At 50.1% G+C, this 143,351-nt stretch overlaps 2 protein-coding genes across 2 annotated transcripts; both read right to left on the reverse strand.

Annotated features, from left to right (window-relative positions):
• Positions 1-4,500: 4,500 nt before the first annotated feature.
• BTBD2 (BTB domain containing 2) lies at positions 4,501-43,365 on the reverse strand. Its single transcript, XM_065422003.1, has 9 exons — positions 42,977-43,365; positions 31,883-32,002; positions 26,296-26,452; positions 22,559-22,664; positions 21,605-21,802; positions 18,140-18,332; positions 15,791-15,878; positions 9,220-9,366; positions 4,501-7,559 (listed from the first exon to the last, which is right to left on the reverse strand). The coding sequence occupies exons 1-9, from the start codon at positions 43,363-43,365 to the stop codon at positions 7,398-7,400; spliced, it is 1,560 nt and encodes a 519-aa protein (XP_065278075.1). The 3' UTR covers positions 4,501-7,397.
• A 31,714-nt stretch (positions 43,366-75,079) lies between these two features.
• On the reverse strand, positions 75,080-103,765 carry MKNK2 (MAPK interacting serine/threonine kinase 2). Its single transcript, XM_065422133.1, has 14 exons — positions 103,685-103,765; positions 102,023-102,191; positions 95,591-95,672; positions 94,820-94,921; positions 94,341-94,438; positions 91,318-91,397; positions 90,519-90,592; positions 89,721-89,825; positions 89,170-89,225; positions 88,527-88,622; positions 83,332-83,526; positions 82,540-82,704; positions 81,266-81,309; positions 75,080-80,496 (listed from the first exon to the last, which is right to left on the reverse strand). The coding sequence occupies exons 2-14, from the start codon at positions 102,068-102,070 to the stop codon at positions 80,235-80,237; spliced, it is 1,407 nt and encodes a 468-aa protein (XP_065278205.1). The 5' UTR covers positions 102,071-102,191; positions 103,685-103,765; the 3' UTR covers positions 75,080-80,234.
• Positions 103,766-143,351: the final 39,586 nt, after the last annotated feature.

Below are 143,351 nucleotides of genomic sequence, written 5' to 3' on the forward strand. Positions count from 1 at the left end.
TCAACCGCCACTTGTGCTAGGTACGTCCTGCTTAACCCTTCTGCAGAGGCCCATGGAATGGGGCCCTGTGCTGATTCACCGGCCAGCCGGGCCAACTCCTCAACTGTAGCCTCCATCCTGTTGCTGCAGCACATGGTCTGCTGGGGGGAGGAAGATCTAGTGCTGCAGGGGAGGGGCCCACAGGCAGGGGGAGCCTAGCACATGCCTCTCCCATTCCTGCTGGAATACAGCCGCTTTCTCACTGTAAATCAGACCTGAATGGTTAAAAACAGGCTTAAGCTAGTTCAAGTGGCCTCCTCCTTCCCCAGCATCCACCCGAAGCTGGAATGTCGGTGCCCCTTTAAAGATGCGGGGGACTCTGACTCAGACGCTGCCTCATATTCTTCTGGTCTGCAGTTTTACTTCAACAGCAGTGCCTCTGTCATGCTCAAGAGAACCAAGGTGGTGGGGAGGGACAGCTGCACCGGCTAGCTAGGCAAGGAGTGCACAGCCAGCTGCTAGAGAGCGCTTGGTTCTTGACAACTCAATGAATTCCACCAAATCAGGACCTTTGTATGGTATTTAGTTATGTGCAATGTTTGACCTTGTTTCCCAAACAATGCAAATGAAACCGCCTTAAATCTTCACTGGAACTGTACTTCCAGTCCCCGAAGGTGTAAAATAAAAGTATGTATGTGAGTGGGTGCATGTGAGTATTTGGACTGCCGTTTGCCATGTGTCTTTTCAGACAAACCTACTGCAGGCTTACAAGGAAATAAACAAAAGGGAAAGAGGCCAGGGCGTTTGCCCAACTCTGTCTTCGGACTCTCTTCCTGGCCGATGGAACGGTCGGGCGCTAGGGCTGCCTGAGCTGGAGGGGGCAGCAGGACACTAGGAGACTGACTTACTCACATTATGGAAAGAGTCTGTACGTGTGTTGCTCCAGAGCAGAAGGGTGGCTGTTCCAGTGCGAATTTAGTTATGGCTTTAAATAAAAGTGTACAGACCTGGTATTTACATTTCTCTGATGCTTCCTGGAAGCCATAGAATTTAGGGGCTTTTTTAAAAAAAAATAAAAATAAAAAAAATCCAACCCCCCCAGTTTCCATCAGGATTTATTGTGGGGTGGTGCTGTGGGAAGGGGATGGCTTGTGGCACAATTAACAAACGACCCTGAGCTCTGTTTTTGTGCATCTATCTGCCAGCTGGCGCCAGCCAGGCCCCTGCGTGCCAGACAGAGCAGAGAACTTGGAACGTGAAGGGGTAAGTATGAGTTGAGAGCACATCCTGCTAGGAGCCAGTGTGGTTGGGGGGGCCTCACGAGAGTGGGGTGAGCGCCTGGTGCTGAGTTGTCCTTTGACAATAACTCCTTATTCTCCATGTGAAGCAATGGCAGGGGCCCAGGGGTGGGGGATGAGTGAAAGAGCAGAACAGGAGCTGGTTACTTGCCTGGAAGATGGAGTCCACAGGACGATAAGGCACCTGGTTCACATGGTCCCTGCTAACCAGGAACAAGGTCATTTTACATCCCTACTGTGTAGGAGCTTTACTATAGCATAAGGAATGCATGCTCTAGCCCAGGGGTCTCAAATGACCATGAGGGCCACCTGAGGACTAGTACATTGGCCTGAGGGCTGCATTACTGACACCTCCCCCCCTGCTGCCCTTGGCCCTGCCCCCACTCCACCCCTTCCATGAGGCCCCACCCCTGCCCCCATTCCAACCCCTTCCCTGAAATCCCCACCCCAACTCTGCCCCCTCCCTGCCCCCAGGGGGTGCAGGAGGGGTGTGGTGGGGGCTCAGGGAAGGGAGTTGGGGTGTGGGGTGCAGGAGGGGTGAGGGGTACAGCAAGGGGTCAGGGTGCAAGAGGAGTGTGGGGTGTAGCAGGGGGGGTGCAAAAGGAGTGCAGGGTGCGGCAGGGGGTTCAGGACTGTGCAGGGTATGGCAGGGGGTAGGGGTGCGGCATGGGGCTCAGGGCAGTGGGCTGGGATGCAGGAGGGGTGCAGGGTGCGGCGGGGGTTCAGGACAGGGTGCAGGGTATGGCAGGGGGTAGGGGTGCGGCATGGGGCTCAGGGCAGTGGGCTGGGATGCAGGAGGGGTGCAGGGTGCGGCGGGGGTTCAGGACAGGGTGCAGGGTATGGCAGGGGGTAGGGGTGCGGCATGGGGCTTAGAGGAGTGGGTTGGGATGCAGGGTGGGTGCAGGGTGCTCAGGGCAGGGGGGTTGGCTGCAGGAGGGGTTTGGGGGGCAGGATCTGGCCTGGCGTGTACGGCAGGGTGTTCAGGGCAGGGGTCAGGGTGCAGGGTACGGCAGGGTGTTCAGGGCAGGGTTTCGGAGTGCAGGGTATGGCAGGGGTTGGGGTGCAGGAGGCGTGCGGCTTGGGGCTCAGCAGTGGGGAGGGGTGCAGGGTGTGGCAGGGGGCTCAGGGCAGGGGGTTCGGCTGCAGGAGGGGTTTGGGGGGCAGGGGGTTCAGGGCAGGGTTTCGGAGTGCAGGGTATGGCAGGGGGTTGGGGTGCAGGAGGAGTGCGGCTTGGGGCTCAGCAGTGGGGAGGGGTGCAGGGTGCGGCAGGGGGTTCGGCTGCAGGAGGAGTTCAGGTGGCAGGATCTGGCCCGGCGCGTACCAGGGGCAGAGCAGGCTCCCTGCCTGTCTGCCCTGCCCCCGCAAGAGGCTGGAACTTGGGGAAGGGGGGGGCAGCGGGGCTGTGTGTTTCTGTTGCTTCAGGCACCACCACCAGCAGCTCCCATTGGCTGCAGTTCCCCGTTCCTGGCCAATTGGAGATGCTGGGGGTGCTGCCTGAAGCAACAGAAACACACAGCCCCTCCGCCCCCCCTTCCCCATGTTCCAGCCTCTTCCCGGAGTGGCGCAGGGCAGGGAGCATGTCCTGCTCCCTGTGCATGTCTGGCCAGAGCCGCTCTGGTAAACACTGGGGGAGGGCGGAGGGGCTTGTGAACGCGGCCCGTGTGTTTGCAACCCCTGCTCTAACCCATGCATGAGGTGGGGATATGCTGGCTTTAAGCAAAGGCTAAGGTGTTCCAATCACCAGGGCTGCTGCTCTCACACCTCATTGTAGCAGGAGTAATTCCTTTATTTCCAGTTCTGTAACTGCCTTAAATAGAAACAGGCACTAGCAGAACACCTCACGCCCTGTTTACCTGCCTCCAATACCTATCATTAATGGGTAGGTGGAGCATTTGCTATCCCTCAATGCTCCAGGCCAGTGATACGCAGGCTGGGGGTCAGGTCTGCAAGTGGCTGGCTGCAGCCCACAATATTAAAACACTGATTTAATTATCAACTTGCACTCAGTTATTATTTACTTTATATAGATAATCTCACAGCAAAGACATTATTTCCCCTCATAGTGTTTGCTTCATTTAATACTATATATTCATAGTTAATTCACAGTACTGGGGCTCTCTTGGGTAATGGTGATTGCTAATTTGGGTCCTGGACCTCGGAGTAGCACTGGTCTAGGTAATAGTTACAGCCCAGCCAGGCTTTGAGTTGCTGCTGGCACAGAGGGCTGCTGTCTTGACTCAAACCAGCTCTGACAGTGATAGCTGGGGCAGTGTAGCTGATCAGTGATGGCCTGGGCTAGTGATGGGGTTTGACTGAAGCAGGGTTGAGAAGTCTTGCCAGGTTGTGTGTGCTGGAAGAATGAATCAAGGAGGGAGACAGGAGGTGCTGAGGTCTAAAGCTGCTGTTTTGAATAGGTTTATAAGCTTGGAGAAGTCAGTCTGCCTTTGTCAGCTGCCTCCCAGGCCTGGAGGGAAGCAATGGCTACATAGTGCTTTGAATGGGTAAAGCCCTCCACTAACACTACAGGGCACACAATTCTCTTAGACAGACTGCTCCCTACAGGATTGGGGTGTCCAAAAGAGATGCACTTACAGCTGCCTTTTGTTTCTTCAGCTAGGCCTGCCCACCACTGGCTTCTCTTTCCCCCAGGCGCTGAGCAGGATCCCTGTCCCTTTGGGGGCCTTGTTTCATTTCCTCCCCTCTGGGCTCATGGCAGAGCTGGCAGTAAAACCTGTCTTTAGTCAAATAGCTTCAAGTCTGCCTCTGAGAAAGGAACTGGAGATGTTTTAGCAGCTGCTTCATCATTAAATTCTTCAGGGCAAGGTTAAAGAAACTACCCCCAAAATTACTTTCCATAAAAGAGACTAGGGGAGGTGGTAAGGAAGACTTATTAGGGCAACTCCGTTTTTACTTGTCTGCATCTACACCCAGATGTATTTCTCAGACCACCACCACCTCCCTGCATTAACTTCTGTCTTTCACTGAACTTTTCTCTACAAGGGAGAATCTCAAGGGGAACAAAGGAAGATATACTTGTACACTGCTTCAAAGGTCAAACTTTTAAGGCAATTTAGAGCATCCAGGGAAGAGAAATTAAGGACCCTGCCACTATCAGATACCTCAGTCCTCTTCCCACACTGGTTGAAGACAGGTGCTGTTTTGCCATCTGCTCTCTTCCAATCATGAAACTTTGTATTAAAGACAACCTCAATGTCTTTATTGATTTCCTATTTACAAATCACAACGCTGGCAAAAAGCAGAGTGTGAACACTGAATGAGCATTTGATACATTCATTAATATAGCACTAGAGTCTAGACGTTGCCAGCTGTTTGAGGTGACATGATACACTAGAAACTTCTCATACTTTTGGAGACGGGCATGTTCCACAATGAATTACATTCATACTATCTACAAAAGCCAGAATTGCCTCAAACCACATAAAGCTGTAAGAACAAAAATTGCTCAGATGTTATCCAGCGTTTAAGTTTTCTTTTAAAAACATTTTTCAGCAGGACACTCTAAAGCGACCTGCCCGGTGGCTTGAAAGCAAGATTGGAGGGAGGGTGTCTGACACAGTAGTAGTATTAAAAACAGAAACCTTAAAAAAGGAAAAAAAGCCACCAGGCAGGTTTACACCTCAACCTCATCTATGTTACAAGATCTTGAGCCTAAATGACTTACGTGTCCTGCTATTTTCATGGTCCAATAATTTCTGCTATTACCACTTATATACAGAAATGCTCAGGGAGTGCTATATTCACAGCAAAGCGTTTACACCTAAGGTAATAAATGGGCAAAGAAGCCCCAAACCCCGATGCAGGCATTCCCACAACCTTTGACAAGAAGAGGTGAAAAAGGGGAGCGCAGAAGCAGGCAGGGCAGCTATGTACATTCTAACAGAAGGCAATTTCCCTCTTAGAGGAAGGAGCATCTCCATTCTGTTCATCCATTTCAGAATATAGTTTGCATTGCACAGAATCAGGTTCAATAACTTGAGTAGTGGACCCATCATTTTTCATACTGGCCGTATTTTAAAAACTGCCTACCCTGAAGCAGGCTTACAAAATACATCTCACAATGTCTTCCTAAAGAACATAACACACTGACAACAGTATCTAACATCTACACTGATTATTTCTAGGTGACGTTGGTTCCTGATAGTTTATTTTTGCCATCTCGGTGGTGGAAAGTTATGAAGACAGCCACAGAACCGAGACCCGGTTACTCTGGCAGCCCAGGGGGAGGAGGTGGTGTCAGAATGGGATATTGTTTCCCAACTGGTAACAGGCATCAAATCATCCACTCCAGTAGAGGATGACCAGCATGTAATGCTTTGATCAGGGACTGCTATCACAAATTTAACAAGGGGAGCCCTGCAGTGAAGAGAGAGCGAGAAAAGCTTTTTAATGAACCCCAACTTATCAGAGACAACACCATCATGCACTAATTCCACACAAACACCTCTGAATGGTTTGGCCATCTATGCTTACAAAGGTAGCCTTTATTTCAAATACCCTCCTCCTCTGCAGACTGCCGGGAAGTAAAAATCCCTTTAGTCTTTGCTAGTCAGGGCAAGGGTGGGACCATTCAGGCAGTTACAAAACAAAGTCACACAGCTACTTCCCATCAAAGCAACAGGTCATGCTTAGCTGAAATCACATCTGGTTATGGTGAAAGGCAACCAGTTTTGAACAGAGATTTGGGGGGGGGGGTGGCTTTTTTGCCATTAAACCACCCCATTGAAGTCTGGTGCCAAAGCTTTGTTTAAGTCAACCAGAAGTCTCCAGTAAGAGCATCATTCTGAGAATCTGTCCAAACACCCACTGAACAGGCTCTAGCTGTGAGGGGACAGAGAAATGTACGTGGACAAGCAGAAACTCTTCAGTGTTTTTTTCTATTGTTTCATAAATCCCGCTCCATCTGCCAATTATTAAAGAAGTGGCACTTGAACACCAAACCCCTTCCTCTTTTGCATCAGGGCAGCAGAGCTCTGATCCAATACAAACGGTCAGTGATGCAAAGAAAACAAGACAGTAGAGTCATGTTGCGACTTGCCTGAAGACAGCAGCAATATACTTTACACTGGAGCCAAGTGAGGCACATTGTCAGGTAGAAGCAACCAAGGTCAACTGCTACCTCGAAGTTGAAGGGATTCAGTTAGCGTGGCAGCTACCAGTATGGATTCCCTGCTGCTAAACACTGCACAGGGGATATTTTTTAGTTCCCCCATTTGTTTAAATAGGATACAGAAAAAGTTGCAAAAAGCACCCCCAGGACAGAGCAGGGGAGCCTGCACGTAGGTAGCAAAGGTGCCCTATTAAGTGCTGATCTACTGGGCCTCTCCACCTACGTACAGGATCATCTAGCCACAAGGGGTCTCCGGTGGGTTGCACTAACTGTCCAACTTAAAGGATTGTCTCAAATTAGCAAAAACGCCGGTCGGTCTCTGCAGAGGTGCTCTCCTGGAGCTGGGAGTCCGTTCTGAGGTCTCCCACAATATGTAGTGCTGAAATAGGAAAACCTCCGTGAACACCAGTTTCCTTCCTTTTCTGAAAACAGCGACGGTATGTACAGCCTGGCAATATGGCAGGCACGTTCTCGTGAAACCGCTCTCAGAGAAACCTCCCCATTTTGGCAGTACTGCTGAATCAGCCTGGCAAACCCTCTCCTCCCAATCCCAAGTAGGGCCGAGGAAGAAGAAAGTCAATATGACCCTCAATATGAATTTTCTTTTTGCAGGATTGTCACCTAGTGGAGAATTTAACCACAATCAGAGCCACTTGTTTCCATGCTTCCAACTGATGTAAAAGCATCTACATTCATTACAATAAAAGAAACCATGAAATTAGACAGGGTTATCAGTAAAATGAAGAGTTACTAGCCACAGGCAACCTACAAATGACACCAGTAAACCAGTTAGTCTGTATATGGTGGTGGTAGCAGCAGCATCACTAGCACAAGGCAAAACATGAGCTTTACAATTATTTTACTGAGACCTTTGGCTAGCGTGGCTCCCACTGGCATGGTCTAACTCAGCCAGAGATTTCGTTTAGAAGGGCATGGGAGAGAGGGAGAGGGGGACAAATGTTCACCCAGCATAGCTGATTCCAACAGCTGCACTATGTATAGAAGATAATCTCTGGGATCTGTCCATCCTCCACAGAAGTGCCGTTGTTATTCCCAGCCGCGTAACAGAACGTAAAGCATGTTTTGGCTCCTGTTGTTGGTGATTCATGGATCACTTTGCGCAGTCCTTTGGTTCCATAGTGAGAATCTGGACCCTGCATTAGTAACAGAAAACAGGGGCAGGCTAGTTAGTAAGATTGGGAATACGGCCAGACCAGAGCGAAACCACATCAGCTCAGTCACATTGCTAGGTTACAAACTCAGGGTCTGATCTTGCTAGGTGACGAGCATCCCTACATCTCTGCGAAGTGCTCAGGAACAGAGGACATTCAGCAACTCCCAGCTACTAAATCTCAAGTATTTTAATACACCAACAGCAAGCAGCTATTTTCTGCAGTCCGAGGTTTTTATGCGGACTTGCTTTGAAGACGTTTTTCCTTTTCAAAGGGGAAGGCTCAAAAAAAGGCCACGCACAGACCTCCAGCGCTAATTCGCCCTCACTGGGCAGCTGCTGTTACTCATTTTATTCATTACTTCTTTGCTACCAACCCCACCCCCTTTCTCTCCCTGCCTTCCAGCAACTCCACTCTCCTTCCTGTACACCATATTCAACCCTTCCTACATCTTCCATTCCCTCCCCCTACGTGAAGGCTTGTCACTTCTTCCTGTACCTCCCCTCTGCCACAGGCTTCCTGTAGTGAAGAAAACACTGTCCAGTTGAAAAGAACTCAATTAGGTAGACAAAATATAACCATTTAATGGAATTTTGGTCAGAACTAGGCTGCTAACAGGCTAAGTCTTGCAAAAAGTTCCAAGTGCTGTACGACAAATGCTCCCGACCCTGGTATTCTCATCTCCAAGAGCCATGCTGCCCACTAGCAGTATTCAAACACTGGGCAAATGTCCACACTATTAAATCATTTCATGCAATACCTGATTTTCCATCACCCATCCAACTACTGACCCATTATGGCCACGCTTAATTGGTCTCATCTGAAACCCATGGCTAGATTTACATTTCTACCTTCCCACAGGGAATTGGGGCACTGTTCTAGTTTAAGACCAGAGACAAGTTTTAGAGGCTTTCCCATGTGTTCTGTCAGTATGGACGCGCACGCAAAGAGGATTCTCAGATTGAAAACTAGCTGCACCTAAGTATTCCTAGCACTACGACAATAAAGACTTTGCATACAACTGTATTCCAACACCACCATGAAGCCCCACTATGCTAGGGGCTGTGCAGACACATAGGAAGAGCGTCCTGCCTTGAAGAGTTTACAAACTGAATAGAAAGATCAAGGGTGAAAGTAGCGACGGGAAGATTTTTAACGAAGTCTTTCATAGGAATGGGGCCTTCATTCTACCTTAGATCTTATTTCAAAAACTGCTTCTATGTTTGAACTCTAGTGTATACAGGGCCATTGTTGCATGGTTTAACCCATATAACGACGTTATCAGTTCTTGATAGCTATGTACCGATGCTGCTTCCTTCGTGTAGAAAGGGCATAACTATAAATAGATTCACAAAACCAAGACTATCTACACTGGCCAGAAAGACACAATTTCAGCACTAATGCAGCCAGCACCATTAGCTAGCCTGGCAAACATTTACTAAACAAAACTAACTCTGAATGTTAACCCCTGACGTGCCACTTGCATATTGGTAAGGAGCTAAACAATAAATGCAAAATTTCAAAGAACAGCAAGAGGCCCTGGAGGTCTAAAAACAGGATCAATGTTACTTCCCACGAGACCAGCAAAGCCATGAATCCTCCCTCCCAGCCACATGCCGAAGCTAGAACCCCGTTACAGTACCTTTAGTGTCGCACACGCTGTATAGCTGACATTGGGTAAAATCTCAACAGGCTCTTTAAACATGACCCGGAAAGTGCTGGAGGATCCATCACAGCTGAACCCCGTGTCATTCTGACCCAGTACTGTATTGCTGTCTGTGTGGATGATCTGGAAGATGGATTAGAAAAGTAAAAATCTGTGTAATTAGCTTCTTTAAAAAAATTGGAATTGGCATTTAAGTAAGTTATTTCCTCTCTGAGTTGCACGTTAGGTCTGTTAGCGAAGATCTTCATTATCTAAACACTCCATTGGACTGGTGGAGAGAGATAAGGTAGCTTTACACAGGCTTCTTTGGTACAGATGTTAGCTGCGTTACGTCTGCCGACTCCACCACTCAGACCTTTTAGCAAAATACAACTAAACTGAAATGCAAACGCATCAACACAAGTCAGTACAGGGAGACAACAGGAAAAAAGATTCTGAAGATCCCTAATGCCTTTCAGACTCAGAGATTTAAGGGGCCTTTTGTTAAGAGTCAAATTCATTGTTATAAAATTAGAGTGAACTCGTAGACAGGGACAAACAGTACTTTACGAGACTGAATATGCCTCACAAAGAGAAAAGAACTGTTTAATCAGAACAAAATGGGGGTCATTGGGACTAGGTGATTTAGTGAGGTCTGAGACTCCACAGTGCTAGGTAGCCTGCACTGGTTTCCAGTTATTTCTGGGTCCAATTTAAATACGGCTATGGATTGACACAGTCTCACAGGTTTGGATCCCAGCAATCTTTGAGACCGTCTCTCCCTTTACACTGCACTTGATAGTTGATTTCAGCTGGGATATTCTTGCTTCGGTCTCTAGTGCTGAGCTGTGGGGGACCGAGGACAGTGTTCTCAGTAAGGGACCCATCAATGTAAATGCTGGTCAGATGAAGCTTATGTACTTCCTACCCTTTGGCAATGGAACTGGAGATCCATTTCTTTACAACTGCTCTTTTGATTGCTATGGTTTGATTTGAAGTGCTTTGAAGCGGAGGTCCCATCCCCAGAGGATAAGCAGTGTTCAACTTTCCTGAGCCAAGTATTAATGTGTTGTTCCAACTCACTTCTTCCAAATGGATCCTAGAGCACTTTGCACAGTGATTGCACTGAAAGAACAGACTCGGTCATGAGCCAACTGTCTACTGGCACTGTTTTGGAACAACGCCAGGACTGATGGTGGTAAAACCGTAGGGAACGCTGCTCATTCCAAACAAGTGCCCATCAATGCATTATTGCCACCTCACCCCACCCTCCCATTGTTTGGTTTATGCCACATTTTAAGAGAATCTTTAACGCCTTAGTGTTAGTCTCTTAACTGGTATTTCATCTCGCTGCCTGTGAAACACAGGTTGATTGTTGTCTGGATGTGGGGGTATCGATCAACAATCGCGTTTAAAAAACCATCATGTAAAGTGTTTGTGGAAGATAGGAAGGAGTTCAAATGAGCAAAGGCAAATGTATTCCACTGGTTACTATGGCTACATATGGGATGTAAATATGTACTAAAAGCTAATGTGCTCACCTAATGCTTGAGTTAGCTTGCTGGTCTCCTCCCTTCCTGCTAGATAGCTAGCTGTCACCCAGCGCTCGCCACCCAGTTTGTCACCATTGACTATCCTTGCTTGAGAAGGCCAGACCCAAGCACAGCAGAAATGGGCCGGTCTAGCTGTACCTGTATAAAACTAACGGTTACAAACCTTCCGCGAGCGTTGGGCTTCGACAGGTGACGTGCGTGTCCATCCCACTCTTGGCGTGAGTGCGCCCCACGCACAGTCGTTGGCAATTTTTCCCTCAGTGGTACCCGTTGGGGCAGCTCAAGGGCCCTCTGCTGCTGCACGCCACTGGGTGCTGTCTGAAAGGGCCCAGCCATGCCTAAGCCCCCCTCAGTTCCTTCTTGCTGGACAACCCCAAGGCAAAGGGGTAGGAGGGCAGGCTGTGGAATGGACACGTTCAACACATCTTGAACAGTTACAGACGGTTCATAACCGTTGTTTCTTCTTTGCGTGATTGCACAAGTGCATTCCACTCTTGGCCACTCACAGGCCATAAAGTAGGAGGAGGGACCAGAGTTCATGTACACGGACTGGAGTACAGCTTGTCCAAATTTAGCACAGTCTCTGGAGTACCAAGTGATGGCACGCTGGGGTGCAAAGGTGTAAACTGAAGACCAGGTTGCCACCCTACAAATGGCCAGGATAGGGACTTGTGCAAGGAACACCGCAGAGGCCACTTGCGATACTCTGGGGCTCGGCAGGGAAATGCCTGCCATGTTGTTAACACACACGAAGGCAGGAAATTATGCAAGATGAAATTCTTTGCAAGGAGACCTTGAGACTCTTCATTCTGTCTATTATGGCCATGAACAGCTGGGCTGACAAATGAAACTGTGTAGACCTGTCTATGTAGACTTGTCGAAGTTGATCAGCAGACCTAGAGCTTCGAAAGTTGATTGGATGAGATGTACACTGGACAGTACCTGAGCCTGGATCGGCCTCTGACTAGCCAATTGCCCAGATCAGAGCAGTCCTGTACTCCTAGCCTCATCGGGAAAGCAGTTACCACAGACACACATTTTGTGAAAACCCAGGGAGCTGCTGACAGGCCAAAAGGAAGCACCGTGAACTGGTAATGAAACTTTTGTTACAAACCCAAAGAATTTTGTGACCTTGATAAATTGCCACGTGAAAGTAAGCATCTTTTCAATCGCGGGCAGTATACCAGGATCCAGGGAGGGATAATGGAAACCTAAGTGACCATCCCACAGTATTCTTGCCAGCAAGTTAAAGAAGTATGGGCTGGATGAATGGACTGTAAGGTGGATAGAAAGCTGGCTAGATCGTTGGGCTCAATGGGTAGTGATCAACGGCTCCATGTCTAGTTGGCAGCCGGTATCAAGCAGAGTGCCCCAAGGGTCAGTCCTGGGGCTGGTTTTGTTAAATATCTTCATTAATGATCTGGAGGATGGCGTGGATTGCACCCTCAGCAAGTTTGCAGATAACACTAAACTGGGAAGAGTGGTAGATACGCTGGAGGGTAGGGATAGGATAGAGAGGGATCTAGACAAATTAGAGGATTGGGCCAAAAGAAACCTGATGAGGTTCAACAAGGACAAGTGCAGACGCCTGCACTTAGGACGGAAGAATCCCATTCACTGCTACAGGCTGGGGACCAAGTGGCTAGGAAGCAGTTCTGCAGAAAAGGACCTGGGGATTACAGTGGACGAGAAGCTGGATATGAGTCAACAGTGTGCTCTTGTTGCCAAGAAGGCTAACGGCATTTTGGGCTGTATAAGTAGGGGCATTGCCAGCAGATTGAGGGACGTGATCATTCCCCTATATTCGACATTGGTGAGGCCTCATCTGGAGTACTGTGTCCAGTTTTGGGCCCCACACTACAAGAAGGATGTGGAAAAATTGGAAAGAGTCCAGCGGAGGGCAACAAAAATGATTAGGAGGCTGGAGCACATGACTTATGAGGAGAGGCTGAGGGAACTGGGATTGTTTAGTCTGCAGAAGAGAAGAATGAGAGGGGATTTGATAGCTGCTTTCAACTACCTGAAAGGGGGTTCCAAAGAGGATGGATCTAGACTGTTCTCAGTGGTACCAGATGACAGAACAAGGAGAAATGGTCTCAAGTTGCAGTGGGGAAGGTTTAGGTTGGATATTAGAAAAAAAACTTTCACTAGGAGGGTGGTGAAGCACTGGAATGGGTTACCTAGGGAGGTGGTGGAATCTCCTTCCTTAGAGGTTTTTAAGGTCAGGCTTGACAAAGCCCTGGCTGGGATGATTTAGTTGGGAATTGGTCCTGCTTTGAGCAGGGGATTGGACTAGATGACCTCCTGAGGCCCCTTCCAACCCTGATATTCTATGCTCAACTTTCTTTTTGAGAGATCTGTTGTGCTGGTGCAGGTCCAAAATAGACCTGAGACCTCTTTGCTTTCAGATTAGAACCACTTCCCTTCTGGGACACTGGGGAGCCTCCTCTATGGCTCCTACCTAAAGGATAGGCTGAACCTGCTGGAGGAAGAGCTCCTTGGGAGAGTGGCTCCTGATGAGGGATGAGGAGGGAGCGGCAGAAACAAACTGAAGTGTATATCCCACTTCCATAGATCTTAATACCCAGCAGGCTGAAGTAATCCAGAACCAAGCACTGATGAAGTGGGAAAGCCGTTTGCAAATATAGGGAAAATGGAATCTGGCGTGACAGCCTCGAGCATCCCATCAAAATAGCTGTTTAGCACCCACTAGGCGTCTAGATGGAGCAGAGGCAGACGGAAGGGGTGGTCTATGTCTATAACCCTTGCTCTTCTTTCTCTGCAGGTCCTTCCGAGAAGCAGAAGCAGAGTAACAGTGAGTCTGTTATAGGTAAAAGTACTTTTTGGATGGGGCTGGTGCATACAGCCCCAAAGACTGTAAAGTAGACCTAGAGTCCTTCAAGCCATGGGGCTTAGAGTCAGTTTTCTCTGAAAACAGCAAAGCCACTTCAAAGGGCAAGTCTTGTAAAGTCTATTGGACTCTTGTGAAAGCCCTGAGCACTGCAAATGTCAACAAGGTGGTGTGAGGATTCTTTAACCTCCTCCACCAGGATCTCCAGGATTAAGGCCACGCTCTTTCGCAGCTCTTGATTCACCTTGTCAGTCATTGGGGCAGGTGAATGTCCCCTGAGCAGACTGCCTCATCAGGAGAAGATGAAGAAGAGGCCAGCATAGCTCCTTCATTAGCTGTCCAACAGGGTCCTTGTGAACTACCTCTTGCTGCTTGCTACTGGGCTCAGGAACAGGCCGTGCCTGACGAGTAGACTCCCCACCTCTCTCCGACGACACAGAGCATGAATGCCTCATATGACCTTCGAAACCAGGGGGAACCCCACAGGTTTCAAAAAGGCCACTGAACAGGGGGTTGGTGCCAGAGACTCCCTGGCCATGCACTTGATGGTACTCCCGCTGAAGGTTCCCTAGCAGGTAGCAGTGCCTTGGTGGAGAGTAGTGAAACTGGTTCCAACACTGGAAAACAAAGGAGCCAATCTCTCTTATCCCTCTGCTGACCAAGGGGGAGCTGCTCCCAACAGTGCCCAAGACCAGTGCCGACTCAAAGGAGCGCCTTCACGAGCAAAAACTTTAAGCTGGCTTCTGTCTTTCCTCATCCGAGGCTTAAAGTCTTTCCAGATCTGGCAACAATCCTGAATATGAGCTTCCCCGAAACACTTTCGGCAGCTTGAGTGTCGGTTGCTCACTGGCCTCAGGCTCCGCAAGAGAGAGAGCTTGAAGCCCAGGGACCAAGGCATCCCTCAGTCCCAAATAACTTGAAAAAACCCAACTGGGGACTGAGGAAAACACATAGTACTTACTTAATGGTGTAGATAGTGTAACACTATGAACCAGTCGGAGAACACGTCAACCTTCCTGATCACTCGATTACAGACCTCAAAGTCACAATTCTCCAACAAAAAAAAACTTCAAAAACAGACTCCGAGAAACTGAAGAACTGGAATTAATTTGCAAACTTGACACCATTCAATTAGGCTTGAATAAAGCCTGGGACTGGATGGGTCATTACACAAAGTAAAACCTATTTCCCCATGCTAATTTTCCCCCTACTGTTACTCACACCTTCTTGTCAACTGTTGGAAATGGGCCATCCTGATTATCACTACAAAAGTTCCCCCCCCCCCCTCCTGCTGAGAATAGCCCACCTTAACCGAGTACTCTCTTTATAGTTAGTATGGCAACACCCATTTTTTCCATGGGGGGGTGGGGTGTGTGTGTGTGTGTGTGTGTGTGTGTTCCTACTGTATTTTCCACTACATACATGCATCTGATGAAGTGGGTTTTAGCCCACGAAAGCTTATGCTCAAATAAACTTGTTAGTCTCTAAGGTGCCACAAGTACTCCTCATTCTTTTTGCGGATACAGACTAACACGGCTACCGCTCTGAAACCTGTCACTATGAATCTAGGAAACTGTCCACAATGAATTACAATGAACACACAGAACACTTGCTAAGGCCAGCCAAGCAATTCCAAGGACAATCCCGAGTGGTAAGGAGGAACTGAGAGGGCTCAGGGGCGGGTGGGCCCTTTATACACCACACAGTAGCGTACAAGTTGCCACGACAGGTATTACTTGAGGGAAGAACTTCCTGACAACTGCACGCAAGGGCACATGCACATCAGGAGTGGAATGACACGCAATCACTCAAAGGACTAGTCTGTGTAAACATTTGTTTCCCTAACCCGAACGTTCACCTGAATTGTCTCAATGCGGTCAGATTATACATTTTTATGAGCACTAAACTCCCAACATGGCAGCACTGGGATACCACAGCGATGGATGCAATTTATAGCAGAATAGAAACAGGAGTATGAAAGTAGCTATTCCTCCTAATCCCAGTGTGTCCCTTTACCCACCCTGCTCAGCTAATCAGTATTTCTATAAAACATGAAGGCACCTTTTTATAAAAAGGAGTTAACTGTATAGTTGAAAACCTGCAAGGTTTATATGGCAGCAAAAAAAGGGCATGTTTAGCACAGTAAAAAGAGGAAGTTTAATACCTGTATATTTACTTGGTAGTCTGTGGGCCCATGTATTGATCCATACAGTCCAAACCCAACTACAAATATCCTTTTGTTTACTGAGAACCTGTAAGATTTAAAGAGACATTAACAGGGAAGAGTGAGCACAACAATGGCAAGCTGGTCTGCTAAAGTAAGGCGGATGCATAGTGACCTTAGCTCAAAGGTTGTTTTCAGGTCTAAGACTTGGTGAATTATGTACTGTATTTTAAGTGTGCTTTTCAATAAGGTCTTAGATCCTTGAGAGTTAATGATTTGCACGAAAGGAAAATAGAATTTTGCATTCTGCATCCCTAAAACCACCATAAGCAATTCATGCTGCATCATGAACACTCAGATTGACCCCACACAGGACAGGATTAGGTGGCTATGTACATTGTCACATGTGAGCTTTCATTAAAAACAATGAACTCTCTAGCCCATAGGACTGCAAAGACAGCCTCTAAGATGTGAACTGAGTCGAAGCTGATGCAGTGGTCTGCCGGAATCTGGAGAGGTTGAAAATAAAGCCAAGAGGGATGAACTGCTCCTACTCACCTCAATGAGATTAACACTGAAGCCAAAGAAGAATACTTTAAATGTCAACATTAAATATTTTGCACCTGATCACTGAAGCAGAATCATTAAGTTAATGTACTTGTGCATAATTGCTCGGTGTATTTGCAGTGAGCAGCTAGCTGCTGTCAAGATTGCCTGGGTAGAGAACAAGGACTTGGACAACTCCCACACCCCACCTTATTCAAAAGCTACCTTCACCCCCCCACCCCATGCCCACAAGACAGGGAAGAAAAGGAAATACATCCTCCTTCCCATTGCCAAAACACTAGATTGCTTTTCCCTCCTCCCTGGATACCAAAATTAGATACCCCATTTTCAACACCACCTCCTCACCCCCTCAGACAACAGCTGCAATGTTAACATGTATTTGCAAAGCACCTCCAGGGCGCATTCAAAGTTGATCTGCAAGCAGTGTAAAATATTTCATATCAAAACTGCACCGCAGCCTGGCTCAACATGCACCTTGAAGCTGATGCTGTCAAACAGTTTCACTTAAAATAAGTTAGACAACTTTAACTCAAAGACAGATAGGTGTCAAGAGGTTTCTTGATGTTAGATCTTTGCTCTAAAAGTTTCCTGCTGTAATAGCCTCTCCAGCACAAGGTTTTACCCTGCTTTCATGATGGGGAAACTAAACCACACAAATTAAACATAGTCCTATAGTCACTGCAAGTCAGCAGCAAATATGGGAATAGCCCAGCTCTGCTAGACTCCCAGTGCCTTGCTCTAACCACTAGGCCACAATGCTTGCAATCAGTAAGGGGAGCCTTTAATTGAGACAGCCTTCACTTCACTGTACCCATTAAAATGACCTTGCATGAATCTATAGAATGATTAAAGGATTAGAAAACCTGCCTTACAGTGATTGAGCGTCTTGAGTCTATTTAGCTTAACAAAGAGACTGTTAAGGAGTGACTTGATTATAGTCCATCAGTATCTACAGGGTGAACAAATATTTAATAATGGGCTCTTCAGTCTAGCAGAGAAAGGTCTAAATCCAGTGGATGGAAGTTCAAGCTAGACAAATACAGACTAGAAATAAGGTATACATTTATAACAGTAAGAAATTAACCACTGGAACAATTTATCAAGGGTTGTGATAGATTCTCCATCAGACCGGATGTGGTTCTAAGAGATGCTCTCATTCTGGGGCAGTTCTCTGACCTGTGCTATGCAGCAGGTTGGACTAGGTGATCACAATGGCCCTTTCTGGCCCTGGCATCTACAGCAAGTTAGATCTACAAAAAATAGCTTGATGTTAGTAGAAAGCTGGTGCATATCTTAGTGTAGCAGGGAACTGGCACAGATTTAACAGAGCACTGGTGAATCAACACCAAAGACAAGCCATGATTTGGCCATAAGGCTGCAGGAAACAATTAGACAAGGGTCTGATACTTACTCTATCAAAAAGAATGTCTGGGTGCATTTAAGGTGTGTCTACACTAGAAAGGAGTCGATTTTAGCTACACAGGTGTAATTAAAGCAACAATCTCTCCCCACCACCCAACGTGGGCATAGTTATTATACAAAGTATAAACGAGCTTATACAGATATAGCTTATTCTGTTTTGGGAAGCAAATTATGTTATACCAGTATAGGGCACCTTAACTAGCATAACTGCATACATGCTAGGGCTTATACCAGTAAAGAAAGCCACACCCTATCCAACAGTTATACTGGTAGAACATTTTAGTGTAGGCCAGGCCTAAGCCTGCTCAAAGCTCAATAGAACAGTAACAGACGAGCAGCAGAATTAGCAGTAGAGCTGACCTGATCCTGTCGCTAGTCCCACTGTACCCCCAGCGGCTCTCCACCTGCTGGAAACGGTTGATGCTGCACTCCTTCCCTCTCAGGCAGCAGCGTGGTCTGTCAATGAATTCCACTCGGGGTTTTGGATTGACAGTGAAGTGGAGAAACAGGCTAACCACTTCCCGGTCAGTCAGAATTCCTGACTGGGCAGGCCCTGCAAAGGAGCAGACAGAGAGCAATGCTGTCAACACTTAAAAAAAAAAAATAAAAAAAAAAAAGGCAAAAATTGCTGCAAGTTTTACAATGGAAGGCAAATTTATGCTGAGAATACGAGTAGGTGATTCCTAGATAATGTACACAAGGAATGCCACACATACTTAAATTCCCTCAGGAAAGTAAGCCAGCTTCATTGAGAACACAGTACATCTGGCCGCTTTCTACCTGCACATCGATATGTTGAGACTCTACACATCAGCAGCTGGTCTGGCATGTATTATAAATGCACACTTCCATACAGCCAACATGCTGTTGTTTATTCCATTGGCCTGGGTTCTACCAGAAACACTTAAGAATATCAAGGGCATGCAGCGAATTTCCCAACCCTACCCCTTTGAGATATCTGTGTTTATATTTTATGTGACAGTTACAAAAATCTACACTCATTTAGTTTATTACCACTGCTGTGAAGACCCTGGATGGGATGATGAAATGGGATAAGTACAGCAGGAAGAGATGTAGATATTAAAAAGATGCTGTCAATGTGAAAGGTAGCCCATTTTAACTGTTGAGATGGACATGGTTTCAGGTAATACCACCTACACCTGTGTACTCCCTGCCATTCTGGGGGATTTTGTTCCCACTTTTAAAAAACAAAACACACACCACATTTCTATTCCTGTTGCAGTATGCATCTTTCATACAGACAAAGAAAACTGACTATAGTTAAATAGTAACAGTATACAGAAAGCTAAAAACCAAAAAATTCCTCTTATCTTTCTGTACAGTCATCTTAGGCATTCCTTCTAAAGGGACACTGAACTCAATCAATTTCCAAAAGAAGTTTAATTGAATGGTTCCAGTGGTGCCAAAGCACTCTTTAAATAGTATGTCCTGACTAATTGCTTGCAGAAGTAGCTTTTCTGGTCCTGTGTTTCAAAGAAACTTCTGTGTGCGAGTGAGAAAGATAACACACAACAATGAAGTGGATCACACACAAAGTTGCTGTCAAATGCACAAACAAAAAATCTCCACCTCTTTTCCAGTTAGTCATCCTAAGTGTGGTTTGTAACTATGATTGGTTACATTCAGTGACTTTTAAATTAATTGTGCCCCTTTAAATAGTCTTGAAAGTCAGGTGTAAGATGGCACATGACTGCAAGAGACAAGGATGAAATAGAATTTAAAGAAATATGTATTGTTAACATTTAAATGGCTTTACAGACACCTTGATCAGCAAAAAATTACTGCAAGCAGATCATGTCTAAACATACCCAGTGTTGCCACAATTCCTGGTTCTGGAATGTTTCAAATTCCTTGCTCTAAGGGGATAGGGGTGTGGCAGACCTGCTAGCCAGCCAAGATGCATTTATGTTGATCTCCACTTTCTATACTAAATTATAAGCTGGTTTTGTTGAAACCAACAGCTTCCAAAATCCTCTCATCTAGGCTACCAGTTCCATTTTCCCACCTCCACTGTGGTCGACACAGACGCAAGAGGCATTGCTCTGACAATGTTAGTTTAGAGGACAAAAGTGCAGCAAATCCATTCATCCTTATTGAAGGAGGGGCGGGAGAGTATAAATTGCTAGGATATTTTAAAGACTGGAATGGACACTGGAAGAACATTTGCTATACGTAATCTCAAAGCAAGATAGTAACAGTGATTTCCCTGCTACTGGAGAGGCCACAGCTCAAACAAGCAGTCATAACAGACCACAGAACAGAGGTCCTGGCTTTCCCTAGAGTCAAACTTCTCACCCTGGAACTCCGAAAACCTATGCAAGCCTCCTACATAACTGAACTTGTCATCCATAAAGTCTGAAGGGGAAGAAAAATCCAGCATCTTCCAGACGGAAAAGACCGAACAGGCAGAAATTGTTGGCTTTTACTGATGAGAATTTTGACCCTGTCAAGAAGAAACATGCTTTCTTTAGTCAACCAGATGCTACATCAGATTTGGAATTGATACAACAATCCTGTACCCAACTAAGCAGTGGTTCAAACATGAGGAACAAACTGCACATTGTGACCATGGATATCAACGTCAAGGGGGAGGAAAGCCATTAAATATGTACAGCAGACGAACAGGATTGAGCCACCCAGTGAGAATGGACTGAATCTCTGACCAACAGAAGGGTTAGCATGTCAGACAACGGCCAAGTCAGTTCTGAGACAGACAGCATGGCAGTTACTGCTGATTTTTAGTATAGCCGTCGTCTCTTTAAATATACATTGCACACTTTTTTGGTTATCGTGGCTGTCATTATCATCAACTTGATTTTTCACTTATTTTGCAGAGGTCAAAATTCATTATCAAGTAATGGAAGCCACCCCCCTCCTTAGAACTGACCTATCAAAAAAAAAAAAAAGGTTGTGTTCGTGCACCCTTCTGCTTCTTTATAATGTAGAAAGGTGATCTCTAGATGTTTCTAAATGGCTTTCTTCTGCCTTTTTTTTTTTTTTTTTTTTTAACACTAGAAATGTCAAGTTGACTTTACTCTCTGGAGGACTGGAGAACCTCAGAGATAAGAAATCACAAGAGACAAGTGGGCAAGTGAGAAAGGAAGACGTTTTTAGTCAGATAGTTTAAACCAAGGGAACATCTTTTTCACTTGCTCTCCTGATGGAGGCTTAGGGAAAGTGTTATTTGTGAAATAACTAACACCTCTCTCTCTTCAACTGAGGGCTGAGAAAGCTTCCATTCCAGGCATCTACTCTGGAGAGCCCATTAGCAAAACAGGGATGCCAACACTAGATATTCCTGATCCTTCTATGGTTAAGAGGAAGCACAAAAGCGATTGTGTTTCTTTATGATGAAAGTCTGAACGGCTTACAACTCCTCCTCCCTTTGTAGGTCACCTTTCGGAACAGGATACACCACCATTACCACCACAGTTCAATACTAAATGTTAGCACTTTTTGCAGTCTACTCTCTCAAGGGAACAGGAAAAGTATATTCCTATTCAGATATCATGTTATTTCCTTTTTCATATAGTCAGTAGTAAAACACACAGATAATATGCAAAGACAACAGGACTTAACTTTTAGAAAGCTACTGTTCTTAGGTTCTTCATGGGATGTTTAAAACTGAATTACTGATAAGCTGTGTGATGTACCTGTAGCTTTTGATGTCCAACAACAAATATCTAACAAGTATTTTGAGCAGTTTAGGATATTCTATGAAAATCCTTTTTTTGTAAATATACTTGATCCTCTAAGATTCGGAAGTGGAGACCAGGTCTCCCAGAAGCGCCTTTATTCAGTTACCTGCTGCAAACTCCTCAATAGTCATCAATGGGAAGCGAATAAGAGAAAGCGCTTTGCCCAGTACTTTCCGCTTGTTCTCTGGAATCACCTGAAGTTGCTGCCGCTGACATTCTGCCTCCGACCAGCGAACCACTGCATTAAACAAACGAACCTCCCGAATCCCCAAGGTATCCCGCTCCAGCACCGCAACCAGGGTGTCTGTAAGGCAGGACAGCAACAACTTTAGGCACTGACCCATATGTCCTGATTTTTAAGTGGCCAAAGTTCCCAATGCAGAATCCCAAGGTGAGGAAAGGAGTCGGAATTCAGAACTGCAGGACTGCTCCTAAACACTGTATGCCCACAACCTGATGAGTAATTCCACAAGTAGGCATGCCACTGCAACAGCAAGCAGTGTCTACAGAGTGGATACATTTACTGGTGTGCAGGAAAAGGAATTTCTGGTTACCTACAAGTCAAACTTGAACATAAACAGGATAAGAGCCAAAAAGTTTGTATTATCCATGCCTTAATTTGACTGTTTACCCCACTGGCAATAGAAAGTGAATATTTTGACTTTTAAGTTCCATTTATGAAACGTGCAGACTACAGTGTCTCTGGACATAAAAATATTTAACACCTGAATCTTGTTTCATGTCAAAACACTGCCAACTCCTCCCACAGAGGGTATGTTAAACCCAACAGCAACAGAAAGGACAGACTTTGTATCATGCCCCAGAGATCAAAGTGTCACAGCACCAAGGGACGTGAATGCCAGTGTCTAGTTCTAAGAGTTCTGCTGAGAATCCCCTGCCCCTATATGATTAAGCCCAGGGACGGTCAGTCCCAGCCCTTGAGAAGCTGGCCCTAGACAGCTAGGGCCAAAACCACAAGGACAAATTGCCAAGTAAAGAAACTTTTGTTACAAGCTTGACTTTTAGATTACACGAGTCTGCAGAAAGGAAAAAAGCTTACCTAAATCAATGTCTGTGAATCCCTCAGCATTGATGGCATCTGATGTGTTCTTGTCTATGTTCTCTAGGCACAGGCTGGCCAGCTGGGGTTCATCAAAGAGTCTTGCCTAACAACGAAGCATCCATCATTAATGCAAAGAAAAAGTTGTTTTCAGTTCCTTATTTGCAGCCAATATAACGATCAAGGATATTTTAAAGCATCTTTCTCCAATTATTGGATTTACCACTAGTTTGCAAGCCAAATGAATTCATGACACAGACAACATAGCTTAGCTTTTCACAGCTAGTTAAGGAAGAGTAACAATACACCTACTTGAAGAAAACTTGGCTCCAATTTAGCTGAATACATCTTCACTCAAAAGTTACCTCAAGTTAGAAAGACTGAAGAGTCCTGTTAACTAGCACCATGTTAACTATAACTTTGCAGGCAGCAGAGACAGGGACAAGTCAGGTTCAACGTGTCAGCTGATAGTGGGGTAAACTCTACTAGGTTACATTTAGTTTGATTTTTTTTTTTTTTTTTTTTTAAATAAAGTTAAAGGAAGTCCTTTATAGAAGGGACTCCTTTGTCTGAGAGCAAGTGTAATTGAGAGTGCTACCTCAGAAGAGGGGGACGGTAGTGCCTGAGTAAATTGGGCCAATCTACATTAAAGAAATTTGCACTGTACAACTTCACCAATGTCATTACATCGAGTGAAAATGCCATAATAGAGACACAGCACATTGATGCAAAGTGAAACTCACACTGCTGCAAGTGAAACCAGTAACATACTGAAGCAACCTGCACTCGTGCAAGTTCTGCTTTGTGCCAGTGCACTTGGTCTACATGAGGGTTTGCAGAGGTGTAAATAGATCCATTTACTTACAGTAAGGAAATTCACAATGGTATAAGTGGACTAAGTCTGGTCATACAAGAGTCCTCAGAGTGGTTCTATGCCAAGCCTAAGTGGCACCAAGGTCGCCAGATTGAATGCCAAGGACCCAGCACCAGAGCGGTTCTGTGCCCAGCATGCGTAGCACCAACGTCCTGAATCCATCTGGTACCACCTCCTCTATGCCTAGCATAACTATCAAGGTCCTTGGAGCCATTCAGAACACTTGGGAATATGCAGTGGTCACCTTGAAGAATACTTCCTATCCTCCGTGCTCTCTCTTTTCTATTTAGACTAAGCTCTTCAGAGCACGGATCTTACTAAATACGTACAGCACCTAGCACAATTGTGCTACAACATGCTGGGGACTCCATGCACTACCATAATACAAATAATGGATAAAAAGGTGTTTTGACTTAGGAGCTTAGACAGGGTTGCATTCAAGGAGCTGCTGGTTCTCTAGGTGCCTCCTGCCTCGGACTTGCGCAAGGCTTTCTGAGCCAGAACTTAGTAACACCAGCTTCAAATGCTGAGACCTCAAGCGCATCAGAGAACTGAAATATGGCAGAATTCCCTGCTTTAATAGTGACTCAGCAAATTCAGTGGTGAAGCAACCCAGCTAAGCACACTGGAAGGCCTGCATGCCAGCACTTTCAATGGATGCGGACAAGTCCTGGCCATCTTAGGCTTTGACATGCTCTAGGTCGCTTCATATCAGACTTACAGGAGTCTTGGTGTTTGGAAGCATGCTCTGCATTTCTTCATTGCTCAGTGACATTTGCAAGCACATCTGGCACCAGCACATCATGGTCAACTATGAAGCCATCAACAGATGGCTCAGCTACACTGACAGTGTTTTCAAGCCCCTGTTGATCTGGTCATCTCATCCAACCCCGCAATGATCTCCAACAGAATCTGACCAGGAGTGTCACAGACGCAAATCATAGTTGCCTGAGGATGAATGGGGCTCCAGGACCAGAGAATTATTTGCAACCAGTCTTGTGGGAGACATACCTTTGCAAATCTAAAGTCTAGAACTTTCATTTCAAAACTATTTGTGCTGCGGTAAAAATGGACTTTTGAGGTTGATTTCCAGGCTCAAGGACTGGACCTGGCCTTGGAGCCAGGAATCTCTTATCAGCCAGTCATTGAGATACAGCTCCACATAAATATGCCTGTTTTTCGCAGAAAGGCTGCCAGTACTGCCAGACATTTTAAGAGCCTGGGGGGCCATGGAGAGTGAATGGAAAGTACAGAGACTAGTGATTACTGTCTACCACACACAATGGAAGATGTTTCTGATCACCTAGGTGGATCACAAGATAGGAAGGGTGCTTTAAGTCAAGAGCCAGGAACCAATCTTGTGGAAATGGAAAAAGGAATATGAAAAGCCAATGTGTCCATCTGAAACTTCAGTAACCCATGTATTGCTGAGACAGTGGACACTTGGGTATCCAATATCTTTTATCGTCTGAGACTTTAATACAAGCAGAATCCCTTCCTCCTGTACTGCAGAGGGACATCTATGGCTCCAAATGAAGAAATTACTGTGGGACAAAGTTTTATCCTGCCCTGGCAATCTCTGAAGTCATCCAGTGGGGAGCCAGATGTTGATGACACAAAATCATTGCATGAAGACGACCATGCGAGGTCTTCTGTTTGTAAACTCTTCCTTCTCCCATTCTCCTAAGGTGGCTTTCCCACTGTAGTGTGACCGGTAAGAGACCTGCACAGAACAGCAGTCAGACATGCCCTGCCCTGAAGCAGAACAAGCAAAGTGTTTATCCAGAACGTGCAGGGTGACATCACAGGAGGACTATGGTTTGAAACTCATGGATTTGTCCTCAGCCATGACTAGAAAGGCCTTCAGTGGCCCAGGAAAGGCTCAGATCCCTAAACAAGAGCAAAATTCCTGATGGGGCTAAAAATTGGCATAGAATTTTATAAATATTAACTTTTTCAGTTATAACAACAAGAAGCTTCCTATGCAGAAAGACTTAACTTTCCCAAAATAAATCAGCAGATGTAATGAAGGACCCACTAAAGGCTGATTTGCTCTCTACAGCAGTCAGAAGGAAAAGAATAACAGCTGAGGCCCCAGCTCAGCCTCACAAGGGGACACTGGCAGGGTCACACAGCCTCAACCAACCCCACTATCCACAGGTTCCACATCTGTGCACATCACCTGCAGTGGAGATCCGAGCTGGCACTTGTTGAGGAAAAAGGCCACCATCCAGTTACTTGCAACAACAAATAACTGTTCCATCTTACTCACCTCTCATTTCCTTCCCTAAGGAGAAAAAGGCCGAACACTTTCTGCATTCTTCAGAAGTGGGGGGATCCTGGTATTATAAAGAAGTCCTTCAAAAAAGGGGCCTTCTAGATGGCTGCCAGTGGGCTCCATACAGTGAATATTTAATTCCTGGAGTTGCCCTAAATTTGAACAAGTGAATACTTTATAGTTTCACTTCTTTAGACCACAACACTTGTTCCAGGCAGATGAAGCCCAGTAAAGTTCTCTCTTGTTACAGAGCAATTTACTATTGTCTCACCATCATGGCATTAACAAGGCACTTGGCATACCAAAAAGGTTCTTTCTGGAATACCGACAGCAATTGGTATAAGCACTTACAATTCATGCTTTACTACTTAAAGGACTACATCTTTCTTCATTAACAAGAAAACTCCTGCTAGTCATGCAAAAATTCTGGACTAAAACAATACACCAGAGCACAGGAAGCCGTTCATTTTCAAGCTATGCCACCTCTTTTGTGTGTGTATCCAAAACATCCTTATCATCCTAGATCATATAAAGCTGCTGCGCCGGTTTAAAAGGACTTGAAATGCAAATAGCCTCAGAACATACCTGTGTTAAGAGCATGAATGCGTTGTCTGCTCGGAGGTTTTTCTTTAGGAACTCCACGCAGTGGGCTTCAAGTGCAGGGACAGCGTATTTTTTAGCTGTGTAAAGTGTTGTCATAACAGTCTCTGGGCCAATCTGAACCTCGTCCGAATAAAGAAATCTGGAAGTACGCAAACAAGTACTGCTCTGTAAGCCTGCTTTAACTACTTGGAAAACAGCAATAAGAGCCAGGACAGAAAACTCTAATTCACAAAGACCATTATGTGTTTTCTCATCATGCCGGTGCAATTTCTTACTTTTACAGCTATTTTACAGCTATTACAGCAGCTACTGCCCTTCCCCACTCTGCCACCATGATCAACCACCATTCTGGTTTGGAATAACTGTGACTATCCCATTAAAGGTAGTGTATACATGGAGCATTGGAGAGAGATTTTGAACTATAACACATCTCATGCTAAATGGTTTAAAAAAACCTATGCCTGATGCATGGTCAGAAACTGTTCTAGCCTGGCCTGGGTTTGGCCTGTTCATGCCAAGTTAGCTGAAGTGTTTCAAACTGTTCAATTAAAAGACTAAATGAGAACAGAGCTTCAACCATGGCGTGACTAGTCACTAACTGTTAAGAAGGTGCTATGTACACGTGTTCAAGTCGAATTCAGAGGATAAGAATGATTTTATTGGTCAAACCTGTGGTATAAAAACATTCAAACAAAGATTTACACCTAATGCAATGTGATATTTCCTTCACCTATTTTTCGCATTACTCTCTCACACACCCTTACTGTGATGGTTCTTCAGTGGGAAACCTCGTGTTCCACTTCACTATTGCTGAGCTAGCAAATTATATCAATTGTCAGATCACTCAATTAACCGAGTGGTAATAGAAAGCAAAATAGTTAGTTACAATGAAAAAAAATCAAGCGATGGATTAGTAGTAAATGAAGCCCCCAGGTCAGATCTCAGATTTGGTCTCGCTCTTCATAGCAACAAAGGCTGGGAACACACTGCTTTAGACTCTCTTGGAAGATTAACCTAGCCAAAGGAAGCAACCCATTCTACTGGGAAGTGAGTTAGTGATGTGAGAAAGTAAGTTTCTTTCAAAAGGCGAAAAACCAATAGCCTTCATGAAGGTTCAGGTCTGACCTGACCCTCCCTCATCTCATACACAAACACACTGCCTAGACATACAGGGACACTCTTGATCCAAGCAAGTTGCTCAAGGGAGGTAGAGCTCCAGTCTAGTGGAATTTACAGCACAGAAGAGAGCTTCCAATCCTGAAGACACTTGAGAGTTGTGTCCTGCTGAATTCATTGAGACCACCTGCATAGGTTAGCACAGGACTGGGCCTAAGACAGAAGAGTAGTAAATAAAACAGTCTGATTTTCTTTACAACTTCAGTGGTTTAATGCAGAATTTATTTACATTTATTCCAACAGCATGAATGTATTTAGTGACAAATATGCATTGAGCACATGAAGTTACAGTTAGTTTATTTATAATGCTTGAGTACTCCTCTCCAGTGGGCTCTTTCTTGCCAGGTCTTCCAAACTTACCCTAGCAGCCCTGTGCCACGGACATTATTTATATTATAGTTGCAGCTGGAGGCCCCATTCGGCATCAGAGCCCCTCTACAGGCACTGTACAAATGCACAGATATGGACCACGCCTTGGGGAAACTTACAATCCAGTCTCCTTCTGCTCAGGGTGGGGAGCATATGGCTCAAAAAAAGCCCATCACCACAGCAGGTGGCTAGACTAAGGTAAGGCATTTCCTATGCTCACAGCCCAGCTGTCCTGAGAGGCAGAGAACCCAAACCATGACATCAGTGTGCTGTGTTGCCATTGGATTGCCATTATAATGCTCATGCCAATACTTCTGAAGACACTTCTCTCTGCACGCAGCACTAGCCACAAGAGACAGCCACCAAACTTCAGTCTGCCTGGTTAAAAGGGCCAATTATAAAAAAGCTACTAAAGATCCTTGATGGCAGCCATAAAAGGTCTAATTTCTATTCCCAGCTCCCACCTCTAGCAGAACTTGGGATGCCTTCCACCTTCTCATCTTGAAGAAAGCCAGAGAGCAGATGTCTGCAGCTAAACCCTCACTCAAACTCAGAATAGGTCACTAAGCTGACCTTTTATTTGCTAGGCTCCTCTAAGAATATAAACTAAACTATTGTGTAAAGTCAGATCCTGGACAGTAATTTAAAGTAGGTTGAGGCGGTTTGTAAAGCACATTGAGAATTTACTATAAGGTGCTCTATAAATAAGTATTTGTTATTAACACCATCAAGCCACTGGTTTATGTATTTTGTCCCTCTTTCTCACATCAAACTTATTTTTACGAGGCTAGCATCCTTTTATTGCAAGCTAGTTTTAAAAAGTAAATTGACCAATTATTTGTACTACAACACTGTGCTTTTCAGTGCCATGGCTATGTTAATTGTTTTGTTTTAGTACCAAGCCCAGAAACAATGCATGAAGCCAAGGAAATAACACCAGGATACATAATGGGCTTTGAGAAAAGTTTAGAAGTCAGTCTTACTTCTAGTATCTACACTGCTAAGAGCCAAGAAAAATTTAAAATAGCCAATATCCAAATGGAAAAGCAGACTGAGGCTACGTAAACTAAACAAACAAGAGCCCATTGTGAGTTAACGAAAACATTAGCAAGAGAGTAGGTCTACCATGCAGACACAGAAGACACTACCACACATTAAATCATTAGTCCACCAAGTTTGGAGTCCAGCTCCTGGCAGTGGTCTGTAACTGAACTTTAAGGATCGCAGAAAGTGCAATCCTGAACATTGGTGAAAAATTCTTCCTGACCTCATGGTATCAGCTCATGCCCTGAACCACATCCAGGAGACCACTTGCTTCCACTTCAAAATTAGCATGAAGACAAGTGCTAAATTCCAAGAAAATTGTTAAACAAAGCACTTAAGCTTCACTGCTCAGCCTGCTCATAGTGGGAACATTCCTCCCATCTTCCCTTGGTACTTCTAAACTGACAGCCCAGTGAGGCAAGAACCCTGTCAATGTCTAAAGTTATCTACAACACTGTTGCACCACACAAGTAAAGCATGAACTTTATTCATCCCTACCTTATAGTATGACTATAAGTGTTAAGAGTCATTACATTATCCAAGCCTTATTTTTCTTTTCTATAGCTAAAAAAGAAAAAAAGTGTTTTCTATTCTGTTATTTGATTGATAACAAGGAATAGGGTGAATGATCATTTCAAATAATCTTCCCTTGGAAGACCACTTTATTGGCCTTTCAGCAACCACACTAAAATCTCAGGCTTTCAGACGATATCAGTGAATAACCTCAAGTTTTAACTTTTCTTAAACTCAATGGCTATTTTAGTTTGGCTTTATTTTTAAAAATCAGATGTTAAAACTAAACATCAGCTTTGTTTGGCTGGATATGGACTGAAGTTGAACCAATCAAAGGGTCTTAGTTCCATAGGCAAGAAGCACTGGCTTTTTGGGGGGGAGGGGGGGTGTTTTCCAGGTGCTTTCATCTTAAATCATATGAGTCAGTTGAAAGGGGGTCCTGGGGATTTCTAACCCTTCATTCTAGTGAAACATTTTTAGCCTTTAAGGCTCTGCTTTCTCTCTAATGTCTTATCTAAGGCAGAAGCACTTTTTCTGAAAAGGGAAGCAAAAAAATATATATATATACGTTCCAAAGCTATTCCTGACAAGCTGAGAGGTGAAACAGGTGTCAAAGTGAGAGGATGGGAGCAATTAAGTCAGCTAAAGAACACAGATTACCGAAACAAGACAATTACTGTTCATTGCATGTGTAAACTTCATGTTCCGTATTAATGTTTACCCAACGTATGAAAAATTATTCATTAGGACATCTGACAGCATTTTGCTTAGGTATCCGTACTCACACAAGGTCTAAGATGTCAATTTTGCATGTAAAATGTGGCCCTTTAACAAGCACAAAGCACTCCTACTGCCTTTAGTGAGAGCTGTGAGCATGCACCTGAAAGCCACAGGAGCTTCCAAGTTTTCTGACAGCTTTAAAAAGGACACTCGAGCATTAGGTTATAGGTAGGGTTGGCAGAATTTGATTTAAATTGTTAGTCATCAGTAAATGTCAATTTCACCTGACACAGAAATGGATGAAAAAATATCATACCAGTCATTAAAAACAGCCTCCCCCGCCCCCCAGAAATGCAGGGAGCCATCTGCACCCCCATGGGGAGTGGGGCAAAGGGGGCAAGAGCTATCCAGCAGTAGGGAGTCCTCCCCTCATAGCTGGGGTTTCTTCCTCCTCCTCGCAGTCCTGGCTGGGAGTCTCTGTCTGCCTTACCAGGACCACAGCCCACCTTGCAAGCGCAAAGTGGCACTGACCCTGCAGCCCTGCTATGAAAATGTATTAAAATCGATACAAATCAGAAAAAAAAAAAAGTTAAAAAACATTAATGGCTGAAGTTACAGAAAAATCAAAATCAAATTCTGCCAAGTCATGTTCTAGGTTTGGGGTTCTCTTGTCTTACTTCCATTATCCAACACTAGAGGCTAGGAGCCAGATCCTCCGCTGGCATCAGTTCCGTTTTCACTGACACGAACAGAATTCGACCAGCTGAGACCCAGCCATTAAATCCTTTCATTTGGAAACCGGTTTTCCTCCAGTTTCCAACTGAGCTTCAATTGTAACTCAGACAATGCTAAGAGCGCTATATGCTTCCCTCCTCTTTTGAAGAGCATTAGCATCCATCTCAAGCCAGCTCTAGGAACAGGATTCATTAGGCCTGATCTAAACACAGTTTAGTACCAATTTAATGATTTCAGAGAAGGGTGTGATTTTGGACAGATAGAGTTAAATCTTTCAACCCTGAGGAGATGACTTCACTAGCAACGTTAAAGCGCTGCCGCGGTAGTGCTTTGACGAGGCTGTGTAGTCACGGCACCAGCACTGGAAGAGAGCTCTCCCAGCACTGTTAAAAACAAAAAATAACCCCCCCACACCCCCGAGGGGAGTGGCTCCCAGCGCTGGTGCACTGTCTACACTGGCACTTTACAGCGCTGAAACTTGCAGTGCTCACGGGGGTGTTTTTTCACACCCCTGAGCGAGAAAGCTGCAGTGCTATAAAGAGGCAGCGTAGACAATGCCTGCGAAACTGTACTGTTATAAAGGTGTTTATCAATATAGCTTATTACTACAATCCTGGTGTAACTGTGTCCATGCCAGGGGGGTCACACTGTTTCAGCTATATCAGCTTCTAAAGCAATACGGTTAAAGAGGTATCAACACTATTTAGACATGTCCTTCGTTAACCTGGGTGGCAAAACCAGCAGAAGTGCAAGACATTTGTGTAGGTCTTACATAAACAATGGCTGTTTTAAAAAGGTTTATCTGATAAGGAATAGAGGATTTACAAAAATTAGTATTTAAAGACCATGTTGTGCCAGATAACAATGGAGATAAAAAATTTGATATACGCTACTTGACTATCTCCGTTTTAACCAACAGATACAATGGATTGTTTGTATTTGAAATATTCGTGTTCACAATAACCTGTGCCCAGTTATAAGTTAGTTACACTGTACAATAAAAGAGGCTTACTTTAGCAAAGCTAGGAAGGCAGCAGGCTCCACATCAGGCAGTTCAATCTCTGTAGAAGTTGTGGCCATTCCACCATTAAACATTGCATCGAAGACCGCACTGCCCACAGCCAACACAAACCTAACATTTAAAAATAAAAATAAAAATCCTACATTAAACTACATTTTGCTATTTTAGGGGGGGGGGTGGGAAATCCCATTTTTGTTTCTGCTCCCCCTCCCCATCCCAAGGGGAAATCAGTTACTGTTGACAGTACTAACGTCAAGCGCTCAGAAGCAATCCACTTCTATCCTAGGCCTTATCACTACTATATTACCAGTAACACCAGACAAAGTTGCAAACTACTATTTGGAAGTTCCTCCCCCTCAGCCCAGCATGCAATGAAAAAGTATAATGGCTCCTATAAAGCCAGAGTTTATGCATTTTGTAACCGACAATACACCTGCTAATGTAATTGTTTGTACTTATGTACCACCTTTAATTGGAGGACCTCAAAGCACTTTACAGTTTCATAACCCCCTGTGCGGTAGACCCATTTTACAGATTGAGAAATGGAGGTACAAACGAGGGTAAGTAACTCAAGGTGCCCCATTGAATCACAAGAGCTGGGAACAGAACCTAAGAGTATGTCTAAACTGCAGTTAAAAACCCACCACCAGCCAATGCCAGCTAACTGGGCTCACAGGGCTGGGGTTAAGGGGCTGTTGAACTTGCAGTTCCAATGTTCGGGCTCTGCAATTGAACAGACCCTTAGCCTGAGCCCAAGTTGGAACAGGCCAGCCACAGGTGTCTAATTGCAGTGTAGCCAGACCTTAAAAGTCCTAACTACTCTTGCTAAAATACTGGACATCACACCCAGAAAACCAAAAGGAGTCTTAACAAGACTCAGAGATGTAGCCGTGTTAGTCTGTATCAGTAAAAACAACTAGGAGTCCTTGTGGCACCTTAGAGACTAACAAATTTATGTGGGCATATCCCACGAAAGCTTATGCCCAAATAAATTTGTTAATCTGTAAGGTGCCACAAGACCGCCTCATTGTTTTTACTTAACAAGACTGTTTTCCATCCTTCTATCTCCCCACTAGAAAGGAGACATTAATCAAAAATAAATTTTTAAAGTTAAAAAGAAAGTGTGCAAGCTCCTTCCACACCAGACCGAGATCCTCCTCCAAGCTGTCTGAAAATGTATTCATCTCCCCACCGTTTTGTACTCAACCTTCCCACAAAAATATTCAGCAGCGGAGAGCACCGACTGGCTAGCACTGCATCCTGGGAGGAACAACCTTTCCTAGTACTCTCTATTAAAAAAAAAAAAAAAAAAAGAGAGTGCTTCAGTCTCATTTTCTGTAGGGATGTTTACTACTTCTGGTCACACAAACTCCAATGAACACAAGAAAAAGAACATAAGAACGGCCGTACTGGGTCAGACCAAAGGTCCATCCAGCCCAGTATCCTGTCTACCGACGGTGGCCAATGCCAGGTGCCCCAGAGGGAGTGAACCTAACAGGTAATGATCAAGTGATCTCTCTCCTGCCGTCCATCACCACCCTCTGACAAACAGAGGCTAGGGACACCGTTCCTTACCCATCCCGGCCAATAGCCATTAATGGACTTAACCTCCATGAATTTATCTAGTTCTTTTAAACCCTGTTATAGTCCTAGCCTTCACAACCTCCTCAGGCAAGGAGTTCCACAGGTTGACTGTGCGCTGTTTGAAGAAGAGCTGCCTTTTATTTGTTTTAAACCTGCTGCACATTAATTTCATTTGGTGGCCCCTAGTTCTTATATTATGGGAACAAGTAAATAACTTTTCCTTATTCACTTTCTGAAGATTTTATATTATAAACCTAAAAAACAGGTAACATTTAAATGCAAGCACGAAGTGGTAATGGTGGGTACACACAAACCATTTACACACTGCAATAACTTCACACTGCAACTAACACAAAAAGTCACATTCCCTACCTTGAAGAATATCAATTTGGAGTGCTGTCTCAAAACAATTTAGATGCTAGAGAATCTGTTCTTTACAATTTTCTCATGTAAATGCAAGCCAACTTCATCTGTTGACAGGCACCTCTAGCTAAACAGACATTTAAGAATTACAGTATTTGGTCCATTAGGAAACATGCAAATATGAAAGTTATGGTGACTGCCATATGCATCAGAGAAGCTAAATTCTGAAAAATGTACTTAAAAATTTAGGACATGTTCATCCTTTTTTCCCTCGGTGGTTACAATCTAATCTCAAATACAGTGAAGACCACTAAAGTAAGTGCATATATTGCATCAAGGTTTTCTTTCCACAGAAGAATTTGGTGAACCAGCAAAGCTGGAGCTGTAACAGGACTGGAACCATTTCTCAACTGTTGTCATAAAGGAAACAAGCTGGAAAGTTCTGGAGCCTCTGAGGCTGAAGCATGCTCAATACGACAGAGCCCTCAAACCCAGCCAGTGCATCAGCGGTCCAAAAGTCTCAAGACCTATGGGGCTTCTCTGTATGACAGAAGGCATGAGACACAAGAGTGTGAATTCTGTGTACGTGGTATCTTTAAAGACACCTTTTTCCTGCACAGCAACTTTGATAAGATTTCCCTTTTTATAAAAGAGATGTTCCTTTCAGCAAATTAAACAATTATTTTATGCAGAGTACTTTATAAGTTAGTAAAATCCTTATATGCAGAGTTGTTGTAGCCACGTAAGTCAGTCGGTCCCAGGATATTATAGAGACAAGGTAGGTGAGGTAGTATCTTGTATTGGACCAACTTCTGTTGGTGAGAGACACAAGCTTTCGAGCTACACAGAACTCTTCTTCGGGTATGGCAAAGGTCATCATCATCACGTTCCTATTACATCTCTGGCGTTTAGGGAAGTGACGACGCTCCTCCACTTCTGTCTGTTTCTGGCAAGTCTTTCAATGGTTCCCCAGCTGTGCCCCAGGTTTTTCAGCTCGGCTTCCACAGCTCTTCGCCATGTTGTTTTCGGGCAGCCTCATTTTTGCGTACCTTCAGGTGTCCATCTTATTGCTACTCTGGTGATGGAATCAGTTTCCATCTGAAGCACATGACTGATCCATCTTCAACGCCTCCGGGCAATGATGGCACTCAGATCCTCTTGGCTGCACTGTGTCAATAGATCTGGGTTTGAGATTGTTCTGGGCCAAAAGATACGGAGGATTTTTCTGAGGCAGGTTGTATGAAATGAAGACAGTTTGGACATGACATACTTTCTCATTCCCCAGCATTCTGCACTCTAAAGTAGTGTTGAAAGTACGCAGCTCTGACAAATCTTAAGTTTGGTGTTGGTGTTGTATTTTGATGATTTCCAGACTGTATTTAAGCTCCTGAAGGTGTTCCTGGCTTTATTGATTTTGTTCTGGATGTCCTGGCTTGTTCCACCGTCCTGGCTGATGGTGCTGCCCAAGTATGTGAATGTTTCTACATTGGTGAGAACATAATCCTCTATCCGTACTGGTGATGGTGAGGCAATATTAAAGGTCATGATATCGGTCTTATTGCGGTTGATTTTCAGTTCAATTTGCTGGCTGAATGCGTTGAGTCGAGTTGTTTTTTCTAGTATATGGGGTTGGGTATGTGATAGGAGAGCGACATCATCTGCAAAGTCCAGGTCTTCAAGGGATGAGAAGAGTGTCCATTTAATGCCTCTTGGCATGTCTTCTGTTGTACGCAGCATTACCCCATCGATGGCAATGTTGAAGAGGATTGCAGACATGACACCCCGACGTACTCCTGTTTTGACTTCAAAACTGAGCTCACTGTGATCAACACTGCATGTAAAGTTGAAATAGAAGCTTTTGATGATGTTGATTATACGGAAAGGAATTCCATATGCCCACAGAATGTGCCATAGGCTGATCCTGTGAATGCTACCAAAAGCCTTCTCAAAGTCTATGAAATTTATGTAAAGTTGCCGTTGCCACTCTAAGCACTGTTCTATTATGTTTCGTAAAGTGAAGATCTGGTCTGTGCAGCCACGCCCTTTCCAAAAACCAGCTTGCTCTTTTCTGAGAATGCTATCAACTGCCTCTGATATACGCTGGACTATGATCCTACACAATACTTTGCTTGGCACAGATAAAAGTGAGATACCACACAAGTTATTACAATCACTGAGAGTTCCTTTCTTTGGTATCTTCACTATAACCCCATTGGTCCACTCATCTGGCACTTTTTCCCCTTCCCAGACTGATGTAAATAGAGGGGCCAGGATAGATGCTGCTAATTTAGGATTTACCTTGAACAATTCTGCATTCAAGTTATCCTTGCCAGGAGCTTTCCCATTTTTTAAGGATTTGATGGCTTGAATGATCTCTTCCTTAGTTGGGGTGTGTCTGTGTTGATATCAAGATCTTCTTCTGCCTCCTGGATATTTGCTTCCTCTTTAAGTGGCTCCCTGATCAACAATTCTTTGAAATGCTCTGTCCAGCGCATTTCTTGTTCTTTTTCGGTTGTTATTAGGTGCCCTTGTTTGTTCCTGATGAGAGTGTTTGTTGGTGTCTGCCGGTTACCACTGATAAGCCGCGCCATTTTGTAGACGGTTCCTTGTTCACCACGAGCAGCTGCATCCTCTGCTGGTGTTGCCAGATTATCAATATAACGCCGTTTGTCCACTCTCACAAGGTGTGCGACTTCCCGGTGTGCCTTGCTATACTGCTCGTGGTATTTGGCCTTTAGCGTCTGGGATTTTGTGACTTTAAAACTTTTCTTCAGGGCTCATCCGGTTTCTATGGCGTTGCATGTGCTGGGTGTAATCCACTCCTTCCTTCTCTTCTGCCTGTAGCCTACACAGGCTTCACTGCTCTGTTTATAAATTGCTGTTACTTATGCCCCACTTCTTGTTGATCTCCTCATCTGCATTCCCCTCCTCTTCATCAAGGTCTGCAAGTGCTTGAAACCTGTTCTTTAACTGCAGAACAAAGGCTTTCTGTATTTCAAGGGACTTTAGCTTGTCAATATCATAATTGATACGTCCCTTGTTTGGTGGACCCACGCCTCTCAGTTTTAGTTTGATGGAGCCGGTCACAAGGTGGTGGTCGCTGCCAACATCTGCACCCCTTCTCATTTTCACATCTCTCAGTGAGCATCGCCACTTGCCATTGATCATGATATGGTCAATCTGGTTCTTATCTCTGCCATTTGGAGAACACCATGTCAGCTTGTGAATTTCACCATGTTCAAATAGGGCTCTGTCGATGACTAGGTCATTCACATTACAAAAATCAACAAGCAAGATTGGACTCTGAGTACCTTTCCCAGACCTGAAGAAGAGCTCTGTGTAACTCAAAAGTGTGTCTCATGTCTCTCTCACCAACAGGAGCTGGTTCAGTAAAATCTTTAGTTTTTTTAGGAAGGTAAGTGAAATTGTGCCTTGACTGGCAAATTATCATGATATTTTGCTAGCTGTGTCAGCTGGTGGGGAAGGGAGTCACTGTATCATTGAAGAACCCTTTCCCTCTAGTGGAAGGAGAAAGACTAATTTGGCTACTGAATTGTTTCCCCAATTGTTACCTAGCATTCTGGTTTCTTCAAAGGGCTAGAAACGCAGCAAACTGCAGTACACTAAAAGGAATAATGTATATAAGGATGTATTTCATTGAATAATTTTGGACACAGACCACAAGAACAAATTTTAAGAGACTTGATTCATGGTATCAGTATCACTAAATGAAATGAAAGCGTTTTTTATATAAGTGGCAGTAAAACTTAATGGAAGTCACGTTAAAGTTACATACCTTACTTGTTACTAAAAATAACGTAAAAAATAACAGACTTGTAGCTGCTCTTGAGGGTTCCAAGGTCATGGCACATGCAGCCCCAAGTGATAAGGAACCTTCAGAGACCATTCTGAAAGGACTTGAAGTTTTAAAACTAACTTTTCACAATTCCTGCTGGCATTTCACTCAATGGACAAATCACTTTGGTTAGTTTATAGTGGAGAGCCCTCCAAATTCTTAGCTAGGGGATGTCCCAGCAGATCTCACATTGGAAGCACAAGACTCCTAGAATGGAACTTTTTTTACGGTACATCTGAAGAATGGTGGAACTTCAAAAGGTACACCATCAACTTAAACATTACATGTCAGTCTCAAGATTGCTTACCACTAATGTTACAAGTAAAACTCAAGATTACTATAGAGACAAATGGAAAAACATTTGTTGTCTAATGTATGTAGTTAGTTTCACTGTTTCCCACCTATAGTCAGTCAATTTCCCCTATTTATGTGGGTCTTTCAAACAGTAACTGGAAAGAGATTTTTAAAAATGGGAAAGTGTGATTGCAAAACGATAAAGTGTCAAAGAGACTCAAAGGAAGGTATAGCACCTGAAACTATTTTTAACTCATTTTTTAGAGTGATTAGATTTCAAGTTGATGTCTCTTTAGAGCCAAATTAAACCATCCACTAGAAAAACTAATGGGAACAATCCTGCACTGGCAGGAAGATGAGCTGGATAATCCAGATGTCTTTCCTATTTCTACCTTCAATGAAAGTGTGTGCACACTCATGTGGCTGTTCTCAAAAGGGGCAAAAGATCCCTAGTGTCCTAAGCTCTCACTACTAATAATCATTTGACAATTAGAATTCACAAAGATTTTTTTTTTTAACAATGCATACAAAGATGGTAGCCAAAATAAAGTGAGTAAATGTAGTTAAGGGTACGTCTTCACTTACATCCGGGTCCGGATGTAAGCAATCGGTTTTCTGAGTTCGATTTATCGCGTCTGGTTAAGACGCGATAAATCGATCCCGGATCGATCCCGGAAGTGCCCCGGATCGATCCCGGAAGTGCTCGCCTTCGACGCTGGTACTCCAGCTCGGCGAGCGGAGTACGCAGCATCGACGGGGGAGCCTTCCTGCCGCGTCTGGACCGCGGTAACGTCGGACTAAGGTACTTCGAATTCAGCTACGTTATTAACGTAGCTGAATTTGCGTACCTTAGTCCGAAGTGGGGGGGTTAGTGTAGACCAGCCCTAAGTGACAGAAGCAGCATGAAAAGATTAAGAAAGTGAATAGTAATGCCTGATATTTTGTCAATAGTAAACACTAAGGGAGTCTGAAAATTTGTGATGAAAGAATCTGATTTTTAGGAATGTAATGTACCAAAAGCTAAGAGATTATGTAAAGAAAGTCACAGAAACCTCATGAAGGGCTAAATTAACTTGTTCATCCACCTGTGAAGTTTCTGGAAGCTTCTAAGAATATTTTCCTGGAGCCAGAATATCTGTAACTCAATATCACCTAGCTGTTCTATAAACCACTCAAGAACCAGGAATATTAGATCATTTCCTACTACCGCCCTGATTCATTCCTTCTACTATACTACTAGTTGGTAGTTCAAAGCCTACACCATTATAGGATTTATATTTTACAAAGGCTGACAGAGGAATAAAGGAATAGCTCCATTATGCCAAATACTGCCTTCACAGCCTAGTTGAAGGTTTGGCTACCATTTGTGATCCATCTGATATTTGTTTTTCTTCTACAACTATATTAAAAACAGAAACTTCAAGCTCAAATTTCTGTCAAGTTTTCTTGACTGTATCGTGCATAAATAGTTGGCAACTTTATCTTCCCAGAAATGCCATGGGGACAAAACAAGAAACAGTTCCCAGTAATCCCCTCTACATTCCCCCACCATTTCTGGACTGCACAACAACAATGCAAACCACAATCACTCAGTATGTGCACCATTTACCAGTTAAAACTACAAATATATCCCCTCTACAATGCACTTTCTGGGCGAGCAAGTAGCAACAGAATAGCTCTGCTAACGCCACATTTAACAGATAGGCAGGTGCCAAGTCAACTTTCATGTACTAGAGTATGCCCCTCTCATAACCACTTTTTGTATTTGGCTTTGTTTGTAAATCACTTGATTAAAAAAAACAGTTCTACAGTCTGGATAACCTTTAGTCATTGTCTGACAGCCCTAATTCTGAGATTTATTAAAAAAAACTGGCAGGGCCATGGAACTCTGTTTTCACAAACAGGTCAGTGAATCAAAATCATTACACCCCTCAAATAAACTGACAAAATTAAAGGTGAACCACGAAGTAACTGTGAACTAAATAAGTTTCTGTGCTGAATGCCCTCTGACCAGACAGGTTGTTGCAGAGACATTCAGCACAGAAGTGTTTGTTAAGTTGCTTAAACAAAAATTAAACTAATTGCCTCTCAAATCCTCTTGGTACTTCCTGGATCACCAATGTATCCCAGAATGTAAGACCACAAACACCAGAAGTCTTATTGCAACATATGTAATCTATACTTGTGATGTCACAGCATGATGCTATTTGATATAGCTCCAAGGAACCAGAAAGTACCAGGAGAGTTTCAAGGCAAGAAGTTTTAAAAGGTTACTTACAACTTATTTCTGTGCTGAACGTCTCCCACCACCTGGTTAGCATAGCATGCAGAAAAGAAATATGCTTAACTCAAATTTCCCTTTTGCTTTCAAGCTCATCTTTAAGTAATTCTACTTTGATAATTTCTAGTTGTAACATAAAAGTGTGTTCTTATTTTCCTAAACTCTATCAACAAATGAAATAGAAGCTGGATTAAAATAGAAAACTAGAGACATACTTTTTGAGGGGAAAAGTTTCTAGACAATATATTTACACAGATAGCTAAGACAAAAGAAATAATTAGGAAGGTATTGTAGCAAGAATTCCCTTGCAAAGCGTTAATTTTAAGAAAAATAATGTAAGAATTCACTGGATCCCTGACTGCTTTGTTCAGTGTTAAAACGAGGGACAATTGCAGTCACTCATCACTTGAATGACTAAACGCATTAGGTATCTCCCAAAGCAGTAGGTGGCAAACAATGCCAGTCATCTCACCACTATATTTCAAAGGAGGAAAGTCAGAGAAGTCAACTTTAGTAGTCAATTACCTCCGAATCAGATATTCAATATCAAGCCAAATTCAAACTCTTCAGCAAACAACCATTTTGGGGACTGCAAGCTCTTAAATTACTGTTCAGCCTAAAAGTATCAATGCAGAGTAAGTGCTTAGTGTTCAGTAGACTGTTTTTCATATCCAGTTGAAAGTGTGATCTTTAACATTATTTTCCAGTTGTGCAGTGCTAGTGTGACAGACTATCTCAAAACCAATATAAACCTAATGCAGACATATCACTCAGCTATAACTAATTTTTAGTAAAGACTTCAATAGATAAAGTTATACCAACATTAGCAGGAAAGGCAAATATTTTTTTTTTTTAAAGTTTTCCTTTAAAATTAAAAGGACATCTTTCTAGTATTTTACACATTTTGCCCAACCCTCCTTTTTCATTTTTCACTAAGATTTAATTTAGCAAGCTGTTTTCAAAATATTTTTTTTCCTGGAACTGATTCAAAGTAGAAGCTAAGGATTCTTTATGCTACCGTATTTCTGTAGTCTTTTCAAAACAGATTCTCATTTTTACGCCTTTTAGAAGAAAGTTATAAAATTGTGGGATTTGAGCCCTATTCTGCAGCTGAAGAAATCTGGCAAAAACTACACACTATTCTGTAAGTGGAATTTTATTTAGCTGAAGTTTTACATCAAATCCCCCAACCAAAATCTCCACTGAAATTCTCTGAGATGCTTCTTTTTAAACAGCCCGTCTAAAAAGATGCATTAACTCTGGAACACGTCTACACCATAACCACCACACCATACCATGCTGGAAGAACATCATCATTAAATAGGGCTCTATCGTGCGCACAAGAGCTAACTACGCCTTGCTACAATGCTCCTCTGGCCAACCCTCTAGCAGTTTAGTCTATCAATGCTTCAAGATGGGACTTCACCATGTCCCCAGAGTATTAACCTTGTCAGGAGACAAACAAGTTGTAAATACCACCCACAGATTTGTATAGTGTAGATGAATCACATGTTTTTAAAGCCCTGTGTACATTCATAGTATTCTGAAAGTGTTGTAACATGTCTCCTAGCTACAGGTAAAAATCAGATGGTAATCTGATAACTAAGTGAAAGGAATAAAATCAAGAAAAGTAAACAAGAGACCAGCCTACGTGAAAGAATACCAGGTAGCAACCCTAACTTTTCCATATTACCTCCCCAGAAGAAAGTACAGGACAGAATAGTCAGATGGCGTGACATACACACGAGCGCTTACACTCTAAGAAAATGGATCCCCACCAATACATGGACCAATATAGAGTCAGTGGCTACCCACCCCCTTCTTTTATAAGGATTCTCTGTTCTGTGCCCCGTTAGGACGACTGTCGCTGCCGTTCAGTCACGAGTCTGTAGCCCACTGAACAGTGAGTTACACGTCTCTCTCGCTCTGTGCCGTCAGCAAAGGATTACAGCCCCAGCTATAGAACCTGGTTCTTCGGCTCAAGCTGTAGAGACAGGCGTCCTGCTCTGGAGGTGCCAGCGGGGGGACAGACCCACAACGCTGGGTGCTCAATGGCCTACCTGTGCGCTAACCCACAACTGCCCTGCAGCCATTCCAAATGCCCCTCTAAGGGGCAGAGCCCCCCCCCCCCCCATGTAAGGCAGGCCTGCGATACAGACAACTCAGGGGCTGCATTCCCAGGCTGACTTGGCCTCTAGTCAGCATCCTGGTCTCTCTTACCAGCCACAACAGGCCTGGGAACCAGCTCTGGGTCCCTGCAAGGGAGGAGGCCCAGCCTCTTGGATGTGTCGGTGGGGGGTTAGTGTGGAGGGCCCAGGGAAGGCGGGCAGGGGATAGTACGGCAGAGGGAAGGGGGGGTCCCCTCCGTTCTTACCGTCCCTTGCTCCCCTGGAGTTAGGAAGGAGCTTGTGAAGGGGGCACAGAATTGGGGGGGAGGGACGGTCCCGCCGCATGCCGGCCCACCCCACCCCGTGTCCAGCACAGCCCCCTGCTAGGCGGGAGGCCGGGGTGCGAGCCCCGGCCTGCGACAGGAGCAGCGGTTCCCTCGGCCCGAGCCCCGCTGCGCCCCCGGGGCCGCTCCTCCGGCCGGTCCCTACCTGTGGGCCGGGATGCGCCGCTCTTCCCCCGCTCGCCCCGCGGCCCACCCGTGGGGCGGGAAGTCCCGCCCCGCCCCGGGCCCGCCCCGCCCCGGCCCCTCGCTGCCCACCTGTGGGCCGGGATGCGCTGCGAGCCGCGGCCCTTGCCCACCAGGAAGTGCACGTCGCTGAGCACCTCGTTGTTGAAGAGGAAGGCGAAGCGCTCCTGCACGGTGGGCTTGGTGGCCTGCCAGTTGTACACGGGCTCCCGCTGCAGGGGGCCAGCCGCCCCGCCCAGCGCCGGCGCCGAGCCCCCGGCGCCGGGACCCCCGGCCGCCGCCGCCGCCGCCGGGTTGCCGGCCCCGCACTGGTTGTAGGTGAGGCCCGGCGGGGAGGCGGGGGCGCCGCCGGGGCCGTTGGTGCAGGCGGCGGCCGCGGCCCCGTTGCCCGGAGGCGGCGGCGGCTGCGGGCCGGAGGAGGAGAGGCCCCCGGGGCCCCCGCCGCTCCCACCGGCCGCCATCTTGTGCGGAGGAGGCGCGGGAGGGGGAGGGCGGCGCTGCAGCAGCACCAGCAGCACGAGCGGCGGCGGGCGGGACACGGCGGCGGCGGGGCCCGCCGAGGGGGAGGGGGTGGCGCGGCTGCTGCTGCTGCTTATACACAGGGCCGGGCAGCAGCGGCGCATGGGGCTCGGGGCGCGGCGCGGCGCCGGCCGCCGCGGGTGGGGCGCGCGCAGGGGGCGGGGCGTAGGGGGGCGCGCGAGGGGCGTGGGGGGAAGGAGGAGTGCAGGGGAGGGTGTGAGGCCTGCAGGGGGAGCAGGAGGGTAGAGTTGTGGGGGGACAGAGGATGGGGAATGGAGGCAGGGCAGGAGGGAGGGATGTGGGAGACATGAGTGCAGGGGTTGGAGGGAGGAGTGTGGGGGATGGCGGCAGGAGGGAGGGGTGTGGGGGAGGCATGAGGAAGGTGGGGGGTGGACGGGGTGTGGGGGGCACAAGGAATGCAAGGAAAGGAGCATGTTAGGTGTGAGGACTGCAGGGGGAGCGGGAGGGAGGGATGTGGGTGCCTGAGGAGTGCAGGTGGCGGGGGAAGGAGTTAGGGGTTGGAGGGAGCCATGCAATGGGGGGCCCAATGAACTCCCTGCTGTTTCCACCCTAGTGAAGACCCCAGGTGGGAACCATGGGGACACTGTCACAGCTCCTCTATGGGAGGACACAGCTCTTTTTTTTTTTTTATTGGGGGAATCCAAGCTTTTGGGGACAAAACAGCTCCCATGGGGGGATGTGGGAAGGTTACCGTTGATCTTGCAAGTCTGGGCCCACAAGGTGGATACCTCTGATCCTGGGGGTCGATGGCTTATGGGGAGGAGGCAGCTTCTCCAGAAGGTTAGGTAGCCTGTTGTGGACACAGAAACACTTCAGTTTATCCCCTGAAGAATAAGCCTAATGTAACGTTCTTTGCACAAGTGCAAACCAACCCTTTCTAAAAACCAGGCACCCAAAACTTCATCGAGGCTGTGTTGATTAGTGTTCTGTAATCCCTTACAATCCTTAGGCCAAAGGACTGATGGTCTGTGGCTAATGTACCGGCTCATTTGGCTGTCTTCCTCATCTCCAGAGATACTGCCCTCCAATAAACTGATACTTCATGCTTAACATCTGCTGTGTAAGAGGGCATGGCTACACTTGCAGATGTAGAGCGCTTTGAGTTAAACCAGCCTTCGGAGAGCGCAGTAGGGAAAGCGCTGCAATCTGTCCACACTGACAGCTGCAAGCGCACTGGCATGGCCACATTTGCTGCGCTTGCAGCGGCATTGGGAGCGGTGAATTATGGGCAGCTATCCCACAGAGCATCTCTTCCCATTCTGGCGCTGTGACTTGTGGGAAGGGGGAGGATGCGGGGCATTCTGGGTCCTGTCCCAATGCCCCGTGATGGATCGGTTCGCATCCCAGCAGTCCCTGTGCTTCCGTCCACATTTGGCGCCATCTTTAAACGTTTTTTGTACTGCGCGCTCTGTCTTCCCTTTCGGTCTGCAGGAATGGATCCCAAACTGCTGAGGAATATGCTGACGAGTCTTGTCAGCACATCATGTTTGGCAGTCGAGTTACTCCTTAAGATCCAAACTGACAGTGAGGACTCCGATGATGATATCAACTCGAGTAATGCATACAACATGAGATTGCTTGTGGCATTCACAGATATGCTTACCACCGTGGAAAGCCGCTTTTGGGCTAGGGAAACAAGCACTGAATGGTGGGATCACATTGTCATGCAAGTCTGGGATGATGAGCAGTGGCTGCAGAACTTTCGCATGAGAAAAGCCACTTTCATGGGACTGTGTGAGGAGCTCGCCCCTATCCTGCGGCGCAAGGACATGAGATTGAGAGCTGCCCTGACGTGGAGAAGCGGGTGGCTATTGCAATCTGGAAGCTGGCAACTCCAGACAGCTACCGATCGGTCGCTAACCAGTTTGGAGTGGGAAAGTCGACCATTGGAATCATGTTTATGCAAGTTTGCAGGGCCATTAATTGCATCCTGCTCAGAAGAACCTTGACTCTGGGTAACGTGCATGACATTGTGTCTGGCTTTGCACAAATGGGTTTCCCTAACTGCGGAGGGGCGATAGATGGGACGCATATTCCAATTCTGGCACCAGCCCACCTAGCCTCCAAGTACGTTAATTGGAAGGGGTATTTCTCTATGGTTCTCCAGGCGCTTGTGGATCATCGTGGGCGTTTCATTGACATTAACGCAGGCTGGCCTGGAAAGGTGCATGACACACGCATCTTTCAGAACACTGGCCTGTTCAGGAAGTTGCAAGCTGAGACTTTTTTCCCAGACCAGAAGATCACCGTAGGGGAAGTCGAAATGCCCATTATGATCCTTGGAGACCCCACTTACCCTTTAATGCCGTGGCTCATGAAACCCTACACAGGGAGCCGTGACAGCAGCAAGGAGCGGTTCAACAACAGGCTAAGCCGGTGCAGAATGACTGTGGAGCGTGCTTTTGGCTATTTAAAGGGCCGCTGGCGTTCTCTGTATGGGAAGCTGGACCTGGCCGATGACAACATCCCCACGGTTATATCCGCGTGCTGTACCCTCCATAACATTTGTGAAGGGAAGGGTGAAAGATTCACTCAGGCATGGAACTCAGAGGTTTAACACCTGGAGGCTGAATTTGAACAGCCAGAGAGCAGGGCTATTAGAGGGGCCCAGTGTGGGGCTGCAAGGATTAGGGATGCCTTGAGGGAGCAATTTGAGGCTGAAAGCCACCAGTAATGTCTGGTGGCCTGCACGGGAGTGAAGTGCAGTGGTTCCAATGTTAGTAGGAATCTGTGTTTGCTACGCTGACTTGCAGTGCCTGTTGCTTTCCTGGGCTAAGGTATCTTTTACTTTATGCAATAATAAAGAATGTTTTCAAAGCCAAAAAATCCATTTATTGAAAAGAAACACAACTGCTTGGGAAACAGACAGGGCAAGGGGGGTGGGGAACGGTACAATCACAGATTTGCGTATGTCCTGTTATCATACTCAGCCTTCCTGTCTGGAGTGCTGTGCAATGAGTGCTGCACTTCAGGCTGGCTGTACTGCATGGGGATGGGGGTTGAGTGCGGTGGGTAAGGGTGGTAGTTTGCAGGGCTGGGTGGTGAAGCTACAGTTGTTGGAGGCAGCTGGTGGCGATAAGAACCTGGATGTTGGGGAAAGTGGGTTGGAGGTGACATGGGGGCACAAGGGAAAGAGTTTTGGGACAAGGGCTGTAGGAGGGGGCAGGGGCAGTAGCGCTCTGCCTGCATGGCTACAAGCGCCTGGATCAAGTCCGCTTGGCGCTCCATGATTCTTATCAGCCGATCCGTGCTTTGCTGCCGGAGCTCTGCGCTTTTGTGCCAGCGATCCGCATTCTGGTGGCGGACCCTCCTTTTACTCTCCCTCCACTCCTGCACTTTTAGATTCTCGTTAAGGGACTGCTGCATTACTTCATGCAGCATGTCTTCTTTGCTTCTACGTGGCCTCTTCCTAATTCTTTGGAGGCTTTCGGACGGTGATAACAAGAATGGCTGAGATCTCAAGGTTGCATCTGTAAAGCCAAAATGCAAAACTTAACAAAGGCAGCATTGTTCACACCAGACAGAGCAAATGATTCCCCTGTACTTAAGGGCAAACACAATCTACACAATAGCATAATTTACCCATCCCAAAGTGAGCGCACATAACCCACGGGAGCCCCAAAATGGAGAGTAAGCACAGGGTCAAGGGGGAGTGATTGTTTCACGGCTGTACTGTCCTCTGGGTTGGGGAGAGCCAACAGCTGCAGGGGGCCCCTATACTGAACACTGTCCCCACATTTTCCACAGGAGTTCGTCCTGGAAGATATCTCGCTGCTGAGAGTTACCTGGGAAGCAAGGGAGGGTCTTCTACTACAATGCGGCTTCCGCCCTGGCCCATATGCAGCTTGCCTGTGTGCAGCAATGGTCCCCCCGCCCCTCACGGCACAGTAGCACGGACATGTTAGCCTGACTGGGACAAGGACCACAGTAGCTCTGCCAAGGAACCTGCGCAAGCGCATTGCCCAGCTTCTGCATGAGACCTTTGAAGAGATCACTGAGGCTGATAACCGCGATGTGAGAGAGCACATCAACGCCCTATTCCGCATCTAGGCATGCATGCAGCCCTAACCCTCCTTGCTCCAAGAGCCTGCACTGAATAACTTCCTTCCCAAAATAAAAGCCGCTTACCGGACACCTCCTCTGGTGTTTGTCCTTCCCCAAGCCCCAGCCACTGCGACTGGCTACCTTCCTCCTGGCTTGAGAACAGCTCCTGGCTGCATGCATCTAGGGATTCCGGGGTGTCTTCCTCCTCCTCAGCACCCTCGCTCCTGCTTTCCTCCTCCTCCTCCTGCCTTGTTGAACTTGGCTCTGAAGTGTCCATGGTGGTACTCGGAGTGGAGGTGGGGTCGCCCCCAATTATCGCGTCCAGCTCTTTGTTGAAACGGCAGGTTGCGGGGGCAGCACCAGAGTGGCGGTTTGCCTTGCGGGCATTCCGCAGCTCCTTCACTTTAATCCTGCACGGCAGTGCGTCCCGGTCATGGCCCCTTTCCATCATGTCCCTTGATATCGTAATTCCTACGGCTGGAGTGCAGCTGGGACTGGACAGCTTCCTCCCCCCAAACACTGATGAAGTCCAGCACCTCACCATTGCTCCATACTGGGGATCACCTGGTGCGTGGAGGCATGGTCACCTGGAAAGATGCGCTGAGAGCACTCCACGCCTGGCTGAGCAAACAGGAAGGGGATTTTCAAAATTCCCAGAGAATTTAAAGAGTGGGTCTGATGGTTGGTTACCTGAGGGCAGGGCAGTAGAGTTCAAAGTGATGACCAGAGTGGCTAGAACAGGCATTGTGGGACACTTCTGGAGGCCGATCAGAGCACGTTAGACCAGGGCGTCCACACTGGTGCTGCGGCGCTCCAGTGGGGGCGCATCAAACGTTATTCCACTCGCCGAGGTGGATTACCACGAGCGCTCTAGCCGCGGAGTCAGAGCACTCTACGTGCCTTGCCAGTGTGGACACGTGAGTTAGAGTGCACTGGGCTGCTTTAATGCGCTCTAACTCACAAGTGTAGCCATGCCCATAGTGTATTTCACACCAGCCTTGCACCTCACTCCATTACATGCTGCTGTGGCCATGGAGATCCTGTGGGAATGTTGGGTGTTCTCCCCCACACTGCACTGCAAGATAACACAGCAGGATGTGCATGCTGGCTGGCAGATAAAGAGATTTTTATCTCATAGCCAGCTGGTATTCCTTACATAGAAAATGGCAGGGAGGTCAGGAGGAACCTGAAAGGCAGCGGATGGGTAGGTGCAGAGAAGGGCAATTAAGACCCTATATTGGTGCAAACTTGGTAGCCGTTAAAGCAAGGTGATTTATTTGTCACAGGGAAGGGAATAACATTCCCCACTCCTCTCTGTTATCCGTTCTGTGGGTGACATTCTGCCCATGGATGTGCATGCATACACATCTGAGAGCAGACTTTTCGTCCTTGGTTCCACGTGTTGAGTAACTGCTCAGCCAGGAGGTATATTTTCTTCCCCTTGTTTTTCTGTGGTTTTGATTATCGTTTGCTTAATACACGATGACATGCTGTTTATATTGGTCCAAAGCTCCAAGACCTTTGTGTGTTGCAGAAGTTGCACAGATAAATCACTGCATCAGCCATTGCTAAGGAATACTGCATTACTGCATTCATCTCTTAGGGCTTGTCTGCACTGGCACGTTCCAGCGCTGCACCTTTCTCGCTCAGGGGTGTGAAAAAACATACCCCTGAGCACAGCAAGTTTCAGCGCTGTAAAGCGCCAGTGTAGACAGTGCACCAGCGCTGGGAGCTACGCCCCTTGTAGAGGCTTTAACGTTGCCAGTGTAGACTAGCCCATCAAAAGCTTACAAACTCATTTGGTGACAAATATATGGAGTCTGCTGTGTGACATACAGTGACACTGAACGAAGAAGAATGAGGTATATATAGACAAATTCTGCTGGATGTGTCGCTAAAAATTAAGAGTCCAATATTGCAAACACACACATATATGTAAAAAGATAAGGTGGGTGAGGTAACTTCTTATATTGGACCAACTTCTGTTGGTAAAACAGACAAGCTTTCAAGCTTACACAGAGCTCTTCTTCAGGTCTGGGAAAGGTACTGAGTGTCACAGCTAAATACAAGGGTGCAACAGATAAGGAGTTAACACATCTTGCAAGAGACCGTTCAAGGTGGCGGTTAAGACATCTACAGTCATAGGACAAAGGAGGGTGAGTGCGTTACAAATTGTTGTAATGAGCCATAAAGCCAGTATCTTTATTAACTCCATATTTTTGATGTCCAGCAGAGTAATGAATTTAAGATCCCAGGCTCCTCTTTTGAAAGTGTTGTGCATGTTTCCGTTGAGGACAAGGACTGAGAGGTCAGATATGGAGGGATTGTTCTGTGAAAAGTGTTAAGCCAACTTGTGGAACTCCTTGCCTGAGGAGGTTGTGAAGGCTAGGACTATAACAGGGTTTAAAAGAGAACTGTATAAATTCATGGAGGTTAAGTCCATTAGTGGCTATTGGCCGGGATGGGTAAGGAATGGTGTCCCTAGCCTCTGTTTGTCAGAGGGTGGAGATGGACGGCAGGAGAGAGATCACTTGATCATTACCTGTTAGGTTCACTTCCTCTGGGGCACCTGGCATTGGCCACTGTCAGTAGGCAGGATACTGGGATGGATGGATCTTTGGTCTGACCCAGTACGGCCGTTCTTATGGGGGACAGTATTTTTGTCTTTTATCATTATTCTGTATGAGTTCATTTGAGAGCGTAGTGATTGTCTCGTTTCAGCCACATATTGGGGCATTTAGTGCACTGCACGAGGTATATAGGCCTGTGTAGGACCTATGGATCTTGAAAGGTGTGTTGTGGGGGAGGGTGTTGATCATGTTAGCAGTGGAGATATGTCTGCAGGTCTTGCATCTGTTATTATTGCAGGGATTGGTGTCACTTTGAGTTGGCGTGTCTTGGATTGTTTGAAGGCCAGAAGAGGGGGCTCAGGAAAGATTTCTTGTATGGATTGTAATTGTTTAATGATACTCCATAGGGGTTCCAGTGTGGGGTGGCAGGTGACAACGAGGGGTGTGTGGTTGGAGATAAAAAGACATTACCTCACCCACCTTGCTCTAATATCCGGGGACCAACACGGCTCCAATACCACTGCGAACAACATATAAGTTATTCACATGCATAGTCCCCCATTGACTTAAGGGAGACTGCTCATATGATCAAAGTTAGTGATTGCAGGGTCAGACCCTAAATTCTGCTCTCAGATACACTCATGGCAAAGAGCAGAATTGGCTTTAATATAGATGATCTCTGTATGGATTATAATTACTGAGTTTGTTACATTTAACAAATATGTTGCTTCTTTTTTTGTACTTGGTTTGGTGGCTACTGAGATTTGATTGTCTGAGAATTAAATGAATACAAGCATTACTTTCAAGGGACACTTTTTTATTTTAAAAATATATTTCTCTCTCATTCTAATGTAACAGAGCAATGTACATGAAAATAAGTTTTAAAACCTCATCTATGTTCTGGCTTTTATGCTGTTTGCTCAACATCTTGCAGGATGGGCCATTTTGCTGGATGTGTTGTTTTTGTGCATCTTTGCATAGTACTATTTACTGTCACAAAACTAGACCCCCCCTGCACTGCATAATGCAAGTAGCAACACAAGAAGCTTTCCAACTGCAGTCACGTTTGTTTCTCATGTTTCACGCAGCAGATGAACATTAGGGGGAGCTAAAGACCGCTGCATGAAGGCGAATCGGAATCCTTCCCAGGCCGTCAGATTACAGTTTAGGTTAGAGATAAGGGATTATTGGGCACTGTGATGAATCTTGTCATTTGTTAAAAAATCATATACATTGTTGGTAACCACAGGGACTGCACCTTGCCGCAGTGGGAAGGCTTGTGTGTTCCAATGACCCTGTGAGCTAGGCCTGAAGAAGTTTAAACTCCCGGTAGGGCTACACAAGCCAGACATGTCAAAAGGGTAGGGACGAGATGGAAAGCAGTCCATTGGTCTTCCACGTTTGGGGTGGAGTGATAGGCCAATAACCTATCCTGGCAAAAAAGTCAACAAGGCAGCCATTCTGGCAGACAGCATGAACTCAAGTGCAAGCCATATATGTCCTGAAAAGGGGACTAGAAGCTAGGTCAGGGGTAGGCAACCTGCGGCACACGAGCTGATTTGCAGTGGCACTCACACTGCCCGGGTCCTGGTCACCAGTCCAGGGGGGTTCTGCATTTTAATTTAATTTTAAATGAAGCTTCTTAAACATTTTAAAAACCTTATTTACTTTACATACAACAATAGTTTAATTATATATTATAGACTTATAGAAAGAGACCTTTAAAAACGTTAAAATGTATTACTGGCACGCAAAACCTTAAATTAGTGTGAATAAATGAAGACTCGGCACCAGGGCCGGCTCCAGGCACCATCCGACCAAGCACGTACTTGGGGCGGCACCTGGTAAGGGGCGGCCAATCTTGGGGTGGCGGGGGGGCGCTCAGGGTTTTGGGTTTTTTTGGGTTCGGTCGGGCGGCGCTGGGGGTGGGGTGGGTTGTTTTTGTTTCGGCGGCTGGGCGCACGGGGGGTGGGATTCGGCAGCAGCGCTCTGCGGGGGGGGGTGGCGGCGCGGCGGGGCGCTCTGCGGGGGGGGGGTGTTCGGCAGCGCAGCTCGGCCGTGGGGGTGTTTGGCAGCGCGGTGCTCAGCAGGAGGTGTGTGTGGCGGCGGGGGGGTTCGGCAGCGCGGCGCTCGGCGGGGGGTTCAGCAGCGCAGCGCTTCGTGGGGGGGGTGTTCAGCAGCGCTCGGTGGGGGGGTTTGGCGGCACAGCGTTCAGCGGCGCTCCGCGGGGGGGCCGTTCGGCTGCGCGGCGCTCCGCGGGGGGCTGGGGGGTTCAGCGGGGCTCCACGGGGGAGCTGGGGGGTTCGGCAGTGCTCCGCGGCGGGCTGGGGAGGTGGCGTCGCGATGCTGAGCGTGTGTGTTATGGCGGCGCTATGAAGGGCGGCACTCTTTTTTTTTTGGCTTGGGGCGGCAAAAAAGTTAGAGCCGGCCCTGCTCGGCACACCACTTCTGAAAGGTTGCTGATCCCTGAGCTAGGTAGTGGAGTTACGTAGGAGAGCCACTTTTTTCCCCCCTAAGTGTCTTGGGCTGCCTTACTTTTTGCATGGGTTCCCTATTGATTGCTCAGGGGGGTGATGTGTGTTTACTCATTTTCCCCAAATGCATTCGCTAGCCTCACTGTGTTCCTGTACCCAGTTATCCTCGACAGATGGTGATGTCACAGATGTGGCTCACCCTTACCCCCAATCCCATGTAGGAAGGGGTATTCACCACATGTCAAATCTGAGAGTTGATCCCCTACACCAGTGGTTCTCAAACTTTTGTACCGGTGACCCCTTTCACATAGCAAGCCTCTGAGTGCGACCCCTCTTATAAATTAAAAACACTTTTTTATATATTTAACACCATTATAAATGCTGGAGGGAAAGCGGGGTTTGGGGTGACAGCTCGTGACCCCCCCATGTAATAACCTCGCGACCCCCTCAGGGATCCCGACCCCCTGTTTGAGAACCCCTGCCCTACACTGAGTTCTATCCTGCAGCCCTTACTTGGGCAATACTCCCATTGACTTCACTTGGAGGATCAAGTCAATTCATGACTACCGCCCACATCCATTGTATTAAATATTATTTTCCCTTCAACTCAATAAATTGCACATGTCAATAGAGCTACTTGGGGTTTATATCAAAATAACCGAGAGCAGAATATGGTCAATTAATTGTCAAGGGATTAGGAAGAAATTTCTCATAGGGGAAGGTTATTCCATAATTGTCCATTTGGGGGTTTCTTGCAGCTCCCTCTGAGACATCTGGTACTAAGCAGTGTTGGAGAATGATCACTGGACTAGGTGGACCATTGGTCAGATCCAGTCTGGGTGCAGGGGTCCTATGTTCTTATGTTTTCAGACATGTTGGCAACTTGCTGTGGACGCATATGGCACCATTGTAAATAATTAAGAAAAGAATGTGAGAGAGGGAAGGAGGGCCTAAAGGAATGCAAAGGGGAAGAAGAAGAAAAAGAAGGGAAACAAATGCAACTTTAGAGTTAATTACTGTTGTTTGAATTGAATTTATGCATATTCAGTCCTATGTTTTATTTAGGAACAGCTGTCAAGGATGTGATTTATTATTAGTGCTGTCAAACGATTAAATATTTTTGGATGTTTTCTACATTTTCAAATATATCGATTTAAATTACAACACTATACAAAGTGTACAGTGCTCACTTTATATTTATGTTTGATTACAAGTATTTGCACTGTAAAACAAATCATATTTTTCAATTCACCTAATACAAATACTGTAATGACATCTCTTTATCATGAAAGTTGAACATACAAATGTAGAATTATGTACAAAAAAACCTGAATCCCAAAATAAAACAATGTAAAATTTTAGAGCCTGCAAGTCCACTCAGTCCTACTTCTTGTTCAGCCAATAACTCAGACCAACAAGCTTGTTTACATTTGCAGGAGATAATGCTGCCTGCTTCTTGTTTACAATGTCACCTGAAAGTGAGAACAGGCGTTCGCATGGCACTGTTGTAGCTGGCATTGCAAGATATTTACGTCCCAGATGCGCTAAAGATTCATATGTCCCTTCATGCTTCAACCACCATTCCAATGGATATGCGTCCATGCTGATGACGGGTTCTGCTTGATAACCATCCAAAGCAGTGCGGACCGACGCATGCTCATTTTCATTATCTGAGTCAGATGCCACCAGCAGAAGGTTGATTTTCTATTTTGGTGGTTCAGGATCTGTAGTTTCCGCATCGCAGTGTTGCTCTTTTAAGACTTCCGAAAGCATGCTCCACACCTCATCCCTCTCAGATTTTGGAAGGCACTTCAGATTCTTAAACCTTGGGTCGAGTGCTGTAGCTATCTTTAGAAATCTCACATTGGTACCTTCTTTATGTTTTCTGAAATCTGCAGTGAAAGTGTCCTTAAAATGAACAACATGTGCTGGGTCATCATCCAAGACCACTATAACATGAAATATATGGCAGAACGCAGATAAAACAGAGCAGGGGTCATACAATTCTCCCCCAAGGAGTTCAGTCACAAATTTAATTAACGCATTATTTTTTTAACGATCGTCATTAGCATGGAAGCATTTCCTCTGGAATGGTGGCCAAAGCATGAAGGGGCATACGAATGTTTAGCATATCTGGCACGTAAATTTCTTGCAATGCCGGTTACAAAAGTGTCATGCAAACGCCTGTTCTCATTTTCTGGTGACATTGTAAATAAGAAGATGGCAGCATTATCTCCTGTAAATGCAAACAAACTTGTTTGTCTGAACAAGAAGTAGGACTGAGTGGACTTGTAGGCTTTGAAGTTTTACATTGTTTTGTTTCTGAGTGCAGTTATGTAACAACAACAAAATCTACATTTGTAAATTGCACTTTCACAACAAAGATTGCACTACAGTACTTGTAAGAGGTGAATTGAAAAATACTATTTCTTTTGTTTATCATTTTTACAGTGCAAATATTTGTAATAAAATTATACAATTTGATTTCAATTACAACACAGCATACAATATATGTGAAAATGTAGAAAAACATCCAAAATGTTTAATATATTTCAATTAGTATTCTATTGTTTAACAGTGCGATTAAAACTGCGATTAATCACGATTAATTTTTTGAGTTAATCGCGTGAGTTAACTGCAATTCATTGACAGCCCTATTTATTATGTATATCTATTTTTTATTTTGCCAGCCCTTCCCTCTTTGATCTTGTTGGGTGTGGCCCAAAGAATACTTTGCCGAGGGCAAGCCTGCCCCACTAGTTATCATGCTATAGAGTTGCCCAATAGTTGCACAATTTATTAGCACTGCAGGCAGTTATGCAATTTAAATTAGTAAAATATGTGACAGCATAGCCGAGAAGCCATTTTTCAAATGCTTAGAACAATATCACCAATTCCAAGCATTCACAAATAGCGAGTCAGGTACCCCCAAAATAAAGAGATGGGCTGGGGAAAAAAATGAGATTTTTGGAAATAGTAAGTTTGGGGGTCTTTTTCATTTGCCTTCTGGTGTTTGAGCCTTTAGGCTTCATCTTTTCAAGCTTTCCTGCTAAAAACGTACCTCGTTCTTTACAAAATGACAGCTAAGATTCTCACGTCATCACAGAACTCCAGGAGCTGGGTCTCTAAGGGTATGTCTACACTACAGGATTAATTCGAATTTATATAATTCGAATTTAGGAAACCGATTTTATAAATTCGAATGTATTCGGCCACACTAGGCACCATTAATTCGGTGGTGTGCGTCCAAGCTACCATAGTAGCATCGATTTCCAGAGCGTTGCATTGTGGGTAGCTTTTACATAGCTATCCCATAGTTCCCGCAGTCTCCACCCCCCTTGGAATTCTGGGTTGAGACCCCAGTGCATGATGGGGCAAAAAACATTGTCGCAGGTAGTTCTGGGTACAGCCTCCCCCTCCCTCCCTGAAAGCAACGGCAGACAACCATTTCGCGCCTTTTTTCCTGAGTGAACTCTGCAGACTCCATTCTGCATCAAGCATGGATCCCGTTGTGCTCCAGAACGCAGTCTTGAACATTATAAACACCTCGCGCTTTCTCGTGGAGTTTATGCTTACACAGGACCAGAAAAAAGAGGCGAGGAGGAGGAGGAGGCGGCGATTGCAGCGCAGCGACCAGCGTGATGAGGACATGGACACGGACACAGAATTCTCTGAGACCGCGGGCCCCGGTGCTTTGGAGATTATGATGTTAATGGGCCAGGTTATAGGCTTTGAACGCCGATTCTGGGCCCGGGAAACAAGCACAGACTGGTGGGACCGCATAGTGTTGCAGGTGTGGGACGATTCCCAGTGGCTGAGAAACTTTCGCATGCGTAAGGGCACTTTCATGGAACTTTGTGACTTGCTTTCCCCTGCCCTGAAGCGCCAGAATACCAAGATGAGAGCAGCCCTCACAGTTGAGAAGCGAGTGGCGATAGCCCTGTGGAAGCTTGCAACGCCAGACAGCTACCGGTCAGTCGGGAATCAATTTGGAGTGGGCAAATCTACTGTGGGGGCTGCTGTGATGCAAGTAGCCAAAGCAATCACGGAGGTGCTGCTACGAAAGGTAGTGACTCTGGGAAATGTGCAGGTCATAGTGGATGGCTTTGCTGCAATGGGATTCCCTAACTGTGGTGGGGCAATAGATGGAACCCATATTCCTATCTTGGCACCGGAGCACCAGGGTACCCAGTACATAAACCGCAAGGGGTACTTCTCAATGGTGCTGCAAGCACTTGTGGATCACAAGGGACGTTTCACCAACATCCATGTGGGCTGGCCGGGAAGGGTTCATGACGCTCGCGTCTTCAGGAACACCAATCTGTTTAAACGGCTGCAGCAAGGGACTTACTTTCCGGACCAGAAAATAACCGTGGGGGATGTTGAAATGCCAATTGTTATTCTTGGGGACCCAGCCTACCCCTTAATGCCATGGCTCATGAAGCCATACACAGGCAGCCTGGACAGGAGTCAGGAGTTGTTCAACTACAGGCTGAGCAAGTGCAGAATGGTGGTAGAATGTGCATTTGGCCGTTTAAAAGGTCGCTGGCGATCCTTATTGACTCGCTCAGACCTCAGCCAAACCAATATCCCCATTGTTATTACTGCTTGCTGTGTGCTTCACAATCTCTGTGAGAGCAAGGGGGAGACCTTTATGGCAGGGTGGGAGGCTGAGGCAAATCGCCTGGCTGCTGATTACTCGCAGCCAGACACCAGGGCGATTAGAAGAGCACACGATGAAGCGCTGCGCATTAGGGAAGCTTTGAAAACCAGTTTCATGACTGGCCAGGCTACAGTGTGAAATTTATGTTTGTTTATCCTTCCTGAAAACCCGCCCCCTTTATTGACTCATTCTCTGTAAGGAACCCACCCTCCCCCTTCCCCCAGCTTGCTTTCAAAGGAAATAAAGTCACCATTGTTTAAAAATCATTTATTCTTTATGAATTGATTATAAAAAGAGGGAGAGAACCTGAGTGGGGTTTGGGAGGAGGATCAGCGGGAAGGAAAAGCCCAGTAAAAAAAGGTTAAGAAAATGGCAGCCTTTTGCTTGGGCTGTCCACTGGGGTGGAATGGGAGGGTGTACGGAGCCTCCCCCCCCGTGTTCTTACACATCTGGGTGGGGAGGCTATGGAAAATGGTGAGGAGGTAGGGGGGTTATACAGGGGCTGTAGCGGCACAGAACCTGAGTGGGGTTTGGGAGGAGGATCAGCGGGAAGGAAAAGCCCAGTAAAAAAAGGTTAAGAAAATGGCAGCCTTTTGCTTGGGCTGTCCACTGGGGTGGAATGGGAGGGTGTACGGAGCCTCCCCCCCCGTGTTCTTACACATCTGGGTGGGGAGGCTATGGAAAATGGTGAGGAGGTAGGGGGGTTATACAGGGGCTGTAGCGGCACAGAACCTGAGTGGGGTTTGGGAGGAGGATCAGCGGGAAGGAAAAGCCCAGTAAAAAAAGGTTAAAAAAATGGCAGCCTTTTGCTTGGGCTGTCCACTGGGGTGGAATGGGAGGGTGTATGGAGCCTCCCCCCCCGTGTTCTTACACGTCTGGGTGTGGAGGCTATGGAACATGGTGAGGAGGTAGGGGGGTTATACAGGGGCTGTAGCGGCACTCGGTTCTCCAGCAGCCGTTCCTGAAGCTCCACCAGACGCCGGAGCATGTCTGTTTGCTCACGCAGCAGCCCCAGCGTTGCTTCCCGACTCCTCTGATCTTCCTGCCGCCACCTCTCATCTCGAGCGTCTCTCCTCTCCTCACGTTGGTCCCTTCTGTCCTCACGTTGGTCCCTCATGTCCTCACGTTGGTCCCTCATGTCCTCACGTTGGTCCCTCCTGTCCTCACGGTCACTGGCTTCTTTCCTATACTTGCAAACCGTCTCCTTCCACTCATTCAGATGAGCTCTTTCATTCCTGGTGGATTGCATGATTTCGGAAAACATCTCTTCTCTCGTTTTTTTTTTACGACGCCTTATCTGGGATAGCCTTCGGGAAGGAGGAGGGAGGCTTGAAACATTTGCACCTGCTGGAGGGAGTGAAAAAAGGAGAGAATTTTTTTAAAAGATACATTTTTCAGAACAATGCTTATACTCTTTCACGGTGTATACTATTCACATTACATAGCACATGTGATTTCTGTGCAAGGTCGCATTTTGCCTCTTAATATTGAGTGCCTGTGGCTTTGCTGCTAGAGATCACAGACGCAGGTCGGGGCAACAGAATTCACCTTGCATGCTGCCATGGTAAGCCACTGTCTTTAGGCTTCTGCGCCCTGCTTTCCCACATACCAAGCAAAGCCCGTCGTGCTGCAGTTTTCCTGTTAGCTTGTTTTCTGCTGCTGAAGGTTAACACCCCCCCCCCCCATCCAATTCTCTGGGATGAGTGCTTTATCCCTCCCCCCACCGCCTGGCTGGTATCAGGGAAGATCCCAGCAGGAACCAAACTAACACCCCCCCCCCACCCGCCATGAATTCTCTGGGATGAGTGCTTTATCCCTCCCCCCACCGCGTGGCTGGTATCAGGGAAGATCCCTGCAGGAACCAAACTAACACCCCCCCCCCCACCCGCCATGAATTCTCTGGGATGAGTGCTTTATCCCTCCCCCCACCGCGTGGCTGGTATCAGGGAAGATCCCAGCAGGAACCAAACTAACACCCCCCCCCACCCGCCATGAATTCTCTGGGATGAGTGCTTTCTCCCTCCCCCCACCGCGTGGCTGGTATCAGGGAAGATCCCTGCAGGAACCAAACTAACACCCCCCCCCCACCCGCCATGAATTCTCTGGGATGAGTGCTTTATCCCTCCCCCCACCGCCTGGCTGGTATCAGGGAAGATCCCTGCTAGCAAAACGCGAAAAGCTCTGGGCCAATCCTCCCCCCCCCCTTGCACTTGGCTAAATGCAGGGAAGGATTTCTTTTCAGCCACAGGCAAACAGCCCAGTAGGAACGGCCACCTCAGTCCCCTTAATTAAATTCCCTTATTTCAACCAGGTTACCCTAAGCGATATCACTCTCCTGAGGATTACACAGCAAGATAAAGAACGGATGTTGCTTGAATGCCAGCAAACACCGGGACCATACGCTGCCAGGCTCTGTCAGGCAATGATACCAGATTACTTGCTACTAGCATGGCGTGGTCAAGTGTCCTACCATGGAGGACGGAATAAGGCTGCACTGCCCAGAAACCTTGTGGCAAGGCTTTTGGAGTACCTCCAGGAGAGCTTCATGGAGATGTCCCTGGAGGATTTCCGCTCCATCCCCAGACATGTTAACAGACTTTTCCAGTAGCTGTACTGGCTGCGAATGCATCCCAAGTGCTCAGGGCAAATTAATCATTAAAAATGCTTGCTTTTAAACCATGTTTTATATTTTAAAAGGTAAACTCACCTGAGGTCCCTTCCATGGGGTCATGGTCTTGGGTGCTGGCTTGGGAGGCTTGGGAGGGTACTTCAGTCAGGGTGAGAAACAGTTCCTGGCTGTTGGGGAGAACGGAGAGCTGGGTGCTCTCTGCCAGCTCGTCCTCCTCCTCCTCCTCTTCCCCTTCCGCGGAATCATCAGGTGTCCCTGATGAGATTATCCCCAGCTCGGAATCCACAGTCAGAGGTGGGGTAGTGGTGGCGGCCCCCCCTAGAAATGCATTTAGCTCAGCGTAGAAGCGGCATGTCCGCGGCTCTGACCCGGAGCGACCGTTTGCCTCCTTTGCTTTTTGATAGGCTTGTCTGAGCTCCTTGACTTTCACGCGGCACTGATCTGTGTCCCTATTGTGGCCTCTCTCCATCATGCCCTTGGAAATTTTTTCATAAGTTTTGGCATTTCGTCTTTTCGAACGCAGTTCAGCTAGCACTGAATCCTCTCCCCATATAGAGATCAAATCCAGTACCTCCTGTACGGTCCATGCTGGTGCTCTTTTTCGATTATCAGCCTGCATGGTTACCTGTGCTGATGAGCTCTCTGTGGTCACCTGTGCTCTCCACGCTGTGCAAACAGGAAATGAAATTCAAATGTTCCCGGGGCTTTTCCTGTCCACCTGGCCAGTGCATGCGAGTTCAGATTGCTGGCCAGAGCGGTCACAATGGTGCACTGTGGGATAGCTCCTGGAGGCCAATAACATCGAATTGCGGCCACACTAACGCTAATTCGAATTGACAAATTCGATTTTGGCGCTACTCCGCTCGTCGGGGTGGAGTACAGAAATCGAATTAAAGGGCCCTTTAATTCGAATTAAATGGCTTCGTTGTGTGGACGGTTCCAGAGTTAATTCGAATTAAAGCCACTAAATCCGAATTAAAGGTGTAGTGTAGACCAGGAACACCAACTATTGTTAGACTCACAATAAAATGGTGAGAGAGAACAGAATTTTGTAATTAACATCCCACTCCTCTGCCTCTGAGTCATCCAATGACTCTGCCTCACTGAGGAACAGCCACTAATCAGCTGTTTCTAACCATATGGCTACACTAGCACTTTCGTCAGTAAAACTTTTGTCGGTCAGGGGTGTGAAAAAAAACACCCTCCTGACCGACATAAGTTACACCAACAGACGAGCCGGTGTGGACAGCGGTATGTCAGCGGGAGATGCTCTCCGGCCAACATAACTACCACTGGTCATTGGGGATGGTTTAATTATGCTGACGGGAGAGCACAGATCAGCTACATAGGAGACCTTACAGCGACATAGCCGCAGTGGTACAGCTGTGCCACTTTAAAGTCTATAGTGTAGATATAGCTGAAGTGATCAATACACAATGCCTTATATTCTTTTGTCCAGCAGAAAATGTCTCTCTCTTTTCCTCACATGCTTTCAACAGGATTTGGGGGCACCCAAGAAATGCAGGCTTAGAGCATTGCAGATGTGGGGGTATATGTCAGAGGCCTTATTGTCCGAATTTATTTGTAGTTTTCAGGCTTGATTCTGATCTTTCTTCCACCATGATAGAATCATAGAATATCAGGGTTGGAAGGGACCTCAGGAGGTATCTAGTCCAATCCCCGGCTCAAAGCAGGACCAACACCAACTAAATCATCCCAGCCAGGGCTTTGTCAAGCCGGGCCTTAGCTCCATTGACTCAGCACCTCTGAAAACCAGGTCACTTATTTAGGCTACGATGGGATTAGATATGGAGTCAGAACCCGGGCATAAGGCGTGCACGTCTGAACCTTTTGCCCATATTGCCCTAGAGTGAAATTCATTGTGGGGATAGCAGTTATGGAAGGCCCTAATGCTACAGAACCTGCTGTTCTGCTGCTCTTGAAAGCAGTCAGGGTTGCACACCTCCTGCCGATGGCACTGCTCAGCACCACACTCTATCGTCATAGCCCCCCAAACGGGGGGGGGGGGTTGGTTCCTCTAACTGATGATCCTTGTTACCATAGTATCTGAGCACCTCTCCATTTTTAATGCATTTATCCTCACAGCGCCCCTGTGAGGCAGGGTAGTGCTACTGTCCCCATTTTACAGATGGGGAACCGAGGCACAGAGAGGCTAAGGGCCAGAGGTTAAAAGTTACTTCGGTGCCCAGTGGGATTTTCAAAAGCCTCTGGGTGCCTAACTCCCATTTAAATCTGAACACCATTGAAAATCTGGCCCTAAGTGACTTGACCAGGGTTACACAGGAAACCTGAGGTAGAGTTCACAGACTTGAACCTGTTTTTCTCAAGTCCCAGACCTGCCACTCACCCACCCCCAACCACTGGGCAATCCTTCCTTCCCACATGATGGATCTTTCCACCCTTCACGATGACACACAGCCAGAGGCCACAAAACCCTACATAGTATGGGGATATTATTCCAGGCCTGAGGCCAGAGAGTGGCTGTGAAACAGATCTGCCTACTTGCCGGTGAGTTGAGGGTGAACTTTGCCTTCCAAAACCCACTTCCCTTAGCTTTGTGATGGGGTGGTGACTGCCGCACCATTAATGAGTTGGTTGTCTGAAACAACGTGGAAAACATATTTACAAAATCTTTGCCGTTCACTTTTAAATGAGCAATAAATATGATCTAGGATAAAATCAATATCACCATCCTCCTTTGTCCTTCTCAAGCACCTTTGTCACAGGACAGCTTGTCCCTGTGAGTAGACTGGGCCCCTGTGTCAGAGCAGGTGAGCCCAATCCAGCCAATTAAAAGGGGCTGAGCTACACCTGGGCCTATAAAGAGCTTCTTAGAGGCCTAGCAGAGGGAGAGTGATCGGGACAGGCTGTACCTGGGGAAGGACAGCCATGGTGGAGTGGAGCTAACAGCTATGGCAAGTCCCTAGAGCAGTGGTTCTCAACCTATTTACCATTGTGGGTCGCATCCAATACTACCTGTATGGCCCTGAGAATGTCACATGGGCCGCAGCTGTGTGTTGATTGGGCCGCAAGTGGCCGCGGGTTGAGAACCATGGCCCTAGAGCAAGGAGCCAGCCAGGTGCTCAGGCAGGCAGCCCTTCTCCTGAGCTGAGCTGACTCGAAGTAGGAAATTGCCAGGGACAAGGTGCCATAGACTCCTGGCAGGGGTGGCCTGAAGCCTGAGAGCAAAGAATGAGTGTTTTCTGTTTGCTCACTTCTGAAAGAGAATAAACCTGCTGCTTGAAAGAGACTGGGCGTGGCAGTAACATACTTGGCCGATAGCTGGGAAGACAGAAGCACCCGCTTGGTGACAGCCTTTCATCTGAGGATCTAAAACCACGTTACAAACACTAATGACACAACACCCCTCTTCTCTGGTTATCATCCCCCTGGCACAGATGGGAAACCAGGTAGAGAGAGATCGGGTAAAGTGACTTGCGCCAATCTCACACAAGTCCCAGGCAGATCTAGAAATAGAACCTAGGAGTCCCGAGTCCCCTCAAGTCCTTGTTCATTGTGGTGGTTCTGCCCCACTCAGGAAAAAAAGATAAATAAAATCACAGAAAAATAAACATGCCTTCAGCCACTGCAATATGTAATATTGTGATGGGTTGGATCACAGAACCCCCCTTGGGAGCTGCCACCTGATGTGTCAAGACTACTTCTGCTCCTGTTTTCCGTGCCAGCTCGGGACCCCAGCACCCTGTCTTGCTGAACCAGACACGTCCGTCTGCTCCAACACAGACCCAGGGTCTGAATTACTCGCCCCAAAGCTGCAGACTTAACTGAAAGCAGTTTACAGAAGTGTTCTTGTCTTTAACACTCAGATGCCCAACTCCCAGTGGGGTCTAAACCCAAATAAATCCGTTTTACCCTGTATAAAGCTTATACAGGGTAAACTCATAAATTGTTCGCCCTCTATAACACTGATAGAGAGATATGCACAGCTTTTTGCCCCCTCCCCCCCCCCAGGTATTAATACATACTCTGGGTTAATTAATAAGTAAAAAGTGATTTTATTAAATACAGAAAGTAGGATTTAAGTGGTTCCAAGTATTGATAGACAGAACAAAGTGAATTACCAAGTAAAATAAAACACACAAATCTAAACCTAATACAGTAATACAACTGAATACAGGTAAAATCTCACCCTTAGAGATGTTTCAATACGTTTCTTTTCTCAGACTGGACACCTTCCTAGTCTGGGCACAATCCTTTCCCCTGGTACAGCTCTTGTTCCAGCTCAGGTGGTAGCTAGGGGATTCCTCATGATGGCTCTCCCCTTTGTTCTGTTCCACCCACTTATATATCTTTTGCATAAGGCGGGAATCCTTTGTCCCTCTGGGTTCCCACCCCTCCTCACTGGAAAAGCACCAGGTTAAAGATGGATTCCAGTTCAGGTAACATGATCACATGTCACTGTAAGACCCCAAGCCTTCATTCCTCCCAGCCTGACTCACAGGAAGGCCTGCCTGCAAACAGAGCCATCCACAATCAATTGTCCTGGTTGATGGGAGCCATCAAGATTCCAAACCACCATTAATTGCCCACACTTTGCATAATTACAATAGGCCCACAGAGTTATATTTCATATTTCTAGTTTTAGATACAAGAGCGCTACATTTATAGACATAGGATGAACACAGTAGATTATAAGCTTTGTAATGATACCTTACAAGAGACCTTTTGCATGAAGCATATTCCAGTTACATTATATTCACGCTTTAGCATATTTTTATAAAATCATATAGCCTGCAACGTCACAAGTATAACCTGTGGAGATGTGATTTCAGCCTTCATTCTTAAAGAAAAAGTAAGTTTCTAGCCCTCGTGGCTGTGGAGAAAATGTGAAGCCAGTGCAGCCTAAAGGTTTAAAAGCAGAAGGCAAAAAGAACACCAACGCTAGTATTTTTACAGAATCTCATGATTTTAAAGCCAATCTCATGATTTTTGGTGAGCCCGACTCATGGTTTTTGAACAACTGGGGTTGGCGATACTATATAATAATGGCTCCAAAGCAGCCATTGCAAAGGTGCTGGTAGTTTTAACAGAGTGGCAGAGAACTAAAGGGACTTCCAAAGGGCCTTCGATTAATGAGGGTGTGTGCAGCTAAAGGGAACCAAAGCAGAGCTATGTTACCCCACCTAAACTCTTGTCCTAAAGCCACAACAGCGAACTCAACCACTACCCAATGCTCCTTTTCATAGATTAATACAGTGCTTGTCCATAAGGGATACAGCATGACGGACGGGTGAGTTATTCCAAGAGATGTGAATGAGAGGAAGGTACAGAAAGTGCCATTGAAAACACAGTAGTTGTCCCTCCACCGTAGGGTGACCAGACAGCAAGTGTAAAAAATCGGGACAGGGGGTGGGGGGTATTAGGTGCCTATATAAGAAAAAGCTCCCCAAATCGGGACTGCCCCTATAAAATGGGGACATCTGGTCACCCTACTCCACAGTGATTGTGGTACTAATGGATCTCCTAAGTATAGGGATTACAGCAATGACCTGGTATGGTGATGGTTACGTTGGCAGTGTGACTACCATACAGTGGCTCATATACACAGATACCTAGAGAGTAATAAAAATACATTATGGAAACACCCCAGTAGAAATAAATATACATTGCCAAGTAGAAATGCAATTCCACATTCAGTGTCCCTCACAGCGACATGCCCTTGGAATAAGAGTTTATTTAAACAGTCAAACAGGTGAGACACATGAATCATCAGCCACATGATGCCTTCTGGATCCAGGCATGTTCAAAATGACTCACCATCTATTGGCAGCTCCATTCGCAAAGGAGCATCCAGAGTCAGAGAGACACCTGCCAGGAAAAGAGAAGGGATAAGTGTATATTCTCCCCAAGCTGCTCAGTGAGCCGGGACAGGAGGGATCGGGTCATGTGCAGCAAGTCATCGGGAGCATGTTGCATAGCAGGGCTGCTAAATGAAGTAGATGGAGTCTCTTTCCAGGGCTCTGAGAAAAACCACCAACCAACTCAGAAAGTCCCTAATGTATATTGTCTGTAACCCAGCCATCACCAGCGCACCTAGTAGCTCAATATTGTTATTAAGACACAAGAAACACCATCCCTAGCTGAGCTGTTTGTGGCGATTGAACGCAGCCCCTTTGGATCCGAAAGCAGGAACTACTGCCTGAACCAAGGGATCTGAGCTTGAGTAGCAGATACATACACCTCCGCCGGCCGTTAGAGAGGGACAAAGAGCCCACACTGCGCTAGCAGGGGTAACACTTGCCAAATTAGGCCAAAGGGCACCACCCTGTCCTTGCTGCCCCGTGAGTCGCCCCTAATACTTAGCTTTTAGGCACAACAAGTGTAGGAGAGCAGCCTGATGCCCCAACTAGGTATGCAACATCAAAGTAGGTGGGGAGAGGAGCATTACTGGAGATGATCCTCCACCATATCAGAAGAGGGACCAGACTCAAACTCAGGAGAAATTGAGAGGAAGGCAGTTCCTAACCCTAAAGACAACCCTTGTCTGGGCTGTCATGCTAATGAAAGGTGCATGACTGAGCGCTCTGGAAAGCCAAGACCTTTGAGTAGCCTAGCAAGCAGCAGTGAAGGCTGCCATGGGAGGAACCACCTCTGGAGGCGATTCAGTCTCCCCGACCCATTGCATCCTTGGCCTCCCCGCTGAGCCCGTCAGCCAAGGGGCCAATTGCCATGGTGTTTATTTTGTGATGTGGACACCTCACTGCCGGGAACTGGACTGAACCCGTAATTAGGGCTGGGATGAGCCGATTTTTGTTAGTCAAGGTTGTGAGCTCAACTCTCCACCCCACCTCACCTAAAGTCCCCATAGCCAAGTCCCCCCTCCTCATCTCATGTAAGGATGTACTCATTGGAGAACAAAATATAATTATCGATAAACAAAAGGCGGACAGGCCAAGCCCTTCCAATTGATCAAAGTGAGAGAGAAGGACCAGGAGGGCATTGATCCTTTCACAGTTCATTTCCCATTCCTCCCCTGCTACTGCTGGTTTCTTCGTTTGGATTCTCCCTTTTATTTCCCTCATTTCACACCCCTGAGTCTGCCCTGCTGGACCCCGATGCCTGTCTCCCTGCTAACTTCTGCTTGCCTCTTCCCTGTCTCTCACTCCTGCTAATATCAGAATACTTTATGTTCTCTGTCTCCCTCCAGCGAACTGCCTAGTTCCAGCGGGGTTATCACAACTGCCCAGCTCCAGCTGCCACCGAATCTCCTGAGCCCAGCGGGCCATCCCATCTCACCTCACAGCGAACGTGCTGTTGGCTGACTAGACCACACCAAACAAGGATGGGAGATTGCTCCATACGCACCCCATCACCACCAACTCGTTCCATGCAAGCAGCCGAACAAACGATCCGACACTAACATCTTTGGAACATGCTCCCACGCCATTGCACTGAAGTTCAACTCTGGTCACCTAGCGAGGAGAGAGCCTCCATATCCTGCTACCGAGCCCCCAAGCCAGAACTAAACCAGACTAGCAGGTCTGACATTCCGTCCAGGCGACATGGTGACGCTTACCCATTTTCTGGTACGTGACATTTATGCCATAATGCAAAGCAGAGATAGGACAAGCTGGGCCTGCAAGCTGCAGAACATCGGTCACTATCATTCTACTGCACTTTACCTTCTCCACATCCCCTCTTCTCCGTGATCACTCTTGAGTCAATGTTATCTGTAGCTCTTATATGGCCATTTGTCTCTCTCTCTGTCACTGAAGTGCAGCCACCTCTGGGGTGGAAACACAACAGCCATTCTCCGCCACCAACACCACAGGAAGGAATGCCAAAACCAGCATATCCAGTTCAATCTACCGGAGAAACAGTCACAGGATGTAAGTGAACAATAATGATAAACAACCTTCCTAGCCTTTCCTGTCTCAGTGTTCAAAAGCACCTGCGGGTGTTAGACACCTCCCACCCTTTGACTGTCAATGCGTGCCTGACTCCCTGTGGCACTTTTGAAAGCCCTGCCCCTTGTCGCTAATCTTGTTTAGACTGTAAAAAGGAGTGTTGGGGCAGGGCCTGGCTATATTTTCTCTGGGTGGGCTCCACAAAGATCATTAGGTGCCTCTTGCGATCCACAAAACTCCTGCTCAGGTGCCGCCAAACCGTAAAGGCACCTAAACGCACTTGGTGCCGAAGTTTTTTCCTCCGAGCAGGCGCACGGCAGGCGCCTGGCTCCTGCCTGAGCCCACGTACAATGTACACATCGGGAAAGACTGGGGTTCGGCCAGACTAAGTCACACGCAAGGCCTGATCTGGTAGGTGCCTACTGAGCGCACCTAAGATCAGGCCCCTCAGGTGAGTTCACACTTAACAACCAGGGGGGAGGGGTGTGCAATTTAGCCTAGTGATCAGGGTACTCACCCCGGGTGTGGCAGACCCCCACTTCAGTCCCCCTTCCTCCTGGAAGGGGAGATGGGATTTGAACAAGGCTCTACCACCTCTTAGAGGAGAGCCCCCACCTCTGGGCTGCAAGGTCGTTCTAAGCAGCTCTCTGGCCCAATGACTATTCCCATCTTCCATTGTTTAATTAAAGTGGAACAACTTCAATAGGCGCGATTGAGGGAGCCCCGCAGCGGAATATCCCATATGGGTTAGAGCACCCATCTGAGAGGTGACAGATTGCTGTTCAAATCCTCTCTCTCCCCTGGAGGAGGGGGGACTTGAGCCGAGGGTCTCCCCCACGCTGGGTGATTACCCTAGCCACTAGGCTAAAGATTATAAGGAAGGGCCTACCCCCAAGCTGCTTTGTTTCAGGTCCCACATGCAACTTAGGCAACTGAATGCCTATCTTCCCCTGGTTCGTAGATTGCTAGCAGATAGACACCTATCGTTCCCCATGCATTGTGTAGGAGCCTAGGCGTCTAACTCAGGCGTTGTGGTCACAGTATTGTTCCTGAGATTTTCTAGGCCCCTAAAAGTTAGGTGCCTACGCTTAATAAACAAGAAGAATCTACAACTTAGAGCTGGAATATGGCTGTGGCTGTGGGGCAGGGAGTGCTATGGGATCTTTGATAACCACGAGTGGTCAAGACCTTGGTGTCACATCTCAACAGAAAGGCAGCACCTTCAGCGGCAAGAGCACCCCCAGTCCTCCTTTTGCTGGATCAGCAACCCCACTGGCTTGAGTACCCAGGTATTCCTTGGAGATCTCCTGTCTAAGCACTCACCAAAACGGCCACACGTAGCTTGTGAGAGGCGATGAGCACACAGACGGAATGGCCTCCCATTCTAGAGAGCTACCTGTCTCCTCTCTGGCGTGTTAATTATTTCAACTTGGCCAAGCCTGACCTCCTCCTCCTCTCTGTTGGCACTCAGGGTCTGCTCAAAGACAACACACTGGGGTGGGATTCGGATCTCATGCACCTGATTAAGACTGAAGAGCGGGGAGCTGTGATACGTTCCGTTGTGTCACCCGAAGATCACCCAATCTAGCAAGTAACTGTACACCACATGCCGTGCCACTGACCCGGGCTGCAGTTACATTCTCCAGTGCTACCATGATAAATAACCCTGCCGCTGCCGGTTATCTGCATTGCGCTAACTCACCCCAGCGTGGGAGGAGATCAGGTTCTACACAAGGCTGAGCTCTGCTCAATTCCTGCTGGGGAAGAGTTTATTATGCAAATTGCTGCGCACTTATTTATAGCTCCCCCCTGTCGAGGAAGATTATTTTGAGGTGATGCTAAAGAAGTCGAACGGCTCGGGCTATTTTAATGGTGCATCGGGCTATTTTCAGACCTGTTCTCCTCTGCTCGTGCTTTGAACTGGCTTCCAAGTTCTGGGCAGTTGTGGAGGTAGGGAGGAGGGGAAGCTTGGGGAAGAGAAAGAAAGAAAGAAAGAGAATTTCCCCAAGAGCTTGCAATTTAAGCTCTGTGGCCCTGCTGCCATTGGAGTCTTGACTTTAGGAAAGCTTTTGATATGGTCTCCCACAGTATTCTTGCCCGCAAGTTAAAAAAGTATGGATTGGATGAATGGACTATAAGGTGGATAGAAAGCTGGCTAGGTCGTCGGGCTCAACGGGTAGTGAACAATGGCTCGATGTCTAGTTAGCAGCCGGTATCAAGCGGAGTGCCCCAGGGGTCAGTCCTGGGGCTGGTTTTGTCCAACATCTTTATTAATGATCTGGATGATGGGGTTAATTGCACCCTCAGCAAGTTCGCTGATGACACTAAGCTGGGGGAGAGGTAGATACGATGGAGGGTAGGGATAGGGTCCAGAGTGACCTAGACAAATGGGAGGATTGGGCCAAAAGAAATCTGATGAGGTTCAACAAGGACAAGTGCAGAGTTCTGCACTTAGGAAGGAAGAATCCCATGCACTGCTACAGGCTGGAAACCGACTGGCTAAGCAGCAGTTTTGCAGAAACTGGGGATTACAGTGCACGAGAAGCTGGATATGAGGCAGCAGTGTGCCCTTGTTGCCAAGAAGGCCAATAGTATATTGGGCTGTATTAGTAGGAGCATTGCCAGCAGATCAAGGGAAGTGATTATTCCCCTCTATTCGGCGCTGGTGAGGCCACACTTGGAGTATTGCATCCAGTTTTGGTCCCCCCACTACAGAAGGGATGTGAACAAATTGGAGAGAGTCCAGCAGAGGGCAACAAAAATGATTAGGGGTCTGGGGCACATGACTTACGGGGAGAGACTGAAGGAACTGGGCTTATTTAGTCTGCAGAAGAGAAGAATGAGGGGGGATTTGATAGCAGCCTTCAACTACCTGAAGGGGGGTTCCAAAGAGGATGGAGCTCGGCTGTTCTCAGTGGTGGCAGATGATAGAACAAGGAGCAATGGTCTCAAGTTGCAGTGGGGGAGGTTTAGGTTGGATATTAGGAAACACTATTTCACTAGGAGGGTGGTGAAGCACTGGAATGGGTTCCCTAGGGACGTGGTGGAATCTCCATCCTTAGAGGTTTTTAAGGCCCGGCTTGACAAAGCCCTGGCTGGGATGATTTAGTTGGGGTTGGTCCTGCTTTGAGCAGGGGATTGGACTGGATGACATCCTGAGGTCTCTTCCAACCCTAATATTCTATGAGTCAACAGCAAACTTCCCATTGACTTTAACATGGCCGACATCTGGCTGAGATAAAGAATGTATGGCGTGGAGAGTCTGAAGAGGTTGTAGGGGAGGAGGTCAAGGGAAGGAAGGATTTCTGGGAGTAGAGAATTTTAAGGAGTGATTTAAAGGATGGAACTCAGTGGACAAGAATTGGAAGACCGTCCCAGTAGAGGACACCAGGCTGGAAGGCATGAAGCTGAAACATGGGAGCAGTCAAGTGGATCTGTAGGGAGAGTGGGTTAGAAGGGCAGGGGCAAATGGTATGGTGTGACCAAAGCAACTGGAGGAGAAAGGCAGCTGTGGCAGACACATTTAGGACAAAATGGAGGGGGAAGAAATGTGAGAGGTGGGGAGAAAACCTGTCTCGAGCCATTAAAATGACCTTGATGGCTAATCTCCCTGGCCTGTGGCATCACTGACCGGTAAATGGGGAAGCACGTGCTAACGAGACGGCTTCTCTCCGGTTATGCTCCTGAGTGGGTTCGTTTGACTCAGCTGCTGAATTTAAACGTTGCAGGGAGAGGAGGAGAGGTGATTGGGCCATTTCAGACCACGCCCATGACACTCTTGCCAAGGTCGTACAAAGAGTTCGATTTTGAAAGGGGAAGAAGGAGGCGGCCACACAAATCTTCGATGCCCATTGACTCGAACGGCAGCAGAGTTAGCCCAGCACTGCGTGCTTTCAAAAGCCCACGGCTTCTACTCCTTTCTCTGACACTAACTCTTTCATGCCTCGGGCCGGTCACAAACCCTCTGCCCCCCTTTGCTTCCCTGTCTGTAAAACAGGCTTTGGAGGAAGGTGCCCGATAGCCCCCACGTCAGAACACAGTCGTAACTAGAATGGGCCTGTTTTTAAAAATAAAAAGCTGTTTAAAAAAAAAAAAAGTTTTGATCATAATGAAAATGTTGGGGGAAAATGTTCATTTCAGTAACAATTTTAAATTGACAACACGGAAATTGAAAACCAAACGTTTTTTCACAGGAGATTTAAAAGAAAAAAAAGCGCATTTTAAAACATTCCTGCAAAAAAACATTGGCACCCTTAAATAAGGTGACCAGATGTCCTGTTTTTATAGGGACAGTCCCATTTTTTTTCTTATACAGGTGCCTATTACCCCCCCCACCCCACCCCATCCCGTTTTTTCCACAGTTGCTGTCTGGTCACCCTACCCTTAAACAATTATTTGTCATGGACCAGGCCCTCATTGTGCTAGGCACTGCACAAATGCAGAACAACAATACAGCCCCTGCCCCGAAGAGCTTCCAACCGAAGGCTTGGTCTGCTTTACAATCCTTCGTTGACACAAGTGAGGTCGACATACAGCCACGTCGCTCAGGTGCGTGCACGCTTGGTTGTTGGCACTGGCACCGCGCTTACCCACCAGGAGGGCTTGTGGCCACGTAAAGTGCAGTGCCCTTTGGAACATTTTTGCAATGTTTTATGAGAACTCCTCGCCCAGGGTTCTCCAGCCTGCAACTTTCTCCTTCCATAATGCCATCCGTATCCCCTAATTGTCATGCCATTTTTTAAAAAAAATCCCACAAACCAAGACAGCGCTTTTTGGTCTCTGCCCTATCTGACAAAAGCACAGCAGGTAGGAAGGTCCCGGCAAGGTTTTTCCATGCCTAACCCCACACCTGCAAAAGGGAATTTGCTCCTTTTTTCTGACCACATCAAAACCAGCCACACATTAAAAATCTGCTGTGCAATTGGCAGTCATGCAGCGAGCCAGAGCGCCTGTCTGAACTTCGTCAGCTTCTGTGTGGGAAGACCTGGGTACAAGTTGCTCCACCGCTCTGTGCCTCAGTTTCCCCATGTGAACTGAGAATAGCTACCTCGGGGGCAAGGGAGGGAGGCACTCATACAGCACTACGGCAATATAAAGTGCTAGATACATGGCGGTATTCACACCCAGCTATCTCCCTTTCTGGTGGCCTGGGATAGAGCCCTGCAAATCTGGGGATCAGGGATCAGATGAAGATTCAAATTTTGTATCTGCACAGGGCTGTAGTTGGAATGCTTGACAGTGCTGCCAGAAGTGGCCAGCAGGGGACACTGTTTAGCAAGGAGAGGTATTCGCACATGCAATGAGGGATGTTTTGAGAGGGAGGCAAGGGACACCCCCCATTTCAGTCCCAAGGCCCCTCCATTCGGCACATACTGGGGCCCCCTCTCACTTCCACTGCTGGAAATTGTCATCAGTAATAAAGGCTGGTTGAATAAAGGCTGCGATAGGCGTCATTTACGCCAAGGGAAGAATGCCCCGGCATCGTAAGCTTCCTGCATGAACGCGTGTCCCCCCTCTCGTTGTAGGACTCCAGAACACTGTTCTACCTTCGGCCCAGGCAGGTGAGGAAAGGTGCTGCACATGGGCCGAGCGTGCAGCCGGTACCATACTCCCAGTCCCTGCCAGCTCGGGGGCCAGCAAGATTGGCCACGTCAACTTGGATCATGGAATCACAGCAGTTGGAGACGGAGGGCATTAGAACAGGGGCAGCCAACCTGAGCCGGAGAAGGAGCCAGAATTTACCAATGTACATTGCCAAAGAGCCACAGTAATATGTCAGCAGCCCCCCCATCCGCTCCCCCCTCCCCGCGCTTCTCACCCACCGATCAGCACCTCCCCCTCCCTCCCCATCAGTTGTTTCGTGGCATGCAAGAGGCTGGGGGGGGGGGTAGAGAAGAGGAGTGAGGGCAGGGCAGGCTCAGGGGAGGGGGCGGGAAGGGGTGGAGTGGGGGCAGGGCCTGTGGCAGAGCCAAGGGTTGAGCAGTGAGCATCTCTCCCACCCCAGCACATTGGAAAGTCGGTGCCTAGACAAGGAGCCGCATATTAACTTCTGAAGAGCCGCCTGTGGCTCCGGAGCCACAGGTTGGCCACCCCTGGATTAGACTATCCAATTACTCCCCCGGCCAAGGCAGGGCTGAGCTCCTAGAGCACATTTTAGGCAGTTTAGACCCAAAAGCCCAAAGCGACAGGGGGTGACTCCCGGCCCAGTACAGCTTGGTGGCAGGGAGGGTTTTGCTGAAACAGCCAGAAGCTTCCTGTGCTTAGTTTCATCCAATTGCTCTGACACCCCCCCTCGCCCAATGCAATAGTTCTCCCCCTCCTTAGAGCTTAGCTTAAGCTGCAGCTTTCTCCTCCGAGCCATGCGAAGCGTATTTAGCGCTTTGAACCTTTACCCCTTAAGTCAGTCCCTCCAGCCCCCCCGACCATCTCTGCTGCACTTCTCTCAACTCCCTCCCGCTCGTCAGCCTCTTTCTCCGAACGGGACACCCAGCGCTAAGCGCAGCACTCCAGGCGCGGTCACCCCAGAGCCAAGCACACTGGTGCGGGGACGGGCCCTGCTCCCGCACGCGTAGCCGCACGGTGAGGTGCGGCACGCTCACCTATTCAACAGGAGTGGAGCCAATGCTGCCTGCAGCCTGAAGCAACCAGCTGCAGGCCTTGTCGATGCCACTTCACCTCACGCTCAACTCAACGGTCAGATTTTCAGGGCAGGCAGAAGCAGAAGAGCTACCAGCAGAGAGGGCCAACAGCCAACGCTGGGCACTCCACGGCAGAGGGTATCAAGCCGAGCACGAGCACCCTCTGCCAAATCAGTGCTGAAAAGGCCCTGCCCTGCAAGGGTAGGCAGTTTACAGCTGGACACCAGCACCTTAGAGCGGGATCATTACCTTGCCGCTGCAAGCCAGGATCCTTTGGCATCTGCAGCCTAAAATCACCTTGCCCCACTGTCACGTTGCAAACCTGGGTCTAGCAGCCCCAATGTTTCTTTCAGCTCTTCCTGCCTCTCCGTCCCACTCCTCGGCCGCTTTGCAGAGTGGTTTCCCTATTAGCGACATTGTACTTTTCCACCTGTGATTCTAATATCTCTCTGACCACTTGAGCTTGTTTGCTGCCCTCCTCTTTCCCTCCCCCCCTCCATTTAGCATCACCTGCAGATTTCACTAAAGGGTCATTCCCCCTTCCACATCACTGATGAGGATGCACAGAGGGACAAGACCTAACCCCAGAATCTCCTGCAAGGCCGTAGGTTTTAGTGCACCGATAACGGTCCTGTTGTTCCACAACACGTACAGAGCCCTGATCCGTGACTGGGGCTCCTAGACACTACTGCAAGACATACGAAAAAAACCTGACAAGTATTCTCAGGTAGGTTTCAACGCATTTATTAAATTCTTACAAAACAGAATACAAAATTCTGGCATCAACAGTTGTTACAAAGGAAAACTTCGATTGAGCTGTATCAGTTCACCTGGTACATACAATAAAGTGCTTGTTTTTTTTTTCCATTTTTGTTTTTATTTTTAGTTTTTACTTTTGTTTTTATTTTTAAACCAGCCCCTGGCTCGAGGCATCCATTGTACAAACCAACAGTGCGTTAAGGTGATTTTATGTCAAACCCAGCTTTGGCAGTCTTCATCAATTGTAAAGTGGAGAAAGCGTTTTCTCCTGTATTGATAAAAAAAGTCAGATTCACAGTAAAAGTTTCTAACCAGTTCTAAATTGAGTTAATTGACTAAAGGAGGACCAAGGGGGAAATAAGCAAAAAATATATATTTTTTAATTTCCTGCTAAAACTTGCAAGAAACTTTTTGAAAAGAAAAAAAAAAGTCTCCAAGACAGATGCTTTATGAGAAAAAAAGGCTTTTAAAAAAAATAAAGGAGGAAAACATGGGTTTTAAAAAAAAAAAAGGACTTTGGCAAGACAGGGTTAAAACTGGGCACAGAACCATTTAAGTGCTAGAGAGAAAGATTCTGAGCAAGCATTGTCTTTGGAAACAAAACCAAGGGAAAGTAACCAGTGGGGAGGTGGGATGCGGGCCCAATCCTGAGCACTAGCATTAGCGTCTCTTCTGTCTTAACACCTACAGACCAAGGGCCACATTTTTCAAAAGACCTGAGCACCCAACGTCTCCCACTTAGACGCCCTCAATGAAGCCCTCTGCTCCCACTGAATAATGGCAGCTACTTGGGGCCAAATACTATAAAGTCTCATCATGCAGGTGCCTAAATGAAGCTGAATTCTCAGCCCAAGTGTGCAAGGCATTTCACAATTCCCTCCAAACACACACTGCCCTGTGCACTTCCTCAGAGCAAGTGTGCTTCTTAAAGGCAACCGAGAAAGGAAAGGGTAACTGGGCTGCCTATTTCTTTCTTAAATGGCATGAAAGTTTCTTCCAAAGCGTTTCTCCTTCATTAGCAATCCGGGGTCTTGTCTACAGATTTTCCTGGAAGACTTTGGCTGATGGGAGAACTGCTAGCATTGCGACAGATGCACCATGCCAGCGAAACAAAGTGAATCATATTTGGACTGACTTTTAAACACCAAGTTAAACCGGTGTGGATTTAAAACAAACTGCTGGACAAGCCGTCAGAATAGCTCCCCTGATAGTCAATGGAGTGAGGCTGTCTTCTCTTTAAAGAGGTAAATTTTCAGAGGCACAGATAGGAGCTTAATGGCCCTAAAAGCGCCATCTGTAACTCTGAACATCTCCCCCCAGAGAAGAAAAAGCTCACAAATCATGTAAGCAGGCAGATCATCAGCAAATGTAAATGGCCAGATCTGACCCCAGCTGAGGATCTGTTCCGAGATCTTCAACCAGTCCTCCAGCAAAACCAGGCAACCCCAGGCCTGCATCCCTTATTTTTCTGAGGCCAGAAGACCCCAGACCTCCTTTACCCATCAAAGCAGCAAAGAAAGGTCAACCCAGTTCACTTGCCTTTGTAGGCTGCCTTTCAGCGGAGGGAAAAAAAGTTTCATGGGTGGAAGCAGGGAAGTTTGCCAACAAAATCATGGAAAACCAAAACATTCCCCCCCCTTGCAAATCCCTTCCCATGTTTTTTTTTTTTTTTTTTTTTTAAAAAGGCTGCAACCTGCAGCATTACAATAGCTTTCACAATACCAGCTCGAGGCATCGCATACTGTACATCATTCAAGTATTTCTTAATGTAAGACAACAAGGAATTATCTACAACTGATAAAAACAAAATAAGCTATAAAAAAGTAACCATGTACAATCAAGATAATGGATTTTTTTTTAAAGGAGGTCTCGAGAAGTATTGCGGCCTGTTTTTCGAGGTACAGTACCCCCTTGCTTCCAATACAGCGCTCCCCCGTATTCTCCTTGCCTCCCTGGAGTTCTGTGGTCAAGGGAAGCAAGTGCTGATCATCGTAAGCAAGAATATGTATGGATTGGTTTCCCTTACAGATGAAGTGAAATTGCTTCTGCAGAACAGGGTAGGGAACAGTTATAGTTTACATTCCCCTGCCTTCCCAAAGCGTCATCGAGATCCAAACACCCAATGATCAGCGAACCCCTGATGCTATTCACAATTGCCTCCCTGAAATAAACAGAACATATATTGCATAGTATTGCTGTCAGCAGTCTTGGGGGGGGGGGGGGGGGGAGAAAAACCCCAGAACAGCCTCAGTCTGAGAAAGCATCAGGCTTACACCAAAATTCAGGGGAGGCTGGCTGGACTCCCAACTCAAAAGGTTCCAAAAACCTCCAGCTGTGCCTAGGTGATAAGTTTGAGGTGGCTTTTAAACTATAAAGCTTGATGCATCCAGTTAGAGAGAAAGGGAGACCAGTAATTTGCAGGGGGCACGTTTCCCTCCGTCTTGCCAGACTCAGACAAACGCGCCGGCCTTGTTTAAACGAGGGGCTTCAGGGGAGGCGGAATGAAGCCACTGAGTTCACCTCACTCCCAGTTTCACACCGGCACCGCTACACCGAGCTCGGTGGTGCTACTCTCCATCTGCACCACCGTCAAGGGCAGGCAAATCCGGCCCGATATTCCACAGGGAGATACGGGGTTTTCATTTGCAGAACAGCTGGGCGTGCGCAAGCCCCAGCGTGCCCCCATCGAAGCGTCAGTGCTTCTGAAAGATCAGGCCCATAACACTAATTTTTTCAAGAGGAAATCAAGGAAAGGGAAGGCGCTACACGCCAGGCTGGATCAGGAAACTAGATAAGAGACGTCAGAACAAATGGAAGCACGAGATACACCCTGGGCAAGAAGGGTTGTTGAGGCTCACCTAGGACCCCTGCCACAGCACCACTGACAGACTCGTCCTGATTGGTCAGCCTCCACTTGGGAAGGCTTTTGTCATAATTCAACTCAGAAAAATCACTTCTATGGAACCTCCGGAAGGCGCATTCGAACCACACACGCTCCCCTCCAATTCAGACCTCCCCGAGAGGCCCTGCTGACTGAACCTGCTCCCCTGCAAGCTTCTCAACCCAAAAACCCAACTTCCACAAGACCATGCCTCCCTCAAAGACTAATATTAAAGCTCTTCCTCCTCTAGTCCACCTCTGCGTTGGCATGAAGACCCAGAAACCCGCCTCAGGTATACCCCCTGCCCATCCAACGCCAGAGATTGGATTTCCTGATCGCACCTCGAATAAGCATCTCCTCCCTCTTGAGGGGGAGCCTTGGGAAGATCTGCATTTCAAAATAAATGAAATACACCATGGAACCCCTTAAGCAACACAGATCCCACAGAAACAACACTCCTTTTCACTTGCTTCTGCCTCCCAGCGACAGAGCTGCTTTCCAGGAGGCACCGAGTCAGCAAGACTGAAAACCATTTCGGATCCTCTCCCTGAATGGTCAGCTCGTTGCCCTAGGACAGAAAGCTCACTGAAAGCAAGAACGAGTTTTTCCTTTTTAAAAGCACCAGATTATTTCCAAGGCAGGGGATTCGCCAGCCACAGTCCGTAAGGACAGGAGCTTAGAGTCGATCCTGCCGTTTACTGGGAACCCAGCTGCTCGTGTGATTTCACAAAACTGGCAGCTAGTAACTGGGGCAGAGACCCCCTTCACACACACGCACGCGCTCACTCACCCTTCAGAAGAGGCTTGGATCCTGCTCCATGGCAAAGTCCCTACAGACTTTCATAGGCCAGGACCAGCCCTATCACGCAGAGTTAGGAAGTAACTCTGAATGTGAACGTTTCAAAAACCCGGGAACACTGGGGGAGATCCCACCAGTCCCCACCTCCGCTCCCCCATATCCAAGCTGTACCTGGCACATCATCTAACCCTAGGAAGCACCATGCCGGTACAGCTCAGTTCCCAGTCCGAGTCCGAAGGACAGAACCTAGGGGAACGAAGGAAGACACTTCTCAACGTCCTATTCAAGCAGGTTTGCTTTAGCAAAGCACAACTAGGCTGTTTAAAGAAAAATAAAAACCCTAAAGTGGTTGAAATAGCTTATCTTGGAGCAGGGAGCGGAGTTTCAATCCAAACCAGGGAGATTAACTGCCCTCATGAGCACAGCTCTCCTCTCTTCTAGCCAGAAATCCATCTGCCAGCACCACATTCTCTCTCTCCAGGTGAGGTGCAGAACACCCCCCACTTCCATAGACTTCAGCGGGAGCAGAGGGCACTAAGCTTCCAGGACCAGGGGCACCTGCGTTGACAATGACACCCCCTTCCGATGCCACGGAATCCCCCATGCCCCAACATCAAGCCCTGGCATTCGACAAAGATCCAATTCCCGAACAGAACTTCAACCAAACTCTCCCTCACTCCTGTGGCATCCCACTGCATTTTGGAGTCCCCATGGCAAGGGAGGGATGAGGGTTCAGGACTATCCTCTCCCTCCCCAACCCCTTTTTTCTGAGACGTGCGATGCCTGGGCACGTTATCTTTTAAACACCTTAGCTTAGATCAGCCAATTCCAGCTCCGGAATGATTTTTTTTTTTTTTTGTCTTCAGTTTTTTGGGTTTTTTTTGTTTGTTTTTTTAAAAAAGAGCTCCCCACGGCTGACTAATCTCAGCCCCAATTCAAAGAAAAACCTGCAGCTCGTTAGGAAAAATAAATGTTAAAATGCTACTTTTTGTTGTTAAAAAGACAACCGAGGGTCCTTTTTTTTGTTTTTTTGTTTTTTCACAGTATGAAATGAGCTGAAGTTGTAAAAGCGTCACTTGTACAAATAGTCCTTTGGTGTAGGGGAAAAAAATAAAATAAAAAATAAAAATAAAAAAGAGTCAAGAAAGAGTTCATACGTCGCCTGTTAAATGTCCTTAAATGTGCCCTGGGTGAAGGAACCTCACACTTGATTTAATACCTTTAAAAAAAAAAAAAGTTTTTAAACAGAAACAAAACAAAGGAACTTACAAGATCAGTGAAACCTTGGAAACCAGCCAATAGGACAGAGTCCTGATCTTGTTGCTAGCTAACAACGGCATTTAAAAAAAAAAAAAAAAAAAAAAAAAAAAAAAAGGACGACGCCCGTATACAGCACATACATATGTACAGGGAGTGGGTGGGGGGGCCCACAGCAGGCAGGCGATCACACGTGATCGCCCACCAGGACTAACGGAGCAACGAGGCGCTGGCTCGCAGCCCCCGCCTTCGTCATGCTGCTCTTCTGCCTCCGTTTGGCCAGCCTGGATTCCGAAGGGGGCGACAGCTGCATGGAGCATGAGGTAGCTTTGATTATGATTGGTCGCATCTCCTCCTCCTCCTCCTCGTCTTCATCGTGCTGCATCAGCTGACGGTTGACAGCGATGGCTTCAGCGGCGAAGGAGGTGAGTTCTTTGGCACTGCTGTTCCTGGAGGGGAGACAGGCCAAGGTCAGCGAGCAGGGGCTGGACAGGTGGCATGAGACACCCACCCTCGGAGCAGCAGCTACTCGAAGGAGGTCTCCCATTCCCATCATCGCTCTTTGAACCAAGGCAGAGATTCATGAGTGGGAAACACGAGCTTAATCAGTGTTCAAGGTGCACAGGCAACCACAGCAGTGACCCAGCATGCACCGGGCCCAGCGTTTGATCCCCAGGGAACCCATTCCAGGTCTGCCTCTTCAACTGGCCTGAAGTTCTGAGTAGGTACCCGAACAGGATGGCTCAAAGACACCCCAATGTCTTGTTCTCCTGCAGCTGGTTAGGACTTGGGACGGTCTCACAGGAGAGCCTGCTTCAAGTTCTGGGTCTAGATGCCCCACCTCACCAGGCCAGCAGGGGCTACAAGTGCCAGGGAGGTGACAGGGCAATGGGGCAAGCCTTCCAGAAGAGGGAGTGGGGTCACCTGGTCCACACCAAGGCCCCTCTAGTCTCCCTCGGCTGACTGGACGGGAGCGTCAGTGCTCCTGGGAGGCGGGCAGAGGACTTTCAGCACCCCGTGGTGCAGGCGTCACCAATGCACTCTGGCTTTGGATTGTCAGGTCTGCAAGATCTACCGGCTGATGAGCTCATCGTGTTACTATGGCGAGGGCTGCACTAACTACTGCAAAAGCTGCTGAGAGACACCTTCTCTCTCTGCAGCAGCCCTCCCCCCCCCCGTACGTATACTGCCAGGGTGCAGGAGAAAGGACTCACTCACCTCTGTAAGATGATGGGGGTTGGAAGTGTGTTGTCTGGAGCACACTGGAATAGAACAGAAGCAAGATTTAGAGTCGAGTGGCAAAGCTCATCTCTCAGGAGCAGATATGGGACCTGCAGTCAACACCCATGAAACCAGCTCCTAGTAGAAGTGGTGGGTGTCGAGTGGAAGGAGGCCCCAGTGGGTAGGGTGACCTTGGCTTGTGGGAAACCTGGGCTCAATTACTGCTCTGCCAAAGACTTCCTATGTGACCTTGGACACGTCACTAGGAGCCTGAATACCACAGTGGATCCAGGCCTTAGTGGCTTGGTGCCTCAGTTTCCCATCTGTACACTGGGGATAATAGCACTGCCCTACCTCGCAGAAGAAATACATTAAAGATTATGAGGTTCTCCAATACGCCAGCACTGAGGGCCAGATAAGTACCCAAGACCGATAAATCCTGCATCGATGGCTCTGTAAGACTCCAACTTCTTTCTTTAGGGACAGTTGAGCGGTTAGAGCACAGGACTAGAGGTCAGGAGACCCAGGCTCTAGTGTGGCTCCACCAGGAACCTTGGGCAAATCATTTCTCCTTTCTTAAGGAGATATGCCTATCTCATAGGACTAGAAGGGAGCCTGAAGGGTTTTTTTGTTTTTTTTTAAATATATATGGAGATATACCTACCTCCTAGAACTGGAAGGGACCTTGAAAGGTCATCGAGTCCAGCCCCCTGCCTTCACTAGCAGGAACAAGTACTGATTTTGCCCCAGATTCCTAAGTGGCCCCCTCAAGGATTGAACTCACAACCCTGGGGGTAGCAGGCCAATGCTCAAACCACTAAGCTATCCCTCCCCCCCCCCCCCAATTCCCTATACCTCACTTTACCCTGCTGTGAAATGGGAATAAACCATTCGTCTCTCCGGGTGGGGCGGAGCGGGGGAAATCATGAAGCTCAGCTGTTTGTCAAGTACTTTGAGAACTCCAGGTGGGAGGCTCAATAGACGTGCTAAGAAGGATCATAATGCTGGTTTAAGGGAACTGCTCTCTCTGGAAGTTTGAGCCTCCAGATAAGTTAGTTTTTAATGCCATTTTCTCTTCTCTCGGGTCACTCAGTCCGGGCCTGACCCACAGACCTTACATGGCCATAGCTTCCTAGCCGCGTTACACAGCTGTGCCAAGAACCCACACAATCAGTTCCAGAATCTTATGAAGTTAGAAGAGTGTCTTCCAAGATCTGCAGCTCAGGAGACAATGAGAAGGAGAATCAAACGTCCTCAAGAGCAGAACTCACCCCCTGCACCCAAGGATGCTCGAGGACCTGGGCCGCGCTGAGCCGTTTCTTGGCATCTCTAACCAGCAGCTTGGAAATTAGATCTTTGGCTCCAAAAGAAATGTGGGCCCAGTCCTTATCAGGAAATTCATACTTCCCTTCCTGGATACTCTCAAAGAGCATGTTCTGGAAGAGAAGAGGCACCCGAGCAAAGTTTATTTTTAGAGAAGTAAAAGTGATCCTCAGTGCAATCTGATTAGACCTAGGAGGCAGCTCCTCCCAAGGCAAGTGGGAGGCTTGAAGCTAAGCAGAGAATCTCCAACCTTCATAGAATCTCAGGGTTGGAAGGGACCTCAGGAGGTCATCTACTCCAACCCCCTGCTCAAAGCAAGACCAATCCCCAGACAGATTTTTGCCCCAGATCCCTAAATGGCCCCCTCCAGGGCTGAACTCACAACCCTGGGTTTAGCAGGCCAATGCTCAAACCACTGTGCTATCCCTCTCAACCCTACCAGCTGCATTCTCTGTGTGCAGGGAAAGCTGATGTCAGATGTCCAGCAAAGTTGCTCTACGTGACCAGCAAGAATTAGTTGCCAGAGAGAGGGTTCTTTAACCAGAGGTCAAACCATTGCACTGGAAGCCACATGGGGAGACTTCAAGTGGCTGTTTCAGCCGGGGGCTAACGTGCTGAAGGAGGTGGGCTGTGCAGTGTGTGGGGCTGTGCCAGACAGGATAATGGACCTACTACTGCTGCTAGCTAAGAGAGCTCCTTTCACACAAGGGCCAGGCTGCCAGGCAGAGGGGCTGGCTCACCTGACAGGCATGGCACGCCTCGCCGCGGTCCCAGCCGCAGTCGGTGCCACAGTGCCCCACGAAGGGCGGGTAGCCGCTCAGCATGATGTACAGGATGACGCCCAGGCTCCACAGGTCGCAACGCTTGTCATAGATGGAAGCCTCCTCGTTGAAGGCCTCCACCACCTCGGGAGCCATGTACTCGGCAGAGCCGCACTGCGGAGAGGGAGAGCAGGGCAGGGTTACTCAGAGCTGGGCCCCAGGCAATTGGACCTCCAGAATCCAGCACTGATCCGATGAGATGCCGCGGAGGAGAGGGGAAGGCTAGGCGTGACAGATGCCCCCCCAGACGCTACAGTTCATCACAAATGCTCAGTCCCCTGCTACCATGAGACACCAGATCCAACCCTTACCCTGAAGGTTCGGCTCCAAATATTACAATCCACGACCAGCCAGGGCCCAAATGTGGAGCAGGATCCCTACAAAGCAGGCCGTGCCAGAGCTTAGCGCCTGGGTCTGATGGGCATCACCAAGTCGTTGTGATGCCCCATCACAGAACCCCTAGGGTGCGATCGGCAGCATCTGCAGGTATGAACCAGCAGAGTAGCAACCCCAGTAGGTTCGCCTGTCGATGGTGCAGCAACTCCCCTCGCTACAGCTGGCGCCAAACCCTGTGATCCGTGGGCAAGTTGCCTGAGCGCCAAATTCACCCAAATATAAACACAGACTAAAATCCTAGATCTGAGCTGGCAATGAAGCGAGGCCCAAGCGGGCAGCGTTGCTCCAGCCAGAAGGGACCTGGGAAAGACAAAGGAACAGCCGTGCCAGAGGCAAGGAGCAGAAACAACAACCCGAGGCCGCACCACCCTGTCCTCAGCCGAGATGACGCAGCGAAGAGAGATTTGCTCGTAGCAGAGACAGAAGGTCAAGTAAGGGCCGGCAGCACCAGCTCCCGGCGTCTGCAAACGTCTCTGCCACGCAATGGGATCCTACTCCAGTTATAGCAGCGGGAGCCAGGTGGAAAAGCACAGCTGCTCTCAGGACTTGAATATCGCATCCCACCCCCTCTTGCCAGCTGCCATCTTCTTCCCCTGAACTGCCAATCTCACTCTTTTTAAGGGCGAGTCTCTAGCGCCGATACTTACAAAGAAAACCTCCAAAGAGGCGACTGGGTGGTAGCGGAACCACCAACGGCACTGGGAAGTGCAATGTGCCCCTGTCCACCCAAGCTCCACCAGCAGGGAGCGCTGGAACCACACTGCCGCAAGCTGGCTCAGGAAGCCCGGCCGAGCGTCTGCACCTCGCCTCAGGAGGGCAGGGCTTATTTTGTGGGCCAATGAGTTTAGAGAACCACTACACCCCCCAGGTCAGCCCCTGCCCGCCCCGCTCTCCGTATTCAGAGTGGGAGGAGGTAGAGGAGATGAGAAGTTATTTTAATAACTGACTGGGGCTTCCAGGATTTTCTGCCCAGAGCTCTTGAGATCAGGCTCCCAGACATAACCCAGCAGTTCAAGCCAAGCTAACTATGTATGCACAACAGTCCCTCTGGGAAATTGTTCCCAAGCGTTGCTTTGGCAGGAGTTGATGACCACGAGCTATAAGCAGACCCATTTTTCCTGGAAGGGCTGCACACAGCCACCTCACGAGCATCCCCCGAGGTCCCAACGTGCCACTGAAGCGCAGTGCGGAACTAGACACGACTCTGGGACCACCAGCTGAGCCAAAGGGAACGACGCACACAGTAAAGACACCCAGGTGTCCCCGCAGGAGACGGATCAGTTACATCCCTGGCTGTACTCTGGCTAATCATTGGAGAAAAGCAATCTTCTATAAGTCCCCCCCAGTATCTAAATATCTATCTTAATAATAAATACTTCGCTCTCATGTAGCACTTTTCGTAACCAGGCTGCAAAGTGCTTTAACAAAAGAGGTTAGCATCATAATCCCCATTTTACTAATGGGGGAAACTGAGGCACAGAGGGGTTAGAAGTGACATGCCCAAGGAGCAGGCCAGTGACAGAGCCAGGAATAGATCCCAAGATTCCTGAATCCCAGTCTAGTGCTCAGCCCATTAGACCACACGGCCTCTCCGCACATATGCCACCGTCCCGTCACTACAGTGTCCAAGATCCTCGCCTTCCTTGTAAATTTGCTAGCAGAGGGCCAGCTCTCTCAAGTCCCAACTCAGTGGCTCAACCTCAAGATGATCCTGCCTCCTCCACTCAAATCCGTTTACATTTGTTACAGTCTGGATGAAGTCACCGGATGGACCCAGAATGCTTTAGTCCCAACTCTACCCTTGACGGGCACTAGATTGATAGCACATGACCGCCTAATATAGTGGTCCCCAAACTTTTTTGGTCATGTTTCCCCCCCCCCCACCCCCCATCTGGTCTGCATCCTCCAGGGGACCCACTGCCAGGAGCAGGGCTGGGTGGTGCTCCCTCCCCACCCCCCTGAATGTTTCTCTGTGCCCCCCCCCCAGGGGGGCATGCCCCACAGTTTGGGGACCACTGTTCTAATAGAAGTTAGAGCTCATCTCGTCCGACCACACCACACCCAGCCCTTTCCTTCCACTCTGCAGGTTTCCCTCTGAACTCAGCACGTTCGTTTTATACAGGCTCCTTCCCTCTTTACTACAGTGAAGGGTCCCAGGGGGGGAAAGGTTCTGCCCCCACATTCTTCCTGGAAATGGGAGCAGCAGGGCTGGAACTGAATGCCTGGTGCCCCTTACGCAAGAACCGGACTTGAAGGATAGGAAAAGATCCCTCCCTATTGAATTCTCCACTGTCTTCCCGAAGCTGGTTTTGAACCTGTGCTTCCAGAAAAGACAGCAAACCTGGTGCAGTGCCTTGGGCCATGCAGCCACCTTGATCCACTCTCCAGGACACCAGAGGTAATCAGGGAAATGCACCATAGGGGGGGGGGAGGGGAGGAAGAGGCTGCTGTTTGGAAAACAACACCCATCTCCTGTTACACCAACGGCCCCCCAGATGTGGACAACAGCCAAAAACTGGCTGAGCCACCCACCCACCCATACACCCCCGCCCGCCCCAGGCTGATCCCCAGGGGAGAGAATAAGGGACATCAGAATTCAAGGCACTGGAAGGTCCTGCATTCAGTGAGCTAGTGAAGGGAACTGCAGGAGTTAAACAGCTGATGTAACCAGAGCCACAGATGTCTCCAAGGTCCCTTCCCCCTCCCGGCCCTCCCTCCCGTCTGGGGCTTTCCAGCCCCAGCTCACGTGACTGATCAGCCCACACAGGCCTTGTGGGGGAGGGAAACAACCCCACAGCCATCAGATAATCGCTTAAATGAGAGGCGAGCAGCAGAACAGCTGATGCCACAGGAAAAAAATAAATAAAATAAAACCTTCTGCAAGCTGAGAACCCAGGCAGGGTTGATGCCCACCTCAGGGGCCCAGAGCAGCTTCTCTGCCCCCCCCCGCAACAGCATAGGAAACAGAAAGCAGAACTTTGTCACCAAGAAACCCCAGCCGGAGTTATAAGCCACGCTGGGGGGCAAGGTGCAAAGCAGAGTGGCTCCGGAGATAAACACCCGGGCGGGGCTGGGCAGATAGGCTGGGAGTTCCCCTGGAGGGCGGGCGGGTTCGGCGTGTCTCGCCAGATTCCCACCCCCACCCAGCGTTCCCAGGCTCAGGAGATGTTCCCGATGCCACCATTGCATCAGCCGCGCCGCTGCCCTCCTGAAGCACACGTGAACCCAAACTGACCTCGATGCCAGTAAACAAGGGTGTGGGGGCTCTGCCCGATCCTATGTGCCAGGCAGTCCTTGCCTCCCAGAACCAGGCAGCGTTTGCCCGGGTGAGCGAGAGCCCTGCTCCCCGCAGGGGTTCTGGAAACTGCGGGCTGCAGCTGGGCTGAGCAGCGAGGGGATGGTTCGGGGGTGGAATTCTCTGGCCCAGCTCACGCTAGATCAGAATAGACCCTCCTAGGCAGCAGGGAGAAAAGGAAGTCTATGCGCCACAGCCCCTGCTTCCATGAAAAGCAGGCCAGGGAGTCCTCACGCCCCAGCCTTGAAAGTAGAAGGAGGCGCTGAAATCTAAAGCACTGGGCCCAACAACCTCCCACGCCCCCACCCCAGTGCAACCAACGCTGCAAGTCAGAGACTGCCGTCCCCCTCCACCCCCATCCCGTTCCCAGCCACATCTCGCCTGACCCACTTCTGTAAGCTTCCGCCAGAGAACGGCAGATCCCGCCCCAAGCCGCTCCGGCTCCTTCCCGGCAGCCAATAGGGCCAGCTGTTGCTAAGGCTCGATTTTACCTTCTCCTCGGCACTGGCTTGGCGGTGCGCCACCCCCCTCCCCCGTTTGAAAGCAAACGCATTATGTAACCCTTTCTCGAATTCACTCCCCTCTCCGAGAGGAATGAATAATGCACGAGCCTCTCAAGGACAGGCACTCAGGAGAGCAGCGCCAGGCGCGCGGCAGACAGCCGGTTTTCTGATCGCCCCATCCTCATAGGGGGCAGAGACCAGTGTAGGCAACACACACACACCTCTCTCTGCCCAGTGCTTTACTCTCCTCAATCATCCACCCACAGCCTCTGGTTTCCTAATGCTCCCCTCTTTCCGCAGGGTACGTTTCCCAGCTCCCTTTGAAGGCCCTTTGCCTGGAGACACCCAACGTCAGGCTTGTCTCCTTCAGGAATCCCACAGCGCCCAGGGACGGCTGTTCTATCTCCCTCAGCCACAGCCTTCCCAGCATGCCTGGCTGTGCCAGCACGTCTCAGGCTCCCCGCCGGATTACAACCCCCAGTTTCTATTCTGGGTGGAAACCAATTACAGGAATGCCCCTGGGCCGGTGCCAGGCGCGGTACAGGGTAGTTAAGGGGGCCAGAGTTGCAAATGGAGCCTTGTTGAAAAGTCCAACAGCGACTAAAAACAAGAGATTATGGACACTGGTGCCAGGGCAGAGGCCACTGCAGAAGTCCAGCTGGTGCTCCAAGCAGAGCAGAGAGCCAAGCAGGCAGCATCTGTAGATAGACGTCTAGCCCTGGTGGCCAGGACTCCTGCCACAAATGCACAATGCTGGTCATCTTCCCAGACGTCTATAAGCAGCCTTAGACTCCCACAAGCTGGCTGGTAGCTAGCCAGTCGATGGTTCAAGACATCTCTCTCCATGACAGTCCCATCCTCCCCGCAAAAGCCAACAAAGTCGCCCCCTCACACATTAACGAGGGGGCAGAAATACTTACGGGTGTGAGCAGCTCAGGGGTGGAGATAGGGGAACAATCGCCATTTAATTTGATGCCACTTCCCAGGTCAAAGTCACAGATCTTCACAGGGGAAACCTAGGACAGGACAGAGAAAGCCAAAAACATTGATCACTTAATTGAACTGCGACGCGCCTGTGAAGTTCACCATGCAAGGCCAGAGGTGACCTGGAGATCCCCACACACACTAGACAGGTCCATGGCCCACATGCATCACCCCAGCAATCTCCCCCCTGGGAGTCACTTCTTAGCAAATGGAAATCTGGCCTTTGCCCTCCACCCATCTGCAATACAAAGGAGGTTATCAACAGCAAGCCCCCAGCTCAGAGCGGACTTCCTTCTCTGGTTCGCCTGCTGAGAACCTGCATGCAAAGGGTTAACATCACAGCCTAGCTGCCCACTGACCCCTCCCCGACCTCGTGCTACCTCCTTCCCACCAGTGCCCTCCCCACACAAGCAGGGCCCAGGCTCCCCAAGAGCCCAGACCCACATCCCAGCAAGAGGCTGACCCACCCGCTGGAGAGGAGCTCCCCTCCTCCAAGGCCACCCCAGCTCCTGCCAAGCCAGGGAGCAAAAGAGTGGAGCGTCTCTGGACGTGCTGCTAGCCAGGCCGCCTGCCACTCACCTGGTCGGGACTCTCACAGAGAATATTTTCTGGTTTTAAATCCCTGTGCGCTATACCTGTTAAAAACAAGAAACCCCAGAGTCAACAGGGGCTGCTGCTTTCCTGGGACGGTTCAGAGCCTGGCTCTTCTGCAGCTCAGGGCTTGCAGGGTGGGGGAAGACCCAGCAACTAGGGGGGCTGGCTCCCTCATCGGCAGGCCCGATCCACCCTGCTACGGGACGCTCTGGGAAGCCCAACGGCCAGAGAGGCGCTTGGGCCCAAGACACCCTGCGTGCTCTGGCAGGCCAGCGCGGCCCGGCACCACGTCAGTCTGGGGAAGGGCGCACCTAGGAACTTGGGGAACGGGCTACGCAGAGTCCCCGCCCCGCTCCCTTAGCGCCACCACCCTGTCCTCCCAGAGAGTCTCTAGTGGCCGAGGGGTGGCGCTGGACATGAACACTCAGGCCTTAGGCTCCTGGGCTCTCCCAGTGCAAGGAGGAATAAGAACCCACTCTCCCCCCCCCAGCCCATGCCTCCCTGCCCCAGGGAAGTGCCCGGCCTTCGTGCATCACCTTTGTTGTGCAGGAAGTTAAGGGCACTGGCAATGTCTTGCACCACCACACTGGCCTCCAGTTCGTTGAAGTGGCGCCTCCTGTGGATGTGGGTCAGGATGGAGCCTAGGAGAGGGAAGATAGCGGCTGTTAGCAGGGCCTCATCCGCGCGTTTCTCCCTCAGCACCCCCCCACCCCTACCCCACCCCCCCCCCACACACACACACAATGGCAGAGACGTGCTGCCCTGGCTCCAGAGCGTCTCCCCACCAGAGCGTTCGGGAAGCTGGGACCAGGGATTCTGCAGGCCAAGAGCCAGCAGCGAAAGTCTGGAGGGAAGTGGGCGCTGCTGAACGGTGATGGGCTATGACGGGACCCATCCTTGCCAAGCTGTGAGCTTCCCAGCTGGCGGAAGGGGTCTCCATCAGGCCGGGGGGGGGGGGGGGGGGGGCGGAGCCTAGATCAGTAGTTCTCAACCAGGGGTCTGTAGGGGGCCACGAGCAGGTTTCAGGGGGGCCACCAAGCAGGGCTAGTGTTAGACTTGCTGGGGCCCAGGGCAGAAAACTGAAGCCTCACAGTGTGGGGCTGAAGCCCAGGGCTCCCAGCCCTGCCATCTGAGGTTGAAGCCAAAGCCTGAGCAACTTTATGGGGCCCCCTGTGGCGTGGGGCCCCAGGCAATTGCCCTGCTTGCTACCCCCAATGCTGGCCCTAAAGGTTGAGAGCCCCTGGCCTACATAACACAGCCCCCGCCCCGCCAGCCAGAGGTGAACGATGCCATGAAGCGGAAGGAGGCGGCAGAGGTCCTGCGGGGATATTTACCTCCTCGCATCTTCTCAAACACCAGGTAGAATCTATCTTCCTCTTCGAAGAACTCTATCAGCTCCAGGACATTCCTGTAAGGAGAGCGGGGGGGCGGGGGGGGGGGGGGGAAGAGAGAATCAGATCACCTCTGCCCTCTTGTCCCGCAAGGCTCCCCCTCCAGCCAGCCGCAGGGCGTTCCCAGAGCTGGCTCCTCCACGCCCCGAGCGCACATGGGCATGCAGACGTGGGACAGGCGCCAAGGAGAACTGGGTTTCAGTTATTGGAACCAGAAGGCCCCTGGGCCCACAGCTGGTTTCCCAGCATTCCAGGGGATGTTTTTTCAGTGCCCCGCTTCACGACTTAGCTATACCACAGCCCTAATTGTTAGCAGATGCTTCCCTTGGCCAACACACTGCTATCGAGAAAGAGCATCGCTCAGGGAGCTGGTCTTACTATTCTGCCCAGTGAGACTCAACGCTCCACAAATGCAACAAACACCCTCTTCCCAAACCCTGCCCCCAGCCTACAAGAGGGAGGAGCCCTTCGGAGTCATCTCCAGCATTCAGCAGGTCACTGGTGGGTCAACCCAGCCGAAAAGAGATCTATATTCATTGCTATGGAAGGGTTTTAACTCACACACGGCCCGCCAAGGTAAGATGGGAGCAAGCACATCTTCCCACCTTTACCCTGGATTGCAAAGAGAAGTGGGGTGGCAAATCTCGGCCGTATGCTCAAGTGATGCCCGCCCACCCACCCAGCAACAGAGATCCCAAGAATCAGTACAGCTCAGGCCTACCAGGGACCTTCCCGCCCGTACCTGTGTCCCTGGCACTGGTACAGCATCTCCACCTCCCTGAATACCCGGCTCCGGATGTGTCCAAGGCTCTTCTCAATTATCTGAAACAGAAACAGGGAGAGGAGTTTGGAGACTGACCATGGCCCCTTATGCTGCTCAAGGGGGGGAGGGGGAGGCTTGGACCCCCCAAAGTCCCAGGGAGCGGGAAGGGGATCTAGTAGGAATGATGCTGGAGCTCAGATCCCAAACTGGATTGCTACAGCGTCCTAGCTACACAAGCCAAAACACACCCCTAGAGCAGTTAAGAAGCCAAACGGCACCCTGTCCACACAATCCCAGAGCCCTGCCACTGTCAATCCTCAACAGAGCAGATTTCAGATCCGCCGTGGTCCCAGGGACCAAGCCAGGCAGCCTGGCTCCATTCAGCAATCCTGGAAGGGGTTAACCAGCTGCAGAGAAGGCTGCTTTCCTTCCCCCACCCCTCAGGGAGGTGACAGCATTAGCCATGCCAGTTTTTCCTCCACGCCCTTCCCTCCGCAGGGGAGGCGCTGCTCTCATTCCAAGGGGACAGCCAAACAAAGGGTCACGTGTCTAATGCGCCAAGCAAAACAGAGGCCCACACATACTTCAAAGGCCTGGCCCTGGGGTTTGGCTGCAGAGATAAGGGCCCCCTCCCCCTCCTCCCCAGGCTCTGTGGGGAGAGAGCTTGTACAAAGACAGCCAAATATACAAGATAAGCTGGGCCACAGGCTGGGATCAGCCACAGCAGAGTAAATCCGGAGTAAGCACTGATTGCAGTGGAGTTGCTCTGGATTTACACCAGTAGAGCAGAGGTCAGACTGCAGCCTCCTGCAAAGGCGGCTCAGGGCAGGGAGCTCTAAGAAGAGACCAAGACAGCATAGGGGGCAGAGTGCAGGGCTGGCAGTCAGGACTCCTAGACTCTGTGCCTTCCTCTGCCACCAATTTGCTGCGTGACTTCAGGCAAGTCACTTCCCGCTCAGTGCCTCAGTTTCCCCATGGGTGACATGGGGGATTCTACTTCCCAGACCCCCAGCACAGGGCCTGAGGCTCAGGGGTTTGTAAAGTGCTTTGAGATCCTCATCCTGATGAATAAGGTACGGGGCAGTTCCATGCCATCCGCTAGCTTTGGCTCATGGAATGGCCTCAGACTTCCCAGAAGGGCTTCTCCCCTTTGCTTTATTGTAGCAAAAACCGTCAGTGTCCGAAATCGAGGGTCTGATTTCTGGTTCGATACACACGGCCCTTGTTGTTCTGCTGAGGCAGGAGGCGGTGCCAAGCTGCTGGAGAAGGGCAGCATTGTTCCCCTCCCATGGGCAGCTTGGCCAGCGGCCCCCTGTACAAGCAAAGACGCTCCCCAGAGACTGCAGCTCTCAAACAGCCAACAGCTGCTCTCCTCCAAAGCCAACACACTTCCCTTTTTCAGAAGGTCATGACCCTGCAGGCCCCCCCCAACCCCTCACAGCCCCCCCTCCACACAGGCACCCAGCCACGGCCTATCACTTCCGCGCAGATGCCAGCACACCGCAATCGCGACGCCTGATGCCAAGGAACCAATCGCTATTCAGTACAAAGGGGCACCGGCTGGCCCTTGTCCGGTCTGTGCAGCTGAAGCAGCAGCAAGCAGACAGGCTGGGTCTGTGCCAGCTATGCACACTGCCATACAGCGGCGCTCCTGCCGGGGAGTCCTGCAGAGAATCGCTGCGTTAATCTGAGCCCCGACAGAGCACTGCGCTTCGACAGGTTTAGTCTGGAGTTCCAACAGCCTGGCAGGCAATCACACAGGCAGCGGGGAGGCGGCTCGCCCGGACCTGTTCTGCTTCCCGCCCGCTTGCCGGGAGGCGTCGAGACGCCCAACACACAAATGAGTCTAACCGTCCCACTAGCATAATCCTTTCCACTCATCTGTCCTCCCCAGGTGCTTTGGGAGCCCTAATTTACCCTCCCAGACTCCCCCGCCCGGTAGGGATCAACCCCACATCACAGAGGAGGAACCAGAAGCGAAGAGACCTGCCCAGAGCCAAGAGCAGAAGCCAGCTCTCATGACCCCTAGCCTGCACCTTAATTATAAGGCCGCCTTTTCCCCCCCCCCCGGGGTTAGCAAGCTGAGTGATGTCACAAGGCAGTGAGCCCATCTCTGTTTGGGGGGGGATCTAGTCTTACACAGGCTTCTTGTTTAAGTTGGACCATATCTATGATCTTCAGCTGCATCTGTTCACCACTGAGCCAGGGCCGAGTAAAGACCTGACTGCGCTGCCCTCCCACACGCAGGATGGCCCTGGGCACCGCACCCAAGGGACGAACCCTCAGCAGTTTACAGGGACCAGTCATTGGTCCAGGGGATCTCCTACGCTCAGTGAGCCAGTCTTCTCAAGAGCTTCCTTTCCCCGGCTATCTTCGGAGGATCCCTTTTTAATCGAGCTTAGTCGCAGCTACTCCGATTTGCTCAGTAAAGCAGTTACTACAGAGCCGTCCCCCCTCCCCTCGGCACACAGCACTGCCGCCCGCTCTGCAGGGTCCAGCACCAACGCTGGCCCATTCAGGCCATTTGATGGGCACACGGCTGGCTCAGATCCTTCTGTCTCTTGGGAGGCTAATGGCAGAAGCCCATCAAAACAGGCCAAGCAGAGCCAGCCCAATTAAGTCCAGTCTGTCTCCGTCTCTCACCGACAGCCCGAGGCAAGTTTGGGGTGGATGGACAGTTTAAAGCCTTAGCTACCTCCCACTGCCCTCTCCTCCTGCTTTTAGGATGAGGGGTGGGGCGAGTCTCCCAGCCTCATTATGATGTGTATCACAGTAGCATCAATAGGTCCCTACAGAGATCAGGGCTCCAACATGCTAAGCGCCCAGACAGCGCCTGCTCTCAAGAACACGCCATCTAGAGGGACAGGACAAATTAAGGGTGGGAGTGGAAATCAAGGTCAAAGTAGGGAAGTGATCGCCGGAGCCAGGAACAGAACCCCGCTCTCCCCAGTGCCAGCCCGGTGCCCTACCCACTCGACCACGTGGCCTCTCAGAGCCCATACCTTCACGGCGTACTCCTTGTTGGTGATGAGGTTGATGCAGGACTGGACTCTAGCATGGGCGCCTTCCCCGAGCACCTCCTCCTGCAGCTGGTAGACATCTGTGGGGAGCAGAATTGACCTCGCTTCAGTACAGTTTGTTTTTTTGGTTTCTGGGAGTGGGGAGGTTTGCAGAAGTCAGCTCCAGCCCGGGCGCTCGGTGCAGAGCCCGAGATGTGCGGCTGCAACGCCAGACGGGGCACAGCGTTCTTGCCGCACAGCCCAGCTGCTGCTTCAGTTCCCGGCTAGTGATCAAATGATACCGCGCTTTGCTCCTCAGGTGAGTCTGCATGGCTGAATCAGGTCTGATCTGGGGCAGGTGGGAAGTTCATTAAACTAAGTACCTGCTTGAGCAGGAGGTTTCCAGGATTTCGAGGGCAACCAGCAACCCCCCTGAATTGCCAGCAGGACCCTCCCAACCCGTGAATTCCTGCACCTCTCACCTTCAAACCTCCCAGAGAAGCTATCCGTGGCTCTGCATCGTTTCTTCTTCTTGTTCCTTTTCTTGGTATCTGGGATATCGATGGGCTGACTTGAAGGCATGTCTGTCCCAAAGCAAAGCCATACAGAAAGCATTAACACCACACCAGCGTCCATACAGCGCAACCCTCATCTCCTGTATGCGCCCTCTGGATTCAGGTATGGATTAGCCACACAGGACCCGATATAGCGTCCTGGATTTACGCTTTATACGATCAGACGTGACCCTAGCTCCCAGGTGCCTTCACCGCAAAGCGGACAAGGCAATGATATGAGAGAACAGTTCAGGGACTGAGCAGAGAGTTTTGGGGAGAGGATCCCTGAAGGACGTGAGTTTTACTGGGAAGGAAAGTGGGCTCCTAGCAAACAGCAGGAGATGAGGCCTAAGCTTGGGACAGATTTTGGAAGGTGTGTCAATCTTCCAGACACGCGTCTGAGCTAGTAAGCAGCCCCGTTGGCTTCAGGGAGGCTACACACATCACATGCTTAAAGTCATACACGTGCTTAAGTACTGCCCTGCATCAGAGCTGCTGGGGACGGTATTTCTACCACCAGCAGCCGCCACCGACCTGGCATCTGAAGGCTGTTTTCAAGAGGGAGGAGGGTGAATTTTCATGGTCATTTTCCCCGAGGGAGGGTGGAGGGGAGAATGGGGAGAAGGAACCAACATTCAACAGTCTTCATCCCTCCCCAACCCGGGTATTAAAAAGTCAGACGCAGTCTGCAAAGCTCACCGGGGCGGGGCGGGCACTCAAAGTTGAAGACAGAATCCAGGTGACTTGACTGGGAGAATTCCAGGTCGAATGGGTTCTGGCCCTGGAGGTTCAGAACAGAAGAGAACAGGGTGAGTCACACACGAACACGCTGGTAGCCGCCGAGTGTCTCCACGCCACTTATCCTAGGTCTCGACATCCTGCTCTGCTGCCCTGGAATACCTTCATCCCAGCCTGTCAGCCAGCTAACGCCAGTCCCACGGAGCCGGTTGTGGCTCCACCAGCCAGGCTTGGGTTCCCCCCAAGGGAATCCCACCAACACACCTCACTGCATACTAGGAATCGCAGTCACACAAAGTCCCCTTCGCTTCCACCCCGGAACAGCTCATTTTTATACCCTTACACGCGGGCCTAGAGAAAAAACCTCCTCAAAAATAGCCTTCCCAGAGACAGTGGCTAGCTTGCGGGAGGGACAACTTAATACCTAACACCAACTAACCAGAGCTGCAACATACACAGGGTCAGCCCCACAGGGTCCCCAACAATTGAGATGGGTCAAAGTTACTCTCGTTTCTGGAACAGAGAATGGGCCCTTCAAGGAGAACATTCCCCCATAGCTGGCAGTCTCTGCTCATTAAGATGAGCCCAAGCAGAAAGCTGGCTCCCTGTCCCTCACTTCCCAGCTGGAACGCAGAAGCCCAGGCAGGATGGAAGTGCCCAGACCCTGGCTCCGGTGGTGGAGTGACTCAGAGGATCGTTGGAAGCGGGACAAGGAGCTGTCTGGCACACCCAGCAGGTCACTTGTTTGAGGTCACGGTTAGGCCGGTCGATCCAGAGCTTGGCAATACGGAAAGGGGATGGGGGCAGTTTGGACCAAACCAGAGAGAAGAAATCCCTAGTTCTCCCCGAGCTGTGGTAAGAACAAAGCCAGCTGCTCCCACCTTGGATTGGCAGAGGCAGCTAACACCACAGCCATTGGGGGGAGGGATAGCTCAGTGGTTTGAGCATTGGCCTGCTAAACCCAGGGTTGCGAGTTCAATCCTTGAGGGTGCCATTTAGGGAACTGGGGTAAAAATCTATCTGGGGATTGGTCCTGCTTTGAGCAGGGGGGTTGGACTAGATGACCTCCTGAGGTCCCTTCCAACCCTGATATTCTATGATCTCCATGGTAGTCATCCAGGATCTCAACATGCTTTACATTCAGCCTCAACACCCCCCCCCCCCGGGGGGGCAGTTTTCTACCCACTTTACAGAGGGGTAAACTGAGGCACAGATTCCATTGCCCACGCACCCCAGGGTCAGACAGCAAGTGAGCGGCAGAGCTAGGACCAAGGCCCAGGAGTCCTGCCTCCCAATCGCCGGGCCCACCCAGCCCCTCACCCCACCCGCCCAGCATTTCACAAACCCCGGAGCGAGTGGCTGTTTTACGTAGCAACAGCCTCAATGCCAGTAAGAAGGTGCAAAAATAGAGCATGACTGGTATGCCACATGACCCTGACCTGCCATCAGCTCCCAGGTGAGCAGGGGCTGGCACTGCAACTATGCCAGAGAAGCAGAAATACACATTTCTAAGGGAGCGCCAGGTGAGGCAACCTGGGCTGATTGGGTGTCAACCTAAACCATCCCATTGCCAGGACCAGCTACAGGCTGGGCGGTTCCTTCTCCCTCAGCACATTCCCCTGGGGCCTGCTCATTCATGACTCACACCTCCTCAGAGCGAGGGACCCATTATTCACCTGACTGGCTCAGGGAAGCCGGAGCCGCAGCAGCCTTTGCAGCTGGTGCTGGAGAGCTCGGTCCAGCCATCCCAGCCAGGGCCGTCACCAAGCACTCCCCCCAGGACGGTTCCCCCCCAGTCTCTAGCACAGGGTGGGGGAAGGGATAAGCATGAGTTTGCAGGGCACGGGATGGTGCCAGGTGGCAGCTGAATTGGGGTCACTCAGAGCGGAGGGAGGTTTGCACGAAGCACGGGATTGGGTGCTGGAGAGGCGTACACGTGCCTGAGAACGCTTTGCTACTGCTCTTAATGCAACTTGCAGTGAGGAGCTCTGGGTGGGACTAAGGGGATGTCTACATGGCAAAAACACCTGCGAGGGGGAAGGGGCCTGGAGCCGGCACGGACGTCTACATGCTATTTTACAGCTGACACAGGCCAGCGGTGGGGGTTTAATTCCTGTGTAGAACACCCTGGGACATTAGTCCAGCCACTGAACTCCGGAGCAGCAGGATGGGGACAAACTGGCCAGACTAGTTGAATGCTTGAGCCGGCAAGTCCTGGGCAGGAGCAGAAAGGGGACAGGGCCCTGGGTCACTGTGCTAGGATTGTGCTTTCAGAGACCTGGAAGCCACTCTCATTTTAGGTCCCAAAGCAACAAAAATTGGTCCAGATGCAACCAGGAGGTGGGGACAGGCAGCATGGCCTGCTGGGCTGGGACTTAGGAGCCGGGTTCTATTCCCACCTCTACCAGTTGCCTGTTGCGTGGCCTTGAACAAGTCACTTCACCTCTCTGTGCCTCAACTTCCCCGTCTGTAAAATGGGGATAATGATACTGCCCTCCTTTGAAAAGTGCTTGGAGATTACCAATGAAAAGTGCTGTACACGAGCGTGGCATCATTTTTTTGTCCCCCATCACCAAACTGATGCATGACTGGCAGAGCAGAGTGTTCAGGGGTGGGGTTACAGGTCACCAGTGAAATGCACTGCTAGCACTAGAAAAGGCACATGTACAGTGCTGACAACCAGCCTTGGGTCTTTATCTGGGAGATTCACCCAGATCCAGAACAGCCAAGCAGGCTGCTGCCTAGGGGATGGCCTATATAGGACAGTTGGGGCCTATTTTCCCTTCTATATCTGACTCATGGGGGGGGGGGATAGTGAGGGAAATCACATCACTGCTCCGTGCCTCAGTTTCCCTAATTGTAACATGGAGAGAACACTCAGATCCCTGCATGGGAAGCACTAAGAAAGAAGAAAGTGTTATAAGCTAAAGATCCAGGACACTCCCCTCCCCCCAAGAAAGCTCATTAACCAAAGTACAAGCCTTCGCCCGGTTATGAAATGTGTTTGGGTGGAGGTGGAATTCTCCCTGAATTAAAAACAAACCACACACGCCCCACTGCCATGCCTGCTAGGAGGGGAGCCAGGAGGAAGGCCGTATCAGATGAACAGCTGCCCCTGCAGCCAATCAGCAGGGCTTGGCACAAGCGTCCCTAACGGCTAGAAACAGCTAGAAAGCAGTGTTTACTTTGTCTCCTGGTGGAAGGCCAGCCCAATTGCATTCAGCAGCGCGGCCCGAGAGGGGACGATTCAGAACCCCTAGAATCCGGGACACTTTGCAGGCAAGCATCTGCAGGAGATTGTGCGTCTTTTTAGCTGTAAGAAGAGCTCCTGGGTTTGTCAGTGTAAGAATCAACATTTTGCAGGCACAGCACCGCCAAAGGAGCCCATTTTTACCGTGCCCCTTATTACCCAATGTCACCCAGAGCCAGCAGCTTTCTAATTAGGAGAGACTTGTAGCAAGGCATGCTAAACACCAGAAGTACAGGGGCTCTGGAATTTCTCTCTGTTCTAGAGGACATCTAAGCATTTCCCTTTCGTCTCCTTTTTTTCTCCCCCACACTATTTTCTTTTTCCACTTAGATGTTTTGTGACCAACCCACTAACTCCACATCCTCTCCCATTTTTTACCCAGCAACAGGTTTATTATGGAATGAGGCGGTTACATAACAGCACCCCCACCAGGAGACAAAACAGAAGTTACATCACCCTGCAATGGGCACTGCTGCGGGAGCCAATTATGCACAGGGGAGGGGGGGGAGGGAAAAAAAAAAAAACCCCCAACAAATCACCCAATGCCCCGAGTGCTGAGCACCCTGAACAGCATGACTCGAGGGTCGCTCAGCATCTGGCAAGATGGGGCCTTAAATGTGAAAGAAGGAAAGGGTCGAACAAATGAGACCATTCATGGAGTCTTTCAACTCCCTACGCCAGCTGCCATATCCTGAATCCACAACATGCTGACACATACAAGAGAACTAGGCTGTTACGGCAGCCCTGCTGGCTGGTTCAGTGCAACGGACTAATTCTGTTCTAATCAGCGCTATTTAAGAGAGATTTAGCCCCAAGATAAAAGCCGCTGCTGGCCTAAAAACCTTCAACCAAGATTAGGGGACAGTTGGAGTAAGTTATTTATTTTGGGGAAAGTTCTCTGGCCTGCGTTCTACAAGAGGTCAGACTACATGATCATGATGGTCCCTTCTGGCCAGAGAATCTAAGACACAAGCCTCACAGTAGAGAGTGACCTTCAGAAATAGGGAGTCATGCACAGACAAGACATTTACCATAGGGGAAAAAAAATCCCACTAAACCCGAATCCTCCTTATTGGCCCTGATCCGAGAGAGAACTGAAGACAGCAAGAAAAATGACGCTCATAACTGGGTGTTGGTGGAGTCAGGGAGAGCTCAGTCATAACTGGGAGCCTTACAGGAGAGGAGGAGGTGCAGCAGCTGGGCAGAGCCCAGCCTTGGGGAAAGTGTCTGTTTCATAGCAGGCTGCCTCCTGCCTGCCAGGGCTGGGACCTGGCGCAGTCCAGTGCACAACCATGGAACAATCCCATGAGGCTGCAGTAAACAGAGGCTCTCAGGGACGTTCATCGTGGATTTCAGAAAGTTGGGTGGCAGGATCCCAAGAGCAGCAGACAAGGCTATTTTGACATCCCCTTGGGTGTCCCACCAGTACCAAAGAGGTTTCTTCCATGTAAATGCACTGGAGGCTGTGCTCAGCGACCCCATGCAAAACTCACTGAAATCAGCAGGACGGGGGGTAACAGCAATATTCAGTCCATCACGCTAATTCTTCCGAGGTAGAAGCTTGCACAACACCAAGACCTACGTCAGCTCCCAGCAGAGCACCCTGCCACTCTGCCGGTAGAACCAATGCTCTTATTGCCCTACATCGTGGCCATGCAATTGACAACAACTACTTACAGTTCAAAACGCCAGCTCACCGAGAGAGACAGACAGAGACGAGAGAGACAGACAGAGACGGAAGATCCTAATCCACAGTGCTGCTCTGGTCATTTTATTTTAAGAACAAGAGTCTTTAACGTTTGAAAATTTATTCCACCATTTTTCAAACACTCAATCGATCGTTGAGAGTTAGACCCAGGGCAGACATGGACCTAATAGAGGCATCTGGTGAAATCCCCCCCAATCAGGTCAATAACCCACATCCAGGAAGCCAGGTATCTATACCACACTCATCAAATCAGCAATGGAGGCCAAGCACCGTCCAACAGGAAATCTCCTCCTAGATAATGTTTTTTCTTTCTTCCCATCCCCTTTATCCTGAGTATGTAGCAGGAGATTTTTATTTATTTTTTTAATATTAACATGGTCAGGAGTTTATTAAGGCAGATTTGCAAAACCACTGAATGAATTTAGGAGAAGGCAACCCACTGACTCTCAATGGGACTTGTGCACCTAAATGCCTTCAGTGCTTTCAAAACATCTCTAACCCTCATTTTCAGATAACGAGAAGGACTTGTATTTCCTTTGGGTGGTTTTTGGGGTAGCAGAAGTCATGTGATAGTTGCAACACTAACAAGGAAGTCCACCCACTGTGGATAGGTGAAGCAATACTCTAACATACACTGATTTCAAGCTACTGAGCTGTTAGGACTAGGTAGCTATTCTGGGCCCTGATCAGCCAATGCTTAGTGACCTCTTGGCAGGGTCCCAGAGCTCCAACCGTCTACACTACAATTTTACAGCTCCTCAGCCCCAGCCCATCAGGCTGCGGGTGTTTAATTGCTGTGTAGACATAACCACTGAGGTCTGATTGGCAGAGCTACCGAGCAGTAACTCCAACAGAGATCAACTCTTGGCACCTCCTGTAAATCAGCCCACTGTTTTCTGTTTGACATCTATTCTCCATATGGAGACACATTAGTTTGGTCATTTGTTCCTTAAATCTGCAAGAATCTAAGATTAAAAAGCCTTTGAGCTAACAATGAACATGAACGTCCACTACCTCACTGGTTATTCGTATATTAATGTCTCTGCTGTTCTTTTAAGCTGTAAAAGCACCACGTAGTCTACCTTATTACCTAAAGAACTAGTCTTAATAAGAGACAAAAATAGGATTGCCCTAGACAGTTTCTAATACTCCAAGGGTTCCCATCTACTATTGGTTCCAGAGTCCCAGAGGCCCAGCATGCATTTTTTTGTACAAGACAAATTTCCTCTTGATTTCCAAGGATCCACACCCAAATTGCAAAGTCGCCTCCACAATTTACAGTCACACCATGACAAAATAAGAATGAAAATAATTTCCAACTTTGATGTAAACAAACCAAAAATCAATTGACAAGTCAATTAAAACAAACAAACCAAACAAAACCAACAACAGAGGCTTAAATGCAAAGCAAAAGAAAGAACTCTGTAAGGTTTACCTTGAAAGAACGATGGAAACCTTTGATTTCGGTTTTCTTCTGCACCATTTTGTTGAGATTTTTTGACCAAAAAAAGTGGGGAAGGAAAAAAAATCTGAATAAAGAAAGATGGGGCAAAAAGTAAATTGGGAAAGCAGGAGAGCTAGTTCTGATTGGCTGGATGGAGACCCTAGAGGAAAAGGAAAAAGATATCGGGATGGTTAGACGGCTTCTGGGGAGCCTATACATCCTGTGCCATTTTTAATCAAGGAGACTGCACAGATACATTTTAATGCTGGATGAATGGCCTGCCCTCTCCCTATAAAGCCATTAATTCTCCAGCACCTCAATCTTGCATATACAAATCAAGATTATTTTCAAAGCAATAGCCATAACTTCTACTTCCCTGGGCCTCTTCCCACGGCTGCCCCAGCACACAAAACCTGAACCAAAACAAAGCCCCCAGGGTGCTCCCCGCCAGCTGATCCATGCAAAACAAACCCCAGTCCCAGGCAGAACAGGCTGCAATGCGAATAACCCCCCACCCACCCCCACCTCATCAGACTCTTCCCCCCTCCCCAACCCCCAGCAGCCAGGTCAATAAAACTCCCCGGGTTTGGGGTCTAAATGAGACGCGAGAGGGGAAGCTTCTGCTCTGAAGACCTTTGCGCGTCCATGCACCACAGTGACAACAAAGAGAATTACTCTGAACAAGCACTATTTGGGGACAGGGCAAACTGCACCCACCCAGGCTCCTTATGTGCTGCGGGGGGGGGGTGTCCTCTGGGCTACAAACAACCCCGAGCCCCCCAGCCCTCCTGGCTAGAGGAGAAGGGGGTTTTGCAGCACACACGAGTCATCTGCAGCTCATCGATCCACCTTCTTTTTGGGGGGGAGAGAATCTCACCTCAATAGAAAACACACACACACACCCCCGACAAGATTAGACCTAGGTATCTCTAAGGGAGAGATTATAAGGGTTTGATCTCCCCGAAAAACAGCCACACACACACACACATCCCGCGGGCACACACCCGCACCCCCTCAACCAGCTTCAGCTCCGGGCCCACTACTGGAGTCACCCCCCCTTGAAATCCATGCAAGAAAAGCAGCAATTTCCCCGCCACAAAGGTCTCTCCCTTTGCAACGGCAGCTGCCGGCTACAGCCACTTGCCCCCCTTTGCACGCCCGCTGCTTTCGGGGGGTCCCTGCGCTTCGCCCCCAGATCAGCGGGGGTTGCACCCACTCCCCGGTCCCTACACAGATCCAGGGACTTTCATTGTAATCCCCCTCCCCCGCAGGCGTCTTGCTTGGGGGGAGTCTCTGCCCCCCCGGGACCCCCATTCCCTGCACTCCCCCCCCGCGAGACTCTCCCTGCCCTGCAGTCCGCCCCCCCCCCCCCCCAGAAACCACCCCATGCCCGGCACTCCACCACCCCCCCGAGACCCCCTCCATGCCCGGCACTCCGCCCCGCCCCCCCGGGACCCCCCCCTCCATGCCCGGCACTCCACCCCCCCCCCGAGACCCCCTCCATGCCCGGCACTCCGCCCCCCCCCGGGACCTCCCCATGCCCGGCACTCCCGAGACCCCCATGTCCGGCACTCCGACCTCCCGAGACACCCCATGCCCTGCAGTCCGCCCACCCCCATGCCCTGCAGTCCGCCCCCCCCGCTCAGTCCTTACCGAGCCCGGGCTCCGCAGTGCTGCCGCCACTGCTGATGGTACACACGGCCCGGGCCGCTGGCGCTGCAAGGGGGAGTTACGGGGCCCGGCTGCGGGACGCGCCGCCCTTTATATCCCTCCCCTCCCCGGCTGCGCTCCAAGGCCGGCCCCGCTCGTCAGCTGATCGGCGCCCTACGTGCCACCCGACCGCAGCTAGTCCGGGCGGCTCAGCCACCCCGGACCGGTCTGGGCCAGCCCCCCTCCCCCCCAGCTATTGCAGGGACAGAGCCACCCCCCGGCATTGCACCACCCCCAGCCCCAGGGACCGACTCCCCCCCCGCATTGCACCAGCCCCAGGGACCGACCCCCCCCTCCCCTGGCCTTGCACCGCCCCCAGCCCCAGGGACGGAGCCCCCCCCCCAACATTCCCCTGGCCTTGCACCGCCCCCAGCCTCAGGGACCGACTCCCCCCCCGCATTGCACCAGCCCCAGGGACCGACCCCCCCCCTCCCCTGGCCTTGCACCGCCCCCAGCCCCAGGGACCGAGCCCCCCCCCCCAACATTCCCCCGGCATTGCACCACCCCCAGCCCCAGGGACCGACTCCCCCCCCCGCATTGCACCAGCCCCAGGGACCGACCCCCACCCTCCCCTGGCCTTGCACCGCCCCCAGCCCCAGGGACCGAGCCCCCCCCAACATTCCCCTGGCCTTGCACCGCCCCCAGCCCCAGGGACCGAGCCCCCCCCCCAACATTCCCCCGGCCTTGCACCGCCCCCAGCCTCAGGGACCGACCCCCCCGCCCCCCCGAGCATTGCAACATCCCCAGCCACAGGGACCGAGTGACCCCTGTCTGTTGCCCTGGTATTACACCAACCCCCCCAGTTACAGGGACAGAGCCCCGCCTGTTCCCCCAGCATTACACACACACACACAACACATACACGGCTACAAGGACACGCATAGACTCCTTGGGCCTTTACAGTAAGAAGTCAATGCTCATCCCTGCTTTGCAGAGCCCCTCCCCCACAACTCACTGCTGCAGGGACACCCCCATTTCTTCCCCCCTTCCTCCCTGCTGCTTTGACACTACAGCATGACACAAACACCTCCCCAGAGCCACCCTACAGAGACCCTGCAGCTTGAGACCCTGATTTTTTTCTTGCCTTCCTTTTCCATTCAACTCACCCTAGCAATTCACAGCCCCCCCACTGCTTCCCAAGCCCCATCCCACAAGATGCACCGTGATCAGGGACAGCCCACCCCTAAATCCCACATCTAGCCCCCCCCCCTTCCTTACATACACGCTACTCCAGAAACACCCCCACAAGCCAGGGCTGCAAAGAACCCCCCTTTCCCTCTCCCTGTGTCCTCCCACCATGCACCTCTGATATTATTATACAGCACGGGATGCCAACTGTTAACACCCCCTCCAGCACAGCGAACACACAGGATCACTTCTGCACAGGCCTTTCCTGTTGTCGGCACTTTGCTGCTTGGTGGTTGTTTTGAAGCCAGTACAACCACTTTCCCTAGGCCTCTTAAGAAAGCTAGAAGACTTTGCAACACTAATCTCCCCCCCACACAAAAAAATCATGCTATTGTCTTTGCACCCTTTTTATGCACCACCCATTTAAAGAGCAACGGCAGGTACCTAACATGTATTTGTTCCTTATTATAATTTTTCCTTTTATCCCTTTATCAGCATGTTGGCTCTGGTTTTATTTTGCAAGGCACAGTCTCTCGGGGGCATAGGGTTTACCATATCAGATCCCAGCATTGATTCCCGCTAGTCTGGCATTCTGCCTCCAGCAAGGCTCCCACTGACACACCAGAGCTGGCTAATTGTTCAATGCTGTAGATAGCAGCTTGGGAGCAAATTCCTCCTTGAGCTCTGGGGTGATTGTCTCCAGCTTTGAAACATGGGATTTGTTTACCCGTATCTTAGCAGGCATAAGACATGAAAGGACCTAGGACAGCTTTGAGTGTGTGGGTATAAGTCTTCGTGGGTTTACAGCTCAACTGCTGGTTGTGATGTTCACACAGAGGGGAGGGGGCTATATAATGTGCAGAGAAGCGGAGGGGCACATTTAGAACGGATAAAAGGAACTGCAGTTTATTTTTTTGCAAAATGCAACCAACCTGCGGAACTCTGTGCCACAAGGTACTTATTGAGACAAATAGCTTATTCAGATTGGATTCTGACTGGGTAGCAATAAGAATAACAACACTTGCTTTCAAACTAGCTAGGATAAAAGTCACACTCCTCATGCTTCAGAGCATATGTTGAGCACTGGGTCAGGAAGAAATTTTTCTCCTCAATTGGATGCAACATGGTGGTAGCTGGTGTGTGTGTGTGTGTGTGTGTGTGAACAGGATACTAAACTAAATTGGAGTGGTATTTCATAGATTCCAACACTAGAAGGGACCATTGTGATAATCTTGTACAGGGGTAGGCAAACTATGGCACGCGAGCTGATTTTCAGTGGCACTCACACTGCCCAGGTCCTGGCCATCGGTCCGGGGGGCTCTGCATTTTAATTTAATTTTAAATGAAGCTTCTTAAACATATTTAAAACCTTATTTACTTTAAATACAACAATAGTTTAGTTATATATTATAGACTTATAGAAAGAGACCTTCTAAAAACGTCAAAATGTATTACTGGCATGCGAAACCTTAAATCAGAGTGGATAAATGAAGACTCGGCACACCACTTCTGAAAGGTTGCTGACCCCTGATCTAGTATGACCTCCTGTACAACACAGCCCAGCGAACTGCCCCCAAATCATTCCTAGGGCAGATCTTTTAAAAAAATCCAGGCTTGATTTCAAAATTGTCAGTGACAGAGAATCCACCATGACTCTTAATCAGTTGTTCCAAGGGTTAATTAATTTCACTGTTAAAAATGTACCCTTATTTCCAGTCTGAATTTGGCTAGCATCCACTTCCAACCTTCCTACAATCTCTTCCTGTATTCCTTCCTGTAATCCTTCAGATTCCCAAATTAGCCAAGGTTTTGCATGACTACGCTTCCCATCTGCCTGCTCCTGAGGCAATGCTGATATAGTAGGAGGTGGACTGGAAAGCACACAGCTGCTCCACTAAGCTAGATGACTTTAACTATAGGAGCAGGCTAAAACCAGATACCCACACTGCTCATACTGCAGGATAAAGAGTGACAACACACCCAGCCAATTAACCACAAGAGCGGAGCATGACATCATCAGAACCAATAATCATTGGCTGATTGGTGAGGCTGTTTGTGTTGCTGGACTCATGAAGTGTTTTGCTTTGTTATTTTAAGTGCTATCTGAGTTTAATTTTTCCTCACAAAAAGAGCAAACAGGTAGCGGGACTGGTTCTCACTTTACCTAGTAGTCAGCAGTGCAAGGGGTGTGCAAAGTGCTAGCAAATCAGAATGGTAGCATTTCACACCCACTTTGCACCAGTGTAAACTGCACTGAGGTAATGGGGAGACTGGCCCTTTGGTGTTTGTTTGTTTAGTTTACAGAGGCACAGAAGTGAAATCTCCAGGTGAGAGGCAACAGCCCTGAGACCAAAATGAACACGACACAGGTCTCGTAAATATTTAAAGGTGCAGCACATGCAACACAGACAGTTCCCCATCTACATGCACCTTCTCAATGACCCAGTTCAACACTTTCCCCAAATTTGGCTGCCCTGGTTATTTCTCACCCATATTTTTATCCATCACCATATTTCAAGGTGTGGGAAGAACTTCTAGACGTCTGTTCACGGCTTTCCCTCCACTCTGATCCCAAAAATAACAGGAGTACTTGTGGCACCTTAGAGACTAACAAATTTATTAGAGCATAAGCTTTCGTGGGCTACAACCCACTTCTTCGGATGCATATAGAGTGAACCATATATTGAGGAGATATATATACACACACATACAGAGAGCATGAACAGGTGGGAGTTGTCTTACCAACTCTGAGAGGCCAATAAAGTAAGAGAAAAAAAACTTTTGAAGTGATAATCAAGATGGCTCAGTACAGACAGTTTGATAAGAAGCAAGTGTGAAAATACTTACAAGGGGAGATAGATTCAATGTTTGTAATGGCTCAGCCATTCCCAATCCCTATTTAGCCCTGAGTTGATTGTGTCTAGTTTGCATATCAATTCCAGCTCAGCAGTCTCTCGTTGGAGTCTGTTTTTGAAGTTTTTCTGTTTTAAGATAGCCACCCGCAGGTCTGTCAAAGAATGGCCAGACAGGTTAAAGTGTTCTCCCACTGGTTTTTGAATCTGATCCCAAAGTAAAGCATGCCACAGACTTCCACCAGCCCAAGGCAGAGACTAGCAATTTAAACGGCTATTGCTCCAGTTCCCACCCGCCCAGGAGATAATTTTTTCTCACTGACTAGAAAACTGCCCATTCTCTCCTATGGTTTGGCTGCTTCTCGTAAACACTGCCTTACTAGTGCAAAGGCAACAGGTTGCCTTACTAGTGCATTACTAGTGCAAAGGCAACTGCCGCTAGGAACAGGCATGTGAAAAGTTTCACAGGTAAAGAGGAACCATCAATTTTTGATGGAATCACAAAAATGTGTAAAAAGAACAGGAGTACTTGTGGCACCTTAGGCCTGGTCTACACTGTGGGGAGGGGGGAGGATCGATCTAAGATACGCAACTTCAGCTACGAGAATAGCGGCTCCCCCGTCAACTCCGCTTCCACCTCTTGCCCTGGTGGCGTTCCGGAGTCGACGGGGAGCGCGTTTGGGGATTGATTTATCGCGTCAAGATGAGACGCGATAAATCAATCCCTGATAGATCGATCGCTACCCGCCGACCCGGCGAGTAGTGTGGACGTACCCTTAGAGACTAACTAGTCTCTAAGGTGCCACAAATACTCCTGTTCTTTTTGCGGATACAGACTAACACGGCTGCTACTCTGAAACAAAAATGTGTACTTTTCTCCCCCGCAAAATTACCCCTTTTGCCCTAGGGCAGTTTTGTGAGTTTCTGGCATTTGCACTGCAGCTGACTTATTTAATCAGTTTTAATCTCTCGCTCTCAAAGCATTTAAATAAGCCGTTCTCGACTTTTTAGCTACTGGGATGCCCCTCCCCTGTAGCCAGTATTGCCCTTCCATTCAGCACAACGGGCAGTGAGAGATGGTCTGACCCCCTGATATCTGTTTATGACCCCATCCCCCACAATGACGGGATCCCACATTGGGAGCCCCTGATTTAAAATGCCCTTTTGGAATAGTCTTCAAAACCATTGTAGGTCAGACAGTGTTTCAGCCAATCAGAACTGAGAAAAATGTAACGCTTTTAGAGGACACTTACTACATTTTCTGAGTGGCTGACTCAGCATCATGGGGCTAAATTAGTTTTTCAGGCATTACTTACTGCACATGCCCAGGTCTGTCTACGCTGCAATCGTGGGGTGTGGTTGCAGCATGTGTAGACAGAGCAGAGCCAAGCTAGCTTTAAACTAGCTCAGGTTACCAATAGCAGCAAAGCCACCGCACGTGATGGGACCCTGGATCCTTACTCGGGCAGCTAGCCCATGCTGAAGACTAATAAGACTCCCAGACTCTAAGACCCGAAGGGACTACCATGATCATCTAGTCCAGCAGCTCTCAAACCTGTTTTAATGGGGTCGCCAGGGCTGGCGTTAGACTTCCTGGGGCCCAGGGCCGAAGCTCGAGCCCCACTGCCCGGGGCCAAAGCCCAAGAGCTTCAGCCCTGGCCGGCAGGGCTCAGGCTTCAGCTTCAGTCCTTGGGCTTCCCCCCACCTCCCCACCTGGGGCGGCGGGGCTCCGGAGGGGTCAGGCTTCGGTCCCCCCTCCTGGGGTCGTGTAGTAACTTTTGTTGTCAGAAGGGGGTTGGGTGCAATGAAGTTTGAGAACCACTGACTAGTCTGAGCTCCTGCTCATCGCAGGTATAGGCACCGACTTCCCCTTTGCCTGGTGGGTGCTCGATCCCACTCCCACCCCTGGCCCCGCCCCTGCACTGCCCCTATTCCACCCCCTTCCCCACCCCTGCCCCGCCTCCTCCCCTGAGCGCGCCGCGTCCCCGCTCCTCCCCCTCCCTCCTGGAAAGTCCAAAGCACTGCCAAACAGCTGTTAGGCGGCGGGAAGCGCTGGGAGGGAGGGGGAGAAGCGGGGACGCAGCACGCTCAGGGGAGGAGGAGGGGGCGGCGGGGAGCTTGGCTGCTGGTGGGTGCTAAGCACCCGCTAATTTTTCCCCGTGGGTGCTCCAGCCCCGGAGCACCCACGGAGTCGGCACCTATGACTGCAGGCCACAGAACATCGCCCACCCACACCTGTAATAGACTCGTAACCTCTGGCTGAGTTACTGAAGTCCTCAAATCTGCAGCTTCGGTGCTATCGGTGTGTGAGCCAGCAAGAGCAAAGCCAGCAGGGGCCTGTCGACATGTGCTGTAATTACACCCTGCAATTCCAGTGTACATATACCCTCAGCTGCACCGTGCCTCTGAAACTGGCTCTGGGCTCCCTCAAGCGAGATTTACACCGTCTTGTTCTTGTTGAAAGAATGGGAACATGAACTCAAACCTTGATTGTGAAATAAAGCTCTCTTGCCGTGGCCTGGCTTTGTGAGTGTGATGTTGTTCTCTAGTGGCTAAGCCCATAGGCAGGATAAGAGTCCTCTTACTGCTGACAGCTGGAGTGGGGTTGCCAGACCTCCGGTTTTCGACCGGAACACCTGGTCAAAAAGGGACCCTGGTGGCTCTGATCAGCACTGCCGACCAGGCCGTTAAAAGTCCAGTCGGCAGTGCAGCAGGGGCCCAGGGCTAGATAGGCTCCCTGCCTGCCCTGGCACCACGTGGCTCCCAGAAGCGGCCACCAGGTCCCTGCAGCCACTAGGTGCACCCTGAATCCCCTCCCGCACTCCAACCCCCTGCCCCAGCCTGGTGTCCCCTCCCGCACCCAAACTCCCTCCCGGAGCCCGCACCCTGCACCCCTCCACACTCCAAACCCCTGCCCCAGTCTGGTGTCCCCTCACTCACCCTGCACCCCCCACCCCACTCCAACCCCCTGCCCCAGTCTGGTGTCCCCTCCCGCACCCTGCACCCCCCCCACCCCAACCCCTTGTCCCAGTCTTGAGCCCCCTCCTGCACCCCAAACCCCTCATCCCTGGCTCCACCCCAGAGCCCACACCCCCAGCCATAGCACTCACCTCCCCTGCCCCAGCCCGGAGTCCCCTGCTGTACCCCAACTTGGAGAAGGGGCGGGGCCTCGGGGAAGTTGTGGGGCAAGCACGGGTGTTCGGTTTTGTGCAATTAGAAAGTTGGCAATCTTAAACTGGAGATGTCCTGTAGCTCTAGTAAGAGAGGCCCGTGTTTCAGACCCCGGAAGAGCAGCATTTGAGTCTTGCTTCCCCAGTTGTGGGTATGATTTATAAACTTGGGGTCACTGGTCTCTCTTTCCCTTTGGGATTACACCTTACGATGGAGCTGATCCAAGCACTCCTTCCTGCTAGGAAAGTTTAGAACCCATCTGGGCCTGAATTTTGAGTCTTGGGCCCCCCTCTGGTTGTATCAAAATTAGCAATCGATTGAACCCACTCTTAGCAACGGTCAGATCTTGGTTCTTAGGTCCTCCGTGCCGAGTATGGATTTTGGATTCTGAGCACCACAGCAGAAGGGAGATAGTTGGGGATGGGGGGGCGTGGGAGGGAGCTAGAGCAGGGGGAAAGATGTCAGGGGCCAGAGAGGGTGATGAGGGCGAAACCGCTGATTTCTTTAGTACCAGATCAGAGGAATGTGTTTGGTGGGTATGTGGGTGGTGTGAACTAGAGGATATTCTTAGCTTGGGGCTCTCAAATGTTTCCACAGTGTAGGCCATAACTGAACAGAGAGATCGTCCTGTGGGCACTTCCTCTCTTATCAAGCCCACATGTACAGCTGGTCCAAAAATGACCCAGCGGCAACATTTTTCAATGAAAAAATGCCCTGACGGTTTGGTTTGGTTTGAAATTTTTAAAAGTGAAACGTTTCCTTTCCAAAACCCGGGCGTTTGTCAACCCTCCCCCTTCAGCTCCCCGCTTTTCACCACTGGAAATCGAGGGGGGAAAGGGTCAGAAAAAACATATGCTGAACAGCCATTTTTGGTTTTTCATTTTTTGCACCTGAAAAAGGAAAGTTTTTTGGGGGAAAATCTCAAAAATTGTTCGAAATTCCCAGCAGAAGAACAATTGGCATTTTGGGGCCAGACCTAGTGTTATAACAGCCCTGTGGAAACCACTGTTTATATGGAAAAGTAATATGATGGAACACATCTAGTGTATTCTAAGCTCTCTTTAATGTAGGGTAGCAGCTGGAAACAACGAGAAAAAGCCAGCACCATGTGATTAGCCCGTCAGACCAACAGCAAAGAGCTCCAGCTTGGAAACCACTGTCTTTAACTATTCATTTCTTTGCTTGTGATAACTTCGTGAATAATGGGCTAGGTGGCACTGTCACTTAGCAACCTTTGGGAAGTGTATTGGTTTTGGTATTCAAACTACACTCTCTGGGGTTTGAATCTTGTCTTGGCCCGGGGTTGTACAGCTTGTAACACACTGAGGTTCCTATCTAGTTGATAAATTGGAGAGGGCTCAGAGAAGAGCCAGGAGAATGATTAAAGACATGCCTTACAACACTGGCTTTCAAATTTTTTTTCTGGTGCCCCAGTTCAAGAAAATTGTTGATGCCCGCAACACAACGGGGCTGGGGATGAGGGGTTTGGGGTGGGGCTGGGAATGAGGAATACAGGGTGTTGGAGGGGGCTCTGGGCTGGGGCAGAGGGTTGGGGTGCAGGAGGGGGGTCGGGGCTCTGGGCTGGGGTGCAGGCTCTGGGGTGGGGCCGGGGATGAAGGGTTTGGGGTGTAGGAGGGGGCTCCAGGTTTGGGGTAGGGGATTGGGATGCGGAGTTGGGACACGGGCTTACCCCGGGCAGCTCCCGGTCAGCAGCCCAGCCGGGGTGCAGAGGCAGGCTTCCCGCCTGTCCTGGCACCGCTGGCCGCACTGCATCCCAGAAGCAGGCAGCAGCAGGTCCAGCTTTTAGGTGGAGGCACGCAAGCGGCTCCACGCGGCTCTTGCCCGCAGGCACACCCCCCCCCCAAGCTCCCATTGGCTGGTTCCTGGCAATGGGAGTGTGAAGCTGGTGCTCGGGGCGGGGGCAGCGCGCAGAGCCCCGTGGCCCCCCTGCTTAGGAACCAGACCTGCTGCTGGTCGCTTCCAGGGCGCAGCGTGGTGTCAGAACAGGTAGGGACTACTAGTTTTTACTGGCCGGCCGCCAGGCTCCCTGGGTGCTGAGTAAGGTGACCCAGTGCCTTGCATTCCGCGACCCAGTACTAGGTTGCAACCCGAAGTCTGAAAACCACTGCCTTACAGGGATAGACTCAAGGAGCTCAATCTATTTAGCTTAAAAAGAGAAAGTTAAGGGGTGACTTGAATAAAGTCTATGAGGATCTACAAGGGGAACAAATATTTGATAATGGGCTCTTCAGTCTAGCAGAGAAAAGTCTAACACCATCCAGTGGCTGAAAGTGAAGCTCTAGAGAAATTCAAACCGGAAATAAGGCACACATTTTTAACAGAGAGAGTAATTAACCACTGGAACAACTTACCCAGGGTCACGGTGGATTCTCCATCACTGACAATTTTTAAATCAAGCCTGGATGTTTTTCTAAAAGATCTGCTCTAGGAATTATTTTTGGGAAGTTCTTTGGCCGGTGTGATACAGGAGGTCAGACTAGATGATCACCATTGTCCCTTCCGGCTGTGGCATCTGTGAATCTTTTGCATTTTCTTTTGGGTAATAAAAATTGTGAATACACAAGAAGTCCCCAGTCTTCTTTAAACTAAGCAACATTACAGTAACACCTAGAGGCCGGAGCCAAGATCGGCACCCTGTTGTGCCAGGCACTGTACCAACATAGTCCCTGCCCCAAGGTGCTATTGTGTTTTATTTCCCCCACCCACCTTGCAGTAGCGGACTAGTGGTGCCCTGGCCTAGAATCAGAACTGCTCAACTGTGAGTCATAAGCCCTGTACTGCAAATGGAGATTTTCCTTTAGTTACATGATAGAGGCCTGTGATTCTCGAGCAGAAGAGCCTCAGGTCTGTCTTCACTGTCGCTGTAACGTTCAGCGTCCTGCACCGAGGCACCCATGAACTTTGTAAGCCACCCTGGATTTGCCCATTTCACCCCACCCCTTCGGGTGTCAGCAGTGCGGAGTGCAACCCGACGTGCAAAAGAGATTGAGCAAGACTTTATGTAGGGCGCCTGAGCTGGTAATTACACATCAGCGAACAACAGGAGTTACACAGAGTACAGTGGCTGGGCCGGGCAGCCGAGTGGCTTTAGTATGATACATAAACAGCGCTGCTTCCCAGCAGGGCGGGGAAAGGCGTGACCCAGGGTGGTTCCCAGCCACCAGGACCACCATGGGGGTGGCAAAGGGCTCTGGCTTGAGTTCCATGCTGGGGGCAGGGGGAAATCTCCCTTTGACAAAGCAGCATGCTGAATTTCAGGTGCCACGTGGCTCTGTGCCACGTGGCCGGGAGGGTCTTTGGGTGGGGGGGAAAGGCCCGCTCCACTCTAGGGCTGCCACTCCCATCTCAGGCTTGGAGTAGCCCCCAGAACATTTGTGCCCTGCGTCCCTCTGCGTTAGTGGTGGGCTGGGGGAATGCTGCTGGATCCATGGAGCTGCAGACCCAGTGGGAACCCCCTCCCCAAATCCCTGCAGTGCAGTGAGTCATGGACAAGCCTGGCGGGTTGCGGGGTCTCCTTAGTAGGCGCCCCAAGTCCTGCTCCACTGCAGCTGGAAGAGGGGTTGGGATTAAGCCCCTAGAAAAGCAAGCGGCCCCAAAGCACTTTACCAAGTGACATGATAGACACAGGCAGGGCTGGGCCTGGCTCTCACAAGGCCTCCTGGGTGGGGGTTGAATACAGCCCTGGAGCCAGGGAGATAGGCCGGGGGCCATGTGGGTGCAGGCCCCATTTCTCCCAATCCCCCGAAGCTTAGAGGGGACACGGGTAGCCTCCAGAGGAGCAGCTCCAGCTTTGGCTAGAGACGGAGCCCAGCCCCTTTCCCCCTCCCCCCACTGCCAGGCCGAGGGGGCTCAGGGGAGAGAAGGGGTCAGCCGTGACATTCACACCAAGCTCGGAAGTGGGGGTTGGGATCTGGGCCCACCTCTGCTTCGGGGGCCAGGTCCATTCCTCCCCGGAGCCACTGCACACTCAGGCCCAGACTCCCAAAGGGGCATAGGCGCCTAACTCCCATCCAATGCAAGGGGAGTTGGGCGCCTCAATACATCTGTGACTCTGGGCCTTGGTTGCCAGGCAGTTTTGGCTGCTGGTAGACCTGGTTGTCGCTGGGAAAGAGAAATTGGTCAGGACCCCTGGGCCTCTCTTATCATAGACTGTGAGCTCCTCACACCAGGGACCACCCCTCTTCTAGCTAGATACTTATATGGTTCTCCCCCTGAAGCACCTCACACCTCTCCTGTGGGGCAGGGCGGTGCTATTACCCCACTGCACAGATGGGAACCGAGGCAAAGGATAAGTGAAGTAGCTGGAGCGAGGGTCACCCAGCAGCTGCAGGGGCCGAACTGGGAACTGAACTGAGGTCCCGCCCTAGTGCCCTAGTCACTAGACTCCGCGTGTCTGGATAGTACCTAGCACACGGTGGGTGCTAGTGTGACAATCCATTATAATCACAATTCTCAAAGACACACGGCTGCAGAGTTTGCCCTGAGCTGCTTGCTTGGCCTGGCTTCACTGCACTTCTAGCTTGGTTGCAGATTGGCTGCACGACGCTATCTAATCGCCTACGGACCACTGGACCATAATTCCTCCCTCGCGTGAGCTTGGCCGGGAGCTGCGCCGGTGATAACACCGGGGCGCAGTGCACAACGGTAGCACATCCTGCTTTGGTTACTCCCAGTCAAGGGACACCCCGCGGGTGGGCCCGACCCATTCTATGCGGCTGACCTAAAAACCCTTGCAAGCCAGAAGCTTTACTGTGGTTTTTAAAAGCAGGAAGGGACACAATTAAGTGCGGGGCAAAGGGAGCGCCAGCCCCGCCAGCGGGAATGCACGGATGGGTGTCGCCATGCAGGATAAGGCCGACCAGATCTCATGCTGCCGGGTGTACCCCGGTCACTAGGAGGGCAGCAGGTGATTCCCTCCCCACTCCCCCCTGTGCAGCAAGGCACTACCAGCCAGGAGCAGTGCTGAGCAGGGCAGCTGTCTTTCCGGATGTGATGGCCCCAGGGGCTGACCCAGAACCGAAAAGCCAGCACGAGGGTCTGAGCCATCTCGCGCTGAATTCCATGGGAGCATGGCCAAGTGGTTAGAGCCCCGTGCACAGAAGAGCTGTTCAGCTGTGACCTTGAGTAAATCATTGCCCGCCTCTGTTCCCCCTCCCACCCTTTGGAAGTCTTGCCTACTTAAATTGTAGGTTTTCCAGGGCAGGGACTGTCTCTTACCATGCATGGATGCAGTGCCCAGCCCAATAGGGCGCTGAACTTCGCTGGGGTTCCCAAAACACACCCCATAAAAGTGGGATGAGGACACGACCCTCAGTTACTTGTATGGATGAGCTGGGATGGGCATTTGGAGCCCCCCTTTCCTCCCCCTGTTCTACCTTTTCTCCTCCACCTATAGTATCGCAGAGACTTCCCTGATCAAAGGCGATCTGTCAAGGAAAAGAAGGGGGCGGGAGCTGAGCTAGCCGTTGCTTCTTTTGGCTAGAGACAGGAGACCCCAAAGGGATTTTTTTTTCTTCCGCCCACACCACACAACTATTGTTAAAGCGACGGCACGAAGGCCCCGCCAGCACGGCAGCACCTTCGCTGATCAGCTTCCAGATATGCAAACGCCAACACCTGCCTATGTCGGCACTGAGGCCCTCGCCGCTGGTTCTCCCTCTCCCTGCAGAACGACTGTAGCGTGCTCAGTGTTCTGGCACCACTGTATTGTGTGGGTGTGATTCAGCCTCAGGCACTGAGCCGCAGGCTGCCACATCCCCAGGCCCCCCCAGGCTGGCAGTCCCACGCCTGATTCCCTACCGCTGCTGCCGCACCAGCGGGGCTCTGGCCGCGGACTCGGCCCTGCGGGCAGTATCTGCACTTGCTGGCTGAAGACTTCCCCCTTTCTGATACAAATATCAGTGCTGCCATCTCTGGAAACATATCAAGCAGGTAGCCAGGGCCTGGGACACAACAAAAAGGTGGCACGGACAGCGGGAACCTCAGCAGAGGGGCCGTGGATGGGCCATAGAGACTAACTCCCCATTGACCCCTAGAAGTGGCCTCCAGGATGGGGCTGAGGCACGTTGGTGGCAGGAGTGGGGGAGGTCACACCTGTTCTACGTCCCCCAGGTGTGCTTTCCCCCTGGTGACGGTGGGGCTGAGGCCAACCAGCCCCTGAGGAAGCGTGCGTAGCGGTTTCACTTCTCTTTCACTTTCCGCCTCTCAGCTGCTTGCCGTTGGCTCCCGGCTGTTTCTAGGCAGCTGGTGCATTTCCTCCCAGAGCCGTCACGGGTCTCTTCCTCCAGCGCCGAGCAGAGGCTGCCTGGCCTTGTTTCCGAGGCCTGGAATGCGCCGGATTGCTCTGACTTGCAGCAGCGTGCCCAGGGAGCTGGACCCAGAGCGAGGGCTGGCACAGAAAGCCACAGCCATGTAACCTCCTAGTGTTCTCCACCCACGGAGCAGGAGCCTGTGAGGGAAGGGGCAAGGGGCAAAGCAGCAGGGAGGGAGGTGGTCCACATAGACACGCCTCTGTCCAGGGTCTGGAGCAGAGCCAAACGGGGTCTTCTCCCCAGCTCTATTCCAAGGGCAGACCCATCACCAGTAGCGGGCAGTGATATTTATGTGAGCATGGGTGTGGGTGTGCAGTAGTCTGCAGGTGGGTGCATGCAGCTGTGTATGGGATATTCGTCCATGCATGTATTTGTGTATGTTTATGCATGTATGTGCATCATTGTACACATAGCCATCCGTCTGTACCGTGTGTGCAGCCATATTTATTTATGCCCAGGGGTTTATGTGTGTGTGTGTGTGAATATGCCTGTATGTGCGAGCAGAGGAGTATGTAACGTTAATGCACATTTCTGCACAGGTGTTTGCATGCATGTAGACGTGTCACTGTGGATAAGGGTGTGTGCGTCCAGGTGTGTGTAATGTTAGCGCATGCGGGGTACGTATGTGCATGCAGGAGTGTGGGTGTGATATTTGTCCATGCGTGAACAGGTAGACCAGCGTTTACATGCCTTCTTGTGCACATACCCATCCGTCTGTATGGTGTGAGCAGATGCATGGATTAATGCACACAGAGGCGTGCATGCATACATGTGTCGCTGTGCATGGGGGGGGGCTGCCTGTGCACACAGCACTGCTACATGAATCTGCATGTGTAATTGTTGTCCGGGCAAGTTTGTGTACACGTTTGCACGCATAGTTATTTGCATCATTGCCCAAGCCCCCATCGGTTTGTACCATGTTTGCAAGTAGATTTATTTCTGCAGAGGGCTTTGCATGGATGGAGCTGTGTAATGGTGGATGTGCGTATGAGGGCATGCGTGTGTGCATATGAAGATACACGTGTGTGTAGGTCAGCCCTCGGCAGACTTCGGCACACAAGTGGAACAATGACACCACAGAGCAGGGCTGTCCCACTGCTGCCATCTCTTCTCCTTCCTCTGCAGCGCACTGCTGCCTTGGCAGGCAGCCAGGCAATAGGGCAGGCATCCAAACCAGAACAAAATTCCTGTATTTTTCCTCTCGGCTCTCGTTTACAAGGAAGGGCGGGGGCGCAGGAGCTCCTTTATGTGGCTCCCACTGCATGGCAGGGCTACAAATCTAGTGATGCAGGAGGCGGTTGAGCAATAAGGCCCTGCTGTGGAGCAGTTGGTCTTCTCAGGGGGCTTTTGTCTGGGCAGAAATAAAACTGCCAAGAGCTCCCTGTGGGTGAAAAGGTCTCCGGGCGTGGGGTAGGGGGGCTCTGAATGGGACGGATTAGGTAGATCACAAACCAGTTTGGACGGCTGCCGCAATCTATTCACTGATTTCTGCTGGAGTGGAAGGAAAGAAAGAGGTGATGGACGCAGCGTATGAAAGGGGAGGCCCGGGAGCTGGGGTTCCCCAGGGCTCGCGCTCAGAACTAACCCACTACAATGCACAGGGACAGGCAGCTGAAGGGCAGTGCTGGCTGCGGCTTGGACAGTTGCTGTGACAGCCTATGCACAGCTGCTCCCATCCCCTGTCCACAGCAGAGCTACACAATCCTACGCCCAACCGTAGAGCCAGGCCTCAGGCCAGCGATGATGCTCACCCTTAGCAGCACACACACTGGCCAGCTTGTTGCTGGACGGAATCAGGGCTGCTCAGCTGCATGTCATAGTCCCCACACCGCCAATGCAGATTCTCCTTTAGGTCAAGCAGCACAGTGGTACCAAAGTGCTTTTGCACTGGGGAGATACGGCTTGTAGCCCTCAAAAGGCTGGGCAGCTGAAAATTGCGGCTTTCAGTGTGGTGACAACCACCCGGTCCATGGATTGGCAGTGTTGTCAGCTCGCACACGGTTACCACTGGGGCTCGGGCTAGCTGGTGTTTTCCATAAAGCCCGAGCCCCGGGAATCCTGACACTCAGCTTGGTTCCTTTAAACTAGATTCTAGGCTGCCACGGTGCAGCAAAATGCTTGACAAGGTGACTCTGAAAGGCAAAGAAAAGAACCCCCCCGTTTCTTCTTTTTAAGCCAGTCGTGACGTTTGAGGGGCTGACTCGTGATTTTTGAATGCACGGGCTTAGCAACAGGGCCTGTGTCACTTTGCACGTTTAAAGACGCAACGTCAGGCTGACAGGTGCTGCCCCGGCTCTGAGGGCGGCTCAGACAGTTCATTCACTAGGGTGAGGCATTCACTTGTTTTACTTCAAGCGGCAGCTGCAGAAGTAGTTAAGCATCAGACTCTTGTGAGCTCGCCACCACTGACTGGCAGCCTAGCTGACACCCTCAGACGAGAGGCTAAGTAACGATCTCCCCATCCATTCCCTGCCTACAGAGGACACACGGGAAGGCGATGCCTGGGAAGGAGCAGGGGGAAAGCTTGCTCTGCTACAGACTCCCTTTGGGAGTTTGGGCAAGTCACTTAGGCCCTGTCTACACTAGCACTTATGTCGGCAAAACATATGTCGCTCAGGGGTGTGAAAAAAACACACCCCTGAGCGACACAAAAGTTTCACCGGCATAAGCGGTAGTGTGCACCGTGCTATGTTGGAGGGAGAGCTTCACCGTGGGGCTGATTTAATTAAGTTGATGAGAGAGCTCTCTCCCATCGGCATAGAGCGGCTACACGAGAGACCTTACAGCGGTGCAGCTGCTTTGGTACCACTGTGCTGCTGCTAGGTCCCTAGTGTAGACATAGCCTTAGTCGCTTTGTGCCTCAGTTTCCCCCTATAAAATAGGGATGCCTCCCACCTTTCGCCTTCCTACTTAGACTGTAAACTCATTGAGGGCAGGGACCACTCTGTACGTACAGCACAATGGGGCCCTCTAGGCACTACTGCGAGCCAAATAATAATACTAGAGCTGTCAATCTGGTGCCCTTTGACAGCATTAAATTCACCCTGAAAATGGAGCAAAACACAAGCAGGTATCTTGAACCTTTAAAAAGCTGAAGAAGAATGTTAAGCCAAGTTCTAGGTGGTTCTCAGAGCTGGTCACATAAAGGTACGGCTGTTCCTCACAACAATTCAGAAGAGAGGAACATTTTAATTTCATTTGATTTTTTCAGTGAAAATATTCATTAAACAAACAGTTGAAAAATGAAACATTGACCCAAACAATAGTAACACAAACAACATTTTTCCCCATAAATGTTGTTTTCAAGGGTCTTTATTCAGAGATTCATAGGCTAAGATTTTCACAACTGACTAAAGATTTTGGGGGCCAGTCTGGGCCACAAGCCTTTAGTGTCCAACTTGAGACATCTTAAAGGGTTGCTGGAGTCATGTTGATCCCAGGATAAGAGAGAGACAAGGCAGGTGAGGTAATATCTTTGAGTGGACCCACTTCTGTGGGTGGAAGGGAAAGAGACAAGCTTTCAGGTTTGGGAAAGGTAGTCAGTATCGCAGGTAACTACAAGGTGGAACCGCTGTGTTAACTCCTACGTTTAACAATCTGTTCCACCTTAGAATCATAGAATGTCAGGGTTGGAAGGGACCTCAGGAGGTCATCTAGTCCAACCCCCTGCTCAAAGTAGGACCTAATCCCCAACTAAATCATCCCAGCCAGGGGGGGAAAGGAACAGGTTAAATCAGTCTAGGGCGGACTGGTATGCAACCTCCTGGTTTGGGATTCCTATCTTGTATTTAGCTGTGTCACTGAGTATCTTTCCCAACCCTGGGAGAAGAGCTCAGAGTAGCTCGAAAGCTTTTCTGTGTCTTATTGGACCAACTTCTGTTGGTGGAAAGGATATTATCTCGCCCACCTTGTCTCTCTCACATCTCAAAGGATGCAGATTTTCAGCAGGCTGGTGCTCGGCACTTTCTGAAAGTCAGGTCCCTTTAAGGTCTCAAACTGGGGACCTATACTGCGTTGCTCAAAAGTATTTAGGTGCCTAACTCCAGTTGGGAGCTGGGTACCTAAATACATTTGATGAGCTGGATCCTAGTCACTTTGGAAAACTTGGCCATAGATTCTAAATCTAGAAAATTAATTTTTTTTTAAATGAAAGCTGAGATTCTCATGTGATCACAGGATTCCAGGAGCTGGGGCTTTAAGAGAAGTACCAAATATCATGAGACTCAGCAATGCTATTTGCACAGACACTGACAACTGTCCAAGCCATCCTCTGTTTCTTAACTACCCTGAACCCTACAAAAGTGTGAGAGCCACGTAGGACATGCCCTCCAAAAAACAACCCCTGCCTCAAACATCTCTCAAAGTGATTCTCCAGCAATCCCATGCTCTGTTTCCATGATACCCCTTGCCTACTTCCCTGGCTTGGGCTCACTGCCAATTGCCACCCAAACAGCCAGCCTGCAGAGGTTTTCCAACCTCATCTTGCCTGCTCCAACACTCACCTCTCTCAGCTTCTCCGGCTCATTGGTGGATGCAGTAAGTGGGATGTCATAACAGCCCTGAGAGATTGCACATAAACCGGCCTCTCCCCTGAGGGAGGCAGTGTGGCCTAGTGGATAGAGCACTAGATTCTTGGACTGGGAATCAGAAGACCTGTGTTCTGTGCCTGGTTCTGGCCTGGATGGGTGCCCTTGGGCAAGACACTGCACCTCCGTGCCTCAGTTTCCCCATCTGTAAAATGGGGCTAATGATCTTGACCTCCTAGGTAAAGCGCTTTGCGATCGACTGATGGAAAGCTACGTATTGTTATTATATATATATTACACTCACGCTAACAGACGGCCTTGGAACATGCAGCCCCCACTGATTTTTAGTTTTGTCCATTTTTTTGGCTGACCAACCCAAGGCACACCAGGGTACTGAGCAGTCACAGCCCCCCCCTTGAGCTCTGAAAGTCAGGCTCCCCTCAAGCTGGGCTCCCCAATCACTGAAGCCCCCCCCACCCCCCAATCCGTGACCACATTTGAATATTTGGGCCTCAACGGCCAGAAACATCAAATGCAGAATTTCTCATCTTGCTGCCTTTAAACTGAGCCTGGGGGCCAGGTATGCCAAGGAATTTAGGTTCCTAAATATAGGCACCCACCAGCATTTTCAAATACGCCTCGGTGCCGAACTCCTACTGATTTCTAGGAACATTCAGCACCTCGGAACCTCTGAAAGCTCCAGCAGATTCTTATCTGCATCCGTAGTGCCCAGATACCTGTGAGAATCTCTTCCTGGCTGTCTTACTGAAAGATCCACTGAACTCAGCCATGAGTTATTGGGCTCAATAGTACCACATGCCTTGTACGGACGAGTCATAACCATAGAAGAGTCGGATTGGAAGTGACCTTGAGAGAACATTATGTCCAGCCCCCTGCACTGAGGTAGGACCAAGTAAACCTAGACCTAACCTAAATGTCCCTTGCTGCAGATTAAACCCATTACTTCTTGTCCTAAATTATGCTGACATGGACAAGCATTGACCACTGTCCTCTTTATACCAGCCCTTAACATATCTGAAGACTTATCAGGTCCCCCCTCAGTCTGCTTTTCTCAAGACTAAACAGACCCAGAGTTTTTTAAATCCTTTCCTCATCGATAAAGTTTTTCTAAACCTGTTACTAATTTTGTTGCTCTCCTCTGGACTCACTCTAATTTGTCCAAATCTTTCCAAGAGATTGGACACAGTTCTCCAGCTGAGGCCTCCGTCCACTCTCTGACGCAGGAGATCAGACTTGATTGGTCCTCTCTGGCCTTAAAAATCTGTGACTTCATGAATCTTAGAAGACAGGGAGCCCCATCTGAGCTCCCTTTGACTCAGAGATGGGAGCCATCTGCAGCCCCTAATCCAAACACCTCAGCCTTTTTGGAATCTGTAACTAGGGCAGCTTTTTGTAAAGACAGTGGCAAAGTGACAAATGATTTACTTACCAAGAGCATATGCCTCCCACCTCCACAGGGCTGATTTACTGTCTGGGTCAGGTTCCTGGAGGCCAGCCAGAGCACTAGAGCATCAGATTACTGCAGGAGGCCACCACCTTCCTTGCCGTGGTCTGGAATCTACCAAGATGGAGCCCACCCCTTCGGGCGGATGATAAATCAGTTTTAAATTCCATGAGCTAGATTCTCCCCACAGTTACTCCAGTGGAAGTCAGGAGTAACCCTTCCGCTGTCAGTGTAGTTACTTATTGACACCAGAGTGGGGGAGGCTCAGAATCAAGCCCCTTATCTGGCCCCGGGAGCAAGCCACCTCCTCATTCTGGTCTGGTGTAAATCAGGAGTAACTCTAGTGAAGTCAGTGGAGCTGCACTGATGTGACACTGGTTCCCAGCCAGGTTCAGGATCAGAATCAGGTTCTTCATCTGGTGGGGAGAGCCTGTCAGATCAGCCAGCGGGCAGCACGGGTCTGAGCAACAAGAGACTGAAGCCCCAGCGATGGAGCGCGTCACCCACAGGGACTCCACAGAGCGGGCCAGACCCAGGTTCTGCTCCTGTTTACACGGAGGTCAGCGGAGCTGCCCTGGGGGATCTGAGAGCAGAACCTGACCCAGTGCCTGAGGTGCGGGAGTGGGACCTGCTGCCCTGTCCCCGGGCTCCTCCTGGCATCGTTCACAGCACCTCATGAGAATCGGCTACAGCAAACGCCTTGGAAACCATCCTGCATCGTGACTGCTTCCCCCCTCCCATGCCCACCCTGCCATTGCCTGATCCATGAGAGTGGGTCCTGCCCCTGCATACAGACACCCCCCTGTGCGCGTGTGCACACACACACGCACCCCCCGCTGTCCCCCCACAGCCACTCATCTCCTACCCCCTCCTTCAGTCTCTTCCCCTCAGCCTCACTCCACACCTACCCTCCATGCTCCCCTCCTTCCTTCCTTCCCTCCCTGTCCGAACCCCCTCCTGTCTACGTCTCCCGTCCCTTCCCTTGTCCCTTCCTTCAGTCAATCCCCTCCCAGAAATCACACCACATTAACATGCCTTTTGTCCTGTCCTTCCCCCCCACACACATATTCATCACAGCCCTTTCCCCCACCCAGTGGATGGGGTCTGTTGTGATCAGAAGCTCTCTGGGGCAGGGACTGACTGTCTGTGCAGTGCCTGGCACCGTGGGGCTGAATGTTACTAATTAATTAATATTATTCATTATTTGTATTCCCCTAGCACCTAGGAGCCCCCCTCATGGCCCGGGACCCCCTGGGCCTAAGTGCTGTACAGACACAGCCTCAGATCCTTGATTTAAATACAACTCAACCTTCACTATGGAGCCATGACGGCAGCTGCAAGACACAGATCAGAGGGCAGGTGGGTGTGTTGAGGGCAGGCAGAGACACCTGGGATATAGGCCACCTCCCGCTGGGAGCTCAGCAAGGCGATTGGCTCAGCTGGGGGGAGGGTTCCCCTTCGGCTAACCTGGTAAATGCTCCTGTCTAGGGCTGGTGAGCAGCCCAGTGCCAGGGTCAGCTAAGGTGAGAGGCAAAGCTCACGCAGAGCCAGGGGACAGTGCTGGCTTCTGCTAGGCCATGCTCACCCCAGAGAGGCTCAGCTCTCTGATGAGGGGGTACGGAATCGCCTGGCTGCTCTGGGCTACCTCCCCTCACATTCCTAGTGACAGCAGGGGCCGTGCGAGTGTTCAGCACCTCACCAGGATCTGGCTTTCCGTGAGCCATGGGACAGCCCCACAGGACGTTCTCCTTAGAGAAGTAGGGAAATGTGGGTTTTCATCCAGACCACATCACATGATCCATTGTCTACAGCCAAGCTCTAAGATACAACCGCATTTGCTCCAACCCCTCAGACAGAGACAAACACCTACAAGATCTCTGTCAAGCATTCTTACAACTACAATACCCACCTGCTGAAGTGAAGAAACATTGACAGAGCCAGACGAGTACCCAGAAGTCACCTACTACAGGACAGGCCCAACAAAGAAAGTAACAGAACACCACTAGCCGTCACCTTCAGCCCCCAACTAAAACCTCTCCAGCGCATCATCAAGGATCTACAACCTATCCTGAAGGACGATCCCTCACTCTCACAGATCTTGGGAGACAGGCCAGACCTCACTTACAGACAGCCCCCAACCTGAAGCAAATACTCACACACCGCACAACAAAAACACTAACCCAGGAACCTATCCTTGCAACAAAGCCTGTTGCCAACTCTGTCCACGTATCTATTCAGGGGACACCATCATAGGACCTAATCACATTAGCCACGCCATCAGGGGCTCGTTCACCTGCACATCTACCAATGTGATATATGCCATCATGTGCCAGCAATGCCCCTCTGCCATGTACATTGGCCAAACCGGACAGTCTCTACGTAAAAGAATAAATGGACACAAATCAGACGTCAAGAATTATAACATTCAAAAACCAGTCGGAGAACACGTCAACCTCCCTGGTCACTCAATTACAGACCTAAAAGTCGCAATTATTCAACAACAAAAACTTCAAAAACAGACTCCAACGAGAAACTGCAGAACTGGAATTAATTTGCAACTGGACCCCATTAAATTAGGCTTGAATAAAGACTGGGAGCGGATGGGTCATTACACAAACTAAAAACTATTTCCCCATGCTAATTTTCCCCCTACTGTTACTCACACCTTCTTGTCAACTGTTTGAAATGGGCCATCCTGATTATCACTACAAAAGTTTTTTTTCTCCTGCTGATAATAGCCCACCTTAATCGATTAGACTCATTAGAGTTGGTATGGCAACCCCCATTTTTTCGTGTTCTCTCTCTCTCTCTATATATATATATATCTTCCTACTGTATTTTCCACTGCATGCATCTGATGAAGTGGGCTTTAGCTTATGCTTCTCATTCTTTTTGTGGGCTGTAAGGTGGGTGCACAACGGGTTGACAGACTGTACTCAAAGAGTTGTGATCAATGGTTTGCTGTCAAACTGGGGCCCCACAGGGTCTGTCCTGGGTTTGGTACCATTCAATATTTTCATTAATGATTTGGATAATGGAGTGGAGAGGAATTAGAAAATCTGCGGATGACACCAGCCTGGGAGGGGACACCAGCACTTCGGGGGGCAGGATTAGAATTCAAACGACCTTGACAAATTAGAGAGTTGGTCTGAAAGCAACAAGATGAACTTCAGTAAAGACTGGTGCAAAGTACTATACTTAGGAAGGAGGAAAAATAAATCAAATGCACAACTACAGAATGGGGAATAACTGGCTAGGCAGCTCTGCTGCAAAAGCTCTGGCGATGAGAATGGATCGCAAAGCGAGTCTGAGTCAACCATGCGATGCGGTTACAAAAAAGTATAATGCTGGAATGTCTGAACAGTCGTGTTTGTCTGTAAGACACAGGAGGTAGTATTTCCTCTCTACTTGTCACTGGTGAGGCTTCAACTAGAGTCCTGTGTCCAGTTCTGGGCACCACAGCCTAGGAAAGATGAGGACAAACTGGAGAGAGTCCAGAGGAGAGCAAGAAAAGTGATAAAAGATTTCAATACCTGACCTCTGAGGAAAGGTTCAAAATCCACAAATGGGCCTGTTTGGTCTTGGGGAGGGAGAAACCTGTCAGCAGTGTTTATATCTGTTCAGGGCTGTTATACAGAGGACAGTGATCAATTGTTCTCCAAGCAATGGGCTTCATCTGCAGCCAGGGAGATTTAGGTTAGACGTTAGGAAAAACTTTAACTACAAGGCGAGTTAAGCTCTGGAACAGGCTGCCAAGGGCGGCTGTAGAATCCCCGTCACTGGGGCTTTTAAGAACAGGTTGGACAAATCCCTGTCAGGGATGGTCTAGGCTGGCCTCAGCGTAGGGGGCTGGATTTGACCTCTTGAGGTCCTGTCCAGTACTACATTTCTATCAGACCCTGGGAACCAAGTTAGCAGGTCCGTCAAGCCTTTGGCTGGGCCCAGCTCCTTGGGTGCTGCGGGAAGCTGCTCTCTGGCGGGATGGATGGGGGGGCTGCAGTCATGTTCCACGTGCTCTCCTTTGCAGAGACACAGCCCCATTTGTCCTGCTCCTTGGCCATGCAGCAGAGAGCCACCCCTGCACCCCTTTATGCAGGGGCACAGGCAGGGCTCCAGTGCGGGGTGCATGTAACATACCCCAGCTACACACAGATAGACTGTCAGGAACTGAACCTTCAGCATCAAACACGCAGGACCCTAAGCACTAAACAGCCCCCCTCGCCCCCCCCCCCCCCCGTGCTAAGGAGCAGGCTAATATAGCAGAGGGGCCCATGATCACAAAGGACTACCTGAGGCAATCTGGATCAGGGGCTGCCTGCAGGGTGGGGGAACCCCGTGCACTGGCAGTGGAGATCCTGTGCCCCATAAGGCAACAGCCGGGGTGAAAACAACTGGGCACAAGGACCTTGCTGCAGCTGTGACCTAAACAGATGGGAGGAGAGAGCCAACAGAAAGATATCTGTCCCAGAGTCAACCCCACGGTCACCCCCACCTCGCCCCTTCTCCCAGCCTGCCCCGGGCCAGGCGATGGCATCCAAGAATGTGTCAGCTCCCAGGGGCGGGTAGGGCAGGTACATGATGAAAGAATCAATAATGAATCCGCCCCCCTCTCTGACCCCCAGTGACCCATGTGCGGGCTGGGAACTCAACGCAACTACTGGTTCTTGGCAGGCAGAACGGGACAGTGGGTGGCTGTCGGGTTTCCCTGGCCTCCCGCTGTTTCTGCGCTCCAGCTGCCTGTTCTGTTTACTCCAGGGGCTCTGATCCTCTGCTGACGCTGCTAGGGGTGGGGAGGGGACAGAGTAACGTCCTGTGTTCAGAACAAGCCCCCCCCCCCCCTTCCCAGGCAGCAAACAGCACCCGGCTGGAGAAGCTTGGAGGCAGAAACAGCTCCCGCCACACCAGCTGGAACACGCTGTGAAATCGAGGAAAGGAAAACACCGCCCCCCTTCGTGCCATTGAACTTTTCCGACTAAGATTTGTTTTTAAAGCATTTTGCGCGCCAGGGAAAGGTGCTGGCTCTACAGGCCCTGCAGACGGTTGCTGTTGGTCACAGTACAGCCTGCAGGTCTCCTCTGAATTCATGCTAATCCCCCGCTCTCCTAGCCGCAAATCTTGGTACTGCCCTCTTTTGTAAAGCACTTTGTTATCCCCATCTGTCAAGTGGGGAAGTGGAGGCACAGCTCAGGTCCAGATGCTGAACGGTATTTAGGCACCAAACTCTCATTGATCTGGGCCCAAGATTACCCAGCAGGCTAGTGCCAGAGCAAAGAACAGAAGCCAGGTTTCCTGAGTCCTGTTCCAGTGCCCCATCCACTAGGCCACACTGTCTCCCCACTGTGCAGACACAGTCCCTGCCCCGAAGTCCAGACAGACCAGACAAAGGGTGGCAGAGAGCAGGCAGGACTGGGCTGTATTGAATCTAACAGGGAGTCTGTATTGAGCTGCTGGACACACACCGACCCTGTGATGCTCTTCGCCTTTGGCGCTACCACCCTGAGTTGTCTCGTGTCACTGCACAACGACCCCCTAAGCCCTAGCCTGGGGACCACGGAAGGGACTCCGGCCTGCCCTACATCACTGAGCAACTGAACGGCTTGCTTGTTATTTAGCATTGGTCTCAAACCAGCATCTCGACAGTCAAAGCCTCGTCTTTACTACCTGCTGAAGGCAGGGTTGGACCCAGCGTGTCCCAGCTGAGATGCTGTTGGCATGGACGGTCTGGTCCACGCACCCTGAGAATTGCGTGGGACAAAACAGGAAACCAAGCCCTCTGTCCTGCCAGCTAGGAAGCCAGTTGCAGCTGGGAGAGCTTGGGACTGTAGGCAAGGTGAGTCACTGACGGTCCCTGGCAGCTCTGGCCTGGTGCAGGCAAGAAGAGGCTGGCTGATCTATTTAGGGCAAGGGTCTAAAATGTTGCAGGGCCCAACTTGTCTCTGCTGCTCTGTACTGCCACTGTGCTGCCATTCTGATCTGGTGTCGGTCTACACCCACTTTGCCCTGTTACGACTGCACTGGGGGTGGGGCCATGGAAGATCTGTCGCCACCAAGGGACTATCCAGCCTTGCTCATGAGTGAGTGTTGAGTTCAGGGCAGACATGCAGAGAAGTTAGATTACGACAAATACTCCTGCTGGAAGGTTGCAATGTCGCACTGCCTTTATTCTTCGAATCCAGAATGACAAACACACAGTAAGCAAAACCAGAGAGAGACAAAGCAGGCTGCTCCCCAAGGCAGAGAGACACAACTCACCCCAGACCAGCTCTTTCCAGAAGGACTCTGACCTCCCACTTCTCTGCAGAGCCTCCTAGCCTGAGAGCAGGGTCAGGGAAACCCCCTCTTAGTTCCCATCCCACACATTCACTCAAAGTGATAGCTTGCAATTCCAACACCATCCTCACATGCAGCACAGTTAGCAATCGTCCTCTCCCCAGCAGAGAAGACATAGAACCAATATCCCCTGCTTGGGGGATCCTCGATATATCTTGACCCCTTCCCGGCTCCCTGTGCAGCCTCACTACCCCTCTGCCATCTGACAGAGCCCAGAGATACCGATCAGCCTTGCTTTCCATCCGGATGTCTCCTCCAATATGCTGTGGCCCCAGCCCCCTACCTTCTCCTCCAGAAAGCAGGACTGATCCAGAGGGAATCCCAGCACCCTGGGGTGCTCACTCAGAGTGAAGGCCAAGTGAGGGGGAGCCCACTGGGGCTATCACAGCAGAGTTTGGGGCCAGCTGCTTCGCATGTGCTGCACACACCGGAATGCCAACCCCACTGCCCAAGAGCACCGTCCCCCTAAGAGCCCGAAGCACTTTAAAGAGCAGACAGATCACATGCTCAGCCCCCCGCCCTACCGCTCCAGATTCACACTGGTGTAACAGAGCAGAACCTGGCCCACGGGATCCGGCACCACCCAAGCTGCTGATCCAGCTACCACAGCAAAAATAAATAAGCCGGTGGAGCACATCATCATGCACATGGTGTCGCTCCCAAGCAAGCTGCCAAACATTATGTAATAGCCAGAGCACGAGACACGGCTTTGTTTAAACACAGGTGTTTACCCATTTGTACTGCACAGGTAAGAGCTTTATCATAAGAAAAGGAGGGGCGTGTAGTCTCGGTTCAGTTACTGGCTCACTGCAAGACCTAAGCAAACCACTTAAGTTCCGTGCCTCAGTTTCCCCTCCTCCCCCGTCAGCGGGGATAACAGTGGAATGAACAGGCGAGTCTGTATCTGCACGACTGCCCCCTACTGGATGGAACCAGGGTTGAGCTCACCTATACTTCATAGGGCCTACACACTGCTCATGAAGATTCACTTTGCACATGGGGACCACGTACTTTTAAAGCAGGAGGCTGTCTCATGGTGAAATTCTGTGTCACCAGAGCATGCAGGAACAGGACAGTGGACACATCCGGGCCATTTGTTAGCAACATCTGCCTTCCTCCCAGGGCGGCCGTGAGGCTCAGTGCCGTTGAATCTATGCAGAGGTGTGGGGTGAGAGGGGCAATGGATGCACTTATTGCTATAAGAGTGCAGCACATCTCCCTGTTCCGCTCCAAAGCAGGCTAGGAGCAGGCAGGGTTCCATGTGCTACCGACTCGCCCCCTCCCCGCCCCCCAGCCTGCCGCGCTTCGGCAAAACATGTTTTCATTATGGTTTTATACAAGTAGCATTTAGAGCGGAATTCGGCTTTCTGGGAAACTCAGGAGGCCCAGAAAGGGTCTGAACTTTTCCTCCCAAAGCCTCTACCCTGGGGTCTCGAGGCAGCGCGGACACACACACATGCACCCCGCCCAGCCCAGAGAGTGCGGGAAGGCATTGGGTACTGATCTTACAAGCTGCCTTTTCAAACCCTGCTGAATGGCCAGCTCCAACCCAGCCACCCTGCCCTGCGCGGGGCTCTGAGCCTGGACGAGGTGCTAGCAGGCCCAGAGCATGACCCTGCTTATGGCTTCTTGGCTGCAGGCAACAATCCGTTCCATTCAAGACAGACAGTTGGTTCATTCCCATCCCCACCCCCACAAGTTTCAATGCTGCTTTTTTGTTTTGCTAACAATAGGGGGCGGAAGCCCAGTCCTCAGGAGCAACCCTACAAAAACAAACTAGCATGTGCAGCCATAGGCGCCGACTCCGTGGGTGCTCCGGGAAAGGAGCACCCATGGGGAAAAATTAGTGGGTGCTCTGCACCCATTGGCAGCCAAGCTGCCCTCCTCCCCTCCTCCTCCACCTGCCCCCCCACCAAGCACACCACGTCCCCGCTCCTCCGCCTCCCTCCCAGCGCTTCCCCCCGGCCGCCGCCAAACAGCTGTTTGGCGGCGCGCTGGGAGGGAGGGGGAGGAGCGGGAACATGGCACGCTCAGGGGAGGGGCGGGGGAAGAGGCAGAGCCGAGGCAGAGATTTGGGGAAGGAATTGGAATAGGGGCAGGAAGGGTGTGGAGTTGGGGCGGGGACTTTGGGGAATGGGTTGGAATGGGGGCGGGGCCGCATGGAAGGGGTGGAGTGGGGGCGGGGCCGGGGGCAGAGTGGGGGGGGGTCGAGCACCCAGGAGAAAGCGGGGAAGTTGGCGCCTACGTGTGCAGCCCTAGTCCCCAGCAGAGCCCCAACCACAGCAAAGCAACCGTAGCCCCAGTGACAAACTCCGGAGCGCAACAACAAGCTAGTATTTGCTGGTTGGCCCTTCTGAGCAGCCCTACAATAAAGCCCCTTGCCTAGCCCCAGCCCCCACAAGTGAACCTAGAGTACAGCAACTCGGCCCTATGAGTAACACACACCTGTGCATGCGCACCTGCACACACAGCACAGGTCTGTCCATCCGATGCAGGGATCCTGCCTCCGCTACCTGGCTCTAGGACCCATTCCCCAGCTGGGCCCCACCCAAACCACACCTGCCTGTCAATCTAAGGAGCTCCTTTTATATAAAGACAGCTCAGGAACCACCGCGGCAGCTCTCAAAGTTGCCGTCTCTGGCTGTCCCCCAGCCGCTGCCCCAGGGGCCCAAGCTACATGCCTCTCCTTCACCCTGTTCTCTCGGCACCAGGGTGTGTCTTCTTTGCCCCCTGTGTCTTGTGACTCTGGCGCACACTGTTTGCCGGCTCCTGGCCCAGGCCTGCTTCGCAAGGCAAACAGTCAGGTGCTGGCACAGGGTCCGGCTGCTCCCAGAGAACATGATGCAACTGCTCCCTTTGCGGCAAAAACAGAATGTTCAGAAGGAGACACCGGAGCCGCTCAGAACAACGTTCCCCTCTGCCAGCAGGAAAGGGGCCAGCTGCTAGGGGGCTCTGCCACTTGCAAATTGTCTGGGGTCAGTTAATTAGAGAAGCCAGTGCAGATTTGTTATTATTTACAGGCTACAGAACCACAGGTTTCTCTTTCCCCTAAAAAGGGGCCAAATGCATGTCTGGTGTAACAAGTTTGGTGGGGTTACACCAGGGATGTCACGAGCAGCCCTACAAAAACCAAACAGGGGGTGCAGTAAAAAACGAGGAGCAGCAGATCAGGCCCTTGTGGGTGACTGCTAAGTGTGGGGTCACAGCTGCACAAGCCCAGTTCTCCCACCAAGCAACCCTCACAACAACACACCAGCATGCACTGCCCATTCATTCCCACCCAAGCAACCCTCACAACAACACACCAGCAAGCTGTCAGTGACTGAGACATGGGCAGTCATAGCTAGTGGGTAGAGCAGGAGTCAGGCACTCCGAAATTCACGCTTTAAATAAGCAACCCGGCTTTCAAAACAAGCCCAAAACCAAGTCGATCCCGTTTCAGAGCAAGCCCCACACTTCAAAAGGGGTGTTTTTATAAAATTTCAATAATGTATTTTTAGCAGGGGGTTCTCAAACTGGGGGTCGTGACCCCTCAGGGGGTCGCAAGGTGGTTACATGGGGGGTCGCGAGCTGTCAGCTCCATGGGGCTCACAGCCCTGAGCCCCCATTAAATTAAATTCCCCCCCCCATTTTTAATTTATTTGGGGGGGGTCACACTCAGAGGCTTGCTGTGTGAAAGGGGTCACCAATACAAACAGTTTGAAAACCACTGATTTTTAGCATTTAAGTGCACACAACAAAAAGGTACCTTGTAACCATTCTGCCCGCTAGAGACGGCAGCACACAGGGACAGATGAAATATGTAGGGGGGGTTTCTTCAACAACACTTTGGTGGAAAACTATAAAGATAGATGTATCAAACAAAACATTTGGAGTGCATCTGAAGGATTTACAGAGAAACCCCCCCCCAGCCCTTTAAGAGACTGGCGATGAGATTGCTCTCGCTTTTCCGCAACCTCTGCCACCACCACCAGCACCACCCACCCCTCATCGTCACTGTATCCCTATCACTTCAGGCTGCTTGTGTTTGCGGCCGGGACTTGAATCCCAGATTCGTCATGATGTGCGGATGACAATGCTTGGGGTTTTTTGTTAGCCGGGGCGTGTAGGAAACACCATGGCGGTGGGGCAGAGGGCAGCCACGCAAAAACCCCCCACAAGCAATCAGTGCAGAACCAGCAGCCAGGCAAGAGCAGGCAAATTGCAGACAGCTGCTGCTCCAGCCTGGTCCTGCCAGCTTGCTGCTCTCAGTAACCCCCTCAAACCCCCCGTGTACCCATCAAACCAACAACCAACCCCCCTGTACCAGTAGGCAGGAAGGGGAGGGCACCGTGGCATACTGCGTGGCCAGGGCCAGGCAGGCAGCCAAAGCCAGCAGCAAGCAAACACACAATCCCCCCCCCCCCCCCCGGCCCCGAAAAAAAACTCAACCCTCCCCCAAACCAACAAGCAGCCCCCCTGTACCAAAGGGGCCGCTTTGGGGGATCCCCCCCAGACACTGTCCCCAAGGCAGCACATTCCCCCAGCAGTGTGGGAACTAGGCAGAGGCAGGAACTGGCTTTCCCTCCCTGCCCCTCACCTTGTCCCAGGAAAGTCAATCTGCCCCGGGATGCTGCAGGTAAGGGAGCTCGGATCCTCCCTCCCCACTTATTGCTCCTGCTGCTTCTTTCGGTCTCTCCACTCTCCCTCTGCATGGAAGAACTGGTCACTGTCCTGCCATTCCTGGGGGCGTTTCCTCTCCACTAGCTACTGCCACTGCTACCAGGAGTGTGGGCCTGGGTGTGTCGGTGGCAGCAGCTCTGGGACGCTCAGAGACGGGGCGAGCAGGGGCCGGCTGTGCAGAGTCACTTTCCTGCCTGTCCCCAGCCCTTTCCCCAAGTCTCTCTCATCACCTGGAGTCTCTGGCTCAGGAGTCGATGCCAGCAAAGCCCAGGTTTGCCCTAGTCCAGGGGTTTTCAAACGTTTTTTCTGGCGCCCCAGTTGAAGAAAATTGTTGATGCCCGTAACCCGGGCTGGGGATGAGGGGTTTGGGGTGTGGGAGGGGATCAGGGCTGGGGCAGAGGGTTGGGGTGCTGGGATGAGGGCTCTGGGGTGGGGCCGGGAATGAGGGGTTCAGGGTGTCAGAGGGGGCTCAGAGCTGGGGCAGGGGGTTGGGGTGCAGGAGGAGGTCAGGGCTCCTGGGGGTGCAGGCTCTGGGGTGGGGCCAGGGATGAGGGGTTTGGGGTGACTCTGGGCTGGGGCAGGGGGTTGGGGTACAGGAGGGGGTCAGGGCTCTGGGATGTGGGTGCAGGCTCTGGAGTGGGGCTGGGGATGAGGGGTTGGGGTACGGGTTTACCTCCGGCAGCTCCCAGTCAGTGGCGGTGCTAAGGCAGGCTTCCTGCCTGTCCTGGCACCGCGGACCGCGCTGCGCCCGAGAAGCGGCCAACAGCAGGTCTGGCTCCTAGGCAGTGGCCCATTGGCTGAAGGCAGTGCTCGGGGCGGGGAGAGCACACGGAGCCCCGTGGCCCCCCCCACCTAGGAGCCGGATCTGCTGCTGGCCGCTTCCGGGGCACAGCGTGGTGTCAGAACAGGTAGGAACCAGCCTGCCTTAGCCGGGCAGCACTGCCAACGGGACTTTTATCGGCCAAGTCGGCGGTGCTGACCCGAGCTGCCGCGACCCAGCACCTTGCATTCCGCGACCCAGTACTGGATCACGACCCGCAGTTTGAAAACCACTGGCCTAGGCACAGTTCCTGCATCCAATTCTGCTGGCAAGAGGCTGATGCAGGCAGTGCGCAGCCTTCCAGTGTCAGATATTCGGAGACATTTCAGAATCCAGCACTTCTCCGGGCAAAGAGCTACTTCAGAGAATGGCGTCTTTCTCCCTAATTCTGACCTAACTGAAGCATCTGGTGTTGGCCACTCAGAGATGGGATCCTGGACCAGACGAACCACGTCTGATCCTATGCTCCTAACTCAGCAGGGGCCTGATCAAGGGCACCCTCAACTCCCACTTGATTTCAGTGAGACCTGATGCTAAGCACTGGCCCAATCTTACCCTAACTCAATGACTCCTCTCCAGCCAGTCTTGCTACTGAAGTACCTGACTGCGTATCAGACTGATTTTACCTTCTTAAGAGCCCAGGAGCCTAACAGTCTGCAAGAACTAATTGCCTGGACCATGTCAGCCTGGTTAGACCCTGAAAGGTCGGTAAACCCCAGGCAGAACTTTAAATCCCAGGGATGCTATTTAGAATTCAGTGTCTTTTGGTGCCTGATTAAGCTTGTGCCCTCCGGTCATTTTATTCTGTGTTTGTCAAGTGCTTAGCACAATAGATCTGCTCTAGGAATTATAGTGGGGCGGTTCTGTGGCCTGTATTATGCAGGAGGTCAGAATGGATGATCACAGTGGTCCCTTCCAGCCTTGGAATCTACGAATGGGAACCCCTGGATGCTACTGGGATATAGACCAGCATGATATGGCCTCAGCTTGGGAGGCTGCCCAGGCAAGGGGTGACTCCACAAACATACAGCACCAGGGCCTCCTTGCTCCTCTAGCTCCATTTGTAGACAGCCACCCTTCATCTCCGCTCCACTGAACGTGGCTTTCCAATGGCTGTTGCACAGTCAGGGCCGGCTCCAGGCACCAGCCAAGCAAGCTGGTGCTTGGGGCGGCACATGGAAGGGGGCGGCACGTCCGGCTCTTCCGCAGCGGGTCCCTCACTCCCTCTCGGCGGGAAGGACCAACCGCCGAAGATCGCGGCTTTTTTTTTCTTTTTCTTTCTTCTGCTTGGGGCGGCAAAAACCCTGGAGCCGGTCCTGTGCACAGTTCCCTCGGAGCTCAAGTTTTGCCAACTTCAACTCTTCTGCCAGGGAGCAGTGAGCTCAGCAGGCCCCTGGACTGAAATGTGCATGGGCTAGCGCTGCCCAAGACGCAGCAATGGATTTAAAGGTGACCTGGAGATGTCCTTCCCTTGATCAATTGTCTGTATATGCTAAATGCCTTCAATTAGCAACGGCAAGATGCATTCAATGGAGAAGTGAATCTAATATATGGAGATATACCTATCTCATAGAACTGGAAGGGACCCTGAAAGGTCATTGAGTCCAGCCCCCTGCCTTCACTAGCAGGACCAAGTACTGATTTTGCCCCAGATCCCTAAGTGGCCCCCTCAAGGATTGAACTCTCAACCCTGAGCTTAGCAGGCCAATGCTCAAACCACTGAGCTGTCCCTCCTCCCAGCTGCACTAGTGTAACAGTAATTCCCGTTCCCTGCATGTTTACATTCCCATAGATGCTGACTGCTTCTCCTCCCATTCACTGATAGAGGCATCTAGTCCCTAACTTTATGTTTAGTTGATCTTAAAAACAATATTTGCAAAGCACAATCAGCAGAACTCTGTCACATGGGCCAGGCTGGTCAAGCTGCGCATACAAAGACAGCTTTATTAGCCTTCATGCCTCCTAACTATTTAAGAAAACTATACCTGACATCTGTCAGCCAGGTATTCGGAGCAGGTAAGGTCATTTGCTGTGTAGCCAAAGGGCCTTGCCAAGCATAGCCCTTATCAGTGTTTGAGAATGTCACAAGGGGAACAGCCGTGCCTTATGTTAATAGGGAAATATTTCTCTATAGTTGTTGGCTGAGTGTGATAGCAGCTCGTCATCTGTAACGTCTATCACAAGACGACACATGGTCCTGTTTTAAGGTCTGGGCCGTGCATGACGCTACAAGCGTGGACAGAGGAACTGGCGCCCAACGCTGCACTAGCTGCTGTGGTATCCGAGCACCGCTGACCGTTTAGCAACCCCTTCTCCAGACTGATCCCTTCTAATCAGAAGACAGCGCCGGCTCCTGCTGCCGGAGGGCTTCCAGAGCTGCTGAGTGCCTGTATCCCATCGACTTCAGCTGGACTCGTGCTCAGGGGTTCTGGAAGTCAAGCCCTGAGTGGTAAAACTCCCACTGACTTCAGTGATGTGGGACTGGGCCCAGAATCGTTGCAGCAAAGCCCTCCGGCACTCACTGGTCTCGGGGTGACTTTCAATTGTCCCTTCCCTTTAGCACCAGGTTTCAAAGCTCCTATGCGCCAAGCGCCACCGGAAAAGCTATTTGCAGCGGCACCAGCTGATCAGCAAACGGCTGGCATTGGAGAATCTATAATGACTAGTACTTAGCCAAGTGTCCGAAGGGGAGGGCGCAGCATAAGAACGTACCTAGGTGGGCCTGACTGCTGGGCCCCATTTCGGTTTGTGCATGACTTGGATCATAAGCTCGTTGGGACAAGGTCTCTCTTTGGTCTGTGTTTGTACAGCACCTAGCGCCATAAGGTCCTGGTCCGTGACTGGGGCTCGTAGGTGCTACGACGATACAAATCAATAATAATAGCGTTGCGCATGTGCTGCTGCTGGGCAAGGCGGAGGCTGCTTCCTGGAAGCATGGTAAAGCCAAGGAGCAGGTCGCTAGGCATCAGCTGATGCAGAAGTGAGAGGCCCTGAGTGAGTCCCGCTGGGTGGGGGGGGAGAGGTTTTGACGACTGCCTGTTTCCATCAAGCAGATAAAGATAAGCCAGCTCCAACTGGCCCCTCTCTCTTGCTGGGGAGGTGGTGGGACTTAACGGGACTGTAAGTCCGTTAACAATTATTGTAAGAAAATCTTGTCCCCTCCAGCAAGAGCACATTGACGGCAGCACTGCTCACTGACCTGGGACATCCTGCTCCAAGTCACACATCGCCCCTGCCAGGGTACTGGTGTGGACTGACTGATGGCAGCACGGCAGGGTGGGTGGATCACCCACACTGCGAGGGATTAAGGGGAAAAGATAGAGATTGAGCTCCCTTCTCCTGGGTGTGCAAAGCACGGCCCCACCCCTGTGATTACCTGCCACTAGCAAACACAGTAAGAAACTAATGGCAACCTGTAGAGCCTCCATACATTGCCCTTACTGCAGGATTTCTGCGGGTTCTTAAATCCACCTTTATTTCTGGGGGTGCATGTTATTGCAGGGGAAAATAAGGCCCAAAAGCACAGTCTCTCTTTCTCTGTATTTCTGCAATTTCATCAACAGCTCTGCTAGAATATGTCTGGACAGAGACTGGCAGCTTGTTTCAAATGTATAGCGAGTCATGTGGGATGTTCCTAGTCTAGCATACAATCGAACTGCAGTGTGAGATAAAAAGGTTGCAGTGAAGCGGTAATTGTTATCATTTGCATTGTGGTAGCACCCGCGAGGCCCAGTCATGGACCAGAACCCACTGTGCGAGGCGCTGTACAGACCCAGAACAAAAAGATAGTCCTGCCCCAAAGGCCTGACGTTCTAAGTACTAACATGCTCCAGGATCTCAGCCTGCTTTACGGAGTAGATCGCGGCTCCTTACAGATGCAGAAACTGAGGGAGAGGGAAGCTACATGATTTATCCAAAGTGAATCAGTGGCAGAGTCAGGAATAGAACCCAGGTGTCCCGGCTCTTAATTCTGCTTCCTTACCTACTGGCACCATTGACGGTTTTGCAGTACGCTGTTCCAGGATGGCTGATGCAGGCATGGAGGGGTTCGGAGCCACACACCCCCATTTGGAATGAAGCTGGAGTGGCTTCAGAAGGCGGCTGGTTGCTGGGTTCTGTGCAATGCCAACCTGAAATGGCCCTTGTGCGGCAGGGAGCCAGCTGGCTTGGGAGGTTGATTTATTTTGACAGGTAAGCCCCTGTCTATTTTGGGGTACCTCTGGCAGGCGAGATGCCGTGGGAGTTGGCCTGGCACCGTGGCATGCTCCCTCCGTTCCCATGTATGGAGAGCCCAAGCTGCTGGCCTGTGACTCCAGCCAATCCGAGCCTCCGTTCGCAGCTCAGGTTCACTTTCTGAGAAAAAGGCAGAGAGCGTAGCTAGTTCTGAGAAAGAAACGGAGCGGGGAGGTGTAAGGGGTCATCCAGGGCATGTGTTTCACTGGATTATCAGTGTTAGGAGGGGGCTGCGCAGGGTCCTATTCCCAGTGCTGCCACTGACTCACTAGAACCTCCATGCCTCAGTTTCCCCAGCTGTAAAATAGGGCTAACAATACTTGGCAGCAGTACTAAGATTTCACGAGAGGTGTGTCGGCCTCCCAGTGTGCAGTCCCAGTTTCCCACAAGGCAGCGTGATGGCTGGCAGGATGGAGGACCCTGGAATGCCTATCCACAGTGTACCGCGCTTCTGACAACACAAGCGGATACAGCATGGACACCACACGTGGGCACAAGCGGCCAAGTGTGACTACACGCCATCAAAATCGTAGTGTCGGCAGAACTTTTGCCGGTGCAACGTTCTAATGGAGGCCAGGCAAGTCATGGGCAGGTACCCAAAGGAATCTCTAAGCACTCCAGGCTGACTTCCTCCACTACAAATTAACCCTCCTCCTTCCGTTCTCCCATCTCAACAAATCAACTCCAGCTGACTTGAACCCCACATCCTCAATCCCAGCCGCCTTTCGCCACCTTTGACTCACTCCTCAAACCCTCCACTGCTCTGGGCACAGGATCTCACCCATTTCTTCCAAGAGAAAACCGACAAAATACAACATGAACTTCCCCCTCCCACAACTCTGTCCTTTGCCCCGTCCCAGATGCAGACGTCCCTGGTCTTCTCCCCAACTCCTCCGTTTGCCCCAGTGATCCCATCTCCTGCCCCCTCAGTCTCATCCCTTGCCTTGCTCTTCTCCTTAGCCGCTCCCTCTCCTCTGGCGCTTCCCCCTCCCACAACTCTGTCCTTTGCCCCGTCCCAGATGCAGACATACCTGGTCTTCTCCCCAACTCCTCCGTTTGCCCCAGTGATCCCATCTCCTGATCTCCTGCCACCCCCCAGTCTCATCCCTTGCCTTGCTCTTCTCCTTAGCCGCTCCCTCTCCTCTGGCGCTTTCCCCCTCACAATGCAAGCAGACTTTAGTCTCTCCCATCTTAAAAATAGTCACCCTTGACTTCACGTGGCTTTGTAGCCATTGTAGATGCCGTATTCGCTCACTTCTCTCTGGGGTTCCTCTCCTCCGATTCCATCCCTTGCGCTCCACTGAAACGGATGACCTCTTTTTAGCCAGATCTCAGAAGCCGTCCTCCATCCTCAGCCTCCTGTGACTCAGTCGACCATGCTCTTCTCCTTGAAGTCTTGTCTCCCTTGGCTCTGTCCTGTGACGGTCCTCTCCAGGATCTCCTCCTTTCTCACTCACTGCATCCTTTGGAGGATCTTCCTCGGCCCCCTCCAACTTTCTGTGGGGGTGCTACAGGGCGGTGTGTCCCTTTTCCGCTGCTCGCCTCCCTCTCCACCTTGTCTCTGGGTAACTGCATCCACAAGCACAATTCCAGCTACCACCTCTAGGCTGATGACTCTCAGATCTACCTCTCTGCTACAGCCCTGTCTCCTGTCCAAGCCAAAATCTCAGCCTGGCTCTCTCAGCTCCTTGTGGATGTCTAGCTGTTAGCTCAGCCTCAACAGAGCTCTTAATCTTTCCCCCAAACCCTCTCCCCCACCCTTTCTTGATCACTGGACTCACGCCCATCCTGCGGGTTCTTTCTGAGCCCGCCCCTCCCCCCCCCCCCAACATGCTATAAAAACGCCAAGGTCCACCTGGACCACAACGACTGTTTTTCTGAGGAGAGATTAAATAAGACTGGGACTTTTCAGCTTGGAAAAGAGACAGCTAAGGGGAGATATGATTGAGGTCTATAAAATCATGACAGGTATAGAGAAAGTAGATAAGGAAGTGTTGTTTACTACTTCTCATAACACAAGAACTAGGGGTCACCAAATGAAATTAATAGGCATTAGGTTTAAAACAAATAAAAGAAAATGTTTCTTCACACAATGCACAGTCAACCTGTGGAACTCCTTGCCAGAGTATGTTGTGAAGGCCAAGACCATAACAGGGTTCAAAAAAGAACTAGATAAATTCCTGGAGGATAGGTCCATCAATGGCTATTAGCCGGGATGGGCAGGGATGGTGTCCTTAGCCTCTGTTTGCCAGAAGCTGGGAAGGGGCGACAGGGGATGGATCACTTGATGATTACCTGGTCTGTTCATTCCCTCTGGGGCACCTGGCACTGGCCACTGTCAGAATGGGCTAGATGAACCTCTGGTCTGACCCAATAGGGCCATTCTTATGTTCTGCATACCCAGTAGATTAAAAGCCAGGAGGGCTGGCGTTAGGGGGCAGCAACCAGGGCAAATGCCCGAGGCCCTACGCCACAGGGGGTTCCAGGAAGCTAAGTTGCTCGGGCTTCAGTTTCAGCCCTGCACAGGGGGGCTCAGACTTCAGCTTTTTCCCCTGGGCCCCAGCAACTCTAATGCCAGCCCTGAAAAACTCCTGCGGCTTTTGGTGGACTCCCTGAAACCTGCTCGCGGCCCCCCAGGGGGCCTTGGACCCCTGGTTGAGAACCGCTGGCTCACACCCCCACAGACCCCTCTCTAGGTCCTCACAGCCAGGCTGTTTCTTGCAGAGTCTTTCTGCAGGGCACGTCTAGGCTCCAGCCTTCCCTGTCCATCCATGCACCTACAATTCTCGGCCAGGCTCTCACTGTCTCGATTATTGCCCCGTTCATCCCTCTGGCCTTCACAAACGCCCTCTTGCCCGGCGCATGTCCAGCCAAAATGCTGCTGCAAAACTTATTCCCCGAGCCCATCGCCTGGACCACATCCCTCCCCTCTTTGCATCCCTCCCCGGGCTCTCCCGGCTCCAGCATACCAACCATAAGCTGCTCTTCGCAGCTTATCCCCACCATCATTCGCTAGCGAGCTACCCACTCCTGCCTCTGTCAGCCCACGAGGCCAGCTGCCATTGCCCACTTGTTCCATTTCCAAACAAGCCCCTTTGTGCTTTTCCCAGGCGGCTCCCCAGGCTTGGGAAGCGCTGCCCATACACGGCCACAGAGCTGCCTCCTTATCCGCCATCAAAAACCTCCTTCCACTCTCCTTGGCCACCTGACAACAGCGAGGCTGCTCATTTTGGGTTCCGGGAAGTGCTAAAGGACCCTCCCTCAGCTCCACGAGGTCCAGGAACTCCAATAATTACGGGGGACTGTGATGGGTTGGGTTACAGAAACCCCCTTGGGGCTGTCACCTGATGTGCTGAGACTACCTCCGAGCCCGTTTTCCCAGCCAGCTTGGGACTGCAGAACCCTGCCTTGTTGAGCCAGACACACCAGCCTGCTGCAACACAGACCCAGGGTCTGAACCACCTCCCCAAAGCTGCAGACTTAACTGAAAACAGCTCAGCAAGTACTCCTGTCTCCAGCACCCAGACACCCAGCTCCCAATGGGATCCAAACCCCAAATAAATCCATTTTACTCTATATAAAGCTCCAAACTGAAACCCTCTCCAGCCGTCTCACCCAGCCATACACCCCGGCTCCTCCTTCAGCCTTCGTCCAGTTTCCCAGGCAGAAGGTGTCACCTGGCCCCAACCCCCTCCTGGGCTCAGGTTACAAGTATCATCCCTCCAGTGAAGTCACACCCTGATATCCCACCACCATCTAGTATCAATGCAGACAGCAAACTAGTAAAACTCCCATGCAACATTACCAGGTCCGTGTCAATACCTTAAAAGAGACCTTTTGCATAAAGCATATTCCAGTTACATCATATTCACACTTATAAACATATTTCCATAAAACATAAGGAGTGCAACGTCACAGGGACAACCAAAAATGTAATGGGGACAGGTGTGCAGGTCAAAGGGTCAAACAAAGGAAACCTGACGGGGACACAGAGCAGAGAACCCCAGACAGCGCCCACTGCTCTTCGAAGGTGTCTAGGGAGCCAGCGGACGCCACCCGGAGGAACTCTGCCCGGATATGTGAGCGAAGGC

The sequence above is a fragment of the Emys orbicularis genome, chromosome 24 (genome assembly GCF_028017835.1).
Source record: "Emys orbicularis isolate rEmyOrb1 chromosome 24, rEmyOrb1.hap1, whole genome shotgun sequence".
Taxonomy (NCBI): domain Eukaryota; kingdom Metazoa; phylum Chordata; order Testudines; family Emydidae; genus Emys; species Emys orbicularis.

Excerpts from the sequence above, each read along its gene's own strand:
- MKNK2 (XM_065422133.1), bottom strand. The coding sequence starts at position 102,070 with ATGGTGCAGAAGAAAACCGAAATCAAAGGTTTCCATCGTTCTTTCAAG. Across the intron at positions 95,673-102,022 it reads GTTTCCATCGTTCTTTCAAG|GGCCAGAACCCATTCGACCT; the intron begins GTAAACCTTACA and ends CTGAACCTCCAG. Across the intron at positions 88,623-89,169 it reads TCTGTGAGAGTCCCGACCAG|GTTTCCCCTGTGAAGATCTG; the intron begins GTGAGTGGCAGG and ends GTCCTGTCCTAG.
- BTBD2 (XM_065422003.1), bottom strand. The coding sequence starts at position 43,365 with ATGGCGGCCGGTGGGAGCGGCGGGGGCCCCGGGGGCCTCTCCTCCTCC. Across the intron at positions 26,453-31,882 it reads GCCTTCCTAGCTTTGCTAAA|ATTTCTTTATTCGGACGAGG; the intron begins GTAAGCCTCTTT and ends GCGTACTTCCAG. Across the intron at positions 21,803-22,558 it reads ATTCACAGACATTGATTTAG|ACACCCTGGTTGCGGTGCTG; the intron begins GTAAGCTTTTTT and ends CCTGCCTTACAG.